We start from the raw sequence: 144,179 nt of genomic DNA, 5'->3' as shown, positions 1-144,179 counted from the left end.
TTTTTGTCCTTGTTTACATGTCGGCAGATCAAACAGGACCCATATTTCTGTGTAAAGTTAGCCATCATCACCCACCTCCTGTCAGAAAACTGAATGAAAACCTGTTGATGCAGCTGTTGCTGCTGCTGCAGTCTGAGCTTTAACTTTTTAACTTTTCTAAAGCTGGCCAAGGTTTGAATCCAGAAAAATTAATTTCTACTTAGATATAATATTGTCCCAAATGTTGTTGTTATGTGAATGGTGTAGGTCTGTGACTGCACAGAAAAAAATAAAATAAAAAACAAAACAGGTGATGAAGAGAAAAGTGTTTTGTTCCAGTCAGAGAACAGGATGAAGACCTGCTGAATTCTGGTGCAGCTGTCAGTGGTTTCCTCTGCATGTATTCCAATCTGTTTAAGCTTCTCTACTGTACTGTGTGAAAAGGAAACGGTGGTGTAACCACTGTACAGTTGTTGAAGAGACATCCTCCATGTCACCTTGGCAACCTCACTTCACCATGTCACACAACTGTCACTAATTATTTTTGTTTCATTGACATTGACAGACAACTGGTAAACCTTTTAAAACCTGTTTAAAAAAAAAAATAAAAACAAGAAGAAGAAACGAAGCACAAACGTGGGTCTGTCAGCGTTAAGGATGTGGAGGTTCTTCCCAACACTGTATGTCTAATTCCTAGAGAGTTTTGCATAACTTTGTTCTTGTTTTTTTATTGACTCATGTCAAATCTACCCTATAAAAGGAGGAAGTGAAGGTATTGTTGTACTCTTTAAGCTTCCGTTCCAAACTGTGCCTAACAGACTTTGTTTTGCATGTTGCACATCAGTAACAGTTTGATTTGTTTCACTGTGTATGGCCGATTTACTTAAAGTCCACACAAAGTTGCACATGATACCATTCAGTACTGGAAATACATTCAGTAATTCATCCTACCATATTTGTTTTGTTGTCATTTGAAAGTGAATGTGGTGACTTCTACAAACCATTACTTCTTACTGTTTCACTAAGCACTTTGCATATTGTGTGTGTGTGCGTGTGTGAGTGTGTTTGTGAGTGACTGACAAAACTGAGTAAGTACCTCCACTTGGGGATGTTTCTTTTCTCTCCCTTCCCCCACTGCGTCCTCTTCTGACTCTTGCTGCACTAAGCCGTAGCCCCTCGGCCCTCCACATTCCTACACACACACTCCCTTTTGCTGCCCCACAAGCCGGCAGCCATGACATCACACCGTCATCCCACCACACGTAGCCCATCTACTACAATGAAATCAGTGTACAGGCCAGTAGCGTAAGTCCTGATTGGAAAGCTACTTAAAATTGATTCCTTCTGTGTTTGTGTGTTTATATGCTCAGTTTGATAACTATGCCTTTTAGCAATGGCTGGTAAATGTATGCATTCAAAGTTATTGACTGATTTTCAATTATTTTTGCTGCATTTAACCCTTAACCGTTATATTTTCTGGTGATTCTGACTCTCAATGCACGTATTAGTTGGTGGCTACATGAAGGATGCACATGGAATCAAACTTTTTAGGGGAACTTTAACTTTACTGAAGCTTCGTTTTTGTATTTTTTGACGTTTTTTGTAGCATTATGTGTTCATTGCTACTTTATCAGCATTGACGGAAGATAGGATTTGTGATGAGGTAGTAAACAGTGAAGTTGTATAAATCTACCAGGGGCTGTTATTGGCGGGGGGCTGTTATTGGCGGAAGGCTGTTGGTTTTGTGGTGCTGGAGCCTGAACTGTATCTCTCTGTTTCCGTTTCTATCTAATCACTCTTGTTTACCTGGTTTTTGTCTGTGGTTAATGTCTGTCGAGTGTGATTGTAAAGAGCGACAGACAACTTTGGATTAGTCAGCAGAGAAGTGGTGTGTACAATCTCATCTCCACTCAAATTATTTCTAAAGCTTTGCTAATGATTAATGCTAAAGGTATTCTGTGATTCATGCTGCAGCCCCAAAAACAAGCTCTCTCTCTCTCCTGTTGCCTCTGTCATGTTCTGCTCTGTGATGGGTTAAGGACGGGTGTGTGTCTTTGTATGATGGAATTGCAGAGTGGGACCCCTGGCTCTGAGTGGCCATTGTGAGTGTGTGTGTGGAGTGCAGGACAATGGAGCGAGTGGGGCAGGGCCTAGGACTGATTGTGTGTAGACTTGTGGGGCCAGGGACCTCTCTTTGTGGTGATATTGGTGTTGAGTAGCTCGTGGTTTGGTGGTGCTTTGGACGAATGAAGTGAGTGAGTGCACTTCTGCATGTGTGTGAAATCTTAGTGAGTGAGTGTTGGGGTGGCAAAGCAAGGCATACACATTGTCTTGTTTTCATTCAACAGATAGAATTAATGATAACTGTTTTATGTTGATTCCAACTTCCCAAGAGTGATAATGTGTCACATTTGTTTCAGCTATCATACACATAAGGGGATAATATGGAAAGGCAGGAAACAAAAGTGTAATAAATGAGTGAGAAGAAGAAATGATCCACGGTGTCTCTGTCTGGCTTTAAGTGTACGACTGTAGCCATATGCTTTTCAATCTCAACCACCGCTGTGATGATAAGCGGAGCGATTAGCCTTATCTGTGAAAACTCCCTCGCAGTGCTGACCACAGCAAAACCACTACCTCCTACCATCCCAGCACAGTTTTACAGCCTGGTTTATGGGACAGCTTCCTGCTGTGATCGGGCTCAGCGAGCATACTTAAAGCCTGAACCAGATGATGTTTGACAATGAAAGTGATTATCTTTGCCAGAAAATAAACGTTAGATTCTGCCCCATTCCCAAAAAAAAAAAAAAAAACTGGCTTTGATTGCTGTCGAGGAATACTGTGAAAGCTGACACAACTGTGGGCTAAAATCATATGCATCCGTGCATGTTTATGTCTACTATGTCAGTGAAAGCTTTTAGTTGTTAAAAAAAGAAAGAAATGCATACATTTGTGTTGTCGATATCATCAACATTGATTTTTCAGTTGACAGACTGAGTTTTTCCAGTTGGAACATTGATGTGTCCCACTTTTTTCTAAATACACACCTTTTAAAAGTTGGGATTTGGTCCTCTATGCCACTGGTTTCCAACCAGGGGTACATATACCGCGAGGACACACGTGTCAAACTCAAGGCCTGGAAACCAAATCCTGTCCTTTAGAGCATCCATTTCGGCCCACAGCAGCAAGCAAAAAAGTTAGAGAAGCAATTAATCATTGTGTAAATTACCAACAAATTCAGTTGTAGATATCTCCAAATTAATGCACAAATTCAATGCAACTCCACAATATTAGCAGAGCTCACATTTCCCCCACGTTTATGTCACATGATGGCAGTCATTTTTAATCTCAAATTATTAAAATAACTAATTTTCTTCAAATTACTCCACAAAATGTCCTCAGATTACATAAAAATGGGTCACAAATTCCAACAGCGGCAGGGACTGATGGGTGACATTGCTTTGATATTATCGGCGCCATACATGTTTTAGTACTTATTTATTCGTGGGTGTGCAAACAATAGCACAATAATGATTAAATTATAATTTTTTTCTTTTCACTTGAGATAAACTGCTTTGTACATTTATTAAATTATTTAACATAAGTAATTTTATATGCCTTTTTCAGACACCTTACATGCTTAGCAGACAGTTTATTCACCCGTTGACGTTAAACGGCATCAAAGGGGTAAACAATAATCTGGCCTTATTTTCCTTAAAAAAATACTTACATATTGAAGACTATCAAAGTAGATACCAATGAATGGAAACAAAAATATTCTCTGATATACAATGTTTATGAATGCAAACTAGGAGGAAATAATTGTATACATAGTTTTAATTACTGCATCTCTGTAGCTATTACAGATCAGGATGACATGTATAAGATGCTGTAGAGGAGAGTTCAGAGGCCAACATGTAAACAAATAAAACAAGCCTTACTAAATTGAAGTGACAAAGGCATGCTCTTAATTTAAAGAGATTCTCAGGGGGTGCACGAGACGGAAAAGGTTGGTAAACTCTGCTCTATCTCATGAAGTTGACAAATGACTTCTAGTAAAGTGGGATTCAATTGTGTAAATGCCTTTATTTAGACAGGAACCTGACCAAAGGGAACTATGTGCTCACCCAGACAACACTAATGGACCACCCTACTATTAGTCCTGTGATGCCCTTGATCAGTAGGGCAATATTACCCTTGACACTCAGGGTTTGGTTCACATCGCTTGTCCTACTCTGCTCTTAAGCCATCCACCCCCCCACCCCCCCCCCCAAAGCCCCCCAGACCTGCACTTTGACCTCAGCTCCGACCATCATATCCTATAGATTATTAGGCCTCTGTTCAGTTTGACTATGTTTGTGAGGTCTGTCACCAAAAGCTCCATTTGAATGTAACTTTTAACTCATTACAGCCACAGAGCTAATTGTGTCCTCAGGCTATACGCGTGCTTGTCTGTGAGCCAAGTTGTACAGTAATAGCTTTGTGTTAGCCTGACCTATATTTACTGTATTAGTTATTGGTAAACACACAGTGTAATGGGGTGGGCCTGCAACTTCACACAGGTATTGATGAAAAACTTTTGCAAAATTTGTGAAGTTAAAAGCAAAATCCTACACACTTGCACATACTGTTGCAGCTTTTTATTTGAATTGTTGGACCTCCCACATTCCTGCTTGGAAGGTTAATAGTTACCGGCTGTGTTGCATTACACACGAGGGGGGATACACAACAGCTACAATCCCTTAGCCTTTTGGAACACACCAACACTAGAATGCATTAATGCAAGAAATAGTTTTAATTCCTCAGATGTCACTTAAGATGATGGTGCTATTCCTGTGTAAAGCTGCTAGTTTCAAAATGTGCACATACTTTATGAACACACACAAGCACACTGGTCTCCTTTCAAATGAGTATCAAAATTCAGGTTAAGAATGCAGTGGGGTGTGTTGGTGGGCTTTGATTGACCTGCTCTGCTCAGCAGCTGTTTTGTGTTGTGCGCCCGCATGTGTATTGTAATTTAATATAGGTGGTTTACAGAGCTCCAGTGTTGCAGAGGTGATTCGGCGTGAGGAGCAGAATGGCACGTTGTTGTAAAAGAAAATGAAGTGTGTATCTAGAGGAGGCAGGATTTTCTGCGTGGGCAGCTCTGTAAAGGTATTATTTCTGAACAAAGCTTGTATGTCGGTGCTTGTGGGTGTATGTAACAGCTTCTCGGTGACGGCGGCGCCACTGAAACTGATCGGAGTCTGCTGACACACACACACACACACACACACACACATACACACACACACACACACACACACACACACACACACACACACACACACACACACACACACACACACACACACACACACACACACGCACGTGAAGATCAAGTAACTCTATAACTGTGATACTTCTGGATGAGATGCTTTGTTTTGGGTCCTGGTCATACAGTGACCCGTCCTTCAGGTCAAACCCTGAACTCTCACCTCTCTCGTTGTTTGAGCATAATCTGCATGTAAAATGTCAAAATGTCCTCTTTATTCAGTCCTTCTGTGTTTGTGCTCACACACACATACACACTTTACTGGAATTTTACCTAATCTCACACACACACGCACACACATAACATAAGTTGTTTGTAATCCTCTGGTAATAGCGATACACTGGTTGCTGTTTTTGCCAGCGGCAGGGCTCGGCCCCAGTGGTGTTGTAATCTACACTCCTAATCTTTTTAGGTTAACCCCAATAATACTGGTCACGACATCAGGCATCTTTACAGCAGAAGATTGGCCTGCAGTGTTACAGCTCATGTATACATAAAGGATGTTGCTAAGCTACAATTTTCCTTGCAGACTACACTGTTTACCTTATTGACTAGTCTATAACACGAGCACAAAATATTCTACATTCTACGGTTGTTAATAATATTGAGTGCATTTAATAACATCTGAAAACATCCTCTGCATACCAAGTTATTATCCCCCACCACAAAGTGTGGAAGAGGGATGTCGGTTTGACCTCTGTTTGTTCGAGTTAAAGTTAGAAACTGTTTAAGATAGGATAACCAAATTTGGTGTGTGGCTTCAGGGTATCAATACCTAGATGGAGTTCAAAAATGAGAACTGAGCAATTATTTTTTTTGCCCTTGATCTGTTTTTTATTTTTTACTTTGTTCGAGGTATCTTCAAAAGGAACAACTTTTCTCAGAAACCGTTTAATATAGGATAATCAAATTTGGTGTGTGGCTTCAGGGTATCAATAACTTAATGGAGTTCGAAAATGAGAAGCGCGTAATTTTTTTTCCAGCTTTATTGCCCTTGTTTCGTTTTTCTTTACTCTGTTTGAGGTAACTTCAAAGGGGACAGCTTTTATTAGAAATCGTTTAAGATTGGATAACCAAATTTAGTGTGTGGCTATAGGGTATCAATGCCTTGATGGATTTAGAAAATGAGAAGTGCGCAAATAGTTATTGTCCTTGTGCCGTTTTTTTTACTCTGTTCGTGGTATCTTCAAAGGGGACAGCTTTTCTTAGAAACCATTTAAGATAGTTAGTAATTTTATATTCTGATGTCATAACATTTTTTTATGTATACATCTAAGTTCTTAGATTTAGGACATTTAGGAAAAGGTTGCGGCAACATTTCCAAGTTATTTAGTTTAAAGTAGAGGTGTCCCGATATCAGCCAAAAAACGAATATCGGATTTTATCGGACTGCATCTAAAATTTCAGATATACTGTAGATATTATGTTGAAGGTTTAAATGTATGTAACCAATTGGTTAATAATAAATGGGTCAGTTTTTCTCATACCTACAGTTGATGACTATTGTTCTCTGTTTGAGTAACATCACTTGATCAAGCCTTTTCTAACATTCCACACTACAAAATAAGTAGTAAAAGTACGTATGATTCGTGCTGATATTGTTTCGGATTGTTATCAGCCAATACTCAAGGCTGCAATAACAGTATTGTATCGGAAGTGAAAAAGATGTGTCGGGACATCCCTAGTTCAAAAAGCACTGAAGAACAAACATTTGGACAATAAACAGTTCACAGGCAGAGCAGACAGTAGTAACATAAAAAGTTCCCAGAACAGTAGTGTTTTAAAAATGCTCCTGTTGTGGCTATTTTCATATTTTGCTTTACATCAGGTCATTGTAGCTTGCCCCTGTGTCTTAAGCCCTATTCGCACAGGATTAGTTTTACCTAGGGACCACATGTAATAAATAAATGACCCCCCAACGTCTGCTTTTCATGTGGCGCATTTGCACGGGATAACCGAAGCCTGAGGTTTTGCTGAAATTTACGGACATTTCCCAGATATGATGTCAATACGCTGCGTAAACCAAATAAAAAAAATATAAAAAACGATTGTTTTTTTTGTTTTATTAATTTAAAGCCAGAAACAGAAAAAACTAAAAACAAACAAGCAACATTTTTTGTTTTAAAATTAGATCAGGTTCTGTTTGTGTGATATTTGGATATTTACGGGGAAACTAGGACGAGAGCTTCATGTTTTAATCTCACTACACAGAGGGGAAACACAGACGGACTTTTCCTCTGATGCATTTGATGAAAAATGATCTTGTATCATGTTTTCCACCTCACATCGATGGCCAAGGTGTAATTTATGTGTCGATGACGTTTCATGAAAGAATTGTTGATGCTGGAAGTCCGAATTTATGAATATCTGACAACTTTTCCCGAACAGTGTTACGGACCAAACAGTATCCGGATAAACTGTTGACTGGGTGGACTTTTGCTCCCGGTCCAGACATAAAATGCAGCAACGCATAAGTCACATTACTGGTGAATTGAAACGTTATTAATACATAACTAAATCCAAACTAAAAAACTGATTTTACGTAAAACATGCACACGTGGAACCAGAGGTGGCGTAATAAATCTACGGATACTCCTCGTTTCTTATGATCAACTTACGTGTGTGTTGACGGCTGCTGTTAGCGGTATTTATAACGTACAAAATAAACATTTTACTGCCCTCAAAAAAGCTGTAATTGTTTTTACAAAGGTGTCAAATCTTAGAAGTTCTAACATCTATTGTTCTTCACACCAGTTTATTTGGATCATAACACTGCAAAACAAAACATAAACGTGAGCAGCTTTTTATGAGCTAAAACATCCACAGACTGAATAAAGAACGAAGGGTATACAGATTTAGATACCGCCCATTTCTGTCCAAATCACAGAGATGCCTATTTGCATTGGATCAGTACTATCACAGGACCTCGGAGTTCAGCAAAATACAGTAGGTAATTTGAGGGGTAATTTTTACTTTGCAAATTACTGACATTGTCGATCCGCACGGGATTAACATCACAGACATTCTCCGCAGTTGTTACAAATCGCATGTGGTCGCTAGGAAAAACTAATCCCGTGCGAATAGGGTTTCATAATCATTTATTGTTTATTAGTTATTTGAACTATGCACATAGCTCAAAGCTGCAAAGTTGTTTACTGAGGGCCCGAACATGAGGGGCTGACATTTCCACCAGATAGGATGTATAGCAGATCTTTTTCTTTTTTCTATGTTCTGAAAGTGTAGGTGGAGCTGTATTACTATACCAAATTTGAGTTTATTATGTGATATGTAATTCTGGATATATTGGAAGCAGAAAATGGAAGAAAAATAAGGACGAGAGTAAATCAACACATCCCCTCCTCACAAAATTAGGCATATCTCAAAAAGTGTTTATCTGGTCAAACTAAACATTTACAGTGTGCCTATTGAATATTCATGGAACAATTGGTAAAAAAAAAATTGAGACCAGAGTGTATGGGCCATTTGTAAAATTACATCACGCGAATATATCGCACTTGTATTTAAATCGTGACGCATGATACTGTTTTTATTATTTGAAATGACGTAATACCTCAGAAAAAAAGCGATAATGTTTAGCAGTCTACTGTTGTGCTGTCTGTGTACAGGTTTACACGCCAAAAACCTTATAGGAGAAGCACAGCAACATAGGATTTTATATTTTGTGCTGGGGAGCGTATTCATCCACCTCTCCCCTGCCTCAGTGCTACTTTTTGCTCAACTGTTGCGCAATAGCCCAATAGTGCTCATAACCCCTCTTTAACCTCTTTAGTCTAGCAGTCAGTCAGCAGACACTCCCTGCAGAAAAGCAGTCATGTTTGAAAAGTTCCCCTGGCTATTTTTATCTGGGAATCTGCCTTTCAGGGAGAATGGGTGGAGGGCAACTAAAAAAAAAATAAACATAATAGGAAGTCACCAAAAGACGTTTGTGTCACTTGCACACTTGCAATGTTGATACTTGGTATGCATGTGTGTTTTGGGGTTTCTGCGTGCGTCTGTGTGCGTGTGTAGTGTGGCTTGCTGACAGGTTTTAAAATGCTGTCTGGCGCCAAGTTAAACACTTGGTTTTTTCCAAATCCCCTGCGATATATCCCCCATACACCCCATGTATGGAATGCTCAATCATGTTTAGGTTTTTTTTTTTACTACTGTTCTTTTCTCTTTATCTTCGGCTTTACCGTTCAACATTGTGTCTTTTATTTTGTCACACTCTTTCCCCTCCATGTCCAGACCTGTTCCTGGAGTGCATCACTGTGTGTGTGTGAAAGTATGTGCATTTAGGAGGACCTGAAGGCTTTCTTTAAAAAAAACACCCATCCATCTTTTGTACTGGTGACTATTAGGGTTGTTGCTAACCGTTGTTTAACGTGCCGACTACTCTGGTGTTTCCTTATTCACCAGTTTATTACACAAGGTTTTTCAATTCACTTAAATGACAAAATAATCTACAAGGACAAAACGTTCTCTTTAAAACTATTGTGTGCATTTAAAAACCTGAAAACATCCTTTGCATATCAAATTCTGAGAGATGTGCTCAGTGTGAGAGACTGAGCAGCTGAACTCTGCTGGACATCAAAGTATCTCCTTAGTGATGAATCAAAGGAGGCAACTCACACTGAAAAGAAACCAATGAGCAGTGGAGTGACATTCCCAAGTTATTTAGTTTAAAGCACTGAAGACCAAACATTTGGACAATAACAGTCCAACAGGCAACAGTAACAGTGTTACTGCTGCCTGTCGGACTGTAGGACTTTTATTGATCAATGATCACATTAAACTTTAATAACTCACTATACAAAAGCCAACAAATAAACAATCAAATCTCAAATCACTCATCAGAATTGCTGTTCAGCTCTTAATAACATTTTCAGGCCTCACATATTACACAAAGAAGTCAAGCTTTGATTTCTTCATTATACAAATGGAGCAGCCATATAATCATGGCTGTTATTATTATCTCAGATTTACAAACTTCTCCAATAAAACACACTCACTTTTAATGTCTGACTTGTACCTTTTCACAGATACCTCACACATCCTTTTAGTTATCTGAGTTGACTCCCCATAGATATTTTCTCTTCCCTGACGTCATAACATCGTTGCCAAACAAAGATGAGAAGCTAGCGCCGTTAGCATGCTAAGCTGCTCTGTCTTTGACCAGCCTGAGTGCTGACGTCCAGCTGCTGTTTAATGACGTCTTGCTTCGAGCGTTTGAAATAGCCTGAGAGTTTTGCGTTGAGTAGTTTGCATTTCACTTTGTCACTGTTTAGCTGAAAGTATTTCCAGGCGGCGCAAGCTTTCCTTCAAGCGGTCATCGTCTCACTGCACAGAAGCTACATGCAGGTGCATGCATGAGCGTGCATCACCGTGATAGCTTCAAATGTGCCGCAGTTTGTGCATTTACATCCCCAGCTTTGACTTGAAAATGCTCTTTTTGCAGTTGTTTTTTAATGTTTTATATTTGGCTTGGCAAGTTTTCACAGAATTAGCCAATGGACCAGTCGGCATTTACCCAATCAACTTCACCAATTAATTTGTACCAATGACGTGTTGCAACGCAAACCACTACTTCACTAACAGCCCCCAAATGAAAACAAAGTTCCAGTTCTTAAAACATTTCCAGTTCCTACAAACATTTCTAGTTCATATAAAATAATTTTGGATATTTTTAAAAATTTTTACTGGGCAACACGTGGTGTAGGGCCAATTCTGCCAACTGAAAAAAAGGTTAGACTCCTAGATTTGAGTTGTTTCCATGTGTCTGGCACCTGGTCTAGGCTGTAGCCGGCTTTGTGCCCACTAACATTGCATAAGTACCATCGAACCCATTAACAATAATATGGAGTATAAAACAGGAACTGAGCAAAAGCTGGACAAAAATACAAAAGTAAAGTAGAAATATGAAATTCAGCCAGATAGTTGGACCAATAGTTAGGTTTGCATTATAACCTGGTGGTGTTGGCACACACTCATGCACTGATCCCTGTAGGGGACAGAAAGCTTCTTAAGCATTGATTGACCCTCCCCTCTCACCATTGTCTCCTCCCTTTCACTATCATTTCTGTGTCACCAATCCATGGACTATTACCCCAGTGGCAGCTCCTCTTCCATTAGCCTTCTACCCCTCTCCCCCATCTTCCTCCAGCTCCATGTCACCCTACCCTTTCACCGGACACCCGATTTACCAGCTAACATAATTCGATGACGAGATGAAACGGGGTTGTCTATTAACGTGGTTAAAATTTTACACAAATGCATTTGCGCACCGCAGTTAACCGTTATTGTAAAATCCCAATGGAGGAACTGAAAGTCAAGCTTTCATTAGTTTCCATGCATTCAAAAACATGTCTATAAACATACCAAAATACACACAGAGACTCTAACAGATTAAAGTGGATTGAATTTTACTCGTTGCAGGACAAACCTCTGCTTATTTTCTACTCACGGGCCCTTTTCCTTCTTACTGTTTGTAGGACTTTCTCTCTTTAGGATACAGGCTCTTTCTTGGCTTTCAAGGTGAGTGTATTGGTGTGTATATGTACTACTGCTTGTATATGTTTGTGTAGGCCGGCCAAAGAGAAACTGAATAATGCATTAGATCATTGGAAAGGTATTTATAGGGAGGCAAAGTGATTAAAGATTAATGAAAGAGATGGCCATCAGTGCTGTACATCATATTGTACGCACACACACACATGCACTGTTGAAACCTGTTCATCTCATCATCTCAGCCTTTTTCTGATATTCTTTCCATCTAAAAGTAAAGTGTGTTAGCCATTCTCGTATAGTGTAGTACTTTCCACTCTTCCCCTGTTTGAGCCAATGATATACTCTTAACTTTTCAGATTGCCTGGTGATGTATTCGATTGCTGATACCTTAGTGAATTATTAATGCTGGATAAGTGTTACACTAACTAAAAGGCAAGGATTTTTCGGGTAAACATCTGTAGGCTGCAGTTTGTCGTCTTGACTGTGTTCTCTCTCTCGCTCTCTCTCTCTCTCATATGCCGAGTCGACACAATTTACGAGTGTTCCATAACTGTGTTTTTAAGTTTAGTGCATAAAATTCAGCTCTCCTTTTTAAAAAAAAAAAAAGCAGTTTATATATCTTTATATCTACTAGTACAGTGCCCATCAGAAGTATGTATTTATAGAGTGAGTTGTCAATTATGGCCAAATGAGTATGTGTTTCAAGGTTGGATGTAGAAATAGGTGTATATATTCAGTACTCTGTAGTGTTATAAATTGGTATATTTGCGGGTGCTAAGTAAAATAGAGTGCAATTTTGCTGATTTAGTTCTATGGGACATACGCATGATAAATGTATTTGTTGTTTTCTCATTTTTATATATTTTTTTGTTTGGTGTATTTTTCTGTAATGTATGTTTTTTGGAGTCATTGTGTGTCATTTTGTATCTTTCTGTTGTCTTTTTGTGCATTTTTTGCATAATTATTGTTTTTTGTTGTCATTGCAGTGTGATTCTGGAGTTATTTTGTGTATTCTTGTATGTTTTTTAGTGTAGTTTTGTGCCCTTCTTTTGTCATTTGTGTATTTTTTGTACAAATGTATTTTGAGTCATTTTCATATTTTTGGTGTATTTTTTCTGTAATATTTGTTTTTTTTTGTGTGTTTTTGGAGCCTGTTTGTATATTTTTGTGCATTTCTGTGGTCGTTTTGGGTACTTTTTGTATAAATATTGTTTTTTCTTTGTTTTTTTTTTTACTCATTTAGTATATTTTTATTATAATAACCTTATGTGTGTTTTGAGGTGTGTGTGTGTGTCGATACCTGTGCTGCTGGCTGCTGGCTCCTCCGAGGGTTCTCTCTCACACACGCACGCATGCGCATACTCCGTCACAGGTTGTTGAAATGCGTGTAAAGAGAAAGGGGGGGAAAAAAAGGGCCCGCAGGAACTATTTGAAACTTCCGGGAACTCTTGCGTTGTCGCAACTCTCTCTTTAAACGACTCTGTGTGCGTTCAGCGTATACATCCAAGGTGCGCATTTGGTTATATAGCACGTGGTGAAAATATCAGCATTTATAATGTCGTATCTGCAGAGAAATGTGCATTTTTCATCCTTAGCTTTCAACACACCCGCAACCATTGCCCACCAATAACTTCCGGGTCCCGGTATAACTTTTGGTCTATACAGCTCCGGTCTATACAGCGAAAGGTCAAACAAGCATGAAAATAAACGTTTTGAAACGTTATCATCAAATAAGGAACAGTCAAAAAGTATGTTTCCTCAAGAGAAGTACACAGGACCTTTTTCTGACTCGTTTGCCTGCGCAAAGGTCTGGTGCTACTCCAGGTCTTCAGTGAGCGATTGGCTCTGTTTTGAAATGACCAAATTACTCCAAAATAACGGATGCACACACTTTTGATATTTAGAAGCCGTTGACAAAGTTTCAGGTTGAACAGACACCGCGCCGGGGAGATATTCGCTCTACACGCATGCACACAGACCTTTCTTGCGTTATAGTATAGATAAAATGAATAAAAATAAAAACATTTTGTTAGTTTTTTTAGGTGACTGAAGACAGAAGCAAAAGATGGGTCTATATTGGCTTTATTTCACCTGAACTTGAAAGCTTGAAAGCTTGAATGCTTGTTTTATAAGTAAAAACTAAATTAATTCTGACACCTATAACCATACAGGACTGATAGGTTTTAGTTAGTAAAATCCATGAACAATTTGAGCACACATGGCTCAAATTGCCTGTTCTCACTTTTCTTCTTTGTTTGCCTCTGTACAGTAGCATTGCCCTTGGTCACAATAGTTTTATCCATGTCCATTTTTAGCACCAAATGTGGCCCAGTGAAATTACGTAACACCCTAGCAGTTGCACACGGGTGGACACACACACACACACACACACACACACACACACACACACACACGCAGCTCTGCTGTGCATATGCACACAGTAATTGTTGTTTTAGGAGATTAAAGCCTTTTGAGATCAGTGGGCCCCCTGACTAGTCACAAGGTGCAAAGGAAAATGAAAAGTTGGAGAGAAAAGGATCCAGTGCAGCAGCGGGAGGCTGAGGGGCGGAGGGAGAGGCAGTGACTAATCAGAGACAAACAAACATTGATACAGAGAAAAGATGGTTCGTTCAACTTCAAAGAGCTGGGTAGGAGGTTATTGATGCAAAAATATACTCATATTTTCAGCATTATTCAAAAATAATAGTTATTCACTGCATGGTTGGTGGGTAAATATGAACCATGGTGGTTGTGTTAAAATAACTCTTAATTCCATCTCTAAATTAGTTTTATGTTTAAAGAAGCAGGTTTATTTCCCCTAGCATGTTTAAAACCGTAAAACTGCTTGTTTGCTTTTTAGCTGTCACATTAAGCATTTGTGGCAAATAACAGTTTGTGTACATGTTGCCTTGGGAACAGGACGTAAGTGCTGCATCTATAGCCCACCAAGTGATGCCAATCAAAATGCAACCCTGCAGGCTTCAGAGGGAGTGCATGAAATGAATTTGAAGTGCTATAACCATAATTTTAGTTAATTGCTTTTGCTCATGCACACAGCATTACCCACTGGGGTCTTTGTGGTGTTTTGTACAAACTCCGTTGGCCCAGAGATAGTATACTCTGTGACTGTGTGGGTGCTTTAATATATACGAGTTGTTGTGTTTCTAGTCCAAAAAATAACCAGTTTCTGTGCTGACTTGTGCTTGTACTTTTGATGTAACGGTATTAAAGTGCAACTGTCACTGCACGGGCAAGCCCTGCCACTTAAATCTGCAGCAAAATGAATGATCAGGAACTTAATATCTGATCGCCGATCTTAGGATCGCCGATAAGGACAATTCTCAACATCTACTGTGAATCTGCATGAAATGTGGGTTATGACATGTAACTGAGAAGAATCACCATTTAAGGACACGTGCACTCTCACACGCGCGCGCACACAGAGTGAGGTAGTGCTTCCTGTTATGAGTTCCACCAAGCAGAGGTAATCTCTATGTGTACACTCAACTGTTACATAACCCAGGCAGAATAGTGACTGAGAGGAGAAAGTTCATCGCTCCTTTCTTTCTCCCACGGTCACTCATTCCCAAATATTTGTACCCCTTCACATAATTTTTTTAAATTATTTTTTACCCTTCACTGAATTTTTTTATTTATTTATTTTTTTACTACTTCATATTTATTATATTCTCATCATTTAGAGTATAAATTATTTTAATCATTACTTTGTTATTGATCAAATGTACCGAAGATGTCAAAACAACCACATTTTTATGAAAGTTGCAATAATTCCTGGGGTTCAAAAATAATTTTTGGAATTAAAAAGAAAAAAATCTCATAAGTATTACTATGACATGACAAAAAAGCTTTTTTAAAGGCTGTTAAAATAATTTTGGCAGCTCACTATCAAATATATCATTATTGCTTTTCTCTGTTCAACAGCACATTATGCTCTCACAGAGTAATATAAGGGTGAATTATTTTATTTTAAAACATTGTACTTAGGGAAGCCACATTAAAACGAAATATAGGACATGGGATTGATCTTGTATTGTGCTTTCTGAAACAATTGTGTGAGATATTGTGTAGGACAGCTAGCAGTGTGTTTACAGCTGAGCTCACTGCCTCAAAGTGTTGATGGGCTGCCATTGTCTAGAATAGTTGAGTGGCTGGCACCATAGTGTACGGTAAGGTGGCTCTGCACAGCTGCCTGTAATGGTGCTTGGTTACGCTTGAGGGTCAGCTGCATGAAAAGCTTTTCTATCCCACATTTCCGTTGCCCTTTATTTTGCATCTTTCACCCAGGACTCACTCTACATCATCTGTGTTCTGCTCTTTTCTCAGGTTACATCATCAGCCTCTCTCTCTCTCTCTCTCATCTTCTCTGTCCGTCAATATCTTTCTTTCTCTCACCCTTTCTCTTTTCCCCCTATTTTTCTGTCTTTCTCTCTTGCTGTTGCATAACATAAATTTGTTCCAGTTTAATCTGTTCCACAAAGCAAAGTGCAAGAGATGCTAAAGTGAAGAATACCTCTCTCAGCGGTCTGTGCGATTAGCCTTATTAACTGTCAGACCATTGTTTCAAACTGGAAGCATGACCTAAAGTTTCTGGGCTCTGTCGTCACACCTTTCAAATATATTTACATGTTGCCGCACATGTTGCATGTGCCAAAGGTTTGTTGCATGATTGATATAGCAAGTACAATCAGAGGGTGGCTTTTTAATAATATGCATTGTCGATGAGACAAAATATTTAATTTATGAAAGGGTATTTTGGTCATCATCTGTCCAAGTCTTAATTGTATATGGGAGGCCATTTTGGGGCCGTTTTAGGGGGTTTACCCTCTTTAAAACCCTATCAAACCATTTTTAAGTCTTGGTGATCTATTCCATTATTAATTGCAACACTAGACAATAAATGTTCATTCAGCTAATACGCTTATATTAACTAAGTAGTTCCTGGTACTTTGTGGCTGGCTGAGAATGAAAGAATCACATACTGTAAGGGTATTCAGCTGTATAATCATATGATGTAACTACATTAGCATGTTGGAATATTGCCATTTTCATCATATCATGATGTGATTAGTCAATGTTTAAACTAAAACACTTTCCCTGCAGGTTATGTATTCACTTGTAGTCGATGTTTTTGCATCTAGTTTTATCACTCTGAGGTTTTTTTAAGTAAATGTTTGTGTACAGTTTTGTAAGTGCATATTCTCTTCTGGTAACACATTGCTAAGTGGGAATATGATTATCTACACAACTGGTTGTGGGAGCAGACATACACTGACACATGCACACAAACTATGAGCAAACCATGGTGTCGAGCAAATTCCACTGCTGTAGCCAAATATGTTCATGTCAGTCAGGCCATGTACCTACTTGGCTTCAGCCCAAGGAAAGCTAACGTTAGCACAATGCTCACACAAAGGCCCTTGTGCGTCTGTGCAAGTCTAGGGCAATAGCCCACTTCTTACAGTGCAACGAGCTGCAACACTACATCTGACACATCCAAATATACCAAGGCACACACAGATAAACATGCTGACTAGCTGGCAGGCAGCAGCATCTGTGAGAGGTAAGGGTTACATAAAGCAGATCAACAGTACTTAATCAGCTTTGGGAGACATGCTTAACAAGCTGACCAAATGGGATGGAGGGTTTGGGAAGGAGGAGATGAAGAGGTGCTAGACAAGCAGGAGCGCAGGATGAGAAGACGCAGGAAGGAAGAAGAGGAAGGTAGTAACAGGTGGTGTCACGGCGTGTGTCTCTCTTCCCTGTTTGGGATAAACACACACACATACACACACAGAAACAGATAAACATGCTGTGCTCTGCCCTCTGTGTCCCCCTCACAGCTGACACGAGTACATGAAAGATGACATGCATGGTTTTTGCTGTTTGTGTGTTTGATTTGGATTCCCAGACAGTTCTAGTACCACACATAGCTTTTGCTGTATTTTGTAATATATACCTAAAACATAAGTAGATTACACATTCACAGCATTGAACTTCTTCATAAAACAGCTTTTGACTGTTTTTTTTTTTTTTTTTTTACGTTGTTAGTCCTAGATATCATGTAATAAACAAGTTTTGTAGTAATTTATTTAAGTAATCCTAATACCATCGCTTTTAACTTCAACATATTGTCTGTAAAAAGGCATGACAATTATAAAAGGGTTCTCAGTGAATGTAGGAGGTGGGAGATGATTTAATGGAAGAGGAGTGGAATGACTTTTCTTTAACAGGCTCTGTGAACTCCACATAAAATGTGGCTCAACCAGGCTCAAACTTAGTCTTCTTTCTGTGAGGCAGGGATTAATTTTCCTTATTTAGTTTTGATTTCGCAATTGATTTTCATTTGAAGGATTTTTTTGGGTCTGCAAATTTTCTGCTTTTGAGTTTGTTGGTCCACTGAAAGCAGATTGAGCTAAATTGGAAAGTTATGTATATCTGATCTTTTGTTTGAGAAAACCAAAATCAAAATACTTGGGCAGGAGTCATAGCGGATATTTAATCATTTTGGGACAGTAACTGTAACTCCCTCATTTTCTCTCACTTTGACCTTTTTGGAGTTCCCCTTCCTTTTCCCAAGTGTTGTACACACTGATGGGAATTACTAACAGATGTAGACAGAGTTTTTTTTTACTGTCATCTAAAATTAGCTGCAGTAGAAGAATAGCAGGAAAGCGCACAGTGCTGGATGAACAAACTGCAGGAGAACTCTGGAGGGAGTGTCGATTTGAGGATTTGACCAGAAGTGCAGGAAGGAATTGGATGACGGGTCTTGATGCAGTAGTGTGTATTTTTGGTGCTGTGCACACATTGCTGACGCACAGGAATCACTAAGGGCACAAAGTCAACTCGCTTCAAAGAGTTTTAATGTATCGTGTTAAGTGTTAGGTCGGCTTTTAGTCTATTGTGACTCAATTTAAAGCACTAAGGAGATACAGCTCCTCAGTCATGCTGCTATTATCTCAAGTGACTGCACTTCTCTGCCTGGTTCAAGTATGTGTGTACTGTACTTTGCAGGTTTAGCGATTACCTTTTACTTTACAAAAATATACTTTACAGTGAAAACTTGCAAAGCCCTGTCACTTAAAGTGTCATGTTGAATAGACTTAATGAACCTGTTAGTGCTTTGTAATGACAGGTCTGTTAACACCATAGAAGCTGGATGTTGAACTCAACTGCATCTTTTCTCTCTCCAAGTAGCAAGAAGGTGTTAAGCAGCTGTGTTGGTTGGCAAATTGCCGCAGTCCCTTGTTTATGCAGCACCCATGGGTGCATTTAAAATACCAGGCCACCAGCAATCTGCTTCACCCCAAGCCTCCCGTGGCAATCCTACCTGTGCACGTGTGAGTGCCGGGTGTGTGCGGTGGTCACCATGTATGTATGTGTTTGTGTGTGTGTGGGAGTGCGTGTGTGTATCTCTTACTAGTGTGAAGACATTGCGAATACAAGCCATCATCAACACAGTTAGCAGCTGTGAGTAAAACAGGATTCCCCAGGGTTCTCCACTTATTACACTCTCTCCTTGAGAGACAACTCTTAACAAACACTTCTACATGCATGATGTGCACATCCATTTCAGCCTTAAAGGGGAATATGACGGGGTATTTATTTTCCACAGAAGCAGATTAAGGCCTATTTTGATGGAGAAAATATTTTTGGGCAAATCATGAATAAAGTTGAAATGTTGAGATTAAAGGTGAAATATAATTTCAATTAAAAGTCAAAGGTTAGCTAATAAAGTCAAATCTACGGAAACTGACGAGGGATGATACCATATGACAACAAACAGCAGATCGTGGCCATCTACAAAATGCTGTTTATCAATGAATGTGTTAAATTATACTTTGAAGTTGGGTTTATTAACAAAGAGATTCATTTTCTTTTAGCTCATAAGCACAGCGTTGTAATCTCTTTCAGAACTTTGAAGAGATTTTGCCAAAAATCCAATCTGTTCAGAAAGAAAAACCAGTTAAGTTTGGAAGAGGTGACCAGTGGGTCAGTTTTTATGTTGTATATATTGTATTATATGTATGTTGTATGTTTTGTTGTCATATATGGTGAACTGGCCCTAGTCTGCTTCCATAGATTTTACTTAATTAGAAAACCTTCTACTTTTATCACAATATTTAATTTTGAGTTTATTTTTGAAAATTCAACTTTAATTTTGACATTTTTCAACTTTATTCTCAAAATTTCAACTTAAATCTCAACCTTGCGACTTTATTCTGAATTTGCCCAAAATTATTTTCATCATTAAAGTTGGCCCTAATCCGCTTCTGTACTTTTCTGTGTTGTGTCAGCAGAGTGTAAAAAGCGGTTTTAGCCGAAACAACAAATTAAACCTTTTTTTATTGCTAGAAAACATTTTAGTTCTTTATTGTGCCAGGCTGCATCGAGAAGTTTTTGTGGGATTCAATTCAATGCTCATTTGTCTCTTGGTTTACAATATGAAAAATGTGGGTTCTACCAATGTCTATAGCCTACGGTTTGACTCACAAAAATGAGGAATCAATGTTTTATTTTTTTTATTTTTTGGGGCCCCTAATCGAAAATCGGGCTCTGAGCGTTGATGCGTACACATCCATAGATAATACCTACCAAATGTCAGCTCGATCTGTTCACGAATAACAGAGCTTTTGCGATTTTAACTAGTGTACACAACAAGAAGAAGAAGAACAAAGTGAGTGGTGTTTTGAGTCCGGTTGCCCGGCCTAAAATAGCTACAGCCCTTACGACCTCTAAGACCTTATGTTAAACAACAAGAATATGAATTCTTCCACAGTCTCTGTGTGAGAGGTAAAAAGACGCTAATAAAACCTCTCATAAAACTCTGTGCTCTTCTCATTAATTTACAATTGAGAATGTCCAGATCAGATGAAATGATGAAAATTATCCACAATCAATGTGCTTTACCAAAGGGCCACTCCAAAGTTTAACTCATACTGAGATAATTAGAGAATAGTTGCTAATTGCGAATGTAAGCTTTGATGAAATCAACTCCTTCTCTAATGAAAAACCTATTTTGAAAGCAACACGATCTCTTGAAGCTTGTTCTCTGACCTTTTTCTGTCTTTGAAAGTAACCAATTTATTGAAGAAGTTTTGTTCATTAAATCATCAAATCAATATGTTGTTGTGGCTAAAGATGGACATCTTTAAATTATGTTTTAGCTGTTTTAATTGCACATTCCTAAATTTAAAAAGGACTAGATGAGTCCATTAAATGGACATCTGGTGTGAAGGTCAGTTGTCACAGTTTTGTCACTTATGATACTTTAATATTACTCATCCAAATTATGAGCTTATCAAAGTGTGAGACCGTATCTGTTTATTTGTGTTCATGACTCAGTCATCTTTTACTTTTTTCCTAACACTGTCTTCTTTACGTCATCAATAAACATTAGTCTTTTCATATCTTTCATAACCTTACATACCCTGATCAGAGTTTAGGGTTGGCTTTTAGTGGAATAAATACAACCCAGTTGGTGGGAAACTGCCCAATCTGTCAACATTGAATCTAAATGTACCAAAAAGGACACTGATCTATGTATTCTGTGTTCATGTAACCTACTAGTACCCACAAAAACCAGATATGACCGTGATCATCCATATACCACTAACGGTCTCAGCCATCTGCGACATACAATTGCAAACAATTTCTGGCAAGTTGGAATCTTTATATTTGTCCTGCTCTATTCTGTATGGACCCCACTCTCCCATGTACGTCAGTTGGAAAAGCTGCACTTCTGTGTGGATTCTGGCTGCACGTTATTTTCCTACTCTACTTAAGTTTGTCACTGCACTCCCAGATACGTGCTCTGGATGGAGCAGTCCTGAAATGTGTGCATTCCCAGTCAAATAGGGCTCTGTTGTGCATATTTTCCAATGGACTAAAGCTCTTTTCTTCCTATGCACTTCTGAACCTGGAATTTGTCCAGCACCCCAAGAAGGTGAAACATTATAATGCACTTGAAGTTTGGATGCAATACAGTCTACGCCGCACACATACTAATGATATTCCAAAAGACACATTTATTTTCTTTCTTTTTCCTTATTTGTTTGACAATATTATAAATGAGAGAATAGGGCCCTATGTGCATTTCACTTTATCCAGTGATTTTGATTATTTTCCAACTTTTCACCTCAGTTTTAAAGCTGGTGGGTTGGGCATTCCTTGAGTTGCCTGAGCTTTTGGTAAAAGTAAAAAAGTTTTTTTTTTTCTCTATCTTGAAGAGCTGACCTGCGCATGCTCTCGGCAGCAGCATGTTCATTGCGTTGTACTCAAACACACACACACACACACTGCAGATGTCTGGTGACGATTACCTGTTGCTGTGGGATTCAGCCTCCCACACCTTTTGTCTGCATCTCTTTCCTGTTCACTAGTTGCTGGCCTGCTTTTCCACTTCTAATACCTTGTCTGTTTCAATCTGTGTTCCATGCAAGATCGAATTAATTGCTGTTTATGCTTAATTTTTTGTTCTTTTCATTTCTGGAGGGTTTATTTTTAGGGCCTAAGTGTCTGGTTGCTAGGAGACACTGTGAGAGGGAGAGAGAAAGGAGAATGGAGGACAGTTTTGCGTCGTGAAGACTGAATTACAAACACATTCACGCACTGAGTCAGCATTGACGCACACCACTCATAAATATACACACACTGTGCTTGGGTCTGTAGCTGTTATTGTGAACTTGTTTTTCTGGTTCTGGGGCTCGTTTTTGCACGTATGAACTCTGTGGGTTGCTGTCGTTTAGGTTTGCATTCCGACTTTTCTTTTAAGAATACATAGCTCTGATTAAAGTATAAAACAACAATCGCAAAATGATGGAAATCGATTCATATGGAGACGCAGATGAGATGAATGAGGTTTTTTAACATGTTTAGTGAACGTATAGTACTAAAAACTGAATTTTGAAATCAATATTTCTTCTAAAACGGTCGCCGATTGCCTGATAATAAATACCTTCATTAGTCTTAACTAAAGCAAACCTTAAGTTTCAAGTAATTTTATATGGTGAATGTTAAAATTTTTCCAATAATCACATCAATGCATACCTCAATAATAGTACGAATACAATTTTTTTTAATGCCCCAAAGCAGGGAGTTTGAGCAACAGTGCATGTTAAAAAAGCTTTCCAGTATTTCCACAAAGCTGACTCAAACCTCTTTTGAAGTACACATAGATATCATAAAGTGGTCATTGATTTGATAATAGTTATAATGACTAGTACAGGTTTGGTGGCTAAAGGCTGAAACATACTCGGGCGGACACCTGCAAAACGGAGTCCGTGTGGAGTCTGCCAGGCCAATTAAATGCAAAGCTTAGATTTTACTACCGGGAGGACTTCTCCGCGTAGTTGGTGTCACAAAAAATACTGCTTGGCATTGTGTCGACCTGCATTAAATGTAACACCGACCTGCATTTCACCCTCCTGGTGAAACAGCAGGAGAGATGAACACAAGCTTAGAGGAGAGACTGCCAGACGAGCTCCAACAGTAGCAACACTTAAAACACATCCCAGGAGTACAAGCGCTATAGAGAAGCGCCAAGAATCTTGGGACATGTAGGATTGGCCCTTTATATCAATAAATCAAAGGTATTATTTTTGAAACATGGGACAATTTACGCACAAAGGTTGAAATTGCTGCTCACAAGTTTGTATTTGAATTCAACACAATCTTCATAAAAGTTTTGCAAATCTCAGGTATTTTTGTGGTAGCCCCAATATTACCATCTGCAATTGTTTTTGCACAACTTTCAATAAGTGAAAACACAAGAAATACTACTTTGACAGTGTTTTTGGTGGCACACCGGCATCAGTAGTGGATGAGAACAACTTCTTTTAAAAAAGATCTCGTCCCCAGCAGCTTAAAGCAAAACCTGAAGACAGCCAGTAAAACCTGAGAAAGCATTTAACCATAGAAAAGTAATTATCAATCTAAGGTCTAATCAAATGTGCTTCAGGTGGATATGAAGCCACTGAGCTGATGAATCAGCTTTATTATAATAATTACATTAATCAACTTCAAAGTGCACATGCTAAAATTTGGTAAAAGTACATTATGTAGATGAATAGAATAAAGTCTAACGGTTGATGTGTTGATGACACTCCTACACACAGAGTTGTGTGCTCACAGTCTTGCAGGCAACAGTGAGTGTAGGCAGTTTGCTGTTGAGCCAAAGGTGAAGTGTCAACTGGCAGCACTCTGCCAAGCTGTTGGCTGGAGGAGTGCATTAACACCAGGCTGTGAGGTGGGCAGACAGAGCCAAGGTGAAGACGGGCGCCTGTGGCCTGTAGCATGGCAGTGTTACATCGTAACATATTTCTCCTAAAGATACTTTGATGGAAATTAAGTACTTAGCTTAAGTGAACCTCTCTCTACACCTTGAATTTAGACTTTGATCCCCAAATATTTTAATTGTAATAAGGCAGTGTGGGACAAAATTCCTTTCCAACAAGAATTGATATTTGCCCTGCCAGTGACCCTCACACTTCTCCTGCTTAGTATAGGTACAATTTTTTTTGTTAGAATTTAATTATAAACCGACACAAGTCTGAGTGGAGACACAGATGAAAGTTACAATTTTGTGCACAGCAGATACCAGCATATTTCAAATTATAATTTTAAAACGCAGTTATTTACCATCTCACACTAACTTAAATAAAGGTATATTGACAGCAATTTCTGTTAACTCAAAAGGTTAGATGAATTCATAAATGATCATTGTACTGTAATGTTAGTGTTTCACGGAATGCTTTAGGGCTACTAAATGTGTTCAAATCATCAGCACTAAAGATTAAAAAAAAGATAATGATGAATCTTTTCTATGATGGTGCAATAGCTTTTAATTGAATTTGCAGAAGTCATAAGCTTGTGTTTTCATGGTAGGGCTAAGTCAGAGAGCATTTTAGTATCTATGCAATCCATCCATGCGTCCAGATACTTTATTTCTTTGGTCAGCTTAAAATCAGTCCATGGGTTATAGCTAGGGATGTCCCGATACAACTTTTTGACCTCCGATACGATGCTGATATTGCAGCTTTGAGTATTGGCCGATATCGATCCAATATGATAACAGCACAAATCATACATACTTTCATTACTTATTTTGTAGTGTGGAATGTTAGAAAAGTCTTGATCAAGTGATGTTACTCAAACAGAAAACAATAGTCAGCAACAACCATTTATTATTAGTAAGTTGGTTACATACATTTTAACCTTCCAAACAATATCTACAATTGAATAAATATAATATATCAGAGATTTTAGATGCAATCCGATAAAAAACGATATTTGTTTTCTGGCTGATATCGGACCTATATCCAATATCAATATTGGATCGGGACACCTCTAGTTATAGAACTTGTTATAGAGGTCTGCTGCAATCCATGCTCCTCCTTTGTCACATTGCCAGAACTGAGCACTCCTTCCTTTAATTGAGGAATTGTAAATTTTAATTGTGTGTGACAAAGGATAATAATATTAGTAATGATAATTACATTATATTATTTTGATTGTTAACAGAGACACAGCCAAGAAAGCATAGCCAAGCTTTTCTTCACCCTGGACACTTTTTCTCTTTTAAATCTAAAACAGTTCAAATATTATCAAAATGTTTAAATAATTATTAACTTGTCTTCCAATGGTTGAGCTCAGCTTTCCCAATTAGTGACAATCCAAAGCTTGCTGGTCTCTTGATTCATCTAAACATCTCGCCACCTTTGAACAAGAACAATCAAGTAACTAGAGCTACATATTCCAGCAGCTATTAAACATTAATATTACCCATTTAAATAACATTCCTACAATTGTGCATATATTGACCATTATCATTAGTTATCTTGTTTTGAGTTCGCTATGCAGTCAAGCTTGAATTCAACCGCTCCATCAGTGTATCCTGAGGCAACATTACATCCATTTAAATCTCTTGGTATCTTTTTTCAGTCATTAGGTTGCTTCAGGCAACCATTAACAGCTTTTAAGTGCAATAAAGAGTTTAGAATTTCAAAGTTCAACAGCAAATACAAAAATAGCATTTAAATACATTTATGGAGAATAACATGACTAATAATGTTGGAGTATTTGTTATGTAAAACAATGTTGGGTATCTTCAATATCTAATCCCTAATTAGGACATATCGTCCCATGTCTATATGTATACTGTGTATGTGTTAATGTCTATGGAGATAAGCTGATGCCCTGGGAGTAGTGTGTCACTTTGGTGCAAGTAAATATACCTAACGGTGCCATGAGAGCAGCAGCACTCCTCTCCCCTTGTCCCAATATTATTTTGCTGTTCGTAGCACACTCTAGGGAACGCACACAAACACACTCTCTCCCAACAGGCTTCTGCAGGAGTGTGGTTACAAAGAGAAGTCCAGTTGTCCAATGCAACCTGTGTGTCTGCCTGTGTTTGTGTGTAAACAGTTTTGTGTGTGTGATCCCCTGGATGTGTGTGAAAAAACTAGATGCATGCGAGTGTGATAAGTCCTGGCACACTTTTGGGAATTGCCTAACGTGTGTACACGTGTGCTATTTTTCTTCACTAGTCCACTGTGTGTTCAGGGGTCTCGTGTGGATGGATTTTGCATTGCTAATTCCCTAGAATCTACACTCCTCACTGGTTTGGTCTTTTTAGGAGAATTCCATAATCAATGTGTCATCTGAGTCCTATTATTTAGAGAAATTTGGTATTTTTCACTATGCTACACTTAATAATTTTTAAGTTTCCAATTTGGAATCATTCCAGATAGTATGAGCACAAATGACGCTTATCTCTTTGTTAATATTGCTAAGCAGCCGCAAATAACTTTTTCTTTAAGACTCCGAATGGAGAAGAACTGTGGGGAAAGTGGTGTGTGTATTCGGTCACCAAAGTGGACCAACACTGTGATTGTTATAGCATTTACAACTGTAAATCATTTCAAGGTACCCCCCCCCCCCCTTTCTATTTTTTTTAAATTTAATTAATTTTTAAATTTTATCTATGTTGATACTAGGGATGTGCCAAGATATTGCTACAATATATCGCAATATTTTGTCTGATTTTTTTTTTTTTTTTTTTTTTTTTTTTTTATCAGTTCAATTTTTTTTTCTTAATAGGTTTGAAAGTTGCCACTCAAAAGTTTGTTTTCATCTCCACCTTAAACACTCTGTTTGTTGATGTGTCGGAAAGGTTTCCCACATTGCATTGTGGGATATGGAGTCTTGTAGTTGGATGGATAAAAGTATTTTTACCTAATTCTTACAGTGATTTCTTACATTTCTTTGCCAAACAAGGAGGACAGTGATTCGCAACTGCCATTGTTTCGTCCCAATACTCAGTTTGTGAAAACACCAGAAATGTGTACTTCACACACATTTCTGGTGTTTTCACAAGAAATGTGAAAATCACTGATTTTTTTTTTTTGGGGTCAAACCAAAGAAATCACAGTGAGAAAGAAGTTAAATACACTTCTGTGCATCTATCTATGGGACTCCACATCCCACAATGCAATGCACAAAACCTTTACAACAATGTCAATAAAACAAGTATTGACAGTGGAGATGAAAACACATTTCTGAGTGGCGATTTCAATCTTTCATCAAATGATTGTTGATTTATTAATCTATGAGGCCTACATTATGTATTTATTTGATTTAAATAATTATCATTCCTAGCAGCTTTTGAGGCACTTAAATATTTTATTATCATCTAAGTTAATGTGATTGTGTGAAACTCTTCTTAGTTAGATATGTATTATGCTTTCGTAGATTTCATTTATTGTTTTCAAGCATCTATATTGTCTTTTTTAAAGAGGAATCAAGATGTTGTAAGTGGTTTGTAACATTAGTGTTTATGTGAAGGCGCGTTAGTCAACTGGAGAGTTAGAGGTTTGAATCCTGCTTCAGCTCAACCGTTGTTCTTGAGTTCCTGGAAAAGTCACTTTTCCCGTGTTGTAACGTGCGAATTAATAAAAGGGGTGGTCAAAGTAGTTTGTTTTCCAGATGTGATTAGCATCCATACTTCTGTTGCATTGTCATAGCCGTAGCTACAGATGCCGCTTGCTGTTTGTTGGACCATTTTGTGGCCCAACGTGGCCTTTAAAGTCTGGCAGCATGTAACCTAGATGAGGACAGCTGTAAGAGTTATGGTTTCTCTGAAGTAGAAGATCCCTACGGATGTTCCATTTTCCTCTTATTTTTTTCCACTTCTCCTATCAATTTCCCGGAAAAGCTGTATCTGTTTGCCAAACACGGGTAATACAGCACTGAGAGGCTGAATTGTTCATCTTACATCATGTCCCTCTCATCCTCCTCACTCCTGCTTGTGTCCCTGCTGCCCTCTCTTCATCCTCCTTAGGCACTTATGCACTCTCCCTTTTCCCCATCCACGTTGAGTGTTCCTTCTCTGTCTGTTGCTCTCCCACTGTTGAACAATAACCCCAGTGTGTATAAGTGTGTGTGTGTAGGGCGCTATTTTTGGTGCTTCCAAGGCCACAAAGCACTCTCTACTCTCTTGCTCTTTCTCCGTTTCTCCCCTGTGCAGCTATATGGTGAGCGAGAGCCTATAGAAAATGCACACCATGATGACCTCCAGGAATAGCTGAATAGCCTTCGAGGCTAACATCGCTTAGTGTGTGTGTATTTAGAGTTTAACCCTTTAAATCACTCAGGTGAGGTGCAGGACATGCTTTTGACTCAGCCAAGACTTTCGAGGGAACTTGGTCCCTATGTGGACTACAGAGCAACAATAAAGTAATTAAAATATATTTGTGGCCAGCTTTAAATATGATTACAGCAGACAGCTTTGTAGATCTATGGCATTGAGCAACTAAGGATAGATCATGTATTTTTAAAGAAATAATATTTGACAGAACTATTTCTCAGACAGTTTTTTAAATCAACATTGTTTAAATCTTATTCATATTATTGACCAAATGTTGACTTTTCATATGGTCAAATAAGCTATTTACAGCCGTTATGTGTTGTGAAACAGTTACAGTATTTTATATATTGGACATTTTATCAGCTTTTCTTTGACCTCCTTTTTATAAAAGAGATTTAAATACTTTTAAGGTGTTTGAAGTACTAATATTCTTTTCCACCTAATAAAGCTTGTGCTATTGGTTTGCTTGGGGCGTCCCCAGTCTTTCTTTCCATGTGGCTTACACTCCTGTCTTCCTTTAGTATTGGTCTAATGAATTTTTAATGGACTTAGTGGGAAGAGTCCAGACACTTTGGGATTCAGGCATATGGGCTCTGCTTACCCTCGTCGGCTCGTCCTGTGGAGCCTACCCTTCTGTCTGTCCCTCTCTTACTTTCTCTGTCTTTCACCCTTCAAGTCTTTTATTACCCTTCACCCCTCCTGGGCTAGTGTTCCTGGTTGTCCCCCCCCCCGCCTTTCACTGCTCGGCACTACAGGCGGTTTCTCTCATCCAAACAAGAGCAACAAAGACTCGGCTGTGCAAGCTCACAAATGAATGTGCTAACGGCAAATACCGACTGTCTCTCAGTTTTAAGTCCGACCCCCAGAGCCGACGGTGACCTCATCCACCCTCACCCACGCACACAGTTGCAGGTAATTATCCCACTTCCATGCTAAAGTTGTGCCGGCCAAGTGCTGCTAATGTCCGCTCGAAGGCCTCGGTGCTTTTGAAAAAGCCTGAGTCTTCAGCCACGCTGTTAGTTTGGCACCGGCCTGTCAGATGATTTGCTGCTGGGTAGGACTCACAGCTCCTCATCTGTTTTCACACTTGGTCACTTTGTCTGACAGCCCGGCCATGTCGACCTCCTTCCCATCATCCTTCCTTAGCCTTCTCGGATCTTGAGTCAGGTTTTGTGATCCAACAACCCAGTTTAAGGCCACAGTGATCTTTGGAGATAATTTCCAAATTATTGGATCATGTCTGAGGAAGCCATTGTTTTCGAGCAAATCTTCAAAGCCCACACAAGTGTTTGTGATAAACAAACAGCTTTTGAAGCTTCTTTTTCTCATGTTTATGTTTAATGTCTTGTTGCTGTGTTATTCTCCTGTTGACTTGTGTATTTTGGGGTGAATAACGCGACCAAATGTTCTTGTGAAAGAGCAGCAGGACCGTCGTTTGCATCACCCACATGCATGTGCGTCTTCCTTTTTCCTCGATGCCATTGTTATCTTTTAGATTGTTTTAAACTGCCCATCTGTTTATTCTAATCTCTTTATACCTTCCTCATCAACCTAGAGGGGAAGTGATCTATTACTCATGAAATTTAACAAACCTGAAGTCTTTGCATTGAAAAGTTATGTATTTGCCTTTAGCTGTTGCTGAAACGGTCTCATGTGTCATTCACTGGAACCTAAGCAAAGGCCTTTCACTTTTACTATTGTTTGCTTATTTATTTTGTTCAATTTTGTTAGGTTTTTTTTTTGTTCCTTTCCTTTTTTCTTGCTCACTTTCATTCTTCCTCCTTAATCCATCTTTCATCGTCTTAATTTTTTTTCTTTAAAGTTCTTCTTTTCTGTCCTTTTCTTAGATTTTTCTGTCTTTTTGTCATTTCTTACATTTTATGTGTTTCTGTTCCTTCTTTTCAGTTTTTCTGTCGTATCTTCAAAGTGGTCCTTCTTTCTTTGTCCCAGCCATCACCTGTTGTTGTCTGAGTAAAAGTAAATGGGGGTCATTGTGAAACTGGTGAGCAACATTCCTAACTGAGAAAGCAAGAGTGTTAGAAGTCTTCCAGGGGCCCACCATCAAGATCGCACAGAGGAAAAGAGGCATCCGCACACCAGGAGTGGAGGCGAGGGAGAGGGAGAGGTGGCGGAGGAGAAAAAGGGAAAAGTGAGGGACGGTACGGGAGGGCGAAGAGGAGGGGGGGAAGCAATCTAACCGGGATGACAACAGACTACCAGACGAGCTATGATCTCATCGCTTCCTTAATCCCTCTCCCCCTCCTGCCTTTTCTCTCCTCCATTCTCCCCCTCTTTAGCCATTGTCTCTCTTTTTCTGTCCTCCCACTCCTTTCCCCCCTGTTCTGTCTTCTTTTTTCTTTCTTTCTTTTCTCCCCTTGGCCTAGAGCTCACCCCATCTCATCTTGCCTTCTTGTCTTTCACACCAGCCCTCCACCCTCCTTCGTCCCTTTTGCATCACTTTCTACCACCTGCCCCTCTGTTTTCCAAACTCCCCCCCCCCCTCCATACACACACACGTCTCCTGATGCACAGGCACTCTCTCAATGTCCCAGGGCAGAGATTAGGCACACCCCTATCACCAACCCTTAACACCAGTCCCTACATTATTGATGCACAGCGTGCGTGTGTGCGGCTTGTGCGTGCGCACTGTAATGGCTATCTGGTGTCTCCCTCGGGAAGGGTGAGGATGAGTAGGAGAGCAGCCAAAGAGGGGAAGAGTAGAGGTCAACGAGGTTACGTGTGAAGCTCATACCCTGGGCTGCGTACTCTCATCTCTAACCTTTCTTGCTGCAGCTACTGACTTTTTATACGCTAACACACACTCTTCCAAAAATGGTGAATCACTGTAGCACATCCTGAGCTAGTGTTGGTGCCATGACCAAGTGCTAAAGGTCATTGCAGAGGTCATTCACACTGGGGATCTCTGAAAAATGAGGGCCTGAGTATAACATGAGGACTGCACACGCGCACAGACTTGCCGATTCCAAAAAATCCCCCCATTTAAATTGTCCTACTGGGTGTATGAAGGAAATGAAAAGTATATGTAGGCGTGAGTCTGATAGTTGATCCGACCTCAGTTAGGACAACTCAGCCTACACTGCACCACAAAGACACCTGTTCTTGCCCTCAGCAGTCATTTCAATGTAATCCTATTTCATCTCTGTAGCACTAATGCATATAATTCACACACACACACACGCACACGCACACACACGCACACAAGTTGTCTACATGGCTTACATAGCTGCTAAAGAGACTTAATGGTGCTTTGTCCTCAAGCAAGTATAAATTCTATTTGACAAGTTTGTGGATCTGCCTTTATTTACTGTTTAACACAAAGCATACACTTACACATGATTTACATGTATAGAACAATGCATTCACACTGCTCTCACCAATTTACTTTTTGGTCAGGTGGAGCTACAGAGTCTTCAAAGAAGGCATTAATGTCTGTAGGCCTGGGTGTAGGTAAACAGCTTGTCTGTTCATTACAAAGTATCCTTTTCTTACGATCTCTTTGGTCCTTTCTGCTGCTGAAAGCAATGACACAATAACTTGTGTGATGTCATAGTACAGGGGTCACTAACCTTTCTGAAAGTGTGAGCATACTTCCAAGGGACTGAATAATCCAAAGGCCTACATTTTGACACTTCTGAAAACTAAGATTTCATGGCCTCGCTTTACTTAAAGGATGAGGAAAAGTAGGAAATGTTTCACCATTCAACACTTTATTTTTCTTAATTTTTGCAATTGTTTCATTTGCATTATGTTGAATAGGTTTAAACATTATGTTCCTATTTTACTAGCCACTGACTAATAACTCACAATCTAAACACCACATCTCCAGCATCTTTAACAAAATCCTATCTTTGACACCTAAACACATTTGCAACAATGGTTTGGTGAAAGTTTTAGTACAGATAATTCATTTAATACAAAAACTTGTCAAGTCCAGCAGTTTTCTAACTATACTAAAGCACTGACGATATCTGACGTCTGTATTTTTTATATTTGTGAATTTTAATCCTGGCAAGTCGATCCGATTTTTGGACGGATCTCATTGGTGACTAGTGCCCCACAGAACAGCTCTGATGGCACATCACATGGTGCATGTGGGCTACCATGGGCACCATGTTGGTGACCACCAGCCAACTACATCTGGATATTGTAGATAATGCAACAGTGGACAACAGAGCAACCGACTTAAATGAGAAGTCGCCTAACATACACTCAGGGATGGGTAACTAAATATGAAATTATATGATACACACCTTCCCATATGTTACTATATCTTCCTACTCAATACCGCCAAAAGCAAATAGCATTTGTATCCATCCAGAAATATTTTTTCTACTTTTTGAAGTGCAGTGTGAAACGACCAAGGCAAAATATGTTTTTTTAACATTTTTCAACTTTAAAATGAAACTTGTTCCCTTGACAATTCTGGTGTGAAGGCACTCCAGGACATTTACTGTCGGTCACTCTGAAGCCTGAGAGCAGCCTTTTGGAGTTAGCGGTTGAGACACACTAAGCTCATTCATTCTTGCCACATTGGGGTTAGACCAGCTAGGTCTGAGCTTGTATATTGTCCTCTGCTGTGGCTTTGTGTGTGGAGGTGACTTTGCCTTTTATAAACTATTGCAGGAGCAGTTTCAGTTGGCTGGTGTGTTTGAGATGACCTGGCCTGGGCCCTTGGCTCTGTGGGTCAGTTCAGGTTTGATCGTGCTACAAGTGTTTGAATGTTGACCGAGAAAGAAGAGGCGGCGGGTGGAAAGAGAGGAAGGAAATGTGTGTCCCCTGCTACCTACTTATGCAGGGAGGGAAAGTCTGAGGAATTGCAGACACTGATGACATTGTTTGCAGTTTAACACCCATGGTCAGTTCACACTTTGAGATGTTTGTTTGAACAAGTTTCTTAAGTTTAAAGAAAGTGGCTGCCTGCACAGCTGCCATCGACCACCTGCTGTTTGTTTAACGTTCTTTGCCACGTGTTTGGAGATGGAAAATGTGTAGGCAACTGAAATATAGTTATAGATAGCGGATATATTAATTTTCAGTCCCAAAATTATTCTTGTGTAGGTGTGACAGCCGAGTGATTCATTGATCCTGTTTCTCAAATACACGACTGTGGGGGTAACATCCAAGAAACGCCTGCGAATAACGTCTTGAATTAATTGTGGGATGAGTAATCATGAAGACAGTATTTTCTTTCCCCCCCTATTTTAAGCTAAAAAGTAGAGAATTGCATGAACTCATCAGGTATGGATATTGATGTAACTCCACTGATAGCTCATACAGATTAATAGATGTTTGGCAGATGTGCCGTCAACGTTATTTAGTGTTACGCAACATTTCTAAACACTGCGAGCAGGGCCAAAGCAGCAGGGATTATCAGGGCTATCTGCCTGTGGCGCTCATCCGACAAATCCATTGACAGGGCTGCACATCATAATCTGATGATTTCAGCCTGTATGTTAACCAATCTCTAGGTCTGCATGTTTCATTTCCTTTCCTGCCAATTCCATGCTTTGTCATTACATACTGTAAATAATGACTTTATATTGGCATTGTACCTTCTTCTATTATACTGTATATTTAATACAGCAAGAAACAGCCAAGCCATTGAGGTTGTAAATCAATCTGTTCTGTTTTGTTGACTCAAGGGTAGACTTTCAGTGTATAGTTGTTTTTTATTCTACAATAAAATTGAAAAGCTACAGATGCAAGAAAAAACCTTCTAATTTATTATTTTTAGTTTTTACATGATGGCCACCAAAATCTTGGTAACACCAAACAAGATTTTTGCATATTCAGTTTTGTTTTGCTGATGATATCATCTCTATCGTGTATAAAAATATCCAGAAGTTTTGTGAAAGACATTTAGTCCAAATGACTAAATATGATTCTTCTGTTTTCTTGATGACATAAGGTCAATGGGTGACTTGCACTAAGATGCACACAAACACCCTTCAAAAGCCTATGTTAATGAGCAGCACATAGACTCGTATAAATGGTCACATTGGCCACGCCTACAATCCCACACGTTTCCACCAAGTAGTAGGTGGACTTAAATAAAGAGTAAACATGAGTATCAACTGACGCTGTTTTTGTCAGTGGAAAGAATGACTATATGAGAGGAATTTGAGGGCTTTGCATATGCTGAACTGAACTGCAAAAAGTGGGCTTTATGATAGTCATTTTGTTTGTAGAAATACAATATTTATTCTGGAAATTTATCTTTAGTTAAATTAAATTAAACCTCAATGGGACTTAGTGTTCAATCCAAGCTGTCCGTGTCCCTTAGTGTCCTTGAGCAAAGACTCTGAACCACAAGTTACTCTCAATAGAGGACTGGATCCTTACATGGAAACTCAATCACTGTGGGTGTATGAATTTGTGTGAATGCGACTATCAGTGTAGAGCCCTTTGAGTCCACATGTGGTATAAAGTGCTTTATAAGTAAAGTCCATTTTTCATTCACTTACCTGCTTAAATAAATTATTAAAAAGAACTTGTAACATATACAATAATATGTAGGAGGGACCTGCCAAGTCATAATGATGAACTGTACTCGGTCAAACACTTAAAATCCTTGAATTTTAAATCACTACTCTGTTTTGTATGTGTGTCTCATGTATATGTCGAGAGTTTACTTGATATTGAATTTTCCTCACTATTCCTGGAAATGTGTTGATATCGTTCACTAAACCTTCTTTCTTATATGTGGTCTCTTTCAGGGTTAGCCTTTCCAGAATGGGCCTACAAGCCCGAGTCCAGCCCAGGGTCCCGACAGATCCAGCTGTGGCATTTCATTCTGGAGCTACTAAGAAAAGAGGAGTATCATGATGTTATTGCCTGGCAAGGGGACTACGGGGAGTTCGTCATCAAAGACCCGGACGAGGTGGCCCGGCTATGGGGGGCCAGGAAGTGTAAACCACAGATGAACTACGATAAGCTAAGCAGAGCACTGAGGTATGAGAACCAAATAACATGTTGAAATTGTTTTTTTTAATGTATTTTTGGCTTTACATTTTTGTCAGTTTACATACTAGTCATGTAACAGTCCGTCATAAAGTCTTTCCTTAGAAGAACTTTTGGCAAGCACATTGCCACAGTGAACTAATAGATGATCATATATCAATACTGGGCCCATAACACTATGAAGGATTAAGTGTTGAAATCTAAATTGTAACATAAGATTAGTGGTGTGTCTTTAATCTTAAGTAAGGGAGATCTCTGCACGATGACACTTGCAAGCAAGATCCTAAACAGTTCTGAGAAGTGATTCACGAAACAGCGTAAGGAATACCTCTTCTCTCAGCAGCCATTCTAATTATTATTGAAAGGAAGCACAACAATCATGACTTTACAAATCCGTTTTATTTAATAGTTTCCGTTCAAAGCTACCTCGGTAATTGCACTGATCAATGGTTTAGCCATAAAATAGTTTTCTCTATACAATATTGGAATTTTTTCAGACTAGCTCTTGATTTACAATCAGCTTCGACCTATTTATACTGAGGTGTACTTAGTGCTATCCCTTAATACTAAGAAGACTCTCTAGTATCTTAATTAGCAAAGGAGCCAACGCGTTTACCTGAGTGAGTGTCGCCTCATTGGCCGAACACGAGTTTGTCCTGGAAAGGTTTATTACAACACTAACCCTTCTGGGCCAGTCCCTCCTTTGTGCCATTAGATCAAAATCCTTTTAGAGCCTTACAAATCCAACTGTTTTGTTTTGTTTTTGTTCCTTCTTTTTAAGTGGAGAAAATAATGTGTTTTACTGCAGTGGTAACGCTAGCATTTTGTTTGTTTAATTCTCCGCGGACATTCCTGTGATTGTTTAGCAGTGGGGTTGGTCTTTTGATGTCAGCTTCCTAATTTGATTGTAATTGTATTCATATGTAACTAATAATAGCTCAGCAGGAGATTCTGTAATCTTCCAATTTAGACCACACTCATAAAATGTGTGTCCTGTGGACACATTGGATATGAAGGCCTTCATTAGGTGTTAGGTAAATAATGAATCACCAACTTTGACCCACGTGAAGGCTACTCATGTTTAGTTCTTCAGTTTTCTTAATCCTGAAAGAAAAAATAATCTAATCCTGTGGTTTGAAAGAATTTTAGTGCAAAATGATAGTGAAGATTATTATTATAAATGGCAGCTTTCCTAAACATGTACAGGTTTTCTAGATCTTTATAAATTCATATTTTTGGACAATACAAAATTATAATAGCTTGATAATATATAAATGGAAATCTGTTATCCATTGTTGGAATCTCATAAATCTTATTGATACTACAAACTCAACTGTGTGTTTCCCATTCACTTCTTAATCACAGTACTGGTGCCTTGCCATGTAGTGTTCTGGTAAACAGAGCAGAGATTAGGCTAAGGACATTAAAAGAAAGCGGTGCAGGTCATTAAAGGATGGAAATGTACTGTATTGCTTATTTTGGGCTGCAAAGGCTTAGTGAATTCAGAGACACGGGTGAGATTAAGATAACTTGTGTCACAGATTGGATCTTTTGTGGACACAGAGAATTAACACGGACTACATGTTATATACACAAACACTCAGGATTGCAATCTGGATTTAGAAGTTCTTAAATTAGACGGAAAGAGAATGCGGATCGGGATACTTGTGTTCAGCCAGTTTATTTATAGCAGTTCCATCCTGATGAGCTGTAACAGATTTGGAGCTTAGGCTGCAGTAAGTTCTTATACTGTATGTAGTAGGTCTGTGTGACCTTTCTGATCTGGACTTCTTATTCCTCCTCCCACTCACATCTTCACCTGTCCATCTTAGAGCCAAGTCATTATCCTCTGCACCCATTAATTAAACAAAATCTTCTCAGGAATAAATTACACAATCATGTGCAAGTCATCACCTAGTATGACACCAAAGCTGTCACTGGAAACAAAGTCTTCTGAGGTGCATTTCTGTTCTAACGTGGCTAAAGAGGTAATTGGACAAGGGACAGACGAAGTTTAAAAAGAATCAGGCCAGTTCTAGTGTGTATACTAACATTCCCCATCTGGAATAAACAGCAGGGAAGCAGGAAAGCCCCATGCCCTTCATATGGTAAAAACCTGGAGCCGGATAATAATGGAGACCACACTATGCATGTGGCAATTAGTCTACTCGCACACACACACACATGCACGCATACTTTAAAAGGTGTGCTTTGTTTGTTCTTCATATCACTGGGCCTTTGTTTCCTGTCTGCTATGCACATGGTGGAAATTCCCCCGATCAGGGGTGCCATATTTTGTGCAGCGGTGTGCAATTATACTGAGTTTCCGTCACCAGCGGCCTCGGCCCATGTACCAACGCGGCTTCCTGCTCCCCCGACTGTTGGGAGATTCTCACCCCTGTGGAGAGAAGTACAATTACACTTTGGAAGTGTACACTGACCAGCCAGAATATTATAACCACATGCCTATACCTTGCTACAATAACTCAAAAAGTATGCTATGGTATCTGGAACCAAGATGGCAGCAGATTCTTCAAATGCTCCTATCTGTGAGTAAAGGCCTCAGTGGGTGGAGCGCATTCACAGGAGGCTTGATTGGATTAGGATCTGAGGATTTTGCTGACCTTGTCAGAAACTTAACATTCTTGACTTTTTTCACAGCATTCCTGAGCACTTCTCTGCTTAGTCACTATACAGGACACAGAACATTGTCATTAGACAAAACTGTTTCTACAAAAAATGTAGATTCTGAGGTAGATTATGAGATGTCACCTTGAAATAACTCATGAATTGTCACCCATCTCGACTGATAACGTCATGATATGCTGTATTTGATGTTAAGCCATTTGCTGTAATAAGGTGTATGTTAGAGCAGGGACGCATCAGAAAAATGCAAGTCAGGGACCTTCCAGGACTAGGATTATCTAGCCCTCAAACTTGTTGAAAAAGAAGGAAAAAACAAACTTTGATGTCATCATAATCTGCACCAAGCCCAAAGCGAGCGGATGGTTTCACTTCTTACTAACATTTTACACCTGTTATGGCCACTGCAGCGTCTATCAGAAAGCTTTCTCACATGACAAGAGTTTCTTCTCTCTTCCAAGTATTCCTCTCTTGTTTGTTAGTCTTTCAGCCCAGCATTGATACTTTTATAATTTAATTACCCCTGCAGCCTTTTTCAAAGAGATGTAAGATGAATATGCATGCAAGGCCAAGGTTTCTATTGATTCCTATCACTGCTGCAAGCCATTGAAAGCTTAACTCGAACATTTGTGGATAGTTTACATAAAATCTTACCCATTTACTTTTTGTGCTGCAGCTTTGTTGGCGCAATAATGACGCGTTTAATTTTATATAGCGCTTTTCATAGACACTCAAAGTGCTTTACATTGCATTGCATTATTCTTTCACTCCACACTTGGTGGTGGTAAGCTACTATTGTAACCACAGCTGCCTTGGGGGGGGGACTCAAAGAAGCTAACATATTTAAACAGCAAAAAGATATTTACTAATACACAGGAAGCTGGAAGACAGAGAAAATATCTGTATTTGTGTGTAAACTCAGGTCAGTGAAGCACACTTTCAAGTTTTTGCTTGAGGAAATAAATAAAAAATTTTAAAAAAATCAGCATTTTCTTCCAAATTACCTTGCCTCTGTGAAATGGACTAATCACCGCTGGAGAGTAGGGGAAATTAGGCCTGTCGCCAATCATTCTTTGCGGACCACTGGTTTAAATGGAGTAATCATACTAAGAGGTCCCAGCACAGAGGGACCTCCTGGCCCCCTTCTGTCTGTCAGCTAGCATTGGCTCTAAACACAGTGGTCAGAGGTCAGCGGGGACTGCCACGCACAGCTGGCAAAGATTAACAACACAGCACATGTGCACATTCATGTGCACAAATGCACCATTGTGCAGAGCCTTGCGCCAACATACTCACTTGCGCATGTTTGGAGCGTTTGCTTGGTTCCTTTTTATAGCGGCTGGCTAACACAGCTGAAAGAAGCTCATAAATTCACAAACATTTCGATGAAAATATGGCTGCATGTGCACATGCAGTGAGTGCCTGTGCTGGCCGGACCTGTTTGTGGGTCAGAGGGTCTCTGTAAACAGCAACGCATTGTATGGAAACACCTAGTGCCAGAGAAAGTGCAGAGGGAGCAGTCGGGGACAGGACGCAATGTTCAGCGTACGTCGATGTGCATTGTTTTTCCGTTTTGAGTGCTGTATGGATGTGTTCAGCATACATGACTACTGTGTGTAACTCTGCCTCTGACTGAATAGAGCCTCTATTCTCAGTGTGGGCCGGTGAGCAAACAAATTACACGCACACACACACACACACACACACACACTCTAACAGCTATATTGTTGCTCCTACTACAGGCCATGTGAGCAGCCTAATCGGACCCTGACCTGGTCGTCCTCCTCACACAAATACACACATACTCCGCACGCCTCCCTGCACATATAGAAACTATATGATCACACCCCATCTCCCTCTCTGCCTGGTGCACAAGCTCAACAAATTTATTTACCCTTTTGACTCGTGAAACACTCATCAAACCTGTCTCCCACACAAAGGGCTCCTGTGTGTGTAGATTAAACACACACCTGATTGTAGGCAGCTGGTGTACGTTGTTGCATAGAGAGGAAGATCAGGCGTGTATTTGGGTACAGCACAAGGCTGACGAAAGAGGCAGAAAATAAACATGGGAAGCATGGGGAGCATTGTAATCCTGACTTCCTGTCAGAGTCAGCTCCTATTTAAAGCCTGACAATAGGCAAAGCCCAGCGGTACATACACAGGGAAGGAGGCTGCTGGAAATCTTTTTTAAATCTTAACTGGGAGTGGAGCAATATGACACATACCAATAGAAACTGTTTTCCCCAGAACTGTCTGTGTTCTGACCATAGGCACCATCAGAAGCTGGGTTTCCATTACAGATTTTTGCAAAATAAAAGCAATATTTCCAAATGTCGACAAAGTATTATTGCGCTTTGAACGCGTTTCCATTGAAAGCTGTTTTGGGCAGGAGCCTCGCAATTCCTGTGAAATCTCATCTCACAAGACGTTGGTGCAGCAAGATCGACGCTCCAAACCTCCATATCACACTCCGTATTCTTTTGTTGTTTCACATCTGATGTGGAAAGTATAACACTAAAAATGTCCCGGTCTCCTCTTCTTTTTAAACATACCACGTCATGTTTACCTAGAGAGAAGTGGTCATGTGACCAGGTCCGTCACAACCTGTGACATGTGTTTGCGGAAAAGGTCTTTTTATAGCGCTTTTGCAACGCATTTCAATATCAAAACATCTGAAATACCTCCTCATGGAAGCGTAACAACTTTTTGCAATATTTGTGTTTTTTTTTTCAAAATCTGGGTGTTTCTATTACCAGTTTTTATTGTGCTATTTAGATTTGGCACATTTCTAAGGGTAGTAGTGTTGCTCTAAATCTGAAAATGTTGCTGCACCAAAAAAATTTACAAGACTTTGCTGGACACACATCTGCACACGTTTCCTATTAAAGTTCACAGTCCACCTAGAAATTGGATTTTGCTGACCAATGACATTTTACACTTATCATAGTAAAAATACAAGAAAAGGGACTTTAAAAAAAAAAAGGAAGGGTACATGTGGAGGTCAGAAAAAGTATATTATATATTTGGTAGTTGTGGCGTAAAGGATAAAGCTGCTACCTGGAGTTTCTGAGAGAATGTCTCGATGTCCCGCCCTCAACAGCTCTACTTCCTCCCCTGCCTCTGACAATCTATCAGAAGCTATCCCTCTCCGTTTGTGCACGTGCGTTGCAAAACATAACAAAGACGCATAACTACAAAAACTACACATTTATTGTTAGTGTCATAACGTTAGAATAAAACATGTTTATTAACTGTCCATGAGAAATGTCGCGAAATCCTTGTCTGTTCGGATTCCTTTTAAAAGCAGCAAGTCCCTCCACCTGTGAAAAGCAGCTCCGAGATAAATTCTGTTGCTGTCACAAAGACGTTTATCCATAAGCTTTGCACCCGGACTTTTCTTTTTTAGTAGAAGCTTTATACGTTGGCAAATGTGGAATGGATAACTGGAGTTTCTGAGCACTCCTCCATGATGCTGCTCAGTGATAGCGGTTTGCTGTTGTGACGGTGCACGCGCATTCACTTTGATTGACCATGGCCCGCTCCAGGAAGTCGAAGCCTATTGGCTGGGCAAAGTCGGCGCTTTCTTGCATTTGTGTAGGGGTCTATAGGATGAAGGCGGGACTTATATACATTGATGTAAATGAATGACCACCGGCAGTAGACCATAGCAAAAGACTAGTTAGGTATTTTTTTGCATTTCAAAAGAATGATACATAAACGTGGATTTCTCAGAAGCTCCGGGTATCAGCTAATACATGAAAATCAAGTTAGAGACAGCAAGTTGTCATGCGTCGCAGAGACAGATGTTACAGAAGCGAAGAAAAAGCAGTGAGAGGCCAAGAGGAGAGAGGAAATGCACCATCACAGCCTGTCTGCGGGAGTCAGGACACGTCTGAGCTCACACCAACAGACACCTCACCTCAGTATTGCTGATGGAAGAAGACACAGATTTGCTGAGACTACGCAGTAGGCTGGTAAAGTACGGTTGATCTGTTTATTAAATGTTTAAAATCAACACAGACTTGTGAAAAGGCAGTGATCTTATGTGATCTGTCGGGTCCTCCGATTATCTAAAGTTTGAAGCAGTGGGTTGACGAGGAGGTAACAGGTGTGTTACAGTGGCTGCAGGCCTTCTTGTCCTAGCACCAGTGCATCCTGGGCTTATGGTGCTACTAAATATCAAACAGTAAATGCAGAGGAACGCAATCAATTAAATCAGAGACAAATCCCCGTCAAATATGCACAGAAATGAGTAACGTGTGATATCATGTCTGAAATTGGCAGCCGCATTAATGATCTTGTTAAAATACAAAGTATACTTGCTGTTGTATTTCAAACTTTGTTCCATGATGAAACTCTTCTCTGCACTGGGGGAATTGTTTAAGGGGTGAGCAGTGAGCAACTCTCTTGCCACAAGCCATGTTTTCTTTACCCTTAGAAATACACGAAATGTAAATAGTGCAATGGAAACGCATGAATTTCGAGGAAAAAAAACACTCAAATATTTCTGAAAGGTTTTTATGCTTTCATCAGGAGGTATTTAAGATATTTCGATATTGAAATTTATGTAATTTAATGTCTCCTGCAAGCTAGAAATGAAAGGTCAGTATAAATCTGGCTCTCAGGGTTACAATTTCTGGTGTACACACATAAAAAATTTTAATTTGACACTGACCCCACACAAAGGTAAAAGAAGAGTTCTGTGTGTGGTTTGCTCAAAAACCAATAGTGAATACATCAAAACACAAGGTGTACGCATGAGGTTGTCTCCAACTTAGATTTCTTTCACTTTTAATGACTGAAAGTGAGGATGAAACCACAAATCATTTCAACAGTTTTGTATCAAGCAGGTTTTTGCTGCTTGCTGCTCTGTTTCTGTAATGTTATACAAGCTCACTTGTGTTTACTATCATTACTTTTCCAAACATAGTTGGGCCTTTTCGTCTCTGAGTTTGAGAAGATTGGCATTTTGTGTTGGAAAATTGGAAAGCAGAAGAATAGTCTTGATTAGTACATAAGGGAGGACCTCTCGAGGATTGTAATGATTTGTATATACACTATATTTGGCACATACTACACAGTTATTCTTTCTAAAATGCTTTAGGTGGTTTAGATTTATTGATTTAAAACTGTTTGTTATGCATTCTTCTTCTTTGATTGTAATGTTGGCATGTTTTTGCAATCATCTTAATCCCTGATGTAAAAAAAAAACTTATGTTTCACTCAATGTTGTGCCTGAATCCAGTTTTGGAGCATCTGTTTTTACCCTTTCTTTCGCTCTAACTCAAAGAGGGTTACACATGCAGCTTTGAGTGTTCAGCTGTGCCTGAGCTACCCAGCACAGAGTTACAGTGGAGGAGTGTGCGCGCGTGCACTTGTGCGTGTAAGGCAAGTGCGGTGGGCAGCTAAACGCAGGCACTCAAAGAATCTCTTTCTTCCTTTTTGAAGTGAAGAGTTTGAATGCTCTTCAAAGACCGTCTGACTGTAGGACAGGACAGGGCGAGGGGTGGGGTGGGGTGGGGTAGAAGCTGCTTCTGATGCCACAAAGCTTAACTTTAACAATGTGAATGAACACTTGGAGAAAAGAAGGCAAGTCTATGCTTCATATTTCTACACACATTTTGATAGGTATTTTTCTTTAAACCAAAAGCTAATGCCACAAACAAATGCTCTCATTCTGATATTTTGGGCCTTTGGGATGTATGTGTGTTTCACATCTAATTGCCACTTTATTTGGAAAACAAAGATATGAAATGAGGACACTGCAGTATATACTTTGGAGAAACCGTCCAGAACGTGTTTTTCATTTGTTAAAGTTCTCCTTTATTACAAGATCGAGTTTGCTTTACGCACTACTTTTGTATCCAGTGGACCACTTACAGTTTTATTTTCATGTAGCTCGCACTGTGATTTTTTTTAAAATCCCAACACTCAACAATTCTGAAAAACTTACTCATTAAATTCTAGTACAAGTTCCTAACTACTGGTTTTTCACTTAACAGGGATCTAACTTTATTGACTTGACCGTCAGCATTTATATTTAAAGACGTTCTAAATAAAACCCTAAAGATTTTCTAACAAGGAATTCACCTTATCTTGGATTTACTGGTTTGTGACTGGGCTGCTTAGAAGAATGATAGGTGGCACTCATGGATTGAAGCCAGTGGTCACACAGTCAAGTCTCACAATGTTCAATGAAACCATCCAATGAAGGGTTTAAGTGTTCAATAAATACTGAAGCAGTCAAAGTTTGGTTCTCTGGGGAGAAAAGTCTGTCTTTGAGATCTTAAACAAGTTTGTTACCTGTAAAATGTTATGTTTCGATGTGTTTAGTTCCTTTTTCCAAACCTTAAAATCATATTAACAATGAATCCTCTCTTGTGCAGCAGCAGTAGAGCTTGTTGACTTTTCAATCACTGCCTAATTCGATCACAGTCCTGTCATGGCTTTAATTCTGCTCGACTTCCTGTCCGCTCGTGTCTGTCCGTCCTTTCGCTCCCAACTGCCTCTGAACCCCCTGTCACCCCCCTCCTTTTACTGCCCCGGCCCCTGTGAGTGTCTCCCCTAGAGCAGAAATTACATGCTGCTTTGTGCCTGCATGGCGTAAACAATATTTTCAGTGGTGCAGGCCTGTCCTGTCTCTCTGCGCCTTCTTTTCCCTCTCTCACCCTCTCCTGTTTCCCCAGGGGATGAGTGGAGGGAGTTGTGAGGAGGAGGCAGATTAATGGGAAAGTGGGGGGAGTCGGGGTATCACAGGGATGTAAAGAGAACAAGCATAGAAAAAGAAGCAACAGTCTGTTCCCAGACTAGAAATGGTCCTACGAGTCTGCTTAATAAGCATAAGAAGGGGTTATCTGTACACGTCCTCACCCAACACACGACCAATAACTACTCTTCTGCTGAATGATGGTCAATAGGTTCAGTTTAACTCTACATTACCTACGTGCCCTGCAGACCCCTGATTTTTGCCAGCACTCATCACTTAACTAGTGCTAGCAGTATGGATAGCAGGTCGTTGGACGAGAAACAGGCATAATAATGGAATTACGATATCTGTAGGCCTCATGTCAAATTCACACAAATAGTGTTTTTCCCTTTTCTGCCCATGAAGTAAAATAATTTCTGAATCTTAGTGAGTAAAACCAGCTACTGTTATATCAATGACAAAAGTATTTAAATTATTTTTTCTTTATTTTTGTCTATTTTTCACCTTTACTTTAGAAAATGATAGCTGTTAAGGCCTTTTTTTGTTTTTAATCCGATATAGACAGTTTAGGCCTCATAGATCAATAAATCAAAGTTAATTGGCTTGAAAAGAAGATGGATGACAGGGATGTCAAACTCCTTTTAGTTCAGGGGCCAGATATGGACCTGTTTGATCTCAAGTAGGCCACAGTTTTTAGGTGGGAAGAAGAACATTTTTACCATCAGTTGTACAATAGTTTTTAATATTAGTCTCTGATGGATCTGTACTTAAAAAGTTATTGATTTTGTAACCAATTTTTGTGTAATTTAGAGGAATTATGTGGAATTTCCACTTTTTTTTATCTCTGCTGTCAACACTCCTATTCCTATTGTTGGAAAAGTTTTCGTACATTGCATTGTGGGATGTGGAATCCTGTGGATGGAAACGTGATTCGCTTGACACCATTTTTGTTCTGGTTTGTTCCCAGTATTCCCAGTGATATCGCCTCACTCCGCGAGACATTCAATTTTAGCCGGATTCTGTTCTTTCCATGTAAACCCTACAATAATCATCTGCCGTTTTTTTTTTGCCGCAACTTTCATTCCATGAAAACACCAGAAATGTGTTGAGTGGATGGATATCAAAACAAACCATCGAGCAGTAATTTTAATCTTTTACTTCTTGTTTTTCGAGCAAATTATCTTGGATTCATTGATCTATGAGGCCTACACTGTCTTTATCTGATTTAAAACTATATATGTATATATATCGTCCCTAGGAGCATTAACTAGTTACTTTCACAAGGAAACACCTTTTTAGATGTGCAAAACGATGCAAAACATTATGGTATTCTTTATAAGGTATAGTAATTTAAAGTGCTAATACACAAAACATGGATTTTATGTTGATATTAGTGTCGACATGTTGACATGAATTAATACATACATACATACATACATACATACGAAGGATCACAAAAGAAAAAATGCACACATGAATTTTAATCTCTCCTTATTGTTTTTGGTGCTATAGTTTCCTTTCCCAAATAATTCAAGTAAATTAGCTCAATAAATATTGTGCATCCAAGCAAAATTTCTCCTCAGACACAGACTTAAAGGCATCACTTTATTTCAGACACTTTTCATATATTTGATGACGGATGCGGTCAGGCCGCTTTGTTGGGCTGTGTTGAAAATTTGTTTTTAGATGAGAGCTTTTAAATTGCCAGATGTTCAAATGAAACTTCTAATTGAAAGATGTGATGTTGAAAGCACAGGTGGTAGCTTGAATGCCACTGACGAGCTTTTCCGTTCCCTAATGGAGAAACAGATTTTTTTTTTTTTTTTTTCATCTTTTATTCTTTACTTTGCCTCAGTGTGTGATGCTTGTCAGCCAGGGTTTGAGAGGTTACATAAAGTGGATGTGGAAGTGGGGAAGAAAGCAGAGTTGTTACATAAAAAGCTGAAGTGGACAAAGGTTAATAAAGACGGAGCCTTGTACTGTAGGCAGGAGCCACAGGACCGGGAACGCATAGGAGAGAGAAAGAGAGAGAATAGCTATTACATAAACAGATAAAGATGGACTGAATTATTGGTGGCTTTGCTCTGCTGTTACATAAAGGGATGTGTTCAATCCATCTCGCAAAATGAAAGGCTTAATGAGTTGTTGTGCATTTCTTTTATTTGACCTAAAAGGTCCCATTTACCACATCCGCACAATCTGCACATGGTATGTTCGACACATTAAACAACACAAGAAAGAGAGGGGCGTTATCCCCTCAGAGGTGATCTAAACTGGAAACAGCCCATCCACAACACAACCATGAAAAGTCTATGTATATCTGTCTGTGGGGTGAAGCTATGGAATGCGTTACCAAATGAATTGAAATATAGTAGAAATGTGTTGATTTAAAAAAGGGTACAAAGATAATATGATGGAAAATACAGAAGTGATTCTGAGCTACAGAAGAGTGTATAAAAGGGAGTAGTAAAGTGTTTTTTTTAATTTAATTACATTTTTTTCTCTCTCCTTGAAACATTATTCTGTTTGTCAGTATCAAGACTATGTACAGTATGCATATATGTATAATATTTTTGCTTTGATTATCAATTAATATTGTATATGTATATATGTACTGTATATTATTTTTGCTTTGATTATCAATTAATATTGTATATGTATTGGGGGTGGGCGATATGGGGGGGAAAAAATCGCATCACAATTTTTTCATTGTAAAATCACAATCTCGATTTTAACGTGATTTTTTTTTTTAAATTCAGATCATTTAGACTATTTTAATGTTATTTACCAGTAAAACAAGCCAATTCACCTACTTAAAATAATCGCCGTAAATTGAAAAAAGAGATAAAAGATAATTTAAGTCAAGGTACTTTTCAAAAAAATTTTTGGATTTATGTAAGAAATTTATAAAACTGGTTTTAAGTACAATTTACATCAAACAAAAAGGCTGATTAGCAAAACTTCAAGTTCTTTTAGTCACACAGTCTTTTTACTTTGTTAAACACACTTTTTCTTTCTCTAAAGCTGAAATGTGTGATTAAATTATATATTGTTGCTTCTTTCAGGTGATCTCTGACTCTGAATTGTAGTTTTTAAACCACTAGTTTTTAAACCACATTCAGGACGTGGTCCCTTTAAGAAAATCAGCTTGGAGGGGTCACGTAAAAGTAGCGTAAATAGCTCCGTGAGTGCAGCGCAGCGACTGAGTTAGGTAGAGAAGAGAAATGTATGCACTGTTTCCTCAAACGTCTCTTGGTGCTTCCAACACTCTTTCAAACCACTAGTTTTTAAACCACATTCAGGATGTGGTCCCTTTACGAAAATCAGCTTGGAGGGGTCACATAAAAGTAGCGTGAATAGTTCTGTGAGTGCAGCGCAGCGACTGAGTTAGGTAGAGAAGAGAAATGTATGCACTGTTTCCTCAAACGTCTCTCGGTGCTTCCAACAATCAGAACTGATGGAGTTTAAACATAAGCTGAGGCTTCTGCCCCTTTTTCTTTGGTCTGATCAGAGTGTAGACTGTGTATGCTCTGACTGACCAATAAACCAAACCAAACCAAGCATTTGGACACAACAAACGTCTACCACACAATCCAGGCTGACTTGGGATAAGCTAACATTTGACGACCTCTGATCTCAGCATTATTTGCTTCATCCTGACACACAACATCACCATGCTGCCTAATTTGTCCTCCGCTGCTCCTCTGTCTATTCTCTCTCATCTCTTCTTTCCTCCCTCTTCTCTGAGTCTGCTTTGTGCAAATGTCATACAACACTCTCCAATATCTATCACGGCCATGAAAGACTTGTGTTTATTAAAAGGTGCAGGCTCATCTGTCATAGTCCCACTAATTTCAAGGAACAAAGTATTTGTTTTTGTGAGAGCTGAGCTGTATGTACCGAGTAAAATACTTTCTGTTGCGGAAAGACTGTTAGAATGACGCAAACATCTGGATTCAAGCATTTAAAACTTTAACGTCGTCTGAAACCTTTTAAGATCTGGAGAAATCGCTACAAAAGCTCTCGCCTATTAAACTTTTTATGCTGCTTTTTATTAGCTTCCTAGTAAATTGACACAACTCTTCTGTTTTGTCATTTTTAGTTGGTAAAACTGAAAACCGTAAGTTCTTAAACATATGAAAAGTATTATTATGAAGCAAAAACAGTGAGTTGCCACAACTTTGACTTTCTGTAATTTTTAGTTGGTAGAATTCAAATATTAAAGTCACAACAAATCTTGATAAATTGCTGGAACAAATAATAAGTAGTTGGCCAAACAAATATCATTTCATCTCAAAACTTTTTTAGTTTTGAATCAAAACTTAGAAATATAGTGGAGCAAGTATGAGTTTTGGTAACTTTTTCTTTTTTGCAGTGTGAGTGACGCTTAGAAGAAAAAAAAAAAAATCCAAGCTTTAAAGATGTGTGGATATGAGTGCGGTTCAATTTGTTTATTTGTTTGTTTGTTTGTTTTATTTAGATCCCCATTAGCTATACTGCTATTTTTCCTGGGGTCTTCATCACAGACTATATATGCATGACATTTCTGAAGTACAACAAACAAATTAGATGTACAAACAACATTCACACAGAAAAGAAAATATAACCAAAATAAAACACAATAACCAAAAGCATACATAATACATAACAACATTAACCGAAATACTCACAACATAGTAATACAAAAAAATTAAGTCTACTAATAATTGATTCAGATATAAAATTATTAGTGCTGTCAAGAGATTAAAAAAATTGTGTGATTAATTAATCATGCTCTGTAATTATTTAATAAAATTGCAAATAAAATTGCTGAGAAATGCCGTTAACTTCAGCTATTTTTATTTAGATTACATTATTGTGGCAGATCAAAACGTTGATTTATAATGACAATGTGGCTTTATAAAGTCATTTATTGTTTGTTTTTAACAGACTAGAAGAGATGCTTTAGTCAATCTCAAAATAATAGCTCGCAGCATGTAGCAGTTAGCACTGTCTGAGTATCCGTGCTAGCTGTCCGCACTAGCCGCTACATTCAGGGGGTAGGGAAGGCTGCGAAGCTCAGGTGGTAAGGCAAACTCTTTCTTGTACAGTTTGCATATCAAATAGGCTTTAGTTTTCCATCCGATGTTTTTAAAAGCCAAAATTAACACAAACAAAGCTGAGCAGCTCGGCAGTCTCCCGTCTTGTACTGCAGACTGTGCATCAGTATTGTGTGTATACCGGGAACTCTTAAAATAAGAAAGGTTCCGCACTGTTTGGAGTGCTAAAAAAAAAAAATGCGATTAATTGCGTTATTTTTTTAGCACGTTATTTTTTCCTGTAATTAATTAATCGCAAACACGTTAAAGTGACAGCCCTAAAAATGATTCCATACATTACATATTAAAATCCAGCACACAATACAAAGTTTATTTAAATAATAATTCTTATTCTTGAGTAAATATGAATAGTCAACTCTTTTAGAAAAATTTATGGTATACATGCTTGAAATCAAAATCGGGGCCTATATTGCCCTATAACGCACCATTCTTTGTGTTTGATTGGAGCGACAGACCGTGTGATCAGTTGAAATTATAAAGAAAATCCTGATTCCGTAAATGTTACTAAAGTTGTTGATTTCTTTTTTTTTTTTTTTTTTTTTTTACAGCGTCATGATTGTATGTCAAATTCTGTTTTCTGCTGCCTTTCAGATATTACTACAACAAGAGGATACTTCATAAAACCAAAGGAAAGAGGTTCACCTACAAGTTCAACTTCAATAAACTGGTTTTGGTCAATTACCCCTTCATCGACATGGGCTCCACCGGTAAGAACTTTGTGTGTGTTTGTTTGTTTATATGTGTTTGGTCCAGAATCCATCAGGGAGATGTTACTAAGGTATGAACCCAGCAGGTCTCTCTGATCCATGGACACAGGTCAGATAGTGGAGCCCAGAGTTCACAGCAAACATGGTGACACTTTTAGTTGTTATGCTGTGAAGAAGTGGAACAAACTGCCAGCAGAGGTGAAGTCAGCGTCCGATGTGAACATTTTCATTTTTTCTACTGCGTATGATTGAGAGGGAGATTTTTTATCAAGTTGTTGATTTAATGTTTTTACTGCTGATTTTAAAAGTTTTATTGATTTTTAAACTGTTAAATGTTTTCTGTTGCACTTTTTTATCATGTAAAGCACATTGTGTATGAAATGCGCTATACAAATAAATTTGCCTTGCCTTTGTGAGCTTTCTCTATTTTACATTAGGATTGTGCAAGGCAGTATATTAAACAGTTTTCTGTGTAATAATGCTGAGTATTCTCCTTTTTTCCCTTTTCTCCTTGATGTCTTTAGGAAGCAGTGTTCCTCAGAGTGCCCCTCCCGTCCCCACAGGTGCAGGGACTCACTTCCGCTTCCCCCCCTCTACTCCATCTGAAGTCCTCTCACCCAATGAGGACCTGCGTAGCCCTGGGGGCATGTTCAGCTCCGTGGCCCGGCGGATGGCCCGCGGCTCTGTCAGCGACTGCAGCGATGGCACGTCGGTCAACTCTGAGATAGAAGATGGAAACACGGGCCCGGTGGAGGACAGGGGGGAGAGGGGGGACAGAGGTGTGAGCGGAGGAGGCTATAGGAATATCATCCACCCGCGTCTGTCTCATGAATCCCTGTTCAGGATGTACGGAGGGCCAGGAAACCCCACCGGGCACCCGGCCTCACGGGGCCCCGCAGGACACAGAATCCACCAAGAGCAGCTGTCCCCGTTCCCCGTGTCCCCTCTACCAGGGCCAGGTGGAGCCGGGCTCCTGGCTCCGCCCCTGTCCCCGGCTCTCTCCATGACGCCCACCTCACACCTCCCGTACACACCTTCACCCACTCTGTCTCCCATGTTAGGGTCACACTTCTCCTTCAACCCAGAGGACATGAAGCGCTACCTGCAGGCTCACACTCAGTCAGTGTATAACTACGGGTTGAGTCCCAGAGCCTTCCTCCAGTACCCCAGCATCATCATCCCACAGCCGCACCGGCCCAACGCCGACAAGGCTGGGCTGACGGCAGAAAGGGGCGGAGCCGACAGAGCGGACAGAGCTGCTGCCTCCGTCGGCGGAGGAGAGCGAGCGGGAGAGCGCCACCATCATCCACCTCTAGCTCACTCAGCCCACCACCACCACCCACACCCTCCTCACTCAGCTCACCCCCACCCACACCCACACTCCCACCCCATGCATCACTCGCTGCACTTGGGCGAGGAGCCCCCGCACATGTCTCCCTTCAAGTTCAAGCTGCAGCCGCCCCCACTGGGCAGGAAGCAGCGGGAGGGCCAGAGCAAACTCAGGCAGAGCTCGCTGTCCTCGGGGTCCGGGTCCATGTCCTCCACCTCAGGCCTCGGATCGTCACTGTCATTTGGGAGCGACCTGAGCTCAGCCAGCGGCTCAGGACTCATTTCTGCATCGTCATCAACGCAGTCCCTAAACAGTGCAGGACTCCCCAAGATAAAGGTACACAACAGGACCCTCAACCTTTCTTTGATTATTTTATGAAAATAAAAAAGTTTATCTTTGAACTTTGATTTATGACAAAAAACTACTGGTACTTAAAAAAAAAAGTCAGAATATCATACATACCTTGTACAATGTCTATTGCAGTGGTTCTCAAACTTTTTTGGGTATATCCCATATTTTCAAATTTACAGAGAGGCGTGAACGAGCTGACAGCAGCAGCAGCTGCTTAGGACAATAACTCAGTGATACGTGCATTCATGTCAGAGTCTCTAAAACACCAGAAAACTCTCCAATAACACAGGATAAAGTCTATACATTTGTCACTATGTCTCTATTGAGGAAAAAGTTGCTAAAAGCTTTCACAAAAGATACCGGTAAGGAAGGATAAGTTTCGGTTTCGGTTTTGAAACGGAGCGGAGAGAGTATTCTACGTCCTGCAGCTTTAAGGTCAAATTGGTCTGTATTTGGCCCCTGAACCACCGTCTATATAACTTAAAATCAATTATGATTGGATGGATGATGGATGGATGGTGTTAGTAAGTCCTTTGTATCTTTATTGTTCTTTTTTCTCGTAAAGGTGGAGCCCATTTCTGACATTGAGTCTGAGGAGGAGGTGGAGGTGACTGACATCAGTGATGATGATCCAGACGAGAGAGACGAGGACATGGAGCTCTACGCCCTTCGCCGCTCCAGAGTGTTGGACCATCATCATCATCACCATCACCATCACCCCATCTCTAACGGCATTGAAGCCAACCAGCATCAACCTCCCCCTGACGAGGACCTGGACGAGGATGTTTTTAAAGCCCCTGCGCCTCCCCCGCCTGGACTGCCCTTCTTAGCGTTGCAGCACTCACACGCCAACAGCCATCGCCCGTTGCCGGTTCTCAAATGTGAACCCGTGGAGCCTGCAGAGACCAGCGTGCCGCAGAACCAGACCCCCTACCAGACCAAGTGCATCCCCCTGAAGCTACGCTTCAAGAGGCGCTGGAGCGAGGACCAGCGGATGGAGGCCTCGCAGGAGGAGTCGGACGACAAAAAGGTTCGGCCAGAGGAGGAGAGAGAGAGACAGAGGAACGGACAGATGGATGTAGTGGGGGACGGGACAGGAAGTGGAGATGGGGACAGCCCCCCACCACTGACGTATGAGGGGTCTTTAACCACACTGTTGTCCTCGCATCGCAGAGTTAGCGCTGAGCTGCACCGTGCCACTGCACAGCTGTCCCTGGAGAACAAGGAGTGCTGATAGGAGTCCAGCAGGAGGTTCTGGTTCCTCTATCTCCCCCGCCCCCCACAGCATTGACTCACTGACTGATACACAGGCATACGCACACACCCAAAGCCTGACTGATCTATGATTCTCTTTCAGCTGAACTTTAGCACAGGGACATCCAAGAGGCCAGTGCCCCTCCCACCTTAGAAGACGCCCTGCCCACCCCTCAAAAAGCTCAGCAACACACCAAGGACGTTGATGATCGTCCCCACATTTTTCCCCCCTCAGATGACGGGACTTAAAGTGCCTGTACCCACAGCCCCCGCAGTGATGTGAGTGACTGTGATATCCCAGAAAATATCAGGACTATCCGAAGCAGGGGGTCAAACCTGGTCTTTTCCACTCAGGGATCATTGGACACAAACACACACACACACGCACGCTTGTGGATGTTTTTCTCTCAGACCTTTGGACCCTGATTCTGCCCAGGTAAAAGTGAGGCGAGGATGATGAAGAGGAAGAGTTTCCCACTGAACAAATGAGCTCCTACAAATCTCGACCGCACAGACTCAGTCATTCACCAGCCAGGACTTTGCTACCATAGATCACATTAAACTAAACTAAACCAGCAAACACACACACACACACACACCTGTACAGGCGTCCCCTCACTGACCGCTCTGTCACACTTCTAGACACTGTGTGTGAGACGTGTGAGTCTGTTAACAACACAAATGTGAGAGTCCGAGGATGCAGACACTCCTTCGCTATGCCTTGTTTTAAAGCATGCACACACACAAACACAGCTTATCTCTCTACACCCCAAAAATAAACTATTCGATGAAGGATGCATTTTTAAAAGATATAGTTGATGTAAGTGTGAGTGCAGGGTTTACCCACTCAGTCGATACTAAGAAGTTTGGATTTTAACCTCTCAGCTTACACTTCTTTTCTGTCTGCAACGTCTCTGAACTCAGCAGGGATCCATCCACTCGAGCAGCTTTAGGCTCCTCCTCCTCCTTCAGGCCTGTAGAAATGTGTTTAATCATAACTGTAAGGTAGAGAAGTCGCCATATTATAACACTTATAAATCTATGCATACTCAATTGAAACCAACCTAAATGTTTGCTCATGATTGGTGCACGCCCCCTAACGTGGACCTTTAACCTGGTTTAGCAACCAGACTGAGCTGGAGGAATGGCAGGCGGTCTGTGTAGCTGAGCTGATCATGTTTCCTCATTAGACCCCCATGGTCCGGACATGAGCATGTGTCACAACACACACACACACACACACACACACACACACACTGAGTCACTTCTGTTTCCAAACTGCCTTACAGCCTGTTCCCATATCTGAGCTAAAGGTGTCAGCGGCATCTGCTTAAGTTATCCTTGCTTGAGTGTGAGGTGTTGCTTAACTTCCTGTGCTAGCGTACGTCAGTCAGGATTTCACAGGGTGAAACGTATCGATCCAAACAGCGGCGCTTTTTAATCCTGTTTTAGGCCTCAGCGGTCACACATTGAATGCTCAGAAAGTGTCTCAGTTTTCCCCCTGATGCCAGTAAAAGGCTGTCGTTGTCGTCGTTGTGGTTGTTGTTTTTATTGTTGTCATCAGGTTATTCTCCTCCTCTCCCGGCATTATTTTTATTCCGTGGCTCCGTTAGATTTCGCTTTTAATGTCATGTCACTTTGAACGCCTAAGACTCTATACCCTGATTTTAAAACCCCCTCCCTTTAGGTGTCTTTAGTTTTTACTGATGTAAAATAACTAGAATGTGTAACTTTGATGCTGACAGTGAAATAACCTCTGGGTTTGAAGGCGACGAGGCAGCGAGGTGGAAATCTTACGGGCACAGGAAGTGTAATTTTTATCCTTTTTTGTTTTTGTATTGTAATTTTAATTTTTGTCATTACCTTTCTCTCTCTTGTATATTTTTTTTTCTTTAGTTTTTCGAAATGGGGGTGTATCATTTTTTTTTTTTAGAAAAAGAAGAAAAAATGACGTGTAATGTTTTACTGTGTAAAGAATGGTCTATTTTCTGACTCTTTCAGTCTCTCCTCTTTCACCTCTAACCCAACCCTTACCACCCCCCGACCCCACCCCCACCCCGAGCCATTACGTAACACTCAGATGGAGAGATGAGAGTTAATACCATGATGTAACATTGAACTTCTCTTCTTTCCTGTTTTATTTTTTCAAAACTTGTAATTAAAGTTGTAATCAGGGTTCATTAAAACCAGTTTAAAGCCCAGTGTTGATTACCACTGTCTGTTTATTTCCCATACATAAATATTAAATTGTGTCCGACCATCAAACTGAAGAGTTATATTAACCGGTTATCTGTAAACAAAGGATTAACCTCTGACTGTGTGTCTAATCAACAGAGAGCTGACAGACCTGTAGGAGTTGAATACACTTTTTATGCTTTTATTTTGAAAAAGGAATGGCCATATTATAGGACTTTTTACTCATTTGTCACACACTTTTCCATCCCAGCCGATGAAACACTGCAATAAAACAGTTAATAATGAGAAAAAACAAGAGTTAAAAGGTGGGTTTTAATATTTTAAATCAAAGTTTCAACATTCTCTCTAACCCTGAGGCTCAGACAAGCTGTTCTACAGACAAGGAGCGTAGCATTGAAACACTGTCTGAGTTTTTTGTATTTGCTCTGAATTAAAAGGTCTGTGCCAGAGGAGCTCAGGGTTTATGTGGGTTTGTATGATAAAAGAAGTTCAGAGAGATAGGACGGAGCGGAGTTATTTAGACATTTAAAAACCATAAAATCAATCCTGAAGCTAACTGGGAGCCAGAGACAGTGATTATGAACTGGAGTGATGTGAGCTCTTCTTCTGGTTTGTTAAAAACTCGGACAATAAATCTGAAATTGTTCAAAGAACTCAATTTTCTTGAAATTATTTCACATAATTTCCCCAAATTAAAAAAAGAGGACATTTTAAAGAGAGAATCCTGCATGGACTGATATCTGTCACTTATTGCCGTATATACTTTATGTATCATTTATTTGTGGTGTTAAGTGTAAACTTGGGGACAATTATGTTGAAATGGCTCATTTTCTCGCCTAAAATTTGCGGTCCACTTAAGATCAACCCTGAACTTCAATGAGTGACACCCATGTTAATGAGTTTAATTCTGATTGGTGATTCTGTTTCTGTGCCGATAACTAATACACTTCAGTTTTTTACTGATTGAGCTACAAAACATTCAATATTTGATGTTTAAAAAGTTGTTAAATAGTCGTGTGTCACCAGGAGACATGGCAACGTATCACTGTGTATCATCAGCATAGATATGGAAACTAGAGCCATGTCTCCAAAAACATGCTCAATCATAAGGACATTAGAATAAAGTCAGAACTGTCCAATGGGAGGAAAGACGTGCAGTGAACATGAATAAACCACCAGCTGATCTCATGACATCTAGAGATGAATTAAATATATTTGTATTACTTCAACCAAGGAGATTATATTTTCACCAGCATTTATTTGTTTGTCTCCTTGCAGGATTACTTCAAAACTAAGAATTCAGACAACCAAAGATAGACATTAGGCCATGGATCTGAATCAATATACTGATTGTGGATCATAAATAAAGTTCCCTATCTGGAATTATTTGTGAATTTAAAGAAAAACTAAAAAATTCATGAATGATTTTGAAATTTGACTCAGTTGTGTCGGGTTGGTTCCTTCATTACCCCACCAAGTTGTATCTTGATCCATTCCGGATTGCAAATTTCTTTGCAATTTTTCTGAAAAAAATGGGGGTGAACATACAACTGGACCTACTGGATCATTATTAATGGTTATAAAAAATGTATATCTCTGTTCGTAATTGACAGATCTTTATGAAATTTGACTTGGTAATGTCGGGTTGGTTCCTCAATTACCTCGCCAAGTTTCAACCAGATGGGATCTGGATTGTGCATTTCATGCTGATTTTTCTCCAAAAACATTAACATACAGTATGTTGCTGACTCATCATCTCACAATTTTGTCTTTTGAAAGCCCTGAAACTCATCAATTACCAGTTAACAAACATGTCTCATCACCTGCACAGGACAAAAAAAAAAAAATGGACGGTGACAAGTTTCTGTTTAAGATCCTATAGTGTCAGCTTTTATTTGTGTTTACGCTTCAGCTGATGTAAAACCTCTTTTGTTGCCTTTGGATTGTGTCCACGGCTCCTTGTGGCTGTTGTCTGCGTTTGTTTTTAATGATTCTTGGAGTCTTTTGGTGCATTTTTCTAGTTACGAGAGTACGACTTTAGCCAGGTCTCTGACGCACACACACACACACACACACACACACACAGGCTTCTCAGGTTGTACATGTAGTAATCATAAAGAAAAGCACTCTGTCTGCCATGCCTTATAACATGATGTCATAAGCCCATTTACAGACACGTGTTGTATGTAGGATGGAGAAGAAAAAGAAGAATAGATGTTCTTACTGTATATGGCATTCTGAGACTTCAGGCTTTTTCACACTATAATAACAGAGTTAGAACACGACAAAGCAAAATAACAACCTTGAATTGAAAGGACAATTACCAGTACCAAGTGGGAAATTATGCTTTTATGTCCTTTTTTTTTGGTGCCAGTAATGTTGCACGTGGCCGCCGTAACAACATGAAGTATAATAATCATCCATCTTTTAGAATAAGTTGGTAAATATTAAAAGTTTCTCCTCATTTATTAATAGAACACAGTGGAAGCTAATGAATCATGACATCGTGATTATATCTGTATCGCTCTGAGGGTTTTTTTTTTCTCCAAATAACGTTTTATTTCAAAGCCCAAACATAGATTTAATCAGAGGTGTAAAGAGTACTGATATATAACACCTATTAACCATTAATTAGTACTTATTGATGCCTTATTATGTATTTATTCATGCCTTATTCTTATTGATGCTTTATTATACACTTAATGGCAGTCTCACAGTCCATACAGGATGAGGTTTAGGATTAGGATTAGTGTTATGGTTAGGGTTAGGGTTACGGTTACGGTTATGGTTATGGTTAGGGTTAGGGCAGGGATTCTCAACTGGTGGGTCGGGACCCAAAAGTGGGTCGCGGACCAGTACTGGGTGGGTCATGGAAAGCTGGCCGAAAAAAAAAATAAAAAATACTTATTTTCTGTCATGTTGGACTTGTCTTTTTTTTGGAAAGAAACTTTTCTTTTGACAGGTATGCTGTGAAAACCATGTTGCACAGCAAAATATATAGATTTGTGTTTTAATAAAGATTATATATGCGTGTTTTCAACAGCTATCTTTGAAAAAAACTAAATATGGATGGTTAAATTAAAAAAAAAAAAAAATGTAAAAAGTGGGTCGCAATTTGATGACCAAGGCAAAATGTGGGTCCCAGGGTGAGACGAGTTGAGAACCCCTGGGTTTGAGTACATTGAGATGGTAATTCATCTATAACAACTTCCTTACTTACAACTAATAAGTAATAATTCTGAGGTTATTGAGGAAAAACTCTTTGTTAATTCCTTACTGGTTGTATAATAAGGCCATGCAGAATAAGACGTTAATAAGTACTTAATAATGACTAATATTGAGAATATATTACTAATTTGCATTCTAATAAGCAACTAATTTATGGTTAGGTGTTCCCTAAACTAAAGTGTTCCCATATATTTTACTCAAGTAGAAGTACTGTTACTTTATTGAAATTGTAGTCAAATACACGTGCAAATAAATCCTACATAAAATACTCAAGTAAAAAGTAGCTCAGTTAAATAAAACTCAAAGTAAAAGTTACTAGTCACTTTCACCTGCCCCGGGTTTATTTTTGGTAATAAATCTCACCACCGTTCCCTTGCATACAGTAAACATCTCATGTATAAACTTAAAAAGAAAGAGACTAAATCTTGCACAACTGGATCTTCATTTATTTTCCACAAAGGCATCTGTGTAAAATAAAAGATTTGTCAACATGTAAAAAAATAAATGAAATAGCACCAATTAATACAATTCAAAATAAAACTCATTCTCAGGCTCTAAGTATAGCTACATTTAGGAATTCTAAAACAGTCATATCAAATGTGTCATGTGGGGAACAACATCATAGGTACAAATCTGAACCTGAACCAAAGACAGTGGCTGAGAACATATGGATTATGTTCAATGAGGTCAGCAGTTTATGACGAGACCATAAAACAGAAATAAAGCAAATAATCACAAAAAATAATAATTTACGGTTGGGGGTAGAAATGTAACTAATGTCTTTACTTCTTTTAAAACGTAGTAAAATGACTGATTTAGAAATATATTCAAAAAAGTATAAAAACAACTCAATGACAGTAACGTGAGTGTTTAAAACCCGTTACTTTCACCTTTGGATTTGACATTTCAATGATGTATCCAAAGTGATCATGTGAGTTTCCTTAAACGTGACGATCAGTAAAAGATCATGGATGGATTCATTTATCTGTGAGTATTTCTAAACACACACACACACGCACACACACACACACACACACACACCAGCAAAGGAACTGTTTCTGCAACAATGACTCACGTTACCTGGTTTCACCTTTGACCTCTCAGCGTGTGACCTCCACATCCGGCGTGCGTGTGTGCATGTGCTGCATCCACAGCAGAGCCGCCACCACATCACCTCCTCCATCACCTCGCCTGCTTTCGTGGAAAACGATGCTCAGTCAGTGCCACACACACACACACACACACACACCCACAGCCTATGCATAATGCACACGGTGCACAGCGAGAGGCCTCTATGACACACACACACACACACACTCTTTGAAAGGTATCACACAGAGAGGTCTGATAGTACGTTCACCACATCCTCCTGCACCGTGATGCTCAGTGCACTGTGAGCACATGGTGATGTGGTGCGGTTGAAACTCTGGTGCTGATGTTTCCTTCAACTCCGTCCTTCCCACAGTTTCCTTAGTTTGACTGTGTTTGGTTTCCAAATCACTCACTTTTTCAGAGCCGTCTTAATAAAATATTATAAATACGGCTCACACAGACTCGTACTAACAACAATCCTCATTTTTTTAGTTTAGAATAAGTGAAATTATTCCCACCTATGTGGGATAACAGCAAAAAAGAGCTGATTTATCTAAATGTTCAACACAGTTGTATTTTTCTGAATACCGTTCATATTTTGCTTGTTGGATTTCAGAGAAAATACTAAAAGATTGTATACGTCATGTTGGGAAACTTCAGTTTGACTCTCGACTAAAAAAAGAAGGTGAATTAGGGCTGAGCGATATCAGAATCAGAACGCCTTTATTCCAATCCAATCCAATCCACTTTATTTATATAGCACATTTAAACAACAAAACGTTTCCAAAGTGCTGAACATGCGACCACAACAATAAAACCAAAACAATACAAATGAGCTCTGCCACTAAATGAGTATAAAACAATAAATAAAAATAAAACAGTTTAAAAGAATAAATATAAATAAAAACACATTAAAAACTATAAATAAGAATAAAACTCATTATACAATTGCACAACGAGATTTATTTGGCGTCACCTTAAAGTGCACACAGCCAAAAAGAAAAACAACAGAAGAAGAAGAATATAAATAGTAACTCTAACTAAGGTATGATGTGCTAAGTATGGTCTGAGTTATTTACAGGCTGCAGCGTAGTAAATTGTGAAATAGATATTGCAGAAAATAAAGATAAATATTTGCACGGTATGAAATATAAAGCTATTGCAGGAATATGAAATATAAATATTGCACAGTATGAAATGTAAACGAGATTTGGATTAAAACTAATATATCGATATTTTTTTCTTAAAATGGCGATATTTTCATTCGCATTCAATAAATTTATTAATAAACAACTGCACAATATGTGCCACTTTTGGCTTTTTCTCCTATAAGGGACAGCACGTGTGAGTGAGTTCTGTAGTGTGGCTTGTTTCAGGGGAAGATTTGAGTTAGAATGCACTCAGAAATCCATCAAAATGGTTTTTTCATGTTCTGAGAAGTAGCAAAAGCAGAAACTAGCATTTTAATACAAAATGAGCTACAAAAAATATAGACATATTTATATACCTCTATAGGCAATATTGTAATTTTCTTTATATTGCCAAAAAATAGAAAACTCGATATATCAGAATCCAACATCTGTATTCTACTGATTGATTATATACAGATGTTGCATGGATTGTCCTGTGAGAACATTGAAATGATATAAAACAAGTCAAATCCATATTAAGTTGCCTGTAAACACGTACTTGTTGCAAATGAAAATAGTGATAATCCATATGTAATAATAGTTTTCTAATTATGTATTACTTTATGGTTCCCCACTGGTTCTTTTTCTACCTCCTCTGTCCATGATGTCCTCTCTGTGTGTGTTCTCTGCACATCATGTGATCCACTGTTTATCACCTGATGGTCACTCACTCACTCACTCAGCATCCTCCTCCACCTCTGTTCCTGCCTCCAAACACACAGTCTAACAGCCATCACTACATTTGATAGCTTTGAGCTCCATCACCACTGACAGATGACTCCATCCTTTAGAAGAAGAAAAGAAAAACACTAACTTTCAACCTTAGTATAGTTAATAGTGAGTAAATGTCTCCCCCTGCTGGTAGAAAATGGACACAGTTGATGAGTATTGAGTGATGCTTTTTTTTTAGTTTAGCTGAACTTTAAGAATGTTATGGGTGTTCAAGATGTATGTTCATCCACAGAGATGTTTTTTTTTGTTCTTTTTTTAAATGTAGGACTAAGTCAAAAGTTTAGATGTTCTTGATATTTTCAACAATGATCTAAACCAGTGATTCTCAACTGGTGGGTCGGGACCCAAAAGTGGGTCATGGACCTGTCCTGAGTGGGTCGCGGACAGCTGGTCAAAAATAAATAAATACTTAATGTCTCTCATGTTGGACTTTCCTATTGACAGGCATGCTGTGAAATGCATGTTGCACAGGAAAATATATAGATTAAGATTATATGTGTGTGTTTTGTACAGATATTTTTGAAAAAAATAAACTTGGTTTGTTGAATTCTAAAAAAGAAAGTGGGTCGCGATTTAATGACCATGGCAAAATATGGGTGAGACCAGTTGAGAACTGCTCATCTAAACCAGCAATTCTCAACTGGTGGGTCGCGGACCTGTACTGGTTGGGTTAAAAATAAATAAATACTTAATAAGCCTTTTATTTTTAGAGAAACTTTTCTTTTGACAGGCATCCAGTGAAATGCATGTTGCGCAGGAATATATATAGATTTATGTTTTTAAAAAGATTACATTTTTGTGTTTTCAACAGATATTTTTGAAAAACTAAATTTGGTTGGCTGAACTCTAAAACGCATTGGGTCACATTTAATAACTGTGGCAAAAAATTTTTTGTACCCCCGAGATCTCTCATCAGATTAGGAGAACCCCTTCATAACTTAGGAACCGTACTTGTTTTATTTACATGTTGGCCTCTGAAATCTCCTACAGCCTGAAAATGTCAACCTGTACGTTTAACACACACTAAATATCAATTTTGTGCATTACAATTATTATATATCAGAGAATATATTTACCTCAATTTTTAGTAATGTGCATAACATGTTAGTAACAATTTAGTAGGATATTAAGGCCACGATATTGTTTATTCTATTAATGCCGTTTATTATCAACTGATGGAGAAGATGTTGGATGAACATGTACAAATAGGCTTAAAAATGACTCAGCATGTTGGAAATAGATTCGTCAATGTACCCCCTGCAATGTGTTCAAGGACCCCTAGGGGTACACGTACCCTTGTTTAGGAACCACTGATCTAAACAGTGTGCCCACACATAACTAATGGTGTAAGAAAAAAATTGATTTGTCGATATATTACAATATTTAACCACGTGATTATCAAATCAATCCCAAAAAAATTTCCTAATCGAGTTATTTTAGCTTGGAAGTTGATTGCTCTTTATTTTCATGTTCATGTGGAATTGTTATTTATTTAATTTTATATATATATTATATATATATATTATATATTTAATAAGCGCTACAAGATGACTATTGTTGTAATTGGCTCTGTGTGAATAAAGTTGAATTGAATTATTTTTTCATTAAACATACTGGGCACTTTGATAGATGTATGTGGTTACTTTTCTAAAAAGAATTTAAGAACTTAACAAAATCAGAATCTGTTGTAGAATCAAAAGTTGAACTTTTTTGAAAATGTAATTTTACAATTTCATAAACATACCATTTGATTTTTGACATTGGTACTTGAATTACAGTTGGTTTCCATTCACTACTTCTCGCAAGTTTAAAAAAAAGAAACTAATTGTATTTCACACCATTTTGTGCATTTTGTTGAGGTGAATTTATAATTATTGATATTGTGATATATCACGATTATATCGTACTGTTTAGTATAGGGATATATTGTATTGTGACATGTATGCGAATCGTATCCTTTCATCAGATTTATAGAAATGTACATTCCTACACATAAATAATACTTGCCTTTCCCTTTTATTATTATTTCAATTTTTATTTCTGAATGTACAGTATGTATTTAATTAGTTTAGGGTCTCAACCAGAGATGGGCAACTTTTATCACAGTGGGGGCCACAACAATGTGATAGTCTGATCCGAGGGCCACGTTATCATAACAATAATGTCAGCATTTAGATTAATAACCAATATGAGTGTCAATACAGGAAACAACAAAGGGTTTTGTCTTTGCTTTTGTTCTTAATTTGTAAATGTTTAGTCGTGTGTTTTTCTTGTCAGTTTATTACTCACGAAAACAAAAATGGTTTTCGGAAGTATGTTGGTCAGTTTGTGTGTGTTTCAACAGTGATGTCATCAGAGTAAGAATGTTCTAACTGATGATGTCATCAACAGTGATGTCATCAGAGTTAGAATGTTCTAACTGATGATGTCATCAACAGTGATGTCATCAGAGTTAGAATGTTCTAACTGATGATGTCATCAACAGTGATGTCATCAGTGTTCCAATTAGAATGTTCTAACTGATGATGCAATCAAAAGTGATGTCATCAGAGTTCCAATTAGCAATTAGAATGTTCTAAGTGATGATGTCATCAACAGTGATGTCATCAGTGTTCCAATTAGAATGTTCTAACCGATGATGTCATCAGAGTTCCAATTAGAATGTTCTAACTGATGATGTCATCAACAGTGATGTCATCAGAGTTCCAATTAGAATGTTCTAACTGATGATGTCATCAACAGTGATGTCATCAGTGTTCCAATTAGAATGTTCTAACTGATGATGTCATCAACAGTGATGTCATCAGAGTTCCAATTAGAATGTTCTAACTGATGATGTCATCAACAGTGATGTCATCAGAGTTCCAATTAGAATGTTCTAACTGATGATGTCATCAACAGTGATGTCATCAGAGTTCCAATTAGAATGTTCTCACTGATGATGTCATCAACAGTGATGTCATCAGAGTTCCAATTAGAATGTTCTAACTGATAATGTCATCAACAGTGATGTAATCAGTGTTCCAATTAGAATGTTCTAACTGATGATGTCATCCACAGTGATGTCATCAGTGTTCCAATTAGAATGTTCTAACTGATGATGTCATCAACAGTGATGTAATCAGTGTTCCAATTAGAATGTTCGAACTGATAATGTCATCAACAGTGATGTCATCAGTGTTCCAATTAGAATGTTCTAACTGATGATGTCATCCACAGTGATGTCATCAGTGTTCCAATTAGAATGTTCTAACTGATGATGTCATCAACAGTGATGTAATCAGTGTTCCAATTAGAATGTTCTAAGTGATGATGTCATCAGTGTTCCAATTAGAATGTTCTAACTGATGATGTCATCAACAGTGATGTCATCAGAGTTCCAATTAGAATGTTCTAACTGATAATGTCATCAACAGTGATGTCATCAGTGTTCCAATTAGAATGTTCTAAGTGATGATGTCATCAACAGTGATGTAATCAGTATTCCAATTAGAATGTTCTAAGTGACGATGTCATCAACAGTGATGTCATCAGTGTTCCAATTAGAATGTTCTAAGTGACGATGTCATCAACAGTGATGTCATCAGTGTTCCAATTCGAATGTTCTAACTGATGATGTCATCAACAGTGATGTCATCACAGTTCCAATTAGAATGTTCTAACTGATGATGTCATCAACAGTGATGTCATCAGTGCTCCAATTAGAATGTTCTAACTGATGATGTCATCAACAGTGATGTCATCAGTGTTCCAATTAGAATGTTCTAACTGATGATGCAATCAACAGTGATGTCATCAGAGTTCCAATTAGCAATTAGAATGTTCTAAGTGATGATGTCATCAACAGTGATGTAACCAGTGTTCCAATTAGAATGTTCTAACTGATGATGTCATCAACAGTGATGTCATCAGTGTTCCAATTAGAATGTTCTAACTGATGATGTCATCAACAGTGATGTCATCAGTGTTCCAATTAGAATGTTCTAACTGATGATGTCATCAACAGTGATGTCATCAGAGTTCCAATTAGAATGTTCTAACTGATGATGTCATCAACAGTGATGTCATCAGAGTTCCAATTAGAATGTTCTAACTGATGATGTCATCAACAGTGATGTCATCAGAGTTCCAATTAGAATGTTCTCACTGATGATGTCATCAACAGTGATGTCATCAGAGTTCCAATTAGAATGTTCTAACCGATGATGTCATCAGAGTTCCAATTAGAATGTTCTAACTGATGATGTCATCAACAGTGATGTCATCAGAGTTCCAATTAGAATGTTCTAACTGATGATGTCATCAACAGTGATGTCATCAGTGTTCCAATTAGAATGTTCTAACTGATGATGTCATCAACAGTGATGTCATCAGAGTTCCAATTAGAATGTTCTAACTGATGATGTCATCAACAGTGATGTCATCAGAGTTCCAATTAGAATGTTCTAACTGATGATGTCATCAACAGTGATGTCATCAGAGTTCCAATTAGAATGTTCTCACTGATGATGTCATCAACAGTGATGTCATCAGAGTTCCAATTAGAATGTTCTAACTGATAATGTCATCAACAGTGATGTAATCAGTGTTCCAATTAGAATGTTCTAACTGATGATGTCATCCACAGTGATGTCATCAGTGTTCCAATTAGAATGTTCTAACTGATGATGTCATCAACAGTGATGTAATCAGTGTTCCAATTAGAATGTTCGAACTGATAATGTCATCAACAGTGATGTCATCAGTGTTCCAATTAGAATGTTCTAACTGATGATGTCATCCACAGTGATGTCATCAGTGTTCCAATTAGAATGTTCTAACTGATGATGTCATCAACAGTGATGTAATCAGTGTTCCAATTAGAATGTTCTAAGTGATGATGTCATCAGTGTTCCAATTAGAATGTTCTAACTGATGATGTCATCAACAGTGATGTCATCAGAGTTCCAATTAGAATGTTCTAACTGATAATGTCATCAACAGTGATGTCATCAGTGTTCCAATTAGAATGTTCTAAGTGATGATGTCATCAACAGTGATGTAATCAGTATTCCAATTAGAATGTTCTAAGTGACGATGTCATCAACAGTGATGTCATCAGTGTTCCAATTAGAATGTTCTAAGTGACGATGTCATCAACAGTGATGTCATCAGTGTTCCAATTCGAATGTTCTAACTGATGATGTCATCAACAGTGATGTCATCACAGTTCCAATTAGAATGTTCTAACTGATGATGTCATCAACAGTGATGTCATCAGTGCTCCAATTAGAATGTTCTAACTGATGATGTCATCAACAGTGATGTCATCAGTGTTCCAATTAGAATGTTCTAACTGATGATGCAATCAACAGTGATGTCATCAGAGTTCCAATTAGCAATTAGAATGTTCTAAGTGATGATGTCATCAACAGTGATGTAACCAGTGTTCCAATTAGAATGTTCTAACTGATGATGTCATCAACAGTGATGTCATCAGTGTTCCAATTAGAATGTTCTAACTGATGATGTCATCAACAGTGATGTCATCAGTGTTCCAATTAGAATGTTCTAACTGATGATGTCATCAACAGTGATGTCATCAGAGTTCCAATTAGAATGTTCTAACTGATGATGTCATCAACAGTGATGTCATCAGAGTTCCAATTAGAATGTTCTAACTGATGATGTCATCAACAGTGATGTCATCAGAGTTCCAATTAGAATGTTCTCACTGATGATGTCATCAACAGTGATGTCATCAGAGTTCCAATTAGAATGTTCTATCTGATAATGTCATCAACAGTGATGTAATCAGTGTTCCAATTAGAATGTTCGAACTGATGATGTCATCAACAGTGATGTAATCAGTGTTCCAATTAGAATGTTCTAACTGATGATGTCATCCACAGTGATGTCATCAGTGTTCCAATTAGAATGTTCTAACTGATGATGTCATCAACAGTGATGTAATCAGTGTTCCAATTAGAATGTTCGAACTGATAATGTCATCAACAGTGATGTCATCAGTGTTCCAATTAGAATGTTCTAACTGATGATGTCATCCACAGTGATGTCATCAGTGTTCCAATTAGAATGTTCTAACTGATGATGTCATCAACAGTGATGTAATCAGTGTTCCAATTAGAATGTTCTAAGTGATGATGTCATCAGTGTTCCAATTAGAATGTTCTAACTGATGATGTCATCAACAGTGATGTCATCAGAGTTCCAATTAGAATGTTCTAACTGATAATGTCATCAACAGTGATGTCATCAATGTTCCAATTAGAATGTTCTAAGTGATGATGTCATCAACAGTGATGTAATCAGTGTTCCAATTAGAATGTTCTAAGTGACGATGTCATCAACAGTGATGTCATCAGTGTTCCAATTAGAATGTTCTAAGTGACGATGTCATCAACAGTGATGTCATCAGTGTTCCAATTAGAATGTTCTAACTGATGATGTCATCAACAGTGATGTCATCACAGTTCCAATTAGAATGTTCTAACTGATGATGTCATCAACAGTGATGTCATCAGTGTTCCAATTAGAATGTTCTAACTGATGATGTCATCAACAGTGATGTCATCAGTGTTCCAATTAGAATGTTCTAACTGATGATGCAATCAACAGTGATGTCATCAGAGTTCCAATTAGCAATTAGAATGTTCTAAGTGATGATGTCATCAACAGTGATGTAACCAGTGTTCCAATTAGAATGTTCTAACTGATGATGTCATCAACAGTGATGTCATCAGAGTTCCAATTAGAATGTTCTAACCGATAATGTCATCAACAGTGATGTAATCAGTGTTCCAATTAGAATGTTCTAACTGATAATGTCATCAACAGTGATGTAATCAGTGTTCCAATTAGAATGTTCTAACTGATGATGTCATCCACAGTGATGTCATCAGTGTTCCAATTAGAATGTTCTAACTGATGATGTCATCAACAGTGATGTAATCAGTGTTCCAATTAGAATGTTCTAAGTGATGATGTCATCAGTGTTCCAATTAGAATGTTCTAACTGATGATGTCATCAACAGTGATGTCATCAGAGTTCCAATTAGAATGTTCTAACTGATGATGTCATCAACAGTGATGTCATCAGAGTTCCAATTAGAATGTTCTAACTGATGATGTTATCAACAGTGATGTCATCAGAGTTAGAATGTTCTAACTGATGATGTCATCAACAGTGATGTCATCAGAGTTCCAATTAGAATGTTCTCACTGATGATGTCATCAACAGTCATGTTATCAGTGTTCCAATTAGAATGTTCTAACTGATGATGTCATCAACAGTCATGTAATCAGTGTTCCAATTAGAATGTTCTAAGTGATGATGTCATCAACAGTGATGTCATCAGAGTTCCAATTAGAATGTTCTAACTGATGATGTCATCAGAGTTCCAATTAGAATGTTCTCACTGATGATGTCATCAACAGTGATGTCATCAGTGTTCCAATTAGAATGTTCTAACTGATGATTTCATCAACAGTGATGTCATCAGAGTTCCAATTAGAATGTTCTAACTGATGATGTCATCAACAGTGATGTCATCAGAGTTCCAATTAGAATGTTCTAACTGATGATGTCATCAACAGTGATGTCATCAGTGTTCCAATTAGAATGTTCTCACTGATGATGTCATCAACAGTGATGTCATCAGTGTTCCAATTAGAATGTTCTAAACTGATGATTTCATCAACAGTGATGTCATCAGAGTTCCAATTAGAATGTTCTAACTGATGATGTCATCAACAGTGATGTCATCAGAGTTCCAATTAGAATGTTCTAACTGATGATGTCATCAACAGTGATGTCATCAGAGTTCCAATTAGAATGTTCTCACTGATGATGTCATCAACAGTCATGTTATCAGTGTTCCAATTAGAATGTTCTAACTGATGATGTCATCAACAGTCATGTAATCAGTGTTCCAATTAGAATGTTCTAAGTGATGATGTCATCAACAGTGATGTCATCAGAGTTCCAATTAGAATGTTTTAACTGATGATGTCATCAGAGTTCCAATTAGAATGTTCTCACTGATGATGTCATCAACAGTGATGTCATCAGTGTGCCACAAAAACGGTTTTCGGAAGTATGTTGGTCTGATTGTTTGTGTGTGTGTGTGTGTGTGTGTGTGTTTCCATGTGTTTCCATGGAGACGTATGAATTCGATCGGCCGTTTTCAAAAGTCTGCGCTAAACGAGTGCGGGTTCCTTTCTTTTTTCTTTTGTCATTTTCTAAATTTTGGTTGTTGATTTGTGCATTTTTGGAGTCACTTTCTGTGTTTTTGTTGTTCTGTGTATTTTTTTGACACGTGTAAATTTGTTGGCTTATATTTTTGTCTTTGGAGTGATTTTGTATGTACAGTATATGTGTTGTTATTTCTCCCAAGCAAACTAAAAACTGGTTTCCTTTCAAATGTGGGTCAGTGGGTTTCAAGTCGGTGACAACTTGGCAAGTTTTCTTCCTCACCTTTATTAGAAAAACAAAAAACAGTCACGTTTATCTGCGGAGAAAGAAAACAGAAGTTTAAAGTATTGAAATAAATCGATGTTCAAAGTCTACAAGATTTAAATATGTACTTATGTATTTATAAAAAGAGCTTAATGGGGGAATCAGGTATATGTATATGTTCACATGAGCACGAAACTCTTGAATCAGATGTCGTTTTTTCAGCCTGAATAGAGGATTTTAACACCCAAATGTTGCTTGTAAGCTTTTCAAAATAAGAGATCATAAATAATACGTTTATGTGCTTCCAAATTAGGTTGTGCCTAAAGTCAGTTTATTTTGTGAGATGTTCTCCTGGTGTTTCTTCTCTCATGAGTCTCAGAGTCGCTCTGACGGCAGAGCTGGACTGGACATGAGGGTCTGCAGTGTTTGACTGACAGCACAGTGATAAACACATGGAGAGAGGGTGAGGGGCAAAGGTCAAAGGTCGGCCTCCCACAGGCAGAACAAGCCAACATGATAAATAGACAGAAAAGACAAGTATTAGACAAAATGCTGCTGTAACTGGATGTATTTTATAACATAACCATTGAACAAACAACGAGGTGGAAAAAAAATATATATAAAAATATATTTATAAAACTAAACCGTGATCATCTGACAGTCAAGGAACATCTACTACGGAAAATCATTAAATGTTTTAAATTGTTTGCGTAAAGAGAGAAAAAAACTCTAGCTATATTTGCTGAATTAGTAAATTCTAATAAAAAATATTTCAATAATTCTTCAGCATTATTATTGTCTTTCACCAAGTGATTTTTTGAGAAAAAGAAGAAGACGACAACACATTTATAATCAATTTATTTCCAATGATAACTGGCAATAGATTACCTTTATTATCACATATATAGTTTTCTTTTTATACATGTTTCTGTTATTTTCATTGTCTTTTTGTATTTTTCTTCAATTTTGTATGTTTTTAGACATTTTGTTTGTTTATTTTGGCACCAATCAAACTGATGCTGAGGGCCGCATATGGCATGTGATGTATCTGATGAAAGCTTTCACATCCTGCTTTTTAATTATAATTATTGACATTATTAGGCTACTTAGTGTTGTAAATGTTGTATGACATAGTGTGAATAAAAAGTACAATACATGATAAAATAAACCCAAAAAAAATGAGTTTTTTTTTTTTAAATGGCCTGTGTGCACTGTTACAGAATGTTAAGGCGATTCAAACCAGCGTCGAACTAGCAACTCACTCTCTTATTAGAGCTAGATTTTCTATTTTATTGAGCATTGGACAAATAAATGATAAATAGAAAATAATAAAGTCAGTCAAATACTGACTGTTGTATTGATTTTATAGATAATATGATATATTTAACCCATGAATATGATAAATGTTTTTAAAAGTGCAGTGTCTTAAAGCTTAAGCTAGATGTCCCTCTGCATCAACATAGTCAACGTCCTCCTTTAGAGCGCAGCCAATCAGGGCCTCGCCTCGTTTCTGGGTCCTGGCCACACATTTGATAATTAAAAAAGGAAAAGAAATCCAGAGGGAAATTGGCCTGAAAATGTGTAAAAAAAAAAAAAAAGTATTAGGCTATTGTTATTGGTATTGGTCTCTATACAGCCATGGGTTATTTTATTTGTACACTTCTCATTTTGTATTACTTTAAATTCAACACCTCTTAAAAAACACATTGTTGTTGTTGTTTTTTTCTTAAAGGTGCTTTAATTAAAAAATGACAACAATGTATGTAAAGTTTTGTCATCAGAAACACTGATGATTTTTATTTATTTATTTATTATTTCTCTTCAAATCAAGACTTAAAAAAACTCCATCTGTTCCAACTTTACTGCTTTAATTTCGTCTTTTTTTAATTGTAATTTTAATTACTTTATTTTGTTTCATTTTGTTTTTAATCATTTCGTAAAGTGTCACTGAGTGGTGAGAAATGCGCCTTTTAAATAAAAATGTGGTGTTATTACTTTTGTTACTGTTATACAGGTGCTGGTCATATAATTTAGAATATCATGGAAAAAGTTGCTTAATTCAGTAAATCCATTCAAAAAGTGAAACTACATTCTATAAATATTCACTATACATTCATTACACACTGACTGATATATTTCAAATGTTTATATATTTTATTTTTGATGATTATAACTGACAACTAAGGAAAATTCCAAATTCGGTATCTCAGAAAATTAGAATATTACTTAAGACTGATAAAAGAAAAAAAGCTTTCTAGAAATGTTGGCCAACTGAAAAGTATGAACATGAAAAGTATGAGCATGTATATATCTTTTATTTTGTCTTTAGCTACAACAACCTCAACTTTTATTTTGAAATATTTTAGTTTGTCTATAATCAAGTCCACATTAATCGACCATATCACTAAAAACCTGGTCCCATCACTGAGCTACAGGTAGTAATGAGGTCTGACCGGGAGAGGGCGCTGGTTGTGTGAGATCTGAACAGTCTGGTCTACTACACACTGGGAGGAGGTTATGTAATGTTTACTATTGCGGCTGTAGATTTTTTTTTAAAAGAACAAACGCGACTTTCACATGATTTCTGAGCCTTTTCAAACAGTCCGAGCCCAACACAGCGTTCACACTAATGCGTGTCACTAACGCAACAATAACCACATGCGTGAGGCTTTTCACGCATCACACACGCGTTTCCCGCGCTGCCTCCAGAGCGCGGGGTTAGCCGAGTTGACGCAGGCCACGCCCACTCCGTCCAGCTGGTGGCAACACTCGGGGTGACATCATTACCGCGCTCGCCCATTGGTCACGCGAGGGTCCAATCGCCTGGCGCTTGAGTGACGTTGACGAGACGAGTTCCGTTAACTTTCAACAGAATGGGCGGGGCGTGGAGAGGTGATGACGTAGGAGAGAGAGGGATGCTGCGCTCTGATTGGCTGACGGCGGTGAAAGTGAGCGTCTGTTGCTGAGAGAGAAAAAGGGGAGAGGGAAAGAGAAGAAGGAAAGTTTACGGATTCCTAAAGAGACTTCTATACACGCCCATACATTTCAGTATGTGCATATTTATTATTCTACATCAGCAGTAGCACAAATCACGAGTTATACAGATTAGAGGACAACATTATCATCAATGTGATGCTTTTACTAAGACGCACTGGCTGGAATGTGGACAAGCAGAGACAGTGATGCATTATCTCCTCAGGGTTGGCAGTTGTGCTGTCAATTATGGTAAACATATTCTTTTTAAAGACGGGAGGGGGCAATAGTGCCTTTCTATTTGCTCACAGACGCATGTCCCCGCCCCTTAGCCCGCCCCCAAGCTGTTCCTATGGTTCCCTGAGCTCCTATTGGATACTGTAAAGTTTGGGATAGGACACCGGCCTGGCTCCGCTTGCCCCGCTGCCATTGGCTGCTTTCTCCTGTCACTCAAGTCCAATTTGACAACCAAACACGCCCCCTACCATCAAGCCACGACGCTGATTGGCTACTGTATCTGTCAGTGATCTCTCATTGGTCCGCTCTCCCAGCTGTTAGTGGTTCATTCACCATTTTGTGACTATAGTGGAAAAGAAGAGCGATAGTTTTTTTGTAGGCTCGCTGGAGTTTCTGTCAGGAAAGACATGTTTGACGGAGCAAAACTAAAGTGCAAGTCCGGACAGCACGGAACAGAAAGCCGACAGCAGAGGCATGTTACACGGAGTAGTTCGAGCTTCCTCTTCGGCACAACAGGACCATAAATCTTTCACAGGAGAAGAAAATAGGTTCAATTTGGGGTGAGTAACAACTTCGTGAAGCCAAGTGTTGGTTAATTTCTCGTCTAGGAGTCATTTCACACGGTTCATCGGTCGTCAACCACCACCGCCACCAGCAGCAGCAGCACCAGGGTCCGGAGGAATGAAGCGAGCCGAGCGAAGCAGCCTCAGTGCGGGGATGGGTGGGAGGGAAACAGCCTTAAAAAAAAACTTTCCGCAATGTTCCACCACAAGTCCCTGGGATGGTTCATAACGAACACATGAGCACAAAGCAGCGCATTCCAATCTGAGGAATGCCACTTTACTTTTCCTACAAAGACTATTAATACATAACTTATAAACAAGCACCCACTGCGGCACCTATTGTTTACTAACAGCACGTCGTGTATAGGCTTGTTTTCAGTTTGTAAAAAAAATGGAAGACGTTGAGAAAGAAGCACAGAGCGAGGATAACAACAGCAGTTTCCTTATAGTCAGGCAGTGACTGCGTACTACTACTTACATCACCAATACTACGGACAACACGGAGCTGCCTACTAGAGCGAAACACGTCGATCTATGCGTGTTTCAACAACTTTTCCCTTAAAAAAAAGAAAAAAATCACGGTTCACGTTGTGGGAAATAATTTTTGCAATCGCCAAGTCTCGCTGGATGAGTACACACACACACACACACACACACACACACACACACACACACACACACACACACACACACACACACACACACACACACACACACAGCACGCGCACGGGCAGACTGCCTGGAGTCATAATATTACTCCTTTGACATTGTGTAGTGTAGTACTCTCAGTGCACACTCACTTTTTCCACACAGCAACCTTCCAATCACGTCCAACTCACAGTGTAGTATTTGTCAGCGTTTCACCATTAAGTGTATTCTGATTTATTTGTATTTATTTTTTCTTATGTGCTCATCTTTCTTGCAGATTTCCCACTGTGTCATGCATCCAATCCTCATCATCCTCACCATTACACTCGTAAGTCGTGCATCCTCTCTGCACTGCTTGCTGTTTTGAGTAGTTTCCCCAATGTTGTGATTATTGACAGTTCTGCCATTTGCACCCAAACAAGGACAGTAACGTCAATCTATAACAAAACCTCCTGATCAATAAGGAGCAAAAAAAAAAAAGAAGCACAAATTATACTCCATCATTTTCTCTAATATTGTCCTCATTTGAGCAGTTTGATGTCCCATCCAAAATTGATGTTCACCCCTTAATGTTAAAGCTCGCTTCAATTGCATGGGTTTGTTTTTGCATCTGATGCCGTCTTTGCACTCGGTTTGTGTTCACTTGTGTCGCAGTTTTGTTTTTTGCTGTTTCACATGTGAGTGTGTGTGTGTGTGTGTGTGTGTGTTCCCCGGTGACCCAGATAAGGGCAAAGCCACCCTGCCAATGCTGAAGAGTCCAATGGCCACCATGAGTCTTGATGGCATGGCGGTCAGAGCTACGTGTGTAATGTGTATGTGTGTATGTGTGTCATTATACATCTCTGTTCCTCCTGCTTCTCCATCCTCTGTCCTCATCACTGCAGCCCTGCACCCCTACAGACACCCATAAAATGCTTTAGGAGGTAGACAAGCTGCAGTGTGTGTGTGTGTGTGTGTGTGTGTGTGCACTCACTATTTCTAATTCCATCAGAAAAGGTAGGCAAAACCCTACTAAAACAGCCCGAAAAACCTTTTTGGAACAGTCTCCTTATCTCTTACTGTCTCACACACGCACACACACGCTTCCTGTGCCATGTTGCGATAGGGCATAGACTAAATTCTGTGTGCCTGATTGAACAAACTGGCATGTACGTAAAGGTTCTTATAGCTGTATTATAGGTCAGTAATAAACACAGTGCAGCTTCATCTGATTTCCTATTACATGTCCATTTTGATATGTACATGCATCATCAATGAGAGGCTCTGCATTGACATGTAGGATATTAAAACATATTTTAAATGTATTTTTGGTAATTCATTAACACAAAATATAAAGTCCACTGGTTCCTGCGGTTTTTAAAAGCGCTAAATGTGAGATCACCTTCCAAAATGCTTATCAAGAAGCAATTTACCGTTAACATATTTAAGCATGAGTGCTTCTCAGTAATATCCGAGGGAACGTCGAGCATTCGTGCAAAGTTTGGTGTTGCAGAGCTGTAAAGGAACGATGTGCACTGTTTTTTTTTTTTTTTTTTTTTTTTGGGGCGACACAGCATGTTTTAGCTGTTTAAGGAGAGGAGTCCATACTAAACGTGGTGGAGATGTTGATTATGTGTCCGTTCAGAATTTATAGCAGCTTACAAACAAACAAACGTGCAAAGGTCTTGCTTTAGGCTGCCACGAGATGTAGACATTCTCTCTCTCTCTCTCTCTCTCTCTCTCTCTCTCTCAGCTATGGTTCAAGCCAGAGGACAATCGAGGATTTTTCAATGTCAAGAATTCTCCTCTTTTTCAAATCAAGCATTTACACGTGTAGATGTAGATGCAGGACTCAGGATATGTAGGGTGAAATCACGTATTACACATTTTTGAACTGTGACCTCAAACCGACAGGAGGTAAAGTTGTCCAATCATTTCTTAATCGATCATTAATTTCCAATCACTTACGTATTTCAATATACTGCTCAGCATTTGTTATGCTTCAGCTCATGTGTCGTCGTAAAATAATTTCTGCTTATTTTATATTCACATGCATTAAAACCAACGTCAGTCTGTCCACACAGTCGGTGCTCATACAGGATCGAGGCATATGCAATCAGTAAAAAAATGATAGTAATTACATAATTTAGAATTATGATAAACAAGATTTAATCGAAGCATATTTAAAATTTTGCAGCATCCAAAAACCTGTACGTTCAGAGCAGCCAACGATGTGCAGGTGACCTCAATGCATCAAATTATATACTTTCACCGTAATGAAGTGTAATGCTTAAAAAATCTTTGACCCACACTGTTAATGCAATTTTAGAAGAGTTCATTTTGATTGTTTTTTTTTAAAATAAAAATCTGCTTTTTGGAGATTATGTTCACAGGTGCGTCATCAAAATGCTTTTTCATATACAGTCCATTACAAACCCTGTGTGGCTTTATATGGTATGGATCGCTTTTCTACACTAGTTGCTTTCAAAAGCACATAGAGCATTTTAAAAGTAGACATGTTGTGTTCTGGAAACCCTTTGTTACCTTCAGGCAGTTTGTCTTTGTGTTCATTCAATACGTTCAAAGTTAAAGGATTCAAATAGAAACCATAGGCGGAGAAAGGAGGTTGTGAGTGGGGGTGGGGGTGGGGGCGGTACACCAAGGACAATTAATTACAATGATAATATACAAACTTACCAATGCTATACACACTTTCATTAATTCATATATATCACGGAATAGGAAATAATAATTTAAGTAACTGAAATAATAAGAAAAAAATAGATTCTTTTTTGTAATACAAATGATAATATCTAATAACAAACACATGTTAGCCTAATGACTGCAAGGTTGATATATTGACTACAGCCTATCAGCAGATTAATGAATAATTAAATTAGCAGAAGCCACAGTTATTTTAATGCAGGAAAACACCAACAGAAACTCTTTGGTAACACAGATAACACCGTTAGGATTAGTTCCCTTGATTAATATCAAATTCTTCATTAACTTACCAGTACTTGGGCTAGCATTTTAATAATTCTATAGTGTTAAAACTGTGGGAGATATAGCACATGATATGCCCCCTACGCCACACTCGTGTCTCCTCTATCGCTGTCTTTTTCAGCTAAAGGCTTGAACATTAAGAAATTCCCTGAGCATGACAAAACACATTTTAAAAGGTCTAAATCCGTCCCTCACTAGTCATTTAGTCAACCACTCTTGGTCTGGCACAGAGGCTTTGCTGCTTTTTGTACAGTTGTGTCTCCATAAGACAAACACTAACCCCGACTCCTAAGAACGGGTGCACGGCGCCATGGTCCTATTCGTGGGATGGTTTAAGTTTCCTCTGTTTGAGTTTACGCATAGAGCTTCACAGGAACATTTAATTAGGAATGAAGTAGTAAAACTAATGTCTTCTTTATGCGGTTCTCTTTTTTTATTCAAACTGATGACGACATTTATTGGTCATAAATCTAATTAATATTACTTTGATGGTTCTGTAACCAAACACAATTCTGACCATGTGCTTATACACGATATAACACCATGTACACTTTACTTGAAGTTATATACATAAAGGCTGATATTACGCTGTCATTGTTATGACATGACACCTGTCATTAGCAAGAATAAGGTGTCATGAAGGATGTCGTTAAGTGTTGTTCATTACCCTAACTCCCACTAGATCCCTCCAACTAACCCCCCAAAAAATGCCAACATAGCTTCAAAGGTGTCATAATTTAACAAAAGGTGTCGTAATTTAGCGAACGACACTTAATGACAGCTTTCATGACACTTTATTCATGTCAGCCTTATGTACAGAGCCGGGTTAACGCAAAGGCAAACTCGGCCCGATTGGCAAAACAAATATTCTATCTACAATTTTGTTCTGTGTTTGTTTAGCAATATTCATTAATTAACTAAAAATAGTGACAGTGTTTATCTCGTCATGTATTATTGTCACATTAACACCAGTCAGTTAAGTCCAGCACGGAGGTCAGCCGGTCAGGACTAAGCAGGAGAGTTAAGCTAGCAAGCAGCCAGGTCGTGTTTTGCGTAGGTTAACATTCAAGATGCTTTCAGGTGCAGCAAAATGTAAAAAGAAAAAAAATTGCGGGGGGCCATACAGAAGTTTCTGCCCGACGGTTGTAAACCTGCTAGTGTTAGCAGAGCCAGAGACCGAGCAAGGCCCGGAGTCGGATCGATGGAGGGGGCCCCAAAAAATACAGTCTGCCCAGTGTACTCCATTTATTTAATCTGGCTCTGCTTATGTATAACACTTCAAGTTAAGTGTTGCCCCATGTGCTAATACACATTATAAAAAACTAGTTGTTGGAAACTAATGAAAATGTTTCTCAACAGCAGTGTTTAACTTTAAAGTATTTCTGATTACTATAAACAGTTGATAAGAGTTGATTGTTTAAGTTTAATGCATCAACATGCATCTTGTATTTTTTTATCACACTGCTAGATGTTTATGCTAGAGTTGTGGAAATAAGTTTAAAATTGTAGCCCTAGGTGTAACTAGTACTATCTAAACACATTGTTGCACACAGAGTGGGAAAGGGATAAAGAAATCCGTCCACTCTGTGCGCAATGTCTGTGCGCAATGTCTGGATGTTTCTGAACTGAACCTGGATAGTCCTGGACCGATTTTGCCTGTTTTCGGTAACACAAGATATATAATAGTTTGATGGCCAATAGGAGCGATGCATAAAGTCACATGGCTAGGTTACTGGTGAAATAAAACATAATGAATACATGAATAAATCAAAATAAAATGTGGAAATGACAACAAACACTTTTGTCAAAACAACCAGAGTTGGTGTTAAGTATCTTCTGGTGCCCCTTTTTTCTTGTGATCAACTTCTGTGTGTCGACGGCTACCATTAGATATTAAAACATGGAAAATATATATTTTTTACTTCCCTCACAAAAGCTGTGTTATTCTGTTTGTAAATGTTGTTTCTAACATCTATTGTTACCAGCAACACATAGTCACCAGTTTATTTGGCCACTACTTAAACCATAACAAAAGTTAAGTGAGCAGGATTTTTACGAGCTGAAACAACCACAGGCTGAATGAAAACAGGACCAGTAGCGGAAAACTGCTGGTAGTCATCATGTGAGATACCAGCTGAAATAAATCCTCAACAGTCCTGTGCTCTCTGTGTGAAGCAAACGTGCTCTGAGACCTGGGAAGTGAAAATGGCTTCCCAGGACTTTTGCTTCTGTCCGCTCCGACAGTATCCGCTTTGTGTGCGGTGTGCTTTAAATGGAAAACCACTTGGGCTTTAAAGGGAGATTCAACCCAAATTACAAAGAAAACTCAAGTGTAAGATGAAATGAGAGCTGATTTAAAAGCTGCAATATGCACGGAAAAGCATTTTAAATGAATTGTCCCGTTTTCGTTACAGTGGAATTGCACCGTTAACTTACTCAAACTGGTTTTATGAGGTTAAAAGCATCTGATGGTTCTGATCATAGCATTGAACAACTTATTTTAAAGCGTTTTCCTTGTTCAGCTGGAAGACAGGTGATGATCTGTAGTAAGATACCTGATATTGGCATCCAAATGCTGCAATGAACGATGTTTGCAAAGTTCGATTTCTCGTTTTCTGGGATAGGGTTAATCTATTCACCGTAATGTTCCCAGACATCTTAGTAATAACATCATCACATCCAAGGAACTGGATGAAATGTAAGCCCTGAAACTTCAGAATGAGATGCTTTTTCACCAAAGCAATATTTAGGACCGGAAATACGTAGGAGTGCTTATGACGTGTCAACAACATAATAATTGAATCGTGATTGGCTGAAATCTCCAAAACATATACACGGGATATTATGTTTTATGTTTTGTTTTGAGTCGATATAAATGACTCCAAAGACTTTTCTGATGTAAATGAGTTACTTCTTTCAATTAGTTTTAACTTAATATTACAACTACCTAATAAAGTACTTTTTCATGTTGCTCATCGTTTTAAGCATCGTCACTGATGTGATAAAGTTGTGCTGCTCATTATGAACATTCAGTGCTCGCATCCTAACATATAAATTACCAACACCATCACTTTATGTAAAGTGACTCCCAACTACCAGCAATGGAAATCAATAATATATTATTATTTTTGGTTATTGCATCCTTTTGTAGACTTAAAAATTAAAAATTAAAATTTTAGTAATATTTTGCATATTAAAATTTAATTGTTGTCATGTAGTGTTCTACATAAAAGGGAAAAATAGTAAAGTGCACTAAGATGTCAAAATGTTGGTATTTCATGAAAAAAGTGAATTTCTTTATTTAAAAAAGATTGCTTGATCAATTTCTGCGCTGAATTTAAGTATAATCAGATAATCTAGATGTTAAAATGACTCTTTCCTTTTTGTTTATTTCCAATTTTTTCCCAATTTCAATAAAATTGTTTGTTTTTGTAGGATGTTTGATTATGTTCATGTATTTTTTTTTATTTAGTCTTAGTTATCCTGGTAAACTTTAATTTAAATGCAACTCAATTTATGTAGCTATGTTTAGTTTTTAGATACCAAGCCAATAATGACAGCATTTATTATGTGTAAATTCATTTGTATAATTACCAGAATTATATTTCTTTTTTGTAGCACAAATAAAATAGCATTAGTGAAGGGCTTGGAAGGAATTTGTTGTTGATTAATCATCAGGTTCACATAAAGATGCTACCCTGGACTTGAGTGTTACCTATTTATGACCTTAATAGGTTAATGGTTAAGTTTGTCATAAACATTGCACCTTGGTAATGTGTGTTCACAACGCAGTGTATTTATTTCTGCATTTATTGTAAATCACACATTTTGCACTTTCCCGAGCTGCTAATCATAGGCAATGGGAATATACATGTGGGGGTTATATTCCCATGGCATAATTTTCAACAAATAAAAAATGGTGTGACTATCTATGTGCATTAAAGTACTGCGTGCTAAAAGAGAACTGGGAAAGACTGCATACAGAAAAAATGTGAAAAGGAAAGCGCAAGAATAAGAGAGCGAGTGTGAGAGGATGCAAGTGCTGGAATGATTGTGGAAATTCCCAGTGACTCCACAAAAGCGGATGATTTGAAAAAAAAGCATCCAAAAAAACAACATACTCAACTCTCTCCTTTCCTCTCTCTGACTCTACCCACCCAAACCGCTACCAGCCTCCTCTCTCTTCCTGATAATGTCACAGTGTAGCTTGTTCAGTCCCTATTTGCTTCAGGTCTTAAATGCAAAGTAGATGAACGCTGTCCTGTTGCATGTCGATGTGTGTAGATGCACATTCACTTCATTAGTTTTAGTCATACAAGAAGTACTAGTCTCTTTGAAGAGACGAACACCAAGTTATTAATTTGGGATTTCTCTTTTTACTCTTTTATGAAAGAGTCCAGACTTTTCTTATTGCCGCTCAGCTTTTCTTCTAAGCAGATATCCAAGGATAGTATTCAGTGCTGACTCAAAAACTGCTTAGTCAGTAATTTTTACTTCTGCCCAGCATTCGTTTTAGGGTTTAGGGTTTGCTGAAATCCCAGCAATGTCACCACCACAAAAGTTAGATTTCTAAAGAAGTACAATCCAAAAGTGTGAGCCTAAGCATTAATTGCACGTGTACACTGCGCTTAAGGGAGTCATTCAGCCTTATTGATATGATCCAAATATGAGTGATTAGTAGGGATATGCATTGCCTGGCATTTGGCGATACGATTCGTATCCCGATACATAAGTCACGATACAATATGATATATCCCGATATTAAAGTATAAGTTTTTATAGGTAATTATTGCTATTTTTATATATATATGACTTAAGAAATAACTAATCTATAAATGTGTACACCTTCATGAGAACATTATGTATGAAATATATTTTATTGGCATATTTTACACTCAAAACATTGGCTTTAACATGCCATGTGCCAACAACTTAAGATTAAAAAAAAACATACAATCTGTCTGTGGCTTTATAACCAACTTTGACTTTAGTGCAACTTAACTGAGGTATATGCCTAGAACAACAACTCAGCTGTTGTGAGGAGGTGGGTTAAAAACAAGGTGAGCGATTATGATTGGTTAAAGCGGCGTCATGTTTCATGGTAGCCAATCAGAGCCAGTGTTTTTACACATGTGCCAGCAAGAGGAGGCGGGTTAAAAACAAGGTGAGCGATTATGATTGGCTTCGGCAACGTGCCAGCACACGCCACACACACACACACATTGCGTGGAGCAATCTGATGAAAAGTTGACATTTTTAAGGTGACGATACAAACACTACTTTATATTAATTGTGGTCAAAGGCAAGAACGTGCATGTGAAGTGTTCATTATTTCCAGGAGAGAAGATTTTGTCGACATCCGTTGTAAGCAACTCAAATTTAATGAAGCACCTCATGACACACGCATCTAAAAAATGTAATTCTTTGACATATAGCAACTTTTTTTTTTTTAACAGTAACGCAAATAGTTACTTTCCTTGGTATTGAGTTACTTTTATTATAGAGTAATTCAGTTACTAACGCAGTTTCTTTTTTGAAAAAGTAGTGAGTAACTATAACTAAAGTAAATTAATTAAATTAATTAATTAATTAAAGTAACGTTCCCAACACTGGTCGTGAGACAGGTTAGTTTTACCCTACTGATGATGTGTTGTTGCAATAGTAATCCTGGTTTCAGCTCATTTCTTTGTGCAGTTACAAGGTCTCCTGCAGTGGAAAAGACTTCCTGGATAAATAAAGCTTAAAAAAAAAAAAAATATATATATATATATATTTTTAAACTTTTTTTTTTTTAATAAAATTTTTTTTATGTGGATGCATTTAGAATCGATCCAAGAATCGCGTGATGTAATATTGCAATATATCGCCGAATTAAATTTTTTTCAACACCCCTAGTGATTAGGAGGTCGCGGCAAATCTCGCTGTGTGCGCTCCGGCTGTAGGAGAAGGCAGACTGAAATATGCTGAAAAGTATAATTATTGTTTATATTAAAGGCTCCGCAAGTGAACAAACGCATTTTCAAGCCACCGGAAATCATCATTTTGTTTGGCCACAGAATTTGTCACAACACCAGTTTATTACTAGTTTAGTTTAGTTTAGTTTATTTGTTTATTTGAGCAGTTAAAATTCTGCTCAAAAGGAGTGGGCCGAAGCAAGAGCTTATAAGCGCCCACCCCCGAGATCATTACAATGAAAATAACATATCACAGTACAAGGGAACAAATTACAAGGAATAAAGTACAAGAGCATAGGAACGCAGCATGCACACAACACACAACATATCCGTTTGTGATTTAACCTTAAACATTATCAGTGATACATTTAGCACATCATCTTCTGATTGTGATTTTACCTCCTTAACAAAAGAGAACCTGTTACACATCAAAGTGGCTGTTTTACCACGGACTACACTTACAGAGCACTGTTTGAAATGTTCATATAATTAACAGAAGCGAAGCACAACTACAACAACGATCTCATTTCATGTACGATGTCTGTTACAAGGCAAGTGACAAAAGGCGATAATTTCTTACTTACAGATGGTTATCAATCAATCCCAAACATAGTGAACATTCCTTAAAGTCACTAGTTATGTGTTAAAAGAACATTAATATACATATTATCCGTGATCTTGCTACTTCCCAATTGTCATTTCCATCCTTGATATGGTATTGATTTGTGTACAATTTTGCTTTCTTTTTTTTTTTTTTTTTTAATGTACCATCGTAGAAAAGTGTTTTTGACTCACTTTTTTGGCTGACAAAAAAAAGCTCCCTATTTTAATAAGGAAACTGCTACATGGTATTGAGGCATTTTGAGAGGAGTTTGTGTAATGATAGCGATAATGATGATGATTATTTTGCATATATGATAATTCTCCGAAAAGCAGAACACACGAAAAGCAACATTTGAATGCAAAATTTACGTTAAGATAGACATAACTATGAAAAATATTTTGTGAACGCACTATTTTGGGTGTTTTTGCATTTAGCTTTAATATGAAAACTGGTGTCTGTGCCCTTTAAGTTTACAGTGTTCCCCAATGGTTTGAGTCTAAGTAGAGGGCCCACTGACTTTTTGATCTTGCCTTCGTACATTTTCATTTTCTTCCACTGACTTTTATATGAAAAAAAACAAACAATAACTGACAATCCTGAATGAATAATCTCGATTAAGAAAAAAGTATCCCTGTTTAATTGCATTTTTTATCTTGTTTTTTCGATTTACAGTAAAGAGAAGAAAAGCTAGAAGAGAAAACAGCAAGGAAGAACAAAAAAAAAATCAAGGAGTGCCTTAAAAGTGACAGACAAGAAGCACTGAACAGTTTGAAGCACTTTATAGCCAGTGAAGAAGAGAGATGGGACCATTGAAGAAGCACAGAGGGCGATCACCACCATTGACAAGAGGCCGAGGGGGTAGAAAGAGGGGGGGGACCCACACCATCCAGGAGAAAGAACCTAAAAAGGTCAAGAGAGAGATTGTGAAAACTTATCAGCACACACCCAACCCTTCTTCCAAACGCAAACTGACCCTGCATACTTTACAATCGAATGAAACCCCAATCAAGAACTATAATACGTCCATGACAGAGGAGCCCGCCGAGCTGAGAAAACCTGCTGAGTTAAACAACAATGACAAAAGCAGAACAGAAAATAGGATAGAAAACAATATTATGGTGAGCACCAATCAAAACAGTACCACGCCAACTAATTCTGTCGCCTCTCCTACCTCTGCTCAGGTAGTGCCCTCGACCACTACATTCCCTCTAGCCACCAACCACAACCCGTGTGTAGGCTCAGTCTCCAGTCGGAAAACGGCCACCTTTAAGGCCCGGGTACCGAAAAAAAAATACACATACGAGCACTTTGCAAAGAATGAAAGTGCCATAATGACCGTTCCTACCTCCAACCCTGCTCTGAAAAATAACAACTATCATAATCTCAATAGCAGCCTAAATAAAATCAGCAACAATATCAATAATGTTAATAATAAAAGTGTAAATATTAGTATGAATAGTTCTAACAGTAACATTACATGTAATGTAAACAGCACAACTGGCAGTTTTGACAGTTGTATTGAAAATCATAGTAAATTCATGAAAAGCAGTAGTGACAATTGCTCAGGTAACCTGCCATCAGTGCAAACAATGGACAGTATTGATGGTACAGGAGCACATTCTTTCACCTCCATGGAAAATAAACCCCTTGGAATTGTAGGTTTTTTGGAAAAAGAGTCTCAAGTTGGGGAAAAGGAATTGGAAGTTCCCCCTAACTCAGTACGCTGCTCATCAACTGACACAGCCAGCGAGCATTCAGCTGATCTGGATGTGGTGGAGGCAACAGGCCTAAGTCCTCACCAGAAGAACACCTTAATCTCAGCTCCTCTCCAAAACTCACCCATTAAAGAGGACTTTGTGTCAGGGGGGCTTGCTGAAGCTCTGGCAAAAGGAATGAAGAACCAGAGAGTTCTTGCTCGCCAGAAAAATAATGTCAGAGAGATCAAGGCGGGCAATAAAAACATAGATTCCGTATCTCCAATATTCAAACCAGGGGTAGTGCGTAGGGTGAGTGAAGGCACTGTGGAAATTCAGCTCCATGGAGATGAGACCTTAGTTAAATTTCCTTTTTATAAGGGAAGCACGATTGCTTCACCAACAGGGGCTGAGAGCTCAGTGGATTTCATATTGGATGCCCCTCCACCAGGTATGGCACCAGTGGCTGTGGGAATCCATGTATGTGTGCCATTTGGAGGGGATGAAGGGGGTCCTCTGCTGTACAGAGAAGGGGTTATTGCTAAGGTGGACCCTCATCCAGGAGTATCATTTCCTTATCAGGTTCTCCTGAGAGAAGAGGGGAAAATTTTGGGTGGAGAAGTGGGAGAAAAGAAAGCCAAAAAGAGCTGCAGTGGTCAGCCTGTTTGGGTGTCCCGACAGAGTCTAAGACTGCTTACTCCTCCCTGGGATGTAACACATTTGGATCGGGAAAGGGTCAAAGAACGGGAGAAGGAGAGGGAGAGAGAAGAGAGAGAGCGCCTGGAAGAGATGGAGGTGGAGAGGGAAGTCTGTCAATTAAGTATTGGAATGGGGGTGCTGGGAAGTCGAGCAAGACTGGGTAAAGGTTTTTTACATGATGGGGTCCCCGGAGGGCATTCCTATGGACATCCCCCAACCCACTCCTCCAGCTCAAGCACCAGGGTCAGCACTGTCCACAGTTATACAGACAAAGGAGGGCAGAAACAACCAGAGGAAGACATTGAGGTGTCTTGTTTTAACATGGGAATCTCCATCAATACAAAACAAAACACAGGTATCTCTCAGCACAGAAATATTATTTCCAAACCTAGTGATTGCCCTTCCTCCTCCTCCCAGCTCTCATTGGTGCAAGGTCTTGGACCCCAACTTATCTCCACCATAGCTAGTCCTCAACCACCCCGATCCCCTGCCTTATTGGGAACTCACTTGAACAGCCCCACTCCTAACATTCCTTCATCCAAAGCTACCCCCACCCAAACCCCTACTCCAACTTCTGGTGTTGGGTCCTCTTCCACATCCTCCCGCTCCAGGACTCCTCTTTCATTAGCACAGCAGAAGTACAAAAAGGGTGACGTTGTGTGTACACCTAATGGGATACGCAAGAAGTTTAATGGTAAACAGTGGAGGAGACTGTGCTCCAAGGATGGTTGTATGAAGGAGTCTCAGCGTCGGGGGTACTGCTCAAGACACTTGTCTATGAGGACCAAAGAGATGGAGGCAGCAGGTGGAGAAAGGGGGGGGGCAGGCAGCAGCTCAGGGACAGTAACCCCTTCTGACCTGAGGGGGAGAGCAAGCAGTGAGTTTGAGTGGGACGACACATCAAGAGAGAGCAGTGAGACAAGTAGCAGAGGAGACTCCAGACCCCGCTTGGTCCTCCCCTCCATTCTCCCTCATGATCTGTCGTCACGGTTTGATTTTGATGAGTGTGAAGCTGCCAATATGTTAGTGTCTTTAGGAAGTTCCCGTTCGGGCACCCCTTCATTTTCACCCATCTCCAACCAGTCGCCCTTTTCTCCTGCCCCCTCTCCTTCACCCTCCCCACTTTTTGGTTTCAGGCCCGCCAACTTCTCCCCAATTACCGCTTCTCCCGTCCTACAGCACCGGCGGCACCGGCAGCCAAGTGGCACTGGGGTAGCAGGCGGAGGAGGCAGCAAAACATCCACCCCAGTGGTGGTAGGGGAAAGAGAGAGACACATCCAAGGTATCCAGCCATCCCACCACAATAATCTAACCTTTACAGTCCCCATGAGCCCCGGCAAGCGAAAACAAGATGGAACTCTTCCGCCTCCTGTTACATCTCATCATCACGATTACACACCCAAAACTGAACTTGAGTCAGGAGAACTCAACAACTCTTTCAGGGTGCTGTCCCCCCAAACACCGGTTTCACTCCCACATACGCCGACATTCTCAAAGCCCAGAGGAGTGAACACCCCCTCGTGTGGCAGGCCCCCGTCATCTACTGCTGCCTCCCCACCTCCTTTACTTGTGTCACCACCTGCAGCTTCCCCTCTGTCTGCTGATGGAGTTTCTCAGCGTGTCGTTCCTGTGCCCCATCAGGCCTTACGGGACTCCCCTGTCATTGTGAGAAATCCTGAAGCTCTCTTGGCAAAATTTACAGAGTGTCCTGTGGGAAGGGAAGTGGGAGTTAGAATTGAGGGTGGGGTTGATAACACTTTTTCCAAAGACATTGCACTTACCTCCCTTGCACCTCAACCAGTTTCTGGACTCCAAATTCCTGTTCCAATAAACGCAGCTGCCACCACTGTATCCAATGGCACTGTCCTCTTGCGAAGCTCAGCCCAAACTTTGGTGCTTTTGTCTCCAACGCCATCCTCCTTACCCCCGGCTGACACATCTGCCACTGCTCTTCAAGCACTGTCAATTACTGTCAGCACAGCTGGCACAGCTTCGACCCCAAGTGGCATGGACAACTCCAAAGAAAAGGACGTGGATAACGGTTCCGGATTAGGTGGCGATGTCCAGCAGCCAGTTCCCTGTCACCCTTCTCCCACTGCTCTGCTGCCCTTGATTTTGCCAGCAGAGAGTCTTCATCCTGTTCCACGCAAGGACATCATTATGGGACGACCTGGTACAGGTGAGAAGTGTCACGCGTGTGTGTGTGTGATCATTTTAATATTTTAAAAGGCAGTAATGTTAAACATTTTAGTTTGTTCATTTACAACACGTATCATACATAAGGCCCAGAGAAATCCGGCCCTCCAGAGCCTCCAATTAGGAAAAAGTGTAAATGACAAAGACATTAATCATTGTATAAATTCCAAAATAATTCACTTGTAGATCAAACAGTCCATCAAGATTACCCTAACAATTACCCAAAATTTGGTCACAACATCAAGGAAGTTAGAAGTGAAGATCCTGCAGGAACTACTATCTGTCATTTATTGCTTGGATATTGTCGGTGCTTTACATACTGTTTATCATATTTACAAGTGGAACTTCGTGCAAGCTAGTGCACAATAATGTTAAAAGGGCTTTTTTACCCATATAAAATTTGTGGCCCACTTGAAATCAAACTGGTATGTATTTGGTCCCTGAACTAAAATGGGTTTGACACCCCTGATTTACAAATAAATAAAAATTGCTATAAATTATGTAGAATGTACGATTAAAATCGATGACATATTTACATATGTATATACTTCTTTAGATTTAACACACTACTGTTTTTAAACACCATTTACACCTTTATATTTACTCAATATACTAAATAGAATATAGACAGTTTTTGTACACGGTTGAAATGCCTTTATGTTTTTCACCCACACTCCACCACCAAATTAAATTAGCCTTGAACTCTCCTAATTGTCAGTTAAAAAAGAAATGTAAGCAAACATAAAAACGCTAGAGAACATGCATTTAAATTAACAGAATTTTTGAATAACACACACACACACACACACACACACACACACACACACACACACAGACAATGATAGAAACACGCTGTAACCAAGTGTGCAGGAATCAGGACACCCGGGTTAGAGAACTTCCCTCAGCTGGCGTGCTGTTGTCCCATCTGGTAACCCACTGCTGTTTGTCTACAATCCTCTCATTTGCCAGCAACACTAAACTAATACCTGAGGTTGACCACTTTGTCATGAGTTCATGTTGAAATGGTCATGTTGAAATGGGGAATTAACATGTTACAGCAGCCAAAGATACAAAGAGCAAGCAAGAAAACTAAATACAAAAAATGCAGAAAAATTTAAATGAAATAAATGATAGATATCGGCCAAGATAACAGTGCAGAAAACATGTAAATAAGCGGTAAGTGGGGTGGGTATTGTATTATTGCACATAGAAACTTAAGTATTTTACAGATGAGAAAAACAACAACACTTCACTGTATGTGCATGTTGTGTGTGCTAATTGGAACATGCAGGGGAAAAAAACCCAAAGTGTGCACGAACATGCATGCTTTTGTGTCGCTGTGGTTTCTACAGGGATTAGTCAGTATATTATGCAGGATTAGTGTTGCTGATATGGGAGACTCACACTTCTAAACTATCCCCACACAGATATTATAAACATTCATTCCGAGTGGTTGCAATTGCCTCACATTGCACAGCCATGAATTGTGAGGAATGGCTCGGTTTGATAATAGAAAAGTGAGAGTGAGGAGGAACAAGTACGGCTGCTTTGGATCAGTGTTACACAATTAAAAAATAACAATTCAGGATAAATCCATGAATAGATAGTATAGACACTATGAAGGCCAGTTATGGACAACTTTTTCACCGATCTAAAACATATTTTAAATTAGAAGGGAGTGAAAGAATTGTTATTTTTTGTATTTAAATCTGTAAGCCAGTGAACAATATCTTGCTAACAATGATTCATTCCATATGTGTGTGTTAGTTTAATAGTGAGAAATGTAATATAGAACTTTTAATTGTAAAAAGTGTGTGAGGGGTAACTGGTGCATTTGTGAGAAATTCATATCCCCAACATTGTGTGAGAATGTGCTGGGATAAAGAGTCCATCTCTCCACTTACGAGAGATTCATCATCAGCTGAAAAAAGGGTACGGATGCGTAGGATCAGTCGGTGTACGGTAGTTTGCTCCATGGAAAGTCCTCTGGCCTCGCTGTTACTGCACTCGTGGCTGTTCATCGTTTCACGAGTGTGACTGAGAAGTGGACAGGGAGGGAATGGTTGTCAATTTGAGTGCACGGTCACTTCTCAGATCTCCATTTTCTGCAGCTGAAGGGACACAGTGAATGAATGGCTTCTGTTCTGTGTGTGTGTGTGTGTGTGCGCGTGTGTGTGGAGAAGACGTGGGTGTTTTCTGTTAAGTTAGTAATGGGATGATGTGTGCATATGGTCACAGAAGAGTGCAAACTAAAAGGGAAAGGTAGGAAAGTTTGTGTGAGCAATCCTGTGAATGTGACCCGAGAGCTTAAGTGTTGTCCTCATGTAGAGAACCACTAATAAGCTACCAAATTTGACAAGTTTACTTGTTATTCAATAAATGCTTCATATTTTTCTAAATGCATGATAAACGTCAAACGTAAGGATTAGAAAACTATGACTTTTCTGTGCATTTGTTTTAGTATAGAACTGGTTGTATAACACAGCTTATTTTAGGAAAGGAAAACAACAAACAACCACAATTATATAAAAACAGGAGGGTATTGTTTATTATAATGTAAAAAATTAAATAAAACTACAACCAAATTTAAACAGGAAAAACATTTGTGTTTCTTTACACGTGACATAACTGCTGTAAATGTTTCTACAGTTTCTGTATATATAACAGCAAAAACAAAAATTATCCATTGCCTTATGATTAGCTTTACAATTTATTAATAGGCTGTCATGGAGCTTTTGAGGATAGGTCAAACTATTGAGAGAAATTTACAATCCCAGGGATGCGTCAGGCAATAAAACTTAAAAGAAAAGACATCTTAATTATTACATAAATGAATAAAATATGCATTACATGTTCATTCTAATTCTGGTGTCAAATCAAAGCTTCAAAGCTGTACGGTTTTATTATGAGTGACTAAAAAATGTAGTAAATAATGTGTCAGTTAACAGAGGGGCCAGATTAAGTTACTATTACGGCCCGGCAAAGTCGTTTTATCACCTCGTCAATCATACACAAGTGTGTGCATGTTCTGCAAAAAAGCAGCAAAAAATGTTCTTATAGGTAATGAGTGTGTGTGTTTGTCTGTATTGTGTGCACCAAAACATTTATATACCAGTGGAGAGGATGCTAAAATATCTGAGATTTCACTCGACTTGTTGACAGATTAAAAATCATTTAATTTAAATTAGAATCATATTTCAAAGCACTTGATTTCACTCACCTTTTACTGAATTTTGTCAATGAGCAAACTAAACCCCTCATTATTAGACCTTTACAGAGCAAATGTTACTCAGTGTGAGCGTCATATTCATGACTTTGGTCAGTTCTGAGGTCTGTGAGCGCATTCTTACAATTTACACACACATGCTCTCCCACCCCTGCATGGCAACGTCGATCAAAATCACAACTGCTGGTTGAGATGCTAAATGAATGCATGATGTACATTTAAGCTCATATCGCTCCGTTATATACAGTTTGTGCAACATTGATTTTAACATGTCACACTTCCTTTAGTACACGTGAATGCACTTTTTCATGCTGATCCCTTGCACTTGGATCCCCTGTCTTTCTGTTGTATTCAACCCTTTGCATTTTTCACTTTCTAAAGATTCATGAAACATTTTTTTTAACCCTTTCCTTCACCGCATTGCAGTGGCTCCGCTTCCCCTCCTTTTGACTTTGCTTGCCTCGTCCTGGTCTACCCGGATACCCGAGAATAACATCCCCGCTCCCTCCCGCTCCTGCTTTACGTAACACTTAAAGCCCTGCATATCCTCCCTAGCCATGGCAACAACCACATCTGGATCACAGTCATCAAGGCTGGCACCAAAGCACAAGTGAAGCCCTTAGGACTAACCACAGAAGTCATGTGCCATAATCCTGTTGGGTATTCTATTGGGAGATTTATTTATTTTGAATGCATTGATCCCGAGGGTTTTGTAGTCCAAAGTGGCTCTAAGTCTGAGGGACCTGTGACCCTGACTGTGTGCATGCAAAGTTGATTTAAAGTCAAATTAAATGATTATTTTATTTAACACAGCTTTTTAAAAGTTTACATCAAACTCTGATTTATGGTTTTTAGCAGAAAATTGGTTCTTCTTTATAATTATCAAACTATTGGAGTGGATGTTGACTTTACATTTCTTCATCCCTCACTCCTCTTCTTCTCTCCTCTCCTCTTCCCTCCATTTACCAGCACCACAGTCATGTTTCTTGCTGCTCCCAGTTTGCTAACTAATTATCAGTGGGCTAGTACTGCCCCCAAATGGTTAAACACCTACATTACAAGATGCTGCTCTCCATTTGTCTTTCAACCACTGGCATCAAATTGGTTAAACCGTGCACCGCAGTTGCCAAATTCTGCTGTATTCAGAAGTATTTGTGAGAATGCATTTGTTGTTGCTCAGCGTAGGAAGAGTCGACGAAACCTTTGTAAGTCTCTTGATGGACAGAGAGGTGTCGTCTGCACCCAATGAGGGAAACGGATAGTAGGTTTTAACTCTCAAAAAAGCTTAGTGTAAAAAAAAAAAAGTGTCAATCACTTAAATTAAATTGATTGGTTCCAAAGATATCGTGCAGTCAATGTTGATGGTCAGATGGTCTGTGGCACACTGGTTCCCACCACCAATGTGGGTACCCGTGCCCAACATAGCTGTTGCCATGGTAACTGCAAAGTACTGGTGGATCGAGTTATAATTGGACGGATCAAATGTTGGGTTGTGGGAGGGAGCGACAGAGAACACAGGGTGGGAGATGAATTAGGGGATGAGAGAGAGAGAGACGGAGAGAGAGAGAGAGAGAGAGAGAGATGCTCTGACTGCATTGTGCCAGCATAGGTGAGGAGGAGAAAGATGAGGCAGATTTTTTCATGTGATGTCACATAAAGTATGACAGATGTAATAGTGGGTAGATTATTCCTGCACATGCCCATTAAGAGCATTATGTCTCTAAGAGAAGACAGCCAATGAAAGCTGTTGAACACCTACACAGATTTTGTGCTGCTATGAGGGAAGAAAGAAGACAAGGAGCTAACCTCAGGGGGATTTTCTCTCCTGTCTTTCTTCACTCCTCCTTTTATTCTTGGTTGTATAATAAGCCACTTGTGTCGTAATTACATGACTAAGCTCGGAAAGTCTTGATTTTGCACCGTTGTTTTATGGAAAAATAACTTCCCCTTTGTGGCAGTCTCACTTAGAGGTATTTTGTGCATAAATAGTTGCAATGACCAAAATTAACTTAGCTATTTATAGATACAGTCCCAGCCTTGTTAAAGCCTGATATGTTAATACGACGACCCAAAATGTAACAAGACTTGAATTGTTATGAAGAAAAATGTAATAAAACCCGAAAAAGTCATTAATGTAACAAGATGCTGAACCCAAAACGTAAAAATGTCTGCCTAAAATGTCTAAACTTGTTTTTACAAATTGTTTTTAGTTTGTAAGGTTTTAAAGTTTTGGGCTCAGCATCTTGTTACATTATTGACTGGTTATTACATTTCAGGTTTTATTACATTTCAGGTCATTATTACATATTGGGCTCTAAGCCTTTTTATGAATTGTGCATGTATGATCAAATTCATTCATGAAAAATAAACTTGACTTTGCAGAATAAATTGTCAGGTGTAATTCATCATTACTAGATGTCAAAGAGTCAGTAATCCCTCCTCACCACTACATTGTTCCCTCTCCCTCTTTTTTTCTCCTTTTCAACTCAAACATGCTTTTTTTGCTGTAGTGTAAATTGTCCACAGTTGATTAAAACCTAATCTCTGGGTCTTTGCCCCTAATGCCTAGTCCCTTTAAACCTTTCCTAAGAGGACACACACAGTCACTCCACAGTTTTGCATGATGCACTATGCATGACTCATGCCAGCAGCTTAAGAAAACACAGCTGGAGAGTGCAACACTGCAAAGACAGAACTATTAGTGCTCCAAAGGTTTACCGTTTCAAGCCTTATTTTTATCCCTTTGATCAAACCAAGGGGTTTAGGGGGGTTTGTTTTCACTAGGAGGACAGCAGTTGTTCTCAAAACCCAAAGCTTGTAATGTTCAAACTGGCTGGCATTAATAAAAATGCGCCTAATTCTAGCATTGCATTGATTTTTGAAGCAGATGAGCAAAGCTGAGCATGACTTTTTGACTCTATTGAGAGAAACTGCACCACTGTATTTTCTAAGGTACCCATACACATTATTGACGTCCCATTGTCTCCCCCACACCCTTCCTCTGTTTAGGTGAAGCTCTGTTTTCACGAGTTGTTTTCTCTCCAGCACACCCCCCCCCCCCCCCCTCTCTCTTTCTCTCACACACCCCTCCCTACCTCTTTGCTGAAAATGACTCCTGGTCTATTTTTACTCCTCTCAGCTCTTAGTCTCTTTCACCCATTTTACCTCTTTCTGTCCTGTTTTTAATTCGCCTTTTATTTTTACTTGTCATTCTGTGTTTCTTCTTGCATCTTAACATTAAAATATATTTCAAATGTCTGAGGGTGTTCATGTGTTTTACATGTACAAATACTAATTTTGTTATGTGTTGCAGATCTAAAAAGTAATATATTTGCTGGTGGAAATTGGTTCTCTAAAATCAGAGCTTTGGTCCAGATGGAATACATAAATACAGTTATGCTTGGTCCAGTTGCCTTACGTCATGGTTGTTTTTTAATATCATGCTTTTAGCAGAACTCAACACCTTATTAGGTTTTTGTTGTGCTGGAGAAGTGATTTTGTATGCTGGAGTAGAGATGTAGGATAGAGGTTAGAAGAAGAGTAAAACAAAATCCAAATAGCATTATTTTGTAAACATAATCCTAATATTTTGAGCTAATATAGGTTTAGGTTATGAGACATACAAATATCGGAAAGAACAGTTGTCTTACCTATTTTTCGGAGATGAAATTTAGTTTTTCTGCTTAGTTTCCACAAGATACTGTCTACTACTTCATACAAAAACAATAAGATATAGGCTTTTTAATGCGTTTGTACAAGATTCAAGAAATTAGTTAAAACTGTGGTATGAATTTATGCTTACATAAAAAGACAAAATTATAAACACTCAACTAGCACAATAAATCTGCCTGATGACCATGGATGGGTGTAAGTTTTGTTTGCGTCTTCAGCATTAGCATTTATCTCCTTTCCAATTTTGTGCAGGTACACAGAAGATTGTGGTGACGCTTTTACTTTAAAGGTATTAAATCATCGAGGGGCTGAGGGGTTTTAAGGAGGAGGATCTGTTCAGCTTGTGTTAAGCCATTTGTTAGCCTACAGCTCAGTGTCAGCGATGGATTCGCCTTTTTAACTGTCAGTCAAGTTTTACTACGACTTCCCCTCCAATGACACAGGTTGGAGGTGGGGTTACAGTAGAAGCAGACACAAAAAAACGTTTTGAGGTTGTGTTTGGGTTCTGGATTTTGAATATTTGTATTTTGTATGGTATTAAATGTTTATTTAAGCCTTTTTTTTTTGCTTTTATATTTACAAAAGATGAAGTAAATAGAAGTAAAAGTTAGACAAAATGCTAAAGCTTGGTTAAATTTGCGTATGACTGGCATTCCACTGCACATTCCCGCCAATTAGAGCTCGCGGTGGGTGCTGCATTGACCAATTGGCATGAAGAGTTGCAGAGGGGGCGGGACAATGCTGGGCGAGGTTGACAGTAGGAGAAGGGGGGGCGAACTGAGGGGGGCAGCCTAGTTTACAACAGGAGGGAGAGGGAGGGACGGAGAAAGAAAGGGCCACGGCAAACATCGACTCTCTGCTGGACACTAAATAGCGGCTGAAATACGAATGAGAAACTGCTGAAGAAACGTAACGGTAACTTTAACGGAGCCGAACGGAGGCCGTTTATCAAGAGGACTGGACGCTGTGCGCGCGCTATCGTTCGCGCGGAGAGAGAGGCTAGCTAACCTGCTGCGGACCGACTGTAGCTACCCGGAGTCCCTGACCCGGGCATCTGCAACCAGGACCCCGAGTTCACCCCAGAAACCTTACTCGGGTCGGAAAGAGGCAACGCGGGGAGGGTGGAGGAGGAGAGGGGGGGTGTTTATTACAGTTTCCGCGGTCCATTCTCCTCCTGTGCCTGCTGCTGACCGGAGCCCGGAGAGGCTGCTCACCGTGATCACTGTTACCACCGAGCTTTGGTCACTCTCCTGCTAGCTAGAGATCAGGTTTGTGGTCGAGTTGCCTTTAGCCGGGGCAGGGCAGAGATCTGACGGAGGTGGCTCTGGTTTGTAACTGTTACTGGCTTTAGTGGACCATAGTGATGATGGATGAATGCACCAGAAACACAGTCAGCTGGAGATAGAACCCAGGTCGATGTGAAGGTTCTAACAGGTGCACACTGGAAGTCGTAGATCAGGCTTCAGATCTGTGTTGGTACACACCTGTGAGGGCAGCTTAGTGCTGAAACCATGAGAATAGGTGCGTTTCTTTCTGCCGTGGCTCTGCGGCGGGTGCACGACCAGGGGTGTTCCCGGGGGACAGGTCCAATGTGGAGCGGTGCACTGGGGGCTCTGCTCATTACGGGACACCGCCGCTAAAATAGCGCCTCATGTGTCTTCCCACATCATAGCTGGGGGGTCACTTGGACTAGCTTAATCCCGATCACCCCAGTCTGGTTTGTTGCTAGTTCTCTCTTCCGCTTTTTACGGATGTGTTTTCTCTCTCTCTCTCTAGCACAGTCCTCCATCTGCTCCAGTTTTGGTGTTTTTATGAGGTAACACCACCTATACTGTTTGCCTTCCAGGAGCTGTGTATTGTAGCGCGGAACTCATCTTATCATGGGCCACAAGGACTGCGTAGTTACCGGACTGATGCTGTAACCAAAGCCGTGGATGAACTCGAGGCCTCGTTAACCCCTTCGTGTCCAAGCTGATGTAATGTAAACAAACTGGGAGGAGAGGGCATCGGGGGTTATTAGACCAAAGGAAAGCAGAGCAAACCCTCACTTTTATCCACCCCTTTCACAGGCTGCTTATACAACTTAATCTTAGGTTTTATATAACTGCAGATATTATTGTCCATTTTTTTAAACGACGGATTGGTGATTCCACTGCTGCATTATTCTGTGAATACTATAGACTGTATTCACTTTTTTTTGTATCAGAGAGAAAGCCTGCGCAAAGCATCCCTGAAGGGAATGATGTCTGTTAACTGTGGAGAAAAAACGGATACCCACACCTCCAAACAAGTGTCCTGATCCACTTCCCAGCAATATCCTTCTCAAGATGTTGGATTAAAGATGTTTTCTTTCATGGATGTCTGTCTAAGTGCTGTAGATGTGAGAGTTTGAGAGAGATAGGGGGGGAAAAACATTGTTTTCTCAAAGAAACATCAAGAGTCCACTATTTCCAACAATGTTTTCATCAGAGAATCATTCCTATCTACGCCAAGGATTAAGCATGTTTGGTTAGTTCTTGCATTTATTTCTCTTTTATGTTTGTTTTTACATTAATGTTCATTGACATGCTTTATAATTTAATAACTATTTAACATTTCTATGTTAGGTTGAAGGTTTGTCCTCATATGTGCTATTGCTTTTTATAATCAGAACCTAATAAATGCTTTTACATGGTGTACTTTTGATTCATTTGTGATGGCTGAGAGTGTAACAGCTTCTGCTCTCCTACATGCAGCCTGTTATAGAGAACAGAGTCCCTTTGTACATCTGCTGTTATTGAAGGGATTTAGCCAGTTAAATGGATTGCGGTTTGTTCCAGTGGCTTCTCAGATATTTCCAGCTATTTTAAAAAATCCAATACTTTATTTTACCATCTTAAAATTGACCACTGTTTCAGATGTCTCTAAACCTCTAGTTAGTTGTTTAAAAAGAATTGAGCTTATGCAACTGCTGGGATCTCAGGCATTTGTGATTTTTGCTATCTTGAAGCAAATTTTTCCTTTTATCCAATCATTTTCTTTAAATCCCAAGCATGTTGCTTTAACTAATATTATCAGTATTTGAATAATGACTAAATGATCTATAGTTTGTGTTCACAAGCACCCATTGTTGCCTCACAGCAAAGAATATTGTCATTTTTTGTATTGTTAGTGTGCATGTTAGTTTACTAGGTGATTTTGGTTTTTCATGTCTCATGATGGTCTGGTGACCTGATCAGGATGTACCCAGTTTGTGAACTGGGGCAGGCTTCAGTTCCCAGTGGTCCTCAACAGGACAAATGTTGATGGAAAAGAGACAAATTGTTAAACATATGTTTGTTAATGATAAGTTTCCTTTTTGTCTTTTATCGCAGTCTGGACAAATGTTGAGCCCCGATCAGTTCCAGTCTTCCCCTGGCATTCATTGGTCCCTTTTTTAGCACCCACCCAATCAGATGCTCCTTCTCAACTAGAAGAAGGTCAACACCCAGTCAACCACCCACAAGCAACCAGTCTCAAGTCAGGTGTGAATACACAATGTGGACTAACTGATCTGTTTTTATCTGATCCTCTTATTCTGTCAGGTATTCATCAAGTGCTTTGTCCCAGTTCTAGTTTAAGTTTATCCACTTTTTTGTTTTGCCTCAGAATGTCACGGGATAGCATCACTGTCACAGGAACCCATCGAGGCACCGACCACTGTAGAAAGAGGGCCCCCCATCCGTCCACCCCCCCTCAGCGGATAGCCAACTTTGGAAAAGGAGAAAGGAGAGGCCGACCGGGAGAGGCCAGACAGTGAAACCGAGAGTGACGTGGATGATCCGTACGAGCAGTTTGCATTCTCATCCTCTCTGTGTGAAGTGCTTTAACTATAGCAACTAAAGAGATACTTCATATATACCAACATGCATTATTATCACACTTCTCTTAGTAATATACAACATTCTCCTTTTGAAACTAGGGCTGCACAATTAATCAAATTTTAATCGTGATCACGATTTTGGTTGCCACGATTAAATTGACTTTACATTTAAAATACAGGCTCTGCACTCTGTAATCATTTATTTATTCAGTTAGCCTTTGGTATATTTTACATTTTTGGGTTGATTAATTTATTTATTTTATCAGTATAATTTTTATTTTAAGCTTCATTTTGCACTGTAAACTGTACACACATTGTTTAAAAGTAGTTAAGTAAAAACAGATTTTTTTTTTCCCCTAACATGATAAATAATTGTGATTATTCTTTTTTCCCTGTACTAAGTTAGGCACAGGAATGAAACACCAGAACAAAGCAAATAGAAACAAAAGTATTCTATCTCTGGTCTCCATCACCATCTGTTGAGCCGATTTTAGGCTGTCAGCCACTAAACGTTCATCATCTTTAAAAAAACATGAAAGAGAAAATGAATTGAGGGTAAGTTGTCATCAAATGTTTGATCAGACCAATGTTTTCCAGCTTTCTTCCAGGAGTCATACCCGAGCAGCCCCTTTCTACATCCCCAGTGAAGAGACGCACCCAGTCCCTCAGTGCACTGCCCAAAGACGGAGACAAGAGCGGCGCTGGAAAGGTTCATCCTCTGATTTCCTTGCATCAGAATGTTTAGTGTTATTAATGCTCTGTATATTAATTTCCTGTCATATTTTTCCTTGTTTTTTAGCGGGAGAAGGACCACATCCGGCGGCCAATGAATGCATTTATGATTTTTAGTAAGCGCCATCGAGCTCTGGTGCATCAACGGCACCCAAACCAGGACAACAGGACAGTGAGCAAGATTCTTGGCGAGTGGTGGTACGCCCTGGGGCCCAAAGAGAAGCAGAAGTACCACGACTTAGCTTTCCAGGTAGATGTATTCTCAGGCTGTTGAAATCCTGTATATTTAAACAGAACTTATATCAGTGTTTTTCAACCTTGGGGTTGCCTGAAATGTCTGGTAAATGATTAAAGAAAATGACTGATTGTACTGCACTTATTCTATAATCAGAGGTGTAAAGAGTACTCATATATCCTACTCAATTAGAAGTACGGCTCGTGCAAGTACAAGTAAGTCATACATGCAATACTCAAGTACAAGTGAAAAGTAGCTCAATTAAATAGTACTCAAAGTAAAAGTTACTAGTTACTTTCACCCTCCACTTTCATTTTTGGTAACTAATCTTGCAACGGTTCCCTTGCATACAGTAAACATCTCATGTATAAACTTAAAAAGGAAGAGACTAAATTTTGCACAATTGAAACTTAATTTATTTTCCACAAAAGAATCTGTATATAATAAAAGGTTTGTCAAAATGTACAATTCTTTTTAAAATAAAATATCACCAATGAATTCAATTAAAATAAAAAATAAATCCCAGGCGGGCGTGGTGCATTACGTTTAATCTGATTGGTCGGCTATGATGTGATGCATTTGATTGTTGTCTGGTCATTTCATATTTTGTAGTTTCACAATGTCCATTGATTGTTTAAAAAATAATAATAATAATTTACATGTAATTAATTACTTTACTTATTTTAAAACATACTTAAGTACAAGTAAACTTAATGATTTAAAAATACACTCAAAAAAGTACAAGTACCCATAAAACAACTCAATTACAGTAACATGAGTACTTGTAATCCATTATTTTCACCTCTGACTATAATGATGTTTTTGTATTTTTAGGTGAAAGAAGCCCACTTTAAAGCCCACCCAGATTGGAAGTGGTGCAACAAAGATAGAAAAAAATCCAGCTCAGAAGGTCGTGGGGTTCCTGGAGGCAAAGACATCCGAGAGAGAAGCATGTCAGAATCCACAGGTACGTCTTTCTTTAATTATCACCCATAAACACCAGTTATAACTCTGTGCTTTTTGTTTTTCTCAGTGCCTTATCAGTCTTGCATACTTTTTTTTTTCTGGGACAGAGCCTCATTCTGTGGAGCTAAAGGGTGTTGGTCCAGGTCTGGTTGGTTTATCAGAGAGGAGTGCAGGAGACGGGCTGGTGGGTCAGCTGACTCGTCCCAGAGCCTTTTCTCAAAGTGCCGTTCATACCCTGGAGCGGAGTAACAGGGGGAACCCACAAGCCCTGGCAGAACTGGCTCAGGTGAAGTAGGAAAGCACTCATGCAGAAATTAATTCAAGACAGTCTTTATAGAAATATATATATATATATATATATATATATATCACTCAATTCGTTGCCAGAGAAAGTTATTTTTAAAAGTGAGACTTAAAGACATTCGTGGGCGTTTCATGCAACAGAGAAGTTTTCTTTAGTTCAATTTGCACAAATGGTGCCACATTAAAAAGTGATTATAACTTTGTTAACATAATCCCTCAGCTAAAACAATCAGATATTCTTTTATATAACCCTCGATACACATATGGAGTGTTATGTAAGAAATTGGCAGGTCAAGTAAGAAAAAAACCCTTTTGATGAATTCTTATTGTGTTTTTGTCTCCGTCTTTTTAGATGTGTGGAGACGGTGGCAGTCAGTTCTCTAGCCATGCTCCTCCATTGTCGCAGACTCAGCGGGGGGTCAGTGAAGACATGACCAGCGATGAAGAGCGCATGGTCATCTGTGAGGAGGAGGGTGACGATGATGTCATCGGTGAGGATTTAGGCCTGCTCTCCTCACTTAGACACATCCACAGTCAGATATTATGTTGCAGCCCGTAATGGATTAAAGTCTCCTTTTTTTTTTCTCTCTAACAGAAAGTGAACTGTAGTTAGGTGAGGCAGGTATATTTACAAAGTGTCACTAAATGATGTCAGATCTCATGTATCTGCTGTTGTTAAATAGAGAGAAGGGAGTCAGAAGAGGGAGGAGTTCAAAGCAAACACTGAGCTCAATAAAACAAATAATGTGGGAAAACAAGAGCATCTCATTACTGTCTACATCCCATCAATGGACGTCTCTTGTTTCTTTTAGGACAATGGTTCTCAAAACAAGTACCCCTTTGTCCGATTACAACATTTTGCTCAGAATACTTAATCATCATGCTATAGAGCATAATGATGAAATTAATGAGTGATAACACACATTCTAAAGAATCTCATTTTGTTAATGAGTGAATGAAACAGCCTCATGAATAGATTTATTTCTACAGTTTTTATCATTTCCAGTCATCTCCCACCTGGTGTGAAACCAAGACTTACTCTTGTTTTTTCAATTCATGTTCTAATCAAGATAATTTCCATCATAATTATTATGATTACCATTTTAACCACAAATAAACATTATAATTTTAATGCTTTCATTTGTTAATTTTTCACTTTCTCATTCAAGTATTCAAGTAGTAGTGCCAAAGCGTAACCCTAGTGGTACATGTACCCCCATTTGAGAAACGCTGTTGTAGGGAATGCTCGACAGTGTATTATATTTTATTCAATTCTGTTTGACAGTGTTTGCAGGAGATGTAAATGTGTGATTTACACACATTTACATTTGTTGGGTGAGCCTTTAACCTGGGCACATTGACAAAATGTTCTTCCCATAATTATGGAATGCTAATAATGGGTTATCACAAAATCAATTTAAAATCTGTGGTTATTCACAAAGGTTATATCAGGTTTAATCAATACTTTGCTTGTTGCTGTACCTAAAACTTTTTTGTATCTCCACAGAGGACCCTTACCCTATCAGTTCCATAGACCTCAAGTGTAAGGAACGAGTCACTGACAGTGACAGTGAGAATGGCTCAGGGGATGAGAGTGACCGCAAGGTATTTAAATTTGGCTTTTTTAAACATGTGTCAAACTCAAGGACCGGGGACCAAATCCGGCCCTTTAAAGCATCAAATTCGGCCCGCTCGAGAAAGTAAAACTGATAGAACATGAAATATTTTGTAAATTATCAGTCGATTCAGCCCCTCCAAATACAAAAATTCAATTAAACTCTTCAATATTTGAAGCACTCAGTTTTCCACTTCTTATATCACATGACGGCAGTCAATTTTAATCAAATTTTTTCCAAAATTTGGCAAATTTTCCTCAAATTATTCCACGAAATGTCCTCAAATTCCCAAATTCAATGTAATTTAAGTGAAGTTCCTGCAGAGACTGTTATACTCACATACTTTATCATTTATAAATCTTTTATACATGTAAGTACAAACCAGGGCACATTAATGTTGAATTTTTCCAACCTAAAATCTGTGGCCCACGTTCTGTATTTGGCCCCCGAAACAAAGATAATTTGACACCCCTGGTTTATTCCATTAAATGCATTCCTAAGTTCCTACTTGTCATTTTCAGAGAGTTTTTGCTCAAGTCATCTGTTCCTCTGCATTGTCCTCTTCTTCACAAAACACTCCACATGGCAGAAGTGCTTCCCTCTCCTCGTACCCAACACACAGGCGTTATGATGAGCGGAGATCAGGCGGGGGCAGCTTTGTAGAGCACAGAAGGAAGGACAGAGGAGAGGGAGATGGTAAAGACTCATTTGGGGGCGAAAGAGGCGTAAATGTGCCAGTTTCCCTTTTTTCCTTCACATCTGGCCAATCACACGGACCTCCCTCGTCATCATCATCATCAGATTCATCAGGTGCCAACCCGCTACTGGGCATTGGTGCTGTGAGAGTGGCCTCTACAGTGGTGACCAATGTGATGCGTCCTGTCATTAGCACGCCGCTACCCATCGCCAGCAAACCCAGAGAGGGAGGCACTTTGTCCAGCCCTCACCTACCAGAGAGGAAGTGTTTGACTCCGCAGCAACCACAGCACCCGCAGTTCGTGGTCGGTCCTGGACCAGGAAGTGCAGCTGCTGTGGGTGGGTACTACTCGTCATCGTCACCTAATCCTATAGGTGCAGGTGTGAGTCCAGCTAGTGTCGTGACCAATTTAGTTTTAGGGGGAGCTTTGCCGGCCCAACCAGCCGTCCAGCTCATCACCCCATCACCACACACACAGCCCCCCCTGCAGCAGGCCCTCCCACCTGCAGCGGCCTCAGCCCTGCACAGCCAAACTAACGGCCCCCTGCTCCAGCCCCTGCTCCAGCCCCATTTCCTTCCAGCCTCGTCCCTGGCTCCCCCTGGTGGTAAAGCCATCACACAAGTCCAGTACATCCTGCCCACCCTACCTGCAAACGCCAACCCAAAGAGTCCACCTCAGCAGCTGAGCCAGCAAACCAGTCTCTTCACCCTGCCCACAGCCCCACAGACGCATGTGTCTCTGGCTAATGGAAAGCAGCAATGTGCCAGTGGGATGACTGGGTACGCCTCCAGCCCAGCTGTGGGCGTGGTTAACCCGGGAACTAGAGGTGAACACTCGTAACATAATAATTTGAAATCAATGAAAATACGTAGTCACTTAATACTGGGTTTTAAATTACCTTTGTCTTTTTTGCAACAGTGCAAACACAGTCTCCGGTGCTCCAGGGTAAAATGCTTGTTCCCATGGCAACAGTGCGTACTGCGCCTGCCCCTGCCCAACAGTTTCCCATCGTGGCTCCACCTCTTCCTGTCCAGAATGGTGCACAGCCAGGAAGCAAGGTCAGCAAGAATTAATAATGTCTCTTAGCTGTAGGCACTTTATCATCATCATCACCCTGTAAACAGGAAAGCATCACACAGCCACTTAGAGCTCACATTCTGTCTGCGTCCTTTCTGCATCTTCAGATCATCCAGATTGCCCCTATGCCTGTGGTGCAACCCCAGCTGCCTCAGGGTGGAGCAGTGCATCCGGCTACTCCTTTCCCTGTAACAGTGGGTACAGCAGCAGTAGTGGCTCCAGGATCTGCACATTCCCAGGCAGTTCTTTTGCCTCAAGCAACGACCAGGTAGAAAACATCTGACCCACAAACTGTTTGTGTGTGGTACAGGGCCTGAAAGTATTCACAACCTTTCACATTTTTTTTAAATGTTTTATTATTTTAGACTTAATTTAAAACTGATTTGAGTTATAAAAAAATGAAATACATACTACTAATAATATCAATAAAAACCCAATATATACAAAATATCCTTAAAAAACATTATCAATAAATTTACACAAACTATTACAGTGCCCATCGGAAGTATGTATTCATATAGTGGGGGCTTAAGTAGAGTTGTCAATTATGGCCAAATGAGTATGTGTTTGAAGGTTGGGTGTACAAAAAGATGTACAAACTCAGTACTTTGCACCCACAAATAAACCCCTTTATAACACTACAAAGTAAAATAGCGTGTGCAATTTCCTGGTTTAATTCTATTGGACATGCGCATGATCAAGTGATAAATAAAGTTTGCACCAATGCAGCGGTTTAGTTAGAATCTGATTTTTTTTTAAAAAAAAAGATAAATTCATACAAATAAAACAATTTAAACTATTTTTTTTTAGCATTTAGCATTTCTGTTAGTGCTATAAATTGTAGGTGTGAGACTTAAGAGCTTTGCCAGTATATCAGTGTGGCTTGGCTGCTCAGACTCTCCCCCCTCTCCGGTCTAATCCTCCGTTTGGTGTAAACCGCTGTGATTTCAAAAACGTTTTGAAATGTAACAACCAAATAATACATAAATAAGGGATGCTCACACTCGGGCTTTGTGGAAGCTGTTAAAAAAGTTTCAGGTCGAACAGACACCTCGTCGGGGAGAAATTTGCTCCACAAACACAGACACATGCACGCACGCACAACTTCCTTGCTTTTATAGAGAGATAGATTAACATTAATTTATGCAATTGCAATGCCTTGATTTTCGTGAGGTTAGTACACAGTCAGATTCATAAATAGCATAATAACTTATTTTGGTGTTCGGCTTTAGTTTCCTCATTTTCAGTTTCGGCCAATAATTTTGCTTTCGGTACCTCCCTAGTGGTTGGTTCTCTTTTTTAAGAGGAGTGAGATGTTTAAGGCACTGTGAAGAAAAAGTATAAAACGGCAGTTTTTTAACAGCATGTGTACAGCTGAAGCTCTCGCTCTATTCTGGATGTGTTAGTCATGCTGCTGGTGGCCCAAGTTGCCTTCACCTGCCACCCCCGCACTGCCTCTTAGGCGCATGTAAACACAGATCCTGCAACAGTCATCAAGTGCAAATTGTTGTGAAGTATGATCACCATCTGACCCTCCATACAGCACTTCTCCTTTAGTCTTTCTGTTTTTTTCTAACCGCATCTTTCCTCAGGACTCTCAAACTGTCTCGGGGTTGTATTGAACGCCATGTATTTGCCTCCTTTTTTTGTATTTTTTTCCCTGATTGTTTCCTTGCCTGTTATATTCTAGGATCACATATGTCCAGTCTACTCCGGGGGTCCAGTCCACACTGCCTCTGGTCTCTACGACAACTGGTTCCTCCCCATCACAGCAAGCTCTTCCAGTTGCTGGATCAGCTTACGTTCCGTCACCTCTTGCAACACTGGGATTCACAGCCATCGCACCACCTGGGCAGACTCTCGTTCAGCCATTGATCGCAGGTTTGTGTTGAAAACGTTAGCATAGCCTGTTGAAAATATTTTAAATATAATATAAAACACATTTATTATATTTTAATGAACACAGTTAATGTTAATTCTAAATGCTAATTCTACGACATCATATTTTTACATCACTTGTTAAATCCTGAGCTGTTGTTGTTAATTGTAGTCCATTTTACAAAAGATGAATTCGTCATGTTATTTACAGGCAAATGTCACTGGGATAATCTGTTAGCCTAAAGGTTTTAGGCGTGGTCATTTAAAGTGGATAGAGGATCTTTGGCTAGTTTCCTGTCATAACAATAGTGAAGCCTCACAGGTTTGGAATGGTATCTTAAAAAGATCCTTCACTGTTTTTGTACCGAAAAGGACTTCTATCCTCAGGGTTTGTGTGTCTTCAATAGTCTGTGATTTACTTGCTAACTTCAGCTAGGGCTGGGCAATTTTTCTTAAAAAAAAAATCACTGATTTTTTGAAAGAAAAATTTGAGTTTTGATTCGATTTTTTTTTTTTTTCGATGCACTTAGAAATGACTGCAGACATCAGATATATTGTCAAAAGTGCAACTTTATTGCTGTGATGGACTTCAAGAGTTGAAATGCATAGAACAATCCCAAAATAAAAAAGTAAATGAGGCTCTGTCATTCAACAATTTCAAGCTTTAACCCAGGTTTAAGCAAAAGTGCAACAGCAACTTCACAGTATCTTTTTATCTACAAATTCAATAAATCGATTTTAAGCTAGGGTTGGGCACTGTTTAAGGGAGAGTAAGGGTCCCTTAGGAGAGCTCTTCTTCTCTGCTTCATTGTCGACTACCAAACCACAGAGTTGATACTGGTGCTCCCTGTGGTCATTTTAACTCTTGAGGACAATCACAGCAATAAAATTGCACTTTTGACAATATATCTGATGTCTGCAGTCATTTTTAAGTGAATAGAAAAAAAATCGAAACTCTAATTTTTCTTTCAATAATCTGAGGGTTTTTTTTAGGCTAAATTTCCCAGCCCTACAACAAATACACAAACAGTTAAAATAAAATGCTTAACATACAGCAACACATCTTTAAACACTTTTTTAAGAAAATCCAATAATTGTTTCCATGCACATTCAAATTTCTCTGCTTTTACCTCTGACATTGTAAGGAACACAATACAGGAAGTATTCTCTTTCACCCATACACTTACGCAGTCTGAAGTTAAGTATAGTCAATTGTTTTAAATTGACGTTAAAGTTTTCTGGATATTTACCGGTACCTAAAACACACACTTTGGTTTCAAGAGAAACTTTCAACTTCACAATTCCAGAAATATTGTTAACGATTGCTTTTCCACAATCCTTGTACTTTTGGACACTCCCAAACACAGTGTATCAAAGGCCCTTTATCGTGGAGACACTTACCAGTGTAATATACGTTCTTATTAACCACTTATGTTGTACAGTGAAATTTGTGAATGTATAAAAATAATAAAAAAGTATAATAATCTATAAGCACACAAGAAAACATCTTATTCAGAATTATTACTCTGTTATTTAGCCTACTGGCATTTTCAGCAATAAACAATGTATTTTATTTTGGAAAAATAAATCTTTTGCTTTTTTGATGAGATAATATTTATCTCACCGCTACACTGTAGTCTTACAGATGCCAGTGTCTAATTTGTGGCAATGCATGGAGGCTCCTGACTCCTGCTGTGTTTACTTTTTAGTTACTAATGTTGCCATACTGTTTTAATTTAAAAAAAAAATGTCACATACCCTCCTGGAGGGTACCTGTACTGCACTTTGGGAATGTGATCTTAATCATTGACAAAGTGTACATATGATTTTCCGTCTCATCCGTTCAGGACAGACACCGCTCCTCGCCACAGCACAGTCGTCTCCTCAGCCCTCCACGTCTGTCCCTTCTTCAGCTTCCGGAGGACAGATAGTCACGGCCATCTACCCACCTTCAACTACAGTCGCCATGGGAACGGGCGTGGTCTCCATGGCAGCCGTGCCCTCCAGTGTAGTGTACTCCGTTTCCAGCCCCTCGAGCACTTCCCCCCACATACTGCCCAAACAGATGACGGCGGCGTCCGCTGCAGTCACGCTCCCGTTTCCACTGCCTCATCCAAACCGAGCGGTGGATCGACAGGCGGAAACGTTGACACTGTTGGACAGACAACAGGAGAGGCAGATACACACACAAACCACCATCAGCTCAGCAGCACCTCCCAGTGGGTCAGTGGTGTCACTGAGACCCTGCAGTCCTGCTCTTCAGATCCACACACCCGGTAGGAGTCCCTGCAGCAGGGTTGGGATCAATTATAATTGTAATCACCTAATTAATTCATCATTATAATTGTAATTGGTGAGTTCTGATAATTGACTTTATTATTTTAATTGCAAAGAAAATTCTATAAAAATTGTCATTTACAAAATGTAATTAAATGCACAACTGTTACAACCATGTTACAGTTCTGTGCCTTACGCATATGTAGTTAACAATGATTAAAATATGTCATATCATGTTTACCCGTCAGTTCTCTTTAGGATCATTTTACCATTTTTAAATAAATTGAAATCGAGGGGTATACTGACAGAAAAAGGCCCAGACGCCCACACCAAAAAGATTATTACCAATATTTTCATGGATAAGGAAGCCTAACAAGGTAACCAAGAGATGAGAAATAAATGGTGTCATATTTTTTAGTGAATTTCACAGCTGATTTAAGACATGGGTCAAAACTGACCCGTTATTATAAGAGATGGTAACAGAAAGCTAATGCAAGAGGAAGGTAAAGTTTTAAATAAATTTAACTTTAGTAATTGAAAACATAATTGTAATTGATTTTCAAGGGAAGAAAAATAATTGTAATTTTTATTATAATTGAGAAAAAAATGCCGGCCATTGTAATTGAGTTGTAGTTGAACATTGATAATGAAGGCGTAATTGAAAAATGTAATCAACCCTAACCCTGCCCTGCAGTGATGCTGATTTCTAATGTCTCAATTTGAAAGCAAACCGTTAAATTCATTTTTATGTTTCTAGGTAGTGCTACCAAACTAGCCCCGCCCCCGGTCAAAATGCCTCAGAAGGTGAAGGCAACAGTGGCGACCATTCCTGTGGGCAGCTACGATGGAGGAGGGCGTGGCAAAGAGAGGGAGCGTGAAAAGGAGAAGGAGCGAGGTTCTCCAGCCAATAGTCATTTCTCCTTCGATCCAGAGCCTCCGTCAGCTCAGTCAGAGCCTCCATCAGCGCAGCACACAGAGGAACCCCCAAAATCTGAGAGAACCATGGAGGGCACCAACGTCACAGACGCTTCAGACACAAGAAACAAGGACAGCACAGCGACCAAAGAGGTTAGCCATATGCTGTTCAGCTTTTATACACACATTTTTATGTATGTATTTTATCCATACATACTTTTCACGTCTGTATTCATTGCTGTACATCTTGGTTGTAGAATAGTCATAACAAGATTGAGCCATTATAGATACAACAAGACCTCAATACTGCTCTTTTTTTTTTGTCTTTTAACTTTTTTTTTCCAAAACTGGGATCAATAAAACCAAAAGAAAAAAATAAATAATAATAAAAATGACAATAAAGATAGTTCAATAATTTATAGGGAGGCATTCTGATAGTTTTAAGGTGTTGCCCTTCTGCCATAACAGGCAGCCTCAATGTTTTTTTATATCTAATGATGGAGACATTAACAACCTGTAATTTTTGTCCCAATATTTTCCATCGTATCCATAAAGGAGACCCATTTTGTCCACATCCTTGTAAGTTTATCCATTTGTAAATCAAGTGAATAAGTTTTTTTTTTTTTTTTTTTTTACCATTTGTTATATTTAATTCACTGTCAACCCATTCACTTATTGTTGGATGTTCATCATTTGTCCATCTTGTTATGATATTTTTCTTTGCTGCCGTTACCATTATTCTAAAGTATTGTTTATTCAGATTCCCCCATGAGGGAGTCATCTGTTCCCAAGAAAAATGTTTTGAAGTGATTGGGCGACTTTGTGTTAAATATTTCCTCCATCATTTAGTGTAAATGACACCAACATTTCTTCAGAACATGTGGCAATGGTTTGCTTCTGGATCACTTGAACAACTATACACAGATTTTTTTCATCACATGTTGAACTGCCTGTCCAGGTGGGATGGAAGGAGTCCTGCCCCTCCTCTCCCCTCCCCCCTCTGTCCAGCACAGAACCTGCCCTGCCTCCACCTCAGACTGACAAAGAGGGTTTCACACCCAAGAAGGTGAAAGCCCGCCCACCTCCACTGAAGAAGACATTTGACTCTGTAGACAAGTGAGTTGTAATCCTTGTGCATCTCTTTAGGTGACATAGTCATTAGCAGTGTGTATATACTGTGTTCTGTTTATGTCCGTGTGTTGGACGGGCAGGGTGCTGTCTGAGGTGTACTTTGAGGAACGATTTGCCGAGCTGCCCGAGTTTCGTCCAGAGGAAGTCTTGCCTTCACCAACTCTTCAGAGTCTGGCTACGTCACCTCGAGCCATCCTTGGCAGCTACCGCCGCAAGAGGAAGAACTCAACAGGTCTGCATGGCTGGAAATACAAAAAAAAAGATTTTCAGATGATAATGATTAAGAGATGAGGATAGCCGGTGTAGTTCACCTTTCTCGTGCTGCGTTTAAAGTTCTCCTCTGGTTGTGTTTGCAGACCTGGACTCGGCACCAGACGAGCAAGTGTCTCCAAAGAGGAAGAGTCGACGGCGCTCCAGCTGCAGCTCTGAGCCCAACACGCCTAAAAGTGCTGCTAAGTGTGAGGGAGACATCTTCACCTTCGACAGAGCAGGTACACCCCAACACACAGGACACAGGACGGCCACAGGCCGATCTAAAAAAAAAAAAAAAAATCCACGTTAACTGAATCGCGGAAGGAATCAAATGGACAGAATCGGCATGAAATGCGTCACCGTGAGGCAAGGAAACTGCCAAAAAACTACGCAAATCATCACTGACTCCTAAATACAGAGCCGACCAGTGCCTGCTTAACTTTGCTGTGCCTGTGAAACTCCGTCCATTTCTGGTCAAGAGCAGCGGCGCTCTGAGCAGCTTCACATCATTAACAATATTTTGGTGAAGCATTATTTTGTATCAGTCTTCCCCTAAAGACTTAACCTAACACATATTTTCCAAATCACCACTGATGAGTGCTCTTTGTTTCCAAGTGACTGTTAAAAATCCAGACAGTGTCAGTGTTAGCATCACCTTTGCCTTCCCCCTCAGTGTCAAACTCAAACTTGAATACACAAAAAACCTGAGTAATATTGATATTTTATAAGAAATTTAACAAAATTACTTCCAGGGCTGCTTTCTCAGTTTCTTTCTGTACACTGATATTTTTTCTACAATGAATACATAAATCAGACTTAGGCTGTGTTCAAAATGTCATACTAACGTACTACTCATACTAAGTTTGACATCAAAATGAGTATGTAGTGTGTTCACATTAGATAGTATGGATAGAATGAGTATGCAAGAAATAACTGGATCTATACTACAACAGGAAATTTCCCAAGTACGCACCTCCGGAGGGCACACTAGTCATACTCGACCGCCCCATGATGCATTGCAAGTAGAATGTAAAATCATCCTGGGACCGGCTTCAAGCACAAAGTCAAACATTCCCTATTCAAAATAAAAGCATTTCTTTTTGTCTTACATTAGTTTTTTACACTTTTGTTAATAGGGCTTTTGTTTTGAAGATAACCAGAAGTTTTGTCAGTAGCACAATGGTGGGTCTCTGAAAATCTCCAAAATGTCGGCATTGAAATGTGTTTCCATGAGTTTTATGGATGTTGATATTCTACTTGGTCACTTTCTCACGTAAAACGTTTTCAGAACTTTCAAAAGTGGCAAATCAACGAAAATATTTAGCTTCAGTGTGCTTCAGGTTTTTCTTGTTGTAGGTTCAAAATGCATCTTGGGAAAGTATGACGTATACTTCAGTGGGAGTGGTTACCATCCTAATCATACTTATAGTTTATAGTAGATATATACTCATTGAGTATATACTATGGAGAATACCATTTGGAACACAGCCTTGGAACAACTTCAGTGTGTGGCTGAGTTGAATTAGAGTCAGAATTACAGATGCTGTGCATGTTTCTCTCTCAGCCACAGATGGAGAAGACCTGCTGGCAGAGTTAGAGTTTGATAAGGTTCCGTACTCGTCCCTGAGACGGACTCTGGATCAGAGGAGAGCTCTGGTAATGCAGCTGTTCCAGGAGCAGGGCTTCTTTCCATCAGGTAACATCTAACTACATAGAGCAGATCAACATCTGTTTCAGCCTCTAACTATTCATTCCTGTTGTTGTGATTCTGTGCTCTCAGCTCAGGCCACCGCAGCCTTCCAGACCCGATACTCAGACATATTCCCCACCAAGGTGTGTTTGCAGCTGAAGATAAGGGAGGTGCGGCAAAAGATCATGCAGACGGCCACGCCCTCGGATGCCCTGGGACTGGGTGTGTCCGACCCATCCATCCCCGGACCCTCGGGCTCCCAAAGTGCAGAGGGGTCAGGGAGGGACCTGCAGGATGAGGAGCTGGATCAGGGACCTGACGCAAGTCCAGAGGATAATCTGGATTCTCAAGACTCTTCTAGATGAGATCAAAGACTAATCAATATTTGACTTCGACACTCTTACACGCTTTTCCCTATCATGCAACGCACTCTTTACCCTCCTCGCCTCTGAATTCTTGAAGACGTTTGTCAGCAATGCAGGAAGGTTTTTAAATCACAATCCTCACGTATCAACAACAACAACACTCCCACAGCACCACCACATGTACACACACTCTTTCATTCCTACACTTGAATTTGCATTCTTGGGAGAAAGCTACCTTTGATGCCAGTAAAGGACTGCACGCTATGTACAGCTGCACTCGTTAGCCTCCAACAATGGTTTCCATTTCCAACCAACAAACTTTGCTTTTCTCCACTCTGTGTTGAACTCTTCATGTTTTTTTCCTTGTTTTTTAGTAGTTTCAGAGGATTTGAAGCAGTGTCTGCTTAGGAACAAACTTACAACAGTGTGTTTGTGGTTGTGTTTCTGCTTACACTCAAAGAAGAGAAGGAGGAGGAGGGGGGAGGGGGCCGGGCCCTCAACAGCCTGAAATTATTTGATTTTGTGATAGATTTCAAAGCAATGTACTTGGGGGGAAAAAAGCTTGTGTGGACATTTTCAGGGCAGATGTGCAGAGATGGACTCAAACGTTTCACGGACTCGCTGCAGTGCCATCATTCCTAAGATTTGCTGACTGGCTGCGTCCACCCAAGCATTCTTGTGCCTCTCGTTCTTTTACCATGAAGGAAGGAGGATGAATGAGCCGTCAGCTGCAGAGGTCAGACTCATTCAACCTTTTTTTTTTTTTAATGCCAAGCAGTTTTATTCCATTTCTTTCAAGTCATTTGATTTGTATTTAACATTGTTTGTTGTACTATTCCTGTGTATTATTGATAATATCAGTGCTCATATATCGATGAACCCTGGTCCTTGGTTCTGTTTGCGCGGTGGCAGATGTTTCCTTCATTTCTGCCCACTGTTAACTTTTGGTGAACTGTCTTTTTTTTTTTTTTTAGTTTTTTCCTCTTTTATTCTGGAGGCAGGTGAGCTATGCTGTGCAGCTCTTCCCTCGCAGTCTTCCCTCTCACCCAAAGGACAAGTAGTGCATTTTTTTTCCTTCTTTTTAACGATTTTAAAAATGGGAAATTTTTATATTCTTTTAGCTGTAATAAGCTGTTTGTTTTTAGACTGTTCTGTACGCTTTATTTCCTTCCTCCCTTTGTCACTTCACTGCTCTCTCTCTAGTCCTCGTCTACACACAGGCGGACAAAACCCCAGAGGGAAGTGTTGGTAACAAAACGTGTGTCTTGGTGCGAGACTTGGTTGTGTTGTAAATAATTACTGTAGAGTCAAAAGACTCAATATTATATTAATGAGGAAATTTTGTCATTGAAACTACATTGACCTTAAAGGCACCGATACATAAGGCAACACATGAAATGGTAAACAAAACAAATAAATATGGCTATTAATGTTTTTGTGTTTTACTCTTTGAGAAGAATTTATTAAAAAAAAAAAATTAATAACTTAAGGTTGTATCTGTATCTTTCAGTATGCAAATAAAAGTAGTGTGTGTGAAACATAATGGCATCAAAAGGAAGAGACTTTACGTGGCATTGAATTTCAGTATTTGTGGGATCTGCTGGATGAAGAGGACGAATTAAAAAAAGGTCCAATGTCTCAAAGCCAGACCCCTCAGCACACCTTTAGAGGTTTAATGGACTCAAGGCCTCGTCATATCTAAACTTTTGAAAAATAATCCAGATGACATTTGGCAAATGGTTCTGCTTTGATTATTTAACTCATTTTTGTTCATCGGCCAAACACAGACCAGTGTGAGCTGAAGATTTTAAGTAGGAAAGAAGAGCGATTTCAACATGACAGAGCTCCAGTTTGCACTTCCACGTAAAACTGATAAAAAAAACAGTATGTAAGGCTCCAACAATATTCAAATATAAATATAAATGACAAGTAATTTTTTTTTTTGTAATTTAGGGCAATTTTGTGGAACTGTTTTTGAGAATTTGCAGGAATTTAGAAAATTGAGCGTTCTTCTCACATTTGAAACTGCAGTTCAGTTTTTTGGCCCCAAGTTCCCCCTTTCTCTTATTCCTGAATCCAAGTCCCCCCCTTTGTCCAACTACAACATTTTGCTCAGACTACTATGAAAAAAAACTATAGAACATAATGATGGAACGAACGAGTGATGACATACTTTTAAAAGAATCTAACTGTAAATAAATGGAATGAAACAGTATTTAGTGCCTCCTGAAGAGATTTATTTCTGTAGTTTTTATCATTTCTGGTAAAGACTAACTCTTGTATTTTCAGTCCATGTTCCAATCATGATCATTTTTATCATTATTAAGGGGCCGAGCCTGCGGTGCCTGGGGACCCTATTGTAATTGTTCCAATTTTTATTTTTATTATAGTTATTCTTACTTTTTATTTTTCCCCCAGTAAAAGTGGTGCTGCAGGCTAAACCATGCAAGGGAGGGCAGTGCAAAATGGAAGGTTGGTTCAGACCCCACAGCTTATCTCGGACTCGCCTATTTCCCCCTACGATTGTGTTGGCGTAAAAACTGGAAACTCCTCCTTGGGGTTTTGTCCAATCAGCGTGAAACTTGGCACGTAGTGTCTTCAGTTGCACCTGATCTGAAGTTGAGTAAAGAACTTTGTTCAGTTAAAATATGCGTAAATTAACGAGTAAAGTTTTTTAGCTAGCTATAAAAACGCGGACTGTTGCATATCTCGGTCAAAATAAAGGCTAACACCACCAAATCTGAGATCCTTGGTTGGCAAGTGACTGAGGGGGTATGAGCCAAATTTGAATAATGTAGGTCACTAGTGGACACTGCAATTATGGGAAATTTTTATTTTTTAAATGGCAAGACCGATTTTTACCAAAGTTGATGGGTATGACCTTGGATCGCTCCTCAGGCCATATCTTGAAATTAATTACGACTGGTCAAAGTGTGCGTGGCTTATTAAAACATAAACATTTATTTCAGCTGAAGTATTGTGTTGAGGGCTGTGAAATTTACAGGATATATATAGAAGAGCACACAGATCACTCATACCAAGAAGTGTGCCACTAGGTGGCGCTATAATTGATGCAAAAGCATTTTGGCGTCATCCTTCGTGAGTCGTGACGTACTTCCATGGGCTCCGCAAAACCTGGGGGCCGAGTCGCGCGGGAAAGCTTGGCCCCCTTTCATAACTGCTTGCAGTTCTAGTTATGATTATAATTTAACTAAAAATAAACATTTTATAACCCCATATTTTTTAATGCTTTTTGTTAATTTTTTACTCTAACGTTACACGTAGCCAATTTGAGAAACACTGTTCTAAAGGGTTTCATCTCCTGTTCTTCAGTTTTAAATGTTCTGTTTATATTCAGTTATTCAAACAGAAGTAATGTAAATAAAGGACACATTTTTTGCTGCTGCTGCATTCAGTAAAGAAAAAAATACTTTTTGTAAAAAGACACCACGAGTTATAAAAATCCAATTTATCAACTTCACATATTCACATCAACCCCTACCACAGAAGCTGATTCAAAGTTCAGTTATAAAATTGTTCATACAAATCTGATCAGAGGCACAACAAATAGTCTTTTCCTATCGTCTCTACAAGCTTAATTATTAATCTTTTTTCCCAACATCCCACCCAAAAGTTGTGAATTGAGGGCAGCAGACGTCCTTTGGTCTGTCATTGATTAGCTCGTGCTAAAGCTACAACCCCAACAACCTGAAGCAGGAGTTACATTGGTGTTGGTTGAATAATTACACAAATTGCTTCTCTGTTGACTCATTCTGAGAGCAGCTGCAGTCTGTCTGCAGCGAGGCCATTCTCCAGGGCCCTGTGGTAGATCTCCAAGGCCTGCTCCAGAGGTAGCTCCGCCCCCTCGCTTGTCTCAATGATGGCGATGGTCTCTCCAAACTCATTGCACATGATTGTCGGGGTTCCTTGTGCCTGTGAGGAGAAATAATTAAAAGAAAACCGCTAAATTAGAGGAACGTGACGCTGTCCATTCAAACAAATGTGAAAACCTGAGTGTGTTTTAAACTCAGATTGTCCCACATTATGTTCATTAAACAGAATTAACCCATTTTCAAAGTCAAAATTTATTAAAACTACATCTTAGTGTGTCTGATTTTAAACAATGTGACACTTTATGGATTTACTTAGCTTTTATTATCAGTCGTATATTATAGATAATTAAAAAAAACATATTGCTTCTAAAATGTAAAGTTTTTCATGTTCTTCAGTCCAGGTTATCAGCTTTTTTCTTTGTTTGAAATGAAGGGCTTTGATGGAAATGAAAGAAAACCAACTTCTCTACCAGATGGGATCTGATTTTCCTCTAAACAGTGAGGATTTTGTGTACTTCAAAGAGCTAAACACTTTCTATGTTGACGATGCTGATATTCTCTACATTGCTGTCATACCAGATTCTGTCTAACATGTGATTAGTAATGACGTGTGAAGTTCAATGATGGATGATCTGTTAGAGGCCAGTTTTGCGTCTTCAAAAATCTCCAAATTTGCTTAAGTAAAAAGAACAATGTTATGATTTGTGGGTGGCAGAATAACCAAATTTTAGTTTTGAATCTTGAGCAAATTCTGTATGAATAGAAGCTCCATGACATGTTTAATTAAGTGGCTGATGAGCTCCACTGCTGCTTCCTTTTCTTTAACATTTTATTGATGTAAGTAATTTAAATTAACTCTTACTATCCATGAAAATCTAACTATTAACCTGCTTCCACTCAATCTTTGAACATGTTTTGTGTTTTTAAGAAATAAAATGACAGAAAGTATCAACAAAAGGTACATTTCAGTGTTGATGATCCACATTTACCTGCTGCAGGTTTGATGTTTGGATTTGAATGACCTGAGGTAGTCCGTTAGCTAACTCCACAGCTGTAGCATCCACCACAGCAACAGAGGAGCTGGTCTCCATGGCAACCTGAACTGCGGCCTCGTCCTCCTGCTGCTGCTGCTTAGCGTGTGTTTTTTTATGGTTCCTCAGGTTGGAGAAAGTCTTAAAGGCTTTCCCACACAGGGCGCACACGTGCGGCCGCTCACCCGTGTGCGTGCGGCGGTGCTCGGCGAGATGCATGCTCTGCACGAAGCCCTTCCCGCACAGCTCGCAGCGAAACGGCCGCTCGCCCGAATGCGTGCGCAGGTGCTCTCGCAGGTGTGTGTTTTGACGGAAACGCTTCCCGCACACGGAGCAGGGAAAGGGCCGCTCCCCCGTGTGGACCCGCTGGTGGAGTGTGACTCCAGAAGAGGACACAAACAGTTTGCCACATAAGGGACATTGGTGAGCTTTGGTTCGCTTCCCCGTGCTGCACCGTGTGCGTCCGGGTCCGATGGAGAAGTGGCTCAGTCTGTGGAGGCGAAGGTTAGCCGGAGAGTTCAGTTTCCTGCCACAAATGTTACAATCCAGACCTCCTCGCATCGCAATGCTAGAGTCACCTGATTGAGTCGCTCCCCCAGTGGAGGTGGACGGCTCTGCAATTGCGACTGCGCACGACTCTGATTGGTTCTGGGGCTCTTTAGTGGCCAGTGTTGAGTGCTGCTCCAGGCAGTGGGCGTCCCTCTGCCGCTTGGTCAGGAAGCCGGCCTCACACTGAGCACATGGGAAAGGGGCTGGAGAAACTGGGTGGTGGGTAAAGCGATGTGCTGCCAACTTGTTGGGCCAGCGGAAGGTAGAGGGACAGTCGGGGCACGTCAGCGTTGCAGAGCTCGAGTGCAGCAGTTTGTGCTGACGGAGGTTGGAGGACTGAGAGAAGAAGCGATGACAGACGTCACAGCGGTACGGACGAACGCCAGAGTGCACCAGGTTGTGCCTCAGCAGGTTGGCAAGGGAGGAGAACGTCTTCCCGCACTCAGAGCACTGGAATGGTCTCTCCCCGGTGTGCGTGCGGATGTGGTTTCTCAGGTGAATCTGCTTCTTAAAGGACTTCCCACAGACGCCACAAACAAAGCTGCGCTCGGTGGAATGCAGCTTACGGCGATGGTGCAGCAGCTGCAGCTGAGAGGAAAAGCTTTTGGGACATGACCGACAAGAGAAAAGCTCTTTGTCTGATGAGCTAGTGGAGGCAGCTTCTGCTGAGTCAGCAGAGCCACATAAGACACCCGAACCAGATTGCTGCTGAAAGACGCCACTCACGCCTGATGCAGCGACGTCGTTCACTTGCCGACTGTCATCAGCGTTTCCTTCCACAGCCTCCACATTGTCCTTTGGTCTCTCCTTGGTCTCTTGGCTCTGAGCGGTGTTTTCATTGAGATCTCCAAGCTTTTCCATCTTTTCTTCTGTGAGAGGAGCCAGCAGGCTTCCTCCAACTCCGTCACTCAGGGATTTCTTCTTCTCTCTTGCTCGCTGTATGATAGCGAGAGCGGAGGCGGAAGCTCTTCTGGGAGCATCGATCTGGAGAAGAATAACAACGTTGAACTGTGCAGAAATAGTAATCCAGTATGTAAACAAGACTCCATTATCCCTGTTGAACCTTTCAACAAAGAACTGGTTTGATCAGAAAACAGTTGTTAAAATCTTAAAGCTGCCATTACCCCTCGAGGGTAATGACACGCACACTAACTGTTCAATAGTACCAAATCAAACTATTTCTAAAAAAGTCATTTGTAACAGCTTCATGTTGTAAAAGCTCTAAAAGAGAACAGAAGCTCATTTGATTACCATGGAGTAGAGGTGTGCATTGCCATGAATCTGACAATATGATACGATATATCCTAATACTAAACAATACGATATACATTGCGTTATCAAAAATTACACATTTTACCTTTAGAAGTACAAAATGGTATGAAATACAATTGATTTCATTTTTTCTAAACTTGCGAGAACAAGTAAATGGTAACTAACTGTAATTCAAGTAAAAATATAAACTAGTGGTATATTTATCAAACTGTCAAAATACATTTTTCAAAAAAAAAAAACTTTTGCTTCTACAACAGTTTCTGATAAGTTCTTAAAAAAAACTAACCACATCCATTTATTAAAGGTCGGATGTGGTTCACCGACATATAGTGACCGGGCGTTTATGTGCTATGCATATAGTCACGTATTTAAATGAGGTTTTTTTGTTTTAAAAAACATAATTCAAAAAATCGATTTGGGCATTTTTTTGAATGGATACAATAATTGCAGGGTGGATTTTCTCTTACACCCTTACCATGGAGCCAAGCGTGGGCGTCTCTGTGGGCGTGTCACGGTTGAGGTGTGTTCGGCGGTGGTAGAGGTACTTGGTCATGTTGGTGAAGGTTTTGCTGCAGAATTCACACTTGTGTAGAGGGTCTGCTGTGTGCAGCTTCCTGTGACCAACAAAAAGGTTTTTAAAGATGTTAGCATTAGCTGAGCAGCTGCTGTTGTGTTGCCAGGTGTTTACCTGTGCATGATGAGAGTCATTTCTGTAGTGAAACCATTCCCACAGTCTACACACAAGTACCGGGCCACGCCCGAGTGCGTACGCATGTGTGTCTGCAGTGACGTGGCCTTCTTGAACACCTTTCCGCACTCGGGACACTCGTGCGTACCATGTTCGTGCACCCGTTTGTGCGCAGCCAGCCGGTTGACGGAGGTGAAGGTGCGGCTGCAGATCTCACACTGCTGGGGATTTGCAAACGCTGCTTTCCTCTCAGCTGCTCTCATCCTCGGCTCCTCTGTACCGTCCTCTCTTAATCGTATCTCCTCCAAACCATACATGACCCCTGGATCGCCGCTTTCTTTGTCCTGGGCCAAGAAGTGCTCGCCCTGGTGCTGCAGGAAGTCCTCTGGCGTCTGGAAGAGGAGGGAGCACTCGGAGCATTCGTACGGGTGGATGACCACCACCTCCGTCGGCTGCTGCTGGTGGGCGTCGCTATGAAAGCTAGGTGCCAGCCTCAACTCCAGTCTCTGGACGCCATTCTCCAGTATCCCGAGCTTAGCCTGAGGCCCTTTGGTCATGGTGGGGTGAATGGAGCGGTCAGCCAGAGCCTGAGCCGTGAGAATCTGCAAGTGCATGGTTGCCGATCCTGGAGCTGGGGTGACGGGGGGCAGCAGGGTGGAGCGAGATGCTGCAGGGGCTTTAGTCACAGATTGACTTTTCTTCAGTTGCTGCTGCTGCTGCTGTTGTTGCTGCTGCTGCGCAAGAACCTGAAGAACAATGTGGAGTTTAGGAAAGTTACCGTAAACATTGCACTACCATTTGTTCCATGTGGAAAGGTTGAACATTAAAGCACCTGAGCCAGGATCTCCCCTGCCTGCTGCTCACTCAGCACAAAGTTCTGCACACTGTTCAGAGGAGAGAAGGTTCCGTCCGCCTGCAGGACGTACTCCTGTATGAAAGGCACAAAAAATTAAACACTTACTGAACATGTACATTAGATGGATGTAGAACTGAGTTAGATATTTATTTCTTACATCCTTTATCATATCTATTGTATTAATCTAAATTCTTAATAAACTCAGATTAATGACAAGAATGGTAATACTATTACAAAACATTTTTTTTTCCCCCAATGATGAGCGATAGGGATTTTTTTTTTTAACTGATCCAGTTATTCATCGGTTTATTCATCTGGATTGCCTTCAAATTTTTTAATGAAATCTTCCATGGCGTAAGGTCTATGTTTGGTTAAAATGTTGTCAAAATCCATTCAGTACTTTTGACACAATCCTTCTAACAGACAGACAAACAAATAAATGAACAAGTACCGGTGATAATAATATTATAAATAATTGTAGTATGAGAGATTTGTTTCAGGTGTGCGCTGTCGGTATCGCATCGTTGTTTATTTCTGTCTTTTGTCTTGTATGTTGCAAAGTAAAATAATAAATAAATAAAATAATTAGAGGTGTCCCGATCCGATATTGATATCGGTCCGATATCAGCCAGAAAACAATCATCAGATTTTATCGGACTGCATCTAAAATCACCGATATAAGCGCTCCAATAAAATGTTCCACTCCAGCTCTTCTATCCATAGGTGACTGTGGTTCACACTCAAACAAACTAACCTACTGCTGCAGACTATTGTTCTCTGTTTGAGTAACATCACTTGATCAAGCCTTTTCTAACATTCCACTCTACAAAGTAAGTAATAAAAGTATGTATAACTCATGCGGATATCGTATCAGATCAATATCGGTAACGGCCGATATGCAAGGCTGTAATATCGGTATCATATTGGAAGTGAAAAAGTTGTATCGGGACATCCCTAAAAATAATATTTTTCCCCTCCTTGTTTTGATTCTACCACGTTAGTCATTGAGAACAAGTTTTCATTTGATTTGACAACCTGGAAGCAGTTAGGGTTAAGTGACATGTCCCATAGTGCAGTGGTTCCCAAACTTTTCCCAGTCCCGTACCCCTTCAGACATTTAACCTGAAGCAATGTACCCCCTACTCCTGCACACTTGAAAACATAATAATGTAATGTCATATACAGCCCAATCTTGTATTACTCTTCCAGAGGCCAATGTATAATTAGTGGCAATGCATGGAGGCTCCTGACGACTGCTCTACTTATATTCTAGTTTCCAATGTTGTCACGCTCTTTAATTTTTTATTAGCGTACCCCACTTTGTGAACCTAGGCCATAGTGGATTTGAACCAATGAACCTCCATTTACAAGCCTGCTTCCTTCATGCCACCACTTCCCATTTTATAAATATGGTATTGATCCTGTGAACCCAGTAGTGAGTATTGTAACGTGAACTTAGTGGTCCAGTGCTGTTCCATAGATCACCATGCTCTCGTTGCTGTGTGTGCTGCTCCTGCTGTGGGTCCGTCGGTGCTCTAGCCACATCTCAGCCGTGTCAAACAGAGCCAGACAGTCCAGACACTGGTACTGAACTGGACCAGACTCCTGAACCTGAACCTCTGATATATCTTCCTTCATCTCCATCACCTCACAGATCTCTGTGGAATAGTCGTAAACACAGGTGATAATTGTATTAGGTCACAGAAATGTATGAATTTACCAGTGACATATTTAATACACGGGCTTTGTTCCAGTTGCTCACCCTGTTGCCCCACTTCCATCCCTGCTTCTCTCATGTGCATCTCCTGGTGCTGCAGGAGCTCCTCTGGGTTCACCAGGAGACTCCCACACTCCAGACACTGATACTGCTGGCTCTGCTTTATCTCAGGAACACCCTGGTAGGTAATCCCCTCCACCACCTCCACCTCCCCCTCCTGGCCCATGTGGATCTGCTGGTGGATCAGCACGTCTTCTAGGCTGTTAAAGAGCTGGTGACACTCGCTGCACATGTACTGGTGCTCCGTGTACACGCCCTCTTCCTCCTCCTGCTCTGCCATTGTGCAATGTAGCTTAGGTAGGCTCTGACTTCATATATAGCTAGTGTGTTTAATGGTCTGGGCAACTTTAGTCTTCACACAAGGTTTTGTAGCAGAACACCTGTAGACAAAAAAAGACTAAATTAAACGATATCAACATAAAAATCCAATATGGTTTCCAAAGCATGGGAAAAACAACACCGATGTCTGAGATAAAGCAAACTGCAGAAATGTAAAGTTTACAGTCTAACATAAATTGTGGGAAATGGGCTCTTTAATATTGTAGAAATAGAATAATAGATTGCTGATATAATATAAGATTTTACTTTCTACATTGGATAATTAAAGTCTACTATGTCCTATCTTTAAGGGGAATCAGCAAACTAACCACTGTATACTGTGAGCAGAGGTGAAAGTAATGGATTGTACTCACATTACAGTATATGTGTTGCTTTTATGGGTACTTTTTATTATATACTTTTGAGTATATTTCTAAATCAGTCATTTTACTTTTCTCAAGTACATTTTAAAAGAAGTAAAGTAATTTGTTACATTTCTACACCCAACCGTGACTGAGTAAATTAATATTTTTTTGTTTTTAAATGATCAAAGGACATTGTGAAACTACAAAACAAAAAAAACAAAAAAATTAAATGACCAGACAACAATCACATCATAGCCGACCAATCAGATTAAACATAATGAATGCACTGTGTTGAATTTGAATTACTTTAATTAATCCCTGACGGGAAATTACATTGCACTTATTTTTAGGGACATGCTTCTCACACACATAGGGCCGAATCACACACATGCACAAACAGGACCTGTGGACATGCATTAATGGAGAGATGTCAGAGTGGGGCTGCTTTTACAATGAAGGGAGCGCACCAGAGCAGTGTTGGGGTTTGGTGCCTTGCTCAAGGGCACCTCAACAGTGCTTGAGAAGTGCCCTGGCACCTCTCCAGCTACCAGAACAACTTCCGTATTTTGGTCCGCATTGGGACTTGAATCGGCCAGTCTCTGGTTTCCAACCCATGTCTCCACGGACTGAGCTTCTGCCGCCCAATGCCGGTTATTACGAGATAAAGAACTAGCCATGAAAACACCACAAGAGAGAGAGGCTGATGATGATGATGCAAATCCTAAGCTTCATCTTTCTGACATATTTGCATTTTACAAAGGAAAGGTGATAGTATCATAATATAATATCAATAAACTTTGCCTCCCTTTTCAGGTTTATACATAAAATGTTAACTTTACGCATGGGACCAGTGGCAAGATTTATTACCAAAAATAAACATGGGGTGAAAATAACTACCCTAGTAACTTCTACTTTGAGTACTATTTACTTTTTACTTGTAGTTGATTACTGTATATATACCGCTTACTTGTACGAGAGTACAATTTAAATCAAGTAACAGTACTTTTACTTGAGTAGGATATATCAGTACTCTACACCTCTGCACAAAGCATTGTTTCCCTTGCACTTATACAGTAATAAAGCAAGATCCCTGTTTATTGTTGAGCTCTCAGCCACACGAAGGCCCTTTAACAGCATTGTTTCAACTTTATTCAACAAATGACAGCCACATTAAAACAAATATACAAAGACTGAGTCAAACCAACCGTTTCGACTTGTAACTAGAGCTGAGAAAGAAAAAATTAATGTAAACGACCTTGAATCAATTTCATTGAAATTTTTAAAAATCAATTCATAGGTGCTGGAATCAATTTTTTTTTTTTTTACTCTAACCCCAGCAGTCTCAAATTATAGTCTGCGTCTGCAACGACTACTGCGCCGGTGCAACACAATAGTGCATTCAGTGCAAAGATGGTGGATGCAGACAAAACTCAGCTGGCTAAGCCGCCCCAACTTCATTTAGAGTTTGGGACCATCTTAGTAGGCAGTGGCTATCCATACGGTTGCCGTTTACCAACATTCTATCCGTATGCAGTGACCCTATTTGACCAGTTTAGGTCATTTGATAGGTTATACATTGGCCAGTTTTGGTCGCGTGACTAAGACTAAACCTAACCCTAAAAATTGTTGCAATATTGGGTTATAACCGAACCCTAAGACGCTACGTACGCGTACTTCAGTAACCCTACCAAAAGCACCAGGGGTTGTTCGTACAGCAACCGTACAAATAGACACTTTCATCTTAATAATATCCCAGTAAAATATTGAATTGTGATTAATCAATTAAAAACCTTATTAATCGGAATTGAATCGATTAAGAAAACTGGCCATGATACCCAGCTCTACTTGTAACCCAAATAAATGTGTCTAAAAGAAAATCGATTATTAGTGACTTAATCATTGACAATTATGAATTGATTCTAAAATTTCCAAAAGTCATTTATTATTTTTGCCAAATTCTAATAAAAATCAGGTGACTCCTGCTAATTTGGATATTTTAATTACACTATACAATTGTGAAGGTGCTGTTAGGTGTTACTTCAAATTTTCAGCAGCTTACTGTTGTTGAATGGTAGATCAATAATCAGCAACAATCCAAAAATAGAATCGATAATCGAAAATCGGTTCGTAATCGAAAAGAGACCTAAATTATCGACTCGGCTGATTAATCGCCCACATAAATTATCCGGTCAGGTTGTTCCTATATTCGTATACAGCGTGTGATGGCAAACGGGGAGCTGTTGGCGGCGCTCCCTCCGACACTGTAAAGCTATTATCCGGCACCGCGGTTTCCTGACAACGGCTCCCGGTTCGTCGGCCGGTCCGTCAGGCGGCGCTACCCACTTTCCCCCGCAGCTTTCTGCCTCGACGGCGGGCCCTTATTTCCTCACTTACCTCTCATTTATTCTGGTCGGAGGCTCCCCGTTGCGGTTGTCTCACTTTGCTCTCATTGACCGACGCATTTTTGGTTCAAGCTCTCTCTCAGTGCCGTTTCAAAGTCGTCAAAACTCAGCACGATTGTGAAAGGAATAACAGCTACAAAGAGTAAAAGAAGGGTTAGCCCGCCGATAGCTTCCATTCTTCTGACAATAAGTACCGCCCATTACAGCAGTATGCTCGCTTACGACTCTATGATTGGACAGCAAAGTTGTCAGTCGCGGACTATGTTTTACTGATGGGAATTGTAGTCTTTTAATGTTAATTTGTCACTTACTGTTCTTGAAAAAACGTGTATTTTGATGTGAGTAAAGGTTATTATAGTTATATTTATTGTGAGACTGTTGAGCATTTATTATACCTGTATAATTTATTATTTATTTATTTTTGACATATGAGCTCATGATTTCACTACGGGATTCGATTTTTGGTCAGGATTCTGGTTTTTCATCTCTTCAGTTTGGTCAGATTAAGTTTGGTTTCAAAATAAAAGATAAAAGTATAGATTATTTGTATGACTCAATTTTATTTTTACAAAAAATAAAATGCATTTGTTAATCTAGATGATTATAAGCGGAGCCATGTTTTCCATCATTTTTTGAACGAGGTAAATATATCTAAAATTAATGTTTAGTTTGTTTAATCAATCAAAATCTAGTGCGATTGCCAAAATAGTTATAAATGTCTTTTGAGTGACTTCTGATTTATTTTAGTTTTAGTTTTTTTTGCTTTGTTTTTTTTTTCATGTTAGTTCTCGATTGTCTAAGAAAAGAAAAGAAAAAAGATTCAATTTCAGCTTTTACAAATTCACTCAAGGGGTATTAAGATATAATGCATTCAGTGATATAAAATATTGATTTTGTTAATATTTGAATGCATATTAAATGCTTTGATACGTGTAGCGAAATCAGATTGTATTTGTTTGACTTTGGACATGTGCTGTGAAGAGAGAGAAGACCATGCACAATGTTTGTATTTACTAAAGGAGGATGTAAATATGGTTTGTTTCTAGGAAGGTTCATTCATTCATACAGATTGTATTAATTGCAATGTCTTAGTTAAGACAACTGAACTTGATTAAATATGTTTCATCACTCATGTAAGATGGCTTCTGTAGTTCCGAAAATAAGTAGTTGCAGTCTCACATTTATACTGTGGTGTTATTTGTCCAGATGCATTAACTTTGCTGCTATAATTATGTTGGTTGGTGTTTGCATAGGTAAATATTAGAGGAGATGAATCAGATGACTTGCACCCACAACAGGAACACTTAAAAGAAGAATGTTATTATTGAGGTTGTATTCAGGATTTATGTAATGTAATTATTATTATATTATTGATATTCTTTAAGCAGACATAACAATGTCAATACTGTTCATATTTTGTAAATAAAAGGCATATCTTGCTTACTTTTATTACTATTTGGTCAACTTAAATCAACATTGGAACGTTGTCGCCCTTGTTCAACAAAAACTCGCGTTCCCATGAAGCTTTTCGAGCCTACGTCGTTGTGCGTCAGCTCCCCCACCATCTCTGCTCCAGAGGAAGAAAGGGGGAAACGGACAACATTCGCCGGACGCTGTAAGTGTACATTTTATCTATATTACATTTTTTGATACGCATACAGGGATTATGTCTTTGTCAGTGTGCCTGGTGATAACGTACAATCTTGGTCCGGCTTCAGTTCACACAATTATGAGCGGAAGCGGGCGGGCCAGGACCAGCTCCTTCGCTGAGCCTCCCGGAGCTCCTGGATCTGCTTCAGCCGCTGCGGGAACGGCGGTGGCGGGCGGAAGCTCGACAGGAAAACCCGGGGCGTCACAGGCCAGTGGTAGCAGCTCGACGAGCTTTGGAAACATGAAAATGCCCCGTGAGTATTATACAACAATTTTACAGTTGTAATACTTAATGTTGACTCGCAAATGTGAAATTTGAGCTACTTTTGTTAGAGTATGTTCATTGTCGCTTATTTTATAATTAACGGTAGCCAGCGAGCATTTAGCCGCTTAGCCCATAGGAGTTAGCCGTCCTGCTAATGCTAGCTATGGGTTTAGTTAATGTACCATAGTGACCGAGAGCTCTTATCACGCTGCTGACACTGCGATTAGCTGATGTAACAAGCTCAAAGTATAACTGAACTTTCATGTGAATTCATGTATTGTCTTGGTTTTGTTTTAATAACAATAGTTGGGTTTTTTCACGCGCTTTGTAGAGATGGTGTTAGCTAACCCTCTATCATAATTGGTGTTATAAGGCGTAGGTGCTAGTTAGTTTGTTAATATCTGCTAAGACTTGGTTAATTGTGATCTGCATTAAAGCGTTCTCATTCTAACATTTCTGGTCTTGCCTAATGCGTGAGTAAAAGCAGATTATTAGACAAGGGTCATTGAATTGTGAGCTTTTTTCCGATTGGTATTGGGACATCCCTTTCTTATTCCTCTTCTCACATATAGATATAGATATAAAAAAGCATTTTACCTATATAAAAGATTAACATCAACATAATTAAATGGCTTGTCATTGTAGTTTTTTTCATGGGAATATCATAAATTTAAAAGTGTAAAGATTAATTTGACTTAGCCCAACATCACTGGTAGTGGCTGCAGCAAGAGAAATGGTGTCATTGCTAGTCATAACATAATGCAAGAACAGCTTACAAAAAGATTAGAGGTGAACTCCAAGGTCAAATACGGTGCATCAGTATCAGATTTTAATTTATGTCTAATTGTAGTCATTTAGCCTAAGTCAACCTTAATGGAAGACGAATAATGAAGAATCCAGTGTAGAATAGGGGCGGGAACCTTTCTATTACAGGGACTGCGATTTGATTATGAATCGATGCATCTAGATGCACATTTTCACAGCATGTCTCCATTTCTGACTGTAACCACTGATGAATTATTATTTTTTAAACAAAAATTCATTCATAAACAGGAGGCACATTTACCTCTTTTACCTTTACGTAAACCTACAGAGGTTATCTGTAAACTGTTAACTTAGAACTGCATGGTAAAGTGCCAACATCCTTGCTTGTAGCATATACAATAAAATAAACACTGAACAAAAAGGGCTTTTTTAAAATAATGATATATAAAGTTTATTATATATAATAAGCTAAATTGGCAGATCGACCATGGTGTGCTTACTATGTCGTTACCATTTCTTCTACAGTGTTTATTTTAATTCACCATTTAAAGAAATTCATTTTGAAAATGTGTGTAGCGATTACTATGAAAGTCGATGCATCGATTATTTCTGCCGCCCCTACTGTATAAGGCAAATCACAAAAAAGCACAGCAAGAATTCTGAAATACTCTAATTGACAAGTTACAAAGATTCTAGACTAATGTCCTTGTTAAGACAAAATAATATAGCTTTTGTTTCATCATTTGGAGAGATAAAGGACGTCATTTAAAAAAGCCACACTTAAATCAGCTGAAGTGAATGCCAAACTAAAGACAGCTCCCAATAATTTGCATTAAATTCTGGGCTTCAATCAAAAAGCTGTGCAAGTAGTTATATGTCAATCTATGTTGTTCACATTTTTATCACGATGTCTGAAATTCAGTAAATTGGCATTTCATTTATCAATTTTAACATCTTAAGTTATTCTCTTTGCTGTACATACACATTTGCTTTAATTAGGGACAATTTATGTAGCATAGAGCAGTATCTTAATAATTCAATCTTTTTTTTACAGACCGTGAACCGATAAGGAACGCGAGCGTTTTACTGTCTGTAAACCTAAAAAAATAAGACAAGATTAAACACAAATAAAATGGAGTAAAAAGTGTGATAACTACTCATGTCAAATAAAGGCATTTTAATAATGTTTGTAGATTTCAGGATAGTTTTTGAGTAAAAAGTTTAAATTGTTAAATTTATTTGTAAATCCAATAGGGGTGTCCCGATCCGATATTGATACCGATATCAGCCAGAAAACGAATATCCGAATTTATCAGACTGCATCTAAAATCTCTGTTAAGTTTTTGTCCCCGCCTTCAGTTGTTCCCACCTTATACTGACGGTAAAATGTAACTGAAGTCAACTTGAATTGCTGACTATTGTTTTCTATTTGAGTAGCATCACTTGATCAAGCCTTTTCTAACATTCCACACTACAAAATAAGTAATAAAAGTATGTATAATTTGTGCTGATATAGGATCGCAATCGGTATCGGCCAACACTCAAGGCTGCAATATTGGTATTGTAACGGAAGTGAAAAAGTTGCATCTGGACATCCCTGAAATCCTTTGAAAGACAGCTTTATTCTTTAACCTGGATTTAACAGAAAAAGTACAAAAGATTTGAGCAGCTTTAGCGTGTTAAAACAACTTAAAACGACTTAAATTAACATGGAATTAGAACTTTAGCTAGTAATAAAAATGAATGAACAAGTATTTACTCTGTATATGTAAATTCACGATTGGAGTTTTTAAGTGTTCAAACCCCTAAATCGTTTTTTTGATCAATGTGTTCTGCTGGTCTTACGTTCTTATTTCATTAACCATTCGTATAAAAAAAAATGCTGGATTATATTCTTTCTTGCCTATTTGCTAGAATTGTTTTAACTTATTCAGAAGTTAAATATGTCATAAGGGGGTGTTTCAAAATAAAATGATATTGGATTCGGCACATGGTCATACCGCCTCTCCAGAGATTTGTAAAAGTATGGCAAAGAAATTGCCTGGCTCCTTCTTAGAGCTACCAGATACAACTAAATTCATTGATATTGTCAGTTCTTGGAACACACAAAGGTCAAGGGGTACCTACCCAATTTGACCTTCCACAGTGTTGGACACAGTACAGCAATTTGATCCACAGGTCTGGGCTGAATTGAATAATTAATACCTGGTTCTACAGTCAGAAAGAAACTTAATGATATGTCAATGAAAGCGACTGGAACAAATTATTTGGCAAAATACTCGCTTTTACATAAGTTCCATCTTGAAGTTGTCGTCATCGGAACTTTCAAGATATTTTATCCATGATGATGATGATAATACACTCACTTGAATCCTTTAACATATAGACATTAGCACCTGTCTCCTCCTACTTGTCCACAGTTTATTCATTTGTTCAGTAAACATATATCAACTCCTTATACACACATTTTTTATTTGGGAAACTGTGACTAATTTTTTTGTACAAGTTTTTGGACTGAAATGTAACTAGCATACCCACCAAAAAGCCTCAGAGGTGTGTAGCGAGCATGACATCTTTGCACTAAAAGAACCCTAGTAATGATGCAAAAGGCCTGGCTACATGGTTTCCTCAAAGCACCATCAGTTGGCTTCCCTCAATGACTCAGATGTATTATTCTCTCATACAGCGATAATAGAGCAGTGGGAGTAGTGTGTGACAAATAGCCTGCATCGAGTTATTATGAATAGCCTTGAAAGAATAAAAAGTTAAATAAATGCATCAAAAGCTTTATTGAGAGTTTGGCAAAGAGGAAAATGTAAACAAACCAAAGTAAAATTACACTAGCTCTCTGACCAGTAAATCAATTGATTATTTAAGTTTCTGGAGTGTGTGCGTGTGCATGTACGTGTGCGTACGTGTGACTATGATTGGCATTTTTTTGAAAGTGTTATGTGTAAAAAGCTGTAAAAGTGTGGGTGGGGAGATTAAAAGACGTCAGTAGCCTTGGAGTGATTTAGTGAAGCCCCCTGATGCAGATTTATTTTCACACTTTATGGGGGAAGCTGTGATTAGTCAGCCAGTGATTTTAAAACAATTAATTCATTACACAACTATGAATCTTTTCACATAGTAAAAAGCACGCTTTAGTTTTACTGTGATAAGCCAGCTTCAAAGTGATTTCTTTTTGTGTGTTGATGTGATTTAAGTTGCTCTTCTTGTCTTTTGCTCTTACTCATCAGGTCTTAGGTTAACATATTGGTCACCAAAGCGTCTCGCTGACAGCTGGGCTTGTTTTGTTATTATTGCATTCATTACACAGGATAGTATAATGCCAAACTGGGACGTTGTGAGTGATCTCGTAGCTAAGTGTCTCCTACAGATCTGAGGGCAGAGGTCAGATTCAGGATAATAATGTGGATTTTCCCTAGGCAGATTTTTTTTCTCTCACTGGAACCCTCACAGAAAATTTGTTTCCAATATATAATATGTATTTAATCATTTATAAGCTCTAAAAAAAAAAAAAAGACGAGATAAAGAACCACCTCTGTTCTCTTATCAACAAAAATAAAAAATGTTAAAGCAAATGTTTGCAGTTATTGGAGATATAAACACTTTTAAAAACTCCAGGGACATTCAAACTTAGGTCGGGTTCTGCTGAGTCAGCCATGCCTTGGAAACAATAGCACTTTCTGATGTGATACTGTCGACAAAATTTCATCACTGGCTCAGACTAAGCTTTTTGGCAACTTGCCACCCCTCTGCTCCTTCTCTTCCTACGTCCTTGCTTCTGGTGCACACTGTCAAATCGGACCTGATTTACCGCAGTCAGTGGCACAAAACCTAGAGCATCTATCTGACCTTAACCAGAATTGTCACCCTCTATCAGATCTCGACCATCTCTATTTTTTTATGCCCTTCTCAAGTTTAAATATGCCTTTCACATGCACCACGATTCCAAAGAATAGAGTGGCACATTTTGAATGCTGTGCGAAGAACACGTTTCACAAAAATCATTAAGTAAAGATGTTTCGGAGCAATGCTTTTATACAGATAATGTCATTGATGCCAAAAGCTGTTGACACTAACCTAATTGTTATTGGTATTTGCTGTGTCTAAAGACCAAATAGAAATGTATCGATCAGAAATGTCCTCCAGTATTTGTGTTTGATCATTACAGGGTTTTTTTGTGTTTTCAAGATACTCATGCAAGATTTGTGCTGTCATTTCCATTTACAGGAGACAGTGGCAAAGTGACGACAGTAGTAGCGACGCCCGGCCAAGGTCCCGATCGCCCCCAGGAAGTATCCTACACAGACATTAAGGTTATAGGAAATGGTTCTTTTGGAGTTGTTTACCAGGCTCGCCTCATCGACAGCCAAGAGATGGTGGCTATTAAGAAAGTGCTTCAAGACAAGCGATTTAAGGTAAACCGTCTTAGTCAGATTTTTTGGGTATGGGAAAGTATGGGAGAGTTGTTTCGCTGCATCCAGGTTTGTCTAACTCGTGAATATTTTTTCTTTCTTTCTGCAGAATAGGGAGCTGCAAATAATGAGGAAGTTGGACCACTGCAATATTGTGAGACTACGCTACTTCTTTTACTCCAGTGGTGAGAAGGTGTGTCGACATTTACAGTATTACATTATAATATTCTAAACCAACATCGTAAAATCAGGCTAAGTCTGCACAATAAATCGTCTGAGCATTGTCATCGCGATGTACATGTGCGCAATAGTCGCTTTGCAGGTCCTGCGATGAACTCGATGAACGTGTTTGTGACGACCTTGGCTTGAGCAGATGAGATTGAACTCAAATGCAGAGACACAGGAGATAAAAAGAAGCAAAAGAGGCATCAATCTTCATGCATGATCATGCATCAACTCAAAACCCATTTTTAGTGCGTAGATAATGTGAGCAGGGGAACGATGTAGAATGGCCCTTCAACAAACTAACCAGAGCCTGGTCCCCTTTTAAAGCAGCTTCACAACTATTACTGCACATGTTAGGACTGTGTTTTGATAATTAGACAGTGGGCCATCAACATGTGATGTTGAGCACGTGCCTTGGCCTTAATCCTAACTGCTCGTGTTGTACGTCGTTTTGGATAAAAGCATCTGGTAGAAGAAAATGTAATCTTCATTTAGACATCATTATTTACGAGTGGAGAAATTATCAATGACTTCTATTGTGATCTAGTGGTTAATTAATAGGAAAGTGGAGAGTTTATCGCATGAAATACTGCAGTTATTTACTGAAGTTGTTCTGTAATCAAATGTTGATTAGGAAAATCTAAGGACCGGCAGACTGAACTGCTATTGGCACATCCCTAATCTTTATTGATGATTCAGCCATATTTATGAGAGCTGTGTAGCTCTGTTTATTATTTACTACATACACTGCTGTGAGCAGGTGCTATAGGTAAATTGCTGTCTTTATCATCAATGGTTTTATAAGATAATGTAGATGGCTCAATGACTTTTTTTTGGGATTCTCTGGCCATTTGCATTTTAAATATCAGTGTACTTTAACAGTATTCACCAATGGCCTATAACCCGCACAATAATACAGATTGCAGGGCTTCTTCAAAAGTAACAAGTCATTACTGGTAACAACAGATACTGCAAAACAAAGTGAATCGTTTAATTTCTGCGTTATTGTCTGTTGTAAAAGTTTACCATTGTTGATTAGTGGTTTGTTATTTAGTGCACTTTGCAATTCATCCCAACTTTTGTTTGTATCTTACTGTAACTTAACTCTTTGCATTTCTTTTCTATGTGTTTCTGTTCTCCAGAAAGATGAAGTCTATTTGAATCTGGTGCTAGACTTTGTTCCAGAGACGGTGTACAGGGTAGCTCGGCACTTCAACAAGGCCAAGACCACCATCCCCATCATCTATGTTAAGGTAGGTGCAAACAAACTACACTGCATTTACCATTTTATACTCGCACTATACCACAAAGCAATAATTTACAGATATCAGAACTAAGGATTGACCAATATTTTTTTTGTTTTTGTTTTAAGGACTGATACTAATTATTAGTAATCAAGGAAACCAATATTCATTTGCTGTAAAACATTTATACACTGATTTATGATATAAAGACTTTAAACTTTTGTAGATTAAACTCTGACAGAAATCTTGGTTGAAAATGTTTGAGCAAATATTTTTATTATATACAAACAAAGTGTAGAGATCTCTTAAAATTTACTAAAACAAACTAATAAAATGGCTCCCTGATTTTTTTTATAAAAACAGAGTTTTTATAAACTTTTCACCACTGTACCTTACAGTGGTGAAAATAAGTTATTTAAGAACAAAATGTGCAGGGATCTTCTAGCAGCATTTGGTGGCTGTATGAGAGCCAAAGGAGCGCATTTTGAAATAAACTCATCAGCTATCAGTGGGAAAAATGGCCGAACATACCCTTTCAGTTTAGGGATCTTTGAAATAGGATAAATCATTCGTGTTAAATTGTTTGGTCTGTGTTTTAATCCCTGTCTGCTCATCTGAGACAGAAGCTATTTAGGTACGTGTGTGTGTGAGGTTGATTCTTCTGATGTTTACATCTGTGCTGCCAGGCAGCATGTAACATGCCAAGTTCAGTGAAATGCACAGGGCCGGTTTGTGCTTTTGAGGTTTAATTTAACATGAATCATTTAAACCAATCAAAAAAGAACCATAAGCTCTAGTTTTGAACTCTGACATGAATTATGTAACCTGATTTGTACGTCATGCACTGAGTGCCTGGCTGATTTTTTTTTTTTAATCCTTGTGTACAGTTTTAAAAAGCTAGGTTTTAATATTTCATTCAAAGCTTTTGAAGTGAGTTGCATCAGTTGTGTAAATTGGGCTTAAAGACTGGTGGATGCTGGAGAATGATTTTTGCTCTGTAGTTGCCAAAGATGTGACAGCGGGCTGAACATTTTCCCCGTTTGTTGTTATTCAGGCAGCTCACTGTTTCAGGAGTAAGAAAGCAGAAAATGAAAGAAAGGTCCCTTGGGCATTTATTTGTTTGCAATACCCTTGAATCCCTGTCTGAAAGGATGGACTTGTTTTCCAGTGTGTTTGTGTGTGAAGCAGCAGATAGGTTATTATAGCTGTCTTGTGGCCCATTTCCTTAGCTCAGCCTGCTGCTCCCTTGTGGTGCTGGGACCCTGAGCTGATTGCTGTCTCAGTCTTCTGCTTTCCTCCAACATCCCAATTTTCTGCAGTGACACACTTCCGTCACAGCATGTATGGGTTCTTTTCTCCCTCACGTCCCCTGGGTCTGACGTTTGTACCTGTTGTCTTCTCAATAGCTCCCTCTCTCTGACCCCTTTTGTTAAACATCGTTTCTCTTTTTTAATCATCTCTTTGGGTAATCATCTGGTAATCAGGGCACCATGCTGTTTATGCACCATGTGGGGAATAGTGATAACTGTGATGACAGCAACTATTATTTTTCTTAATGGGATGCCTAAAGTCTGTGTTCCAGGTACACAATAAATGATTGCACACTTTGCTGTGGAGGCAATTTATTTTATCAGAAGAAACATGACAAAGAATAGATTGACAATTTATTTTTTCTTGCAGCTTTCCGTGTATTTGTTTTTGAACAATCATAAAATTAGAAGGAAAAACAAAATAAGTCAATTTAAAACAAAAGAAAAATACAATAAAAATAAAATTACATGGGAAAAGCATTACAAATGACACAGGGTCACTAGTGTTTTTTCCAATAGGTCTCCTCTCAGTTGACTTTGTCACTGCTCTCATTCCTGTATAATGTCCATTTATCCTCCAACTGGGATCTCTGCTGTCTGAACATGTGTGTCAGACTCTCCATTAGATACATCTGTTTAATAGACTGGATCCATTCTTTCATAGTTGGGGGGTCAACTTGCTACGACTTGTTATAATTTTATTACAAGCCACTCCACTGTTAACATTTTTAACAAATATTTATCTTTACAGTGTACATGTTCGTCTCAAGTACAGTGTATTACCATTCATTGGTATATTATATCCCAACATTATTATGATTTCTGTTTGTTTTTCCAGTAGTTGCTTATTTTTGAACACTTCCAGGATAGATGGCTATGATTGACATTTAGTGAGCCACAATTTCTCCACTAAATATTTACTTTTAACTCTAGGGGTAATAAAAGAAAACTGGATCAGGTTTTTCCATTAAATCTCCCTCCATTTTGGAGAACCAGTGGTCATTTGGTGGTTCTTCCACATATTTTGCAAATTATTACTTGATATTTCAGTAGTCAGTTCTGTTTCCCATTTCAGGCAATTGATTTTAAACACATAACAAAGTTTAAAAAAAACGATGAACTGGGACTAAAGAACTCTTCACCCAGCTGTTTGTCTGATAAAGCACAAATCACCCATTGTCCTTTCAACACGACAGTGCTACAGAAACCTTTTATATCTACACAAATTTGTCTTTTGTAAAATGTTTTTAAGGAGTTGAATTGTGTTGCAATGATAAATGTACTCGGTTAGGTTTTATTCTCCACCCTTCAGTGAACACTGGGAATCCCATCATTTAAGGAAACTTTTTTGGTTAATTGTTTTTTACTTTCATAATAAAATTAATCATTTGTTATTGTCAGCGACCCTCAGCCAAACACTATCTCAACTTAATGAAAGTACGAGAATAAAGCACTTTTAAAATTGATTTGTCCCTTCACCTATTCTTCTTCTGCTCCTTTCCCTGCTCAGTACCTTTGATTTAATCATTCTACCGCAACATAAGAGAGTAAAAACTTAAAGATAATATAAAAACTTGCTGCGAAAAACCGTTATGATTATAAAACTGATGATAGACTGCTGGTACTATGGATGCCACACAAAAGCAAACCATTGAAAAGCCGGAGTAGTGAACCTGACAAATTGTCCATCGATTGCAAATCGATTTGGTGCAAGTTTAACTTTGTTGGGTGTTGTGCCTTATTCTTTTATCTCCCCCTACAGGTGTACATGTACCAGCTGTTCCGCAGTCTGGCTTATATCCATTCCCAGGGCGTATGTCACAGAGACATCAAGCCTCAGAACCTCCTGGTGGACCCAGAGACGGCCATCCTCAAACTCTGCGACTTTGGCAGGTCAGTGCCTGGAGCTGCCCGTGGACGTGTCAGAAGTGTTTTTTGTTTCTTAAAAAAGAGAAATGGGCATCTTTTAATTTTTTAATTTTAGCTTAGTTGTACTAAGTGATGTTCAAAACCTGGGCTTTTGTCCAGTTAGTTGTTTCTCCTAGGAGCAGCCACAGTGACTTAAGGGGCATGGAGAGTTGAAGCATGTAAATTAAACTAGAAAAACATTTCTCATTTGCTCTGACAACGTTTTCTACAGTTTGTCTGGTTTTACCCAAGGCAGTGCCACTAACAATTCAGTTGTAAAAGGTTTTGTTAGGAATGTAAAATATTATGTTAAGATTTCATTTATTCAGACAACTTTTTTCGAGAAATTGTCAACTGTCAGTCTTCTTCAGAGGCATATACTGAATGAAAAGATCAAAGTTAATTTTAAAGTAAATATCCTGAAAAAACCTGACTGAATAGATGGAACCTTAACATATTATTTGAAGAAAAAAAGACAGAATGAACTTGCTGAAATTAATGTAAAATAATACTGACTGTAACTCTATGCTGACTTTATTTTTATAGTGCGAAACAGCTAGTTCGAGGAGAACCCAATGTGTCTTATATTTGCTCGCGGTACTACCGTGCTCCGGAGCTTATATTTGGCGCCACAGACTACACCTCCAACATCGACATCTGGTCGGCTGGCTGCGTGTTGGCGGAGCTGCTGCTCGGACAGCCCATTTTTCCCGGGGACAGTGGCGTGGACCAGCTAGTAGAGATCATCAAGGTACTGCTCAGAGGCCCTTTAAGTTGTTTTTTATTTCAATTTGTAATACGATAAATCAAAAGCTCTTGCGCAGTAGAAATGTTACGTACTGTGTTTTTAAGTTTGCTGTTTTCTGTTCTGTCAGGTTTTAGGAACTCCAACGAGGGAGCAGATCCGGGAGATGAACCCCAACTACACAGAGTTTAAATTTCCACAGATCAAAGCGCACCCTTGGACAAAGGTATGTGTTTGTTACAGTATGTGGTTTATTTTGAGTGTCAGTCAACAATCTAGTTATGGAGTTTACTATTTCCATCCTACTGAAGGTGTTTAAGCCCCGTACTCCACCAGAGGCCATCGCACTCTGCTCTCGGCTGCTGGAATACACTCCAGTGACCAGGTTGTCTCCTCTTGAGGCGTGTGCGCACGCGTTCTTTGACGAGCTGCGCCAGCCCAGCATTCGTCTGCCCAGTGGGCGAGAGCTGCCCCTCCTCTTCAATTTCAGTCCAGTGGGTCAGTTGTCTCTATTTTTTTTTCTAAATAAATTTTTTACTTGTACTTTTTTTGTTTGTTGCTCCATTCATTTCATTAGGATGCCGAAAAGTTGTTTGAGATCTAAATTTATTGCATTGTTAATAAAAGATAAAGATGTGCAATTCATTGTCTTTAATTTTAACTGTAAATAAATCTATCGCCACCACAGAACTTAAAAATAGGCACAACATAATTTCAAATGTAGTTTGCGTGTTTATATTTGAAATATGTTATTACGTAGTGTGTAGGTTTATAAGTAGGACATTAAATGAAAAATGAAATAAAAAGAGTTGAGTTTAGTGTTTAAATGGTATTCTAAGATTATTTTCTTCCTGTAAGTGGCTACTTAATTAATTGCCATCGGCCTTTAAACACTTCAAGCACAATAATGTTGGCACCTATTTGTCTGTTTTTCCCATGTAGAGCTGTCTATCCAGCCCCAGTTGAACTCCACACTCATTCCTCCTCATGCTCGTGCACAGACGTCGCCTGCCTCACACGGTATGAATGACACTGTAAATATTGCTCCTGCAAACTTTTAAATAACCAGTGCTTCTTCTCTCCTCCTGCAGAGGGCAGTGTTTCAGACAGTACGGCCCAGCCTATCTCAGCACCTGGATCCATCAGCAACAGCACCTGAGCATCCCTCACTCTGTCACCCTTTCCTGTTTTTTTTTTTCCTTCCCTCTTTGTTTCCTTTTCTCTTCTCTGTGCATCACATTTCCCTCTCAACCTTTTGACTGGCTCCAAACCCTAAAGATAGCACAGGATCTGTCTGACACGCTGACATTAACTGTTGAAGTTTTTCCCCTGAGCCTTTTCCAGAAAAGAGGCATTCTTTGTGACTGCTCGGGTTCAGGAAAGTTGTATATTTTTATTTTGACATACATGTGGCTCTGCTTTAGCAGAGTCAAAGCTGCAGTTTTAATTCCAGGGTGGCCTCAGTTTGGCCCATTTAAAGTAAGACTCCTGCTTTACGAGCGGTGGAGGAGCATTCTATATGTTAATGGTGTTTGTTTTTATAAGCAACAGTCAAGTTTTATCCCACATTTTTTTATTTGTCTTATCAGATTTTATGTGGGGCCCAGATGTCATCGATTGGACTTGTGATTGACTTTGTAGCTGAGAATAAGAGTTGAGACCCATAGTGACAATCATCCATTTACAGCCCAAATCAGGAGTGCGCTTGTTTTGTCCAGTGTTTGATCCTACAACACTGTGCATAGACTATTGTGGCTTTAAGGTGTCTAATCAACATGTTCATTCACTGAGTTTGATGGTGAACAAAGAGTTTTTAAGGCCTCAGTTTGATACCTGAGAATCCGCCTGAACCCAGTTTTGTTCCGGGTCATTTTTAGATGAGAGGTATGAAGTGATTTTAGCTTTTATTGCAGCGCAGAGAGCCATTGATTCTTGTCGTTGTATATCCGCTGCCTTTTTTATGTGACCCTAAGGCAGAGTGCACAACCCAGTTTCTTTACAATACTGATGTCCTCATTGGTCAGACTGGAAACCAGTCATTTTATGTTGAGTTTTTAGTGAGTATTGCACACCTCCAAAGAGAGTAGAGAGAAACAAAGGGCATCCTGTGTTTACTGTTCAGCTTTTAGGACACAAGTCTTTATAAATGCAGCGGATGGGCTCATTAATAATGTCGTTTTGCTGTGTAAGGTCGTTTGACCTTGATTATGAAGAAAGACATCATCAGATAAGGAAGTGTACACTGTGCCCACACACTTGATTCATCCATCTTTGAGTGTTAGTGCAGGACCATGAAGTTTGGTTGGACCTGTTGATGATGTCTTCACTGTTTTTTGTAAACAGGTTGCCAGTGACGCTCCGATCATGTTTTATTTTTCTTGTTTTTACTGTAATGGTCAGAAAATGTCGACCTGCGCAGCTATTTGTCCACTGCTAGCATGGACAAGTCTCCTCACGGCCCACACATGGTGCTTGTTCAGTTCACTTAGTCACTCCCATTAAACTGACCAGTCCAAAGGTTCAGAAACCTAAAGTCCAGCAGCTTTTGGAGCCTGCCTACACCCCCCCCCATTGTTCCTCATCCCACTGCCTTTTGCTCCCCTCTGTTGCTCCTTTTTTTTCTACAGCTAAACTGTAAATATTATCTACCTTTTATTTTTATGTTATTGTTATTATATTGTTCTTGTAAGTTTTTTTGTTTTGTTTTTTCTCTAGTGTGCCGGCGCATCAGCTGCTGGACTGTATATCCTCACTCAGTCTGTAAATATGATTTCATTTCAACCCCTTGTTCAGGAGGGGAAAAACAGAACAAATGTTTCATAATTTTTTTTTATTATTCTCTCTCCCTCCATTTTTATCCACCGCTTTCCTTCATCTCCCATAAATGTTGTCTGAACTGTTTTATTTATTGTATTGTGTTTTAGGGGTGGGGGGGATTTTCATTTTGTTGCTTTTTCATCAGGGTGATTTTTTTTTTTTTTGTTCTGGATTTTGATCCAGTAATGTCACATCCAAGATACTGTATTCAGATCCAGACGTTAGCGTGTACTTTCCTATCAGTGGTTTTGTGTAGTTGCTGGTGCATATGCTAGCCTTCAGGTGCAAACCCTGCTCTCCATCAAATGAAGGGAATGTGTCAGGCTTCTGGATCAGGAGGTGTTAAATGGACCTCTAGTCACCATGTTCTAGTGTATTTGGAGGGGGGGATGTATGCAACTATTGATGTCTTCACCTTTATCCAACTGTTTTCCTTTTTTTAAGATATTTTGTGTATGTGTGACAGGTTACATTTTGTAGGCCTCACAAATGCTGTTTCTTGAGGATGTGTGTGTGTGTGTGCTTGTAGAACATACGTATTTCCAAAACAAGGAGCAGGTCAAACGTACTTTTTTTTAATGTACCTATTTGTCCCCAGATTTATCACTTTTTTTTTTTTAGTATTATTATTTGCTGTTACTGCTCCTTGTCGTGTGGATCTCCAGAAAGGTTGTCGTGAGAATGTTTTTTTTTTTTTTTTTTTTTTTTTGCACATTTTGCATTGCCTCAAAAAATGTTTGCACTCCTCAATCCCAAAGAAAGAGGCCAACTTCTAGTCCATATGGTATCTTTTGTGTCCGCTGTTTTAGCGTTGCCACGTAGAAATATATTTTTGAGGAGTTTATAGAGAGAAACGGATCGTCTGGTTTTGCCATTTTTCTTCCCGAGCACTGAAAACAACCTGCAGCCTCTTGCTGACTGCTCTTTGTTACTGTTATGGCTGCTCAAATGTTCATCTAATAATGCATTGGAAAATATATCCACACATCATTGAAAAGTCTCGACAAAGCATTTGCTTACAACTGTAATCAATCTCCTGCTTTTTAAAGGTACAGTAGCTTCATTTACACCCTAAAGACTCCACACTTAAATACATCAGAAATACAAAGAAAGAAAAAAACTTTAATATTTGCTGACTGTGAATGAGGAGAAGTGAGAAACATTTCTGGAGGTAATGCATTTCCTGCTGTGACCTTACACCACATCACTAGTGTTGGATAAAATGTCATTATTGTAAAACAAAACAGTTGGATAAAGGAGATAATGAGTGAGAAATGAAGGGAGAGAGACAGTTTTTGTTTGTTGGTATAAATAATTAAACTCAGTAATAAAGTGATAAAACTGACTGTCTTACATTTGTGTTGACAATGACAAACACTGATCAGATATGAGATGAAAGATGAGAATCGTGGGAAAAATGCAGCTTTGAGCGTCACGATAAGCGGAAGTTCCACATTAAAGAGCTGTGAGTGTTTCAGGATTTCTAGGCAAGGTTTGTTTTTCCCATACATGGACTAAACATTTTCATTTGATAAATTATTAAACAGAAAAGGAGCATTGTCTACTAAAGCAATATAACTAATGGCTAGAGATGTACTGAATTTGAAAGAGAAATAAAGATCAGATTTAAAAGAAGCTGTATAGCTCATCCAAAGGACTACTAGATCAGTGTTTTTCAACCTCGGATCGCCTGGAACATGTAAAAATGATTATTGATTGAATACATACAGTGGTGCAAAAAAGTATTTAGTCAGCCACCAATTGTGCAAGTACTCCCACTTAAAAAGATGAGAGTCCTGTAATTTTCGTCATAGGTATACCTCAACTATGAGAGAGAACATGAGAATAAACCCTAGTCGGACCTAGTGAATGACC

General features: G+C 39.3%; 4 protein-coding genes across 4 annotated transcripts in view; 3 read left to right on the top strand and 1 right to left on the bottom strand.

Moving 5' to 3' along the window:
- Nucleotides 1-55,741, top strand: part of erfl3 (Ets2 repressor factor like 3) — a 56,451-nt gene extending 710 nt beyond the window's left edge. The window contains exons 2-5 of the mRNA XM_028471490.1: nucleotides 35,204-35,438; nucleotides 50,490-50,605; nucleotides 51,130-52,271; nucleotides 52,852-55,741. Of these exons, the coding sequence (XP_028327291.1) occupies nucleotides 35,204-35,438; nucleotides 50,490-50,605; nucleotides 51,130-52,271; nucleotides 52,852-53,520 (2,162 nt within the window). The 3' untranslated portion in view covers nucleotides 53,521-55,741. The remainder of the gene's footprint in view (nucleotides 1-35,203; nucleotides 35,439-50,489; nucleotides 50,606-51,129; nucleotides 52,272-52,851) is intronic.
- An 18,233-nt stretch (nucleotides 55,742-73,974) lies between these two features.
- Nucleotides 73,975-115,421, top strand: cicb (capicua transcriptional repressor b). Its single transcript, XM_028469841.1, is given in 22 exon segments — nucleotides 73,975-74,206; nucleotides 75,135-75,185; nucleotides 85,073-88,972; nucleotides 99,241-99,390; nucleotides 99,515-99,689; nucleotides 100,326-100,437; nucleotides 100,528-100,710; nucleotides 101,530-101,662; nucleotides 101,769-101,947; nucleotides 102,317-102,455; nucleotides 103,472-103,569; nucleotides 104,102-105,104; nucleotides 105,197-105,336; nucleotides 105,463-105,623; nucleotides 107,046-107,236; nucleotides 109,081-109,509; nucleotides 110,268-110,578; nucleotides 111,384-111,541; nucleotides 111,637-111,788; nucleotides 111,913-112,047; nucleotides 113,373-113,504; nucleotides 113,589-115,421. Coding segments are annotated over 20 exon segments (8,028 nt in total). The 5' UTR covers nucleotides 73,975-74,206; nucleotides 75,135-75,185; nucleotides 85,073-85,200; the 3' UTR covers nucleotides 113,864-115,421.
- Nucleotides 115,422-117,317: 1,896 nt separating this feature from the next.
- On the bottom strand, nucleotides 117,318-127,150 carry znf526 (zinc finger protein 526). Its single transcript, XM_028471571.1, has 8 exons — nucleotides 126,947-127,150; nucleotides 123,855-124,249; nucleotides 123,578-123,750; nucleotides 122,069-122,164; nucleotides 121,237-121,982; nucleotides 121,024-121,162; nucleotides 118,686-120,260; nucleotides 117,318-117,796 (listed from the first exon to the last, which is right to left on the bottom strand). Exons 2-8 carry the CDS (start codon nucleotides 124,147-124,149, stop codon nucleotides 117,632-117,634), a joined length of 3,189 nt encoding a protein of 1,062 aa, XP_028327372.1. The 5' UTR covers nucleotides 124,150-124,249; nucleotides 126,947-127,150; the 3' UTR covers nucleotides 117,318-117,631.
- Nucleotides 127,151-128,451: 1,301 nt separating this feature from the next.
- On the top strand, nucleotides 128,452-143,649 carry gsk3ab (glycogen synthase kinase 3 alpha b). Its single transcript, XM_028471330.1, has 11 exons — nucleotides 128,452-128,569; nucleotides 128,673-128,858; nucleotides 133,871-134,058; nucleotides 134,165-134,248; nucleotides 135,423-135,533; nucleotides 138,597-138,727; nucleotides 139,289-139,493; nucleotides 139,618-139,713; nucleotides 139,799-139,985; nucleotides 140,430-140,507; nucleotides 140,579-143,649. Exons 1-11 carry the CDS (start codon nucleotides 128,473-128,475, stop codon nucleotides 140,644-140,646), a joined length of 1,431 nt encoding a protein of 476 aa, XP_028327131.1. The 5' UTR covers nucleotides 128,452-128,472; the 3' UTR covers nucleotides 140,647-143,649.
- The last annotated feature ends 530 nt before the right edge of the window (nucleotides 143,650-144,179 follow it).

The sequence above is a fragment of the Gouania willdenowi genome, chromosome 16, assembly GCF_900634775.1.
Source record: "Gouania willdenowi chromosome 16, fGouWil2.1, whole genome shotgun sequence".
Lineage (NCBI taxonomy): Eukaryota > Metazoa > Chordata > Actinopteri > Blenniiformes > Gobiesocidae > Gouania > Gouania willdenowi.
This window is presented reverse-complemented; position numbering and strand designations above follow the sequence as displayed.

What these genes read in the sequence shown, in the direction of transcription:
- znf526 (XM_028471571.1), bottom strand. Translation starts at nt 124,149, where the DNA reads ATGGCAGAGCAGGAGGAGGAAGAGGGCGTGTACACGGAGCACCAGTAC. An exon ending in CAGGGGAGATCCTGGCTCAG is followed by an intron (nt 121,983 to 122,068) that starts GTGCTTTAATGT and finishes ATTGTTCTTCAG; the next exon opens with GTTCTTGCGCAGCAGCAGCA. An exon ending in ATGACTCTCATCATGCACAG is followed by an intron (nt 121,163 to 121,236) that starts GTAAACACCTGG and finishes TGTTGGTCACAG; the next exon opens with GAAGCTGCACACAGCAGACC.
- gsk3ab (XM_028471330.1), top strand. Translation starts at nt 128,473, where the DNA reads ATGAAGCTTTTCGAGCCTACGTCGTTGTGCGTCAGCTCCCCCACCATC. An exon ending in TGGAAACATGAAAATGCCCC is followed by an intron (nt 128,859 to 133,870) that starts GTGAGTATTATA and finishes TTCCATTTACAG; the next exon opens with GAGACAGTGGCAAAGTGACG. An exon ending in AAGCGCACCCTTGGACAAAG is followed by an intron (nt 139,714 to 139,798) that starts GTATGTGTTTGT and finishes ATCCTACTGAAG; the next exon opens with GTGTTTAAGCCCCGTACTCC.